Source organism: Daphnia pulicaria, chromosome 5 (genome assembly GCF_021234035.1).
Source record: "Daphnia pulicaria isolate SC F1-1A chromosome 5, SC_F0-13Bv2, whole genome shotgun sequence".
NCBI classification, from domain to species: domain Eukaryota; kingdom Metazoa; phylum Arthropoda; class Branchiopoda; order Diplostraca; family Daphniidae; genus Daphnia; species Daphnia pulicaria.
Window position 1 is genome coordinate 6,752,780 of NC_060917.1, and position 121,696 is coordinate 6,874,475.

Below are 121,696 nucleotides of genomic sequence, written 5' to 3' on the forward strand. Positions count from 1 at the left end.
GTTGGTCGGTCGGTTGGTTGGGCCCTTTTGTTTCTCTGCTGCTGTCTCTTTCTGCTGTGAATAATGCGATCCAGTTGAACACATGTTAGCATACAAACAACTAGCTCTTTTCCTCTTTTCTTTTCTTTTATACTTTTCTGGCTGTTGTGGCTGTGGTCCGTCCGCTACGGCTGCCCGCTTCTACACTGCCTCATGTTTAGATTAATGACAGGCCAGTCAGGCCACACAGCATCGGATTGCCAGCAGTCGAACTCACCGGGGTTCAAGAGGTCGGACCTCACAGCACCAACACCCAAAAAAGAAGCTTTCAAGTCCCGAGGCTACGTGCTGAATGAAGACATTGATCAAGAGAGTCTCGGCTGTTGTGTATGGAGCAGCCCATGGATGATGCAGCAAAACGTCTTTGTCTGGCCACACATTGCCCAGTGATTTTGACTCTGCTGTGGCCGTCTATCACTTATAATATTCTTTTGGCTGGCGTTGTTGGCTGTGTGTGTGTGTTGGAGCCTCTGATGTTTTTCCGATGAGGGAGCGCAGTTCTTATATTTAGTTAGCTCTACAAAATATGAATGTGCGGTGTATACTCCCCTCCTTGTGCTATGGGTTTTAATTTTCCAACAATCAACACGGAATGAAATGGAATCAAACATCAGGAATGGCCAGCCAAAGAGAGGGAAAAAAACAAATAGCTGTCGAGAGTTTGGCTGGGCAACACCTTGAGTCAATTTGTTTTTCGTTCCTTTTTTTATTTTATTACATAAGAACCAAGACGCAAACATTTCAGGAGAAGAAAACAAACAATTGGGACGAACTTGACGGACATTCACGACTGACATAACCACGAATGCGACCGTCGTCGTTTTTATTTTTTTATTTTTATGGTCCAAGTCCAAATTGGCACGTTAATTTCCACACACTTGATTGTCCCATTATTTCGTTGAATCGACACTGCCTAGATCTATTTAGCAATTGACAGTTTCATATATAAACAATGGCAACCGTATAGCGATTGGGCCAATTTTTTTTTTCTAAATGGGAAACCACTGGACTTTCTTCGGGGCTGGACTTTCAGCTATGGGCTTTCTGTTGGAATTTTTGGGTTTTTTTTTTGGGCGGCCAGCAGCACTATGTGGTGGGTAGGCGACGATGGCAAATTTTTTTTCTTCTTTTTTCCGTTGCTTTTTTCCAGGTGTGTGCCCGGCGCCCCGGTGGAATCTAATTGACCGACGGGCGATCCATCCAATAATAATTTTACATTTTCTATATCCCCCCCCTCCCCACTACTCTCTCTCTTTTCTCTTTCTTGCGCCATTTTAGTTGAGATCCACGAGTCCGATACGGCACACACAAATATGTGCGTCCATTGCGTCACATCTGACAACTTCGCACGAGTCGATGCGTTCAACTCCCGAGGGTCTAATTAAAGTGACACACATGAAGATGTTGCAGACCCGAATTGAGACCAAATAGGCAACAACACGAAATAGCCTAACAGATAGACTATTTCCAAATGGGAATCTCTCTCGTCTCCATGGACAAACAATACGTAAATCTTTTTCTTTCTTTTTCTTTCTTTCTATTTCTTTCTATATGCACATTCCCGGATAAGTAGAATACGCCACCGCCGTCCGGGTATTTAAATCGCATCGTATATAAACAGGAAGAAGTAAAGGGCTCCTAAAACAAAAGGAAAGTAAATCTGCTGTATTAATGGGCATTCCGTTGTGGATCTACCCCGAGCACGTCTGAATGCCGATCAAAAGAAAAAGTCGAAAATGTTACAGGCACAACAACTGGGCGCAACATTAAAAACGGGAAATAAAATTAATGAGTTCTTCTCTGCTCCAGCTGGATGGAACTCCTTTTTGTTTTAACTACAGGCTCAACAGTCTTATCGGTGGGATTCCTCTTGTTCCTCTTACCCTCTCTGCGAAATAGCGAGAAAAGCAAACAAAATAACAAGCTGTCGCGTGTGTGGATGTAGGAAGGACGGACTTGTTGGTGCTGTGTCCTTATGGTCGTTGGCGGCGTTGGCGGACTATAGTCTATAGAGATGGTGTGTGCTCGGGTTTGTCCGTCCCCTCCTTGTTTATTCATCCGAGTGAGACAAATGACATACAGACAGCAGCAGCAGCAGCAGCAGAGCTCACAGTCGAGAAGATGAGAATATGAAAAAGGCCAAGTCTCCTGAGACGGGGGGAGAATAAGAAGAGCCGAGGCCTTTTTAGCCACCCTCTCAAAAAGAAGAAGAAGAAGTTGATCATCCACAAGAGTTTTCTCTCTTAAGTAAGTCCTTTCCTTGTTTTGACTGGGGAGATATGGGAGGTCGAGGTACTGGAACGAGTGACAAACCCAAAAAGGGCCAGCAGACGAATTAAGAGGCGGCTGTGCGTTGGCCATCAAACGACAACCGGAAGGAAGTGACCCTGTCCAGTTAGCGCTCAAAAAGAAAACCCACAATCTTTGCGATTTTTCCTTCAATCAAGACAAAGAAAAAAGAATAGACAGCGGCGCAAACAGCGTTGAAATGTCTCGCGGGGGACAAACACAGGCGCGGATGTCTTGTAGCTTCCGAAAAATGGACTTAACAGTCACGTCAATTGTTCTACTTTTGTGTGTGTGTTTATAGGGCCTGCACAGTCCAATGTACGGTACCTACTCTTTTTCAGACTTTTTCTCTTGTGGGGGTCGAACACGGGCAGGATACATCATCTGGCTGCCGCTGCCGCTGTGAATAACCTTAAAGCAGACGCCGATGCAAAACCCTAAAGAAAGAAGAAAGAATAAAAGACGACGAGTATATAGTAATATAGAGGGGAAAAAACGTGACGCATTTCGGTGGTGGTGGCATTTCATTCTTCTCTCCCCCTCCGCTTCTTGTGTTCCTTGTGCCGAGACGCCGACCGTCGCCACCGCCGATCTGAAAACGGAGGGGCACAGACGCCATCAAGTTCGCCGAGGTTATCTTCTTTTCTTTCGACGCCATAGATTCCCCCCACCCCACCCCACCCCACCGCCGTGTATACCTCATCACACTACTACACCCTATACTTCTCTTAAGTTGTTGTCGTACGATCTTTTTATCAGCTGCCATCCACTTGGCTGCCGTCGTCGCCACCGCCACCGCCGCCAACATATCGATCAGCGTCTTGTTTCTTTTTTCGCGGGGGGTTTTCATCAACTGATTTTGTATTGACCGCCACCGTCGAAATACCTTTTTTCAATTGCCAAGTACAATTTAGGAATTTCTTTTCTATTCTTTTTTCATTTATTGAATAGCAACAGAATTAAAAAGGCAATGTATCAACGGAATTTTAAAGGATGGTTATTTTCTAAGCGCTTCAATTTCAATTTTTTTTCGCAATCAATATTCCACTCTTTGTTGGCAATAACAAAAATCTGTTTTTCATTAAATTGAGAAAAAACGAAAAATTAGTTTCAAAGCTATTAAAACAATACCTGTCAACTATGACTTGGTTGATTATTCCACCATTAAATTATTTTTCAAAAATATCACACCAAAAATTTTCTGCCAGAAATTTGAGACGTAAATAGAACGCGTACAGCAAATTTTTATTGACGTGACGTTAAATTTTGATTTAATTGTTAATGCACTACCGAATTCCGTTATTATTACGACGTGGTCTGGAAAAAGAAACCATCAATTTAGAAAGGTGATCTGCTGTTATTTGAGGAGTTGCCACTTTTGGAAAGGGTCGCATGGGTATTCTGTGGAAATCATGATATCATCATGCAGGCTTGCAAAATTGCAATGCAACTATTTCTAGTTCTCTGATACACATGTCCCCCCCCCCCCCCCCATAGCCCATGCTATTACTTTTCCCAATAGAAACGGTATTAAATTTGTTGAGCCAATTACAGAGCAACACGTTGATTAAGAACTATGCTACCTGATCTTTTGACTCCACCCAGCACAATCGCATCGAATTGGGCTACAATTCACATTTTTATTAGTGAATAGTATTCTGGTGGCTTCGGTCTTGAAAGGTAAGAATCCCAATGCTAATAAAATATACCATTTGCGCTTATTGGGTTTACTGTTTTAAAAGGGTTTAAAAAAACTGAAGGTTTGTAACCTTGAGTCGAAAACCCAAAATTTTGGTTTATTCATTTATTTATGCCTCACCAACCGTTAAATTGCTAAACAATCGCCTGTGATACGAAAGAGAATCCCACCTTAATCTATCGTTTTGTTTTTATAATAACATTTCAGAACGTTAGGCCTTACTACATTACCGGTAGTCTTGGCATTAGTACAACTGCTGTCGGCCAGTTTTTCATCTCCAGTTGACCTCGGCGCGTAAAATGAAGCTTTCGAAAAGAAAAGAAATTGGTTGAATGGCACTTGAAAAATATAGATAATCATCAACGAAAACATAAATGTTATGTTGGGAGTAGAAAAGAGAATCGATCCCGTTCGAGGACGTCTTCCTAACCGGAATTTGTTAAAAAAGGGGAACAGCCTAGGTCAAGAAGCAATATTCTACACAGGCACTCACAGGTTTTTATTTTATTTTCTATCCATCAATCCCCAAAATAACTATTTAATTTTCTTGTAAAAACATTATTATTTATTTTTGTCTCAAGTGTCTTTTATCGTCCTCTGCCAACCGTTCCGCCGCCGTGTGATTTGCGAAAATTCGTCGGGTGGCCGACCGACAATTAATCAAAGACAATAAAGAAGACAGTCAGCACCTGTGCGTGCTTGTGTAGAATATTGCTTCTTGACTTTGGCTTTTTCCCCTTTTTAACACATTCCAGTTAGGAAGACGTCCTCGAACGGGATCGATTCTCTTTTCTACTCCAAACATAACATTTATGTTTTCGTTGATGATTCTATGTATTTTTCAAGTGCCTTTCGACGATTTTCTTTTCTTTTCAAAAGCTTCATTTTATGCGCACTTGTTTCCCCCCCACCCATTTCTCTATGAAGAGCACTTTGCTGTTTCAACATCAGTATTTTTGGCCGTCATCGATAATTCCAAGGAGATGATTTTTTGTTTCACTGTGTTCATCGGATTTGTTTTTTCTCTTTTGGGAGATCATGTGGAGATGACATATACAGATTTGAAATTATTTGATTCCTTTTTATTCTTGGTGAAACAAGCGAATGTAGATACGGTGGCTCCATTCATTCATTGAATGGATGACATCACCACAGGATTCCACTTGCATATTGACAATAACAAAAATCTGTTTTTCATTAAATTGAGAAAAACGAATAGGTAATTAATTAAAAAGCTATTAAATACCCGCCAACTATGACTTGGTTGATTACTCGACTAATAAATTATTTTTCAAAAATATCAGGCATAATGATTTCTGCCAAAAATTCGAGACGTACATAGAACGCGTACTGCAAATTTTTATTGACGTGACGTTAAATTTTGATTTTTGTAATACTCAACATAAATTCAGAAAAGGTAAAGTGCCGAATTCTGTTGTTATTACGACGTGGTCTGAAAAAAGAAACCAACAATTTAGAAAGGTGATCTGCTGTTATTTGAGGAGTTGCCAATTCTGGAAAAGGTCGTATGAGTATTCTATGGAAATCATGATATCATCATGCAAGCTTGCAAAACACATCCCCGACATAGCCCATGCTAATACTTTTCCCAATAGAGACGGCATTGAATTGGTTGAGCCAATTACAGAGCAACACGTCGATAAAGAACTACTATACCTGATCTTTTGACTCCACCCCACACCTGTTCAATGACGCAATTTGTACATGAATCGAATCAAATTGGGCTACAGCTCACATTATTATTTTAGTTAAAAGTATTGTGATGGCATCGTTCTTGAAAGGTAAGAATCCCAATGCTAATAAAATATACTGTTTGCGTTTTTTGGGGGCTTTACAAATACTGTTAAAAAGGTTTCTCCATTGCCAAACAATCACCTGTGATGCGTAATAGAATTCCACCTTAATATAGTTTTGTTTTTCAAATAACATTTCAGAACGTTTTATTAATAGGAGAAACATGATTGGCAAATTCATTTTTGTATCGTTATGCCTAACTGTATTCGTGCAACTGCTGCCCAGCGGTTCATCTCCACGCAAAGAACAAATTCCTGCTGTCGGACAAAAGTTGTTTGGACTCGGATGTCATAATGAGAAAAAAAGAATCGATCAACTAATTGGAACTATCGATGCCTTAAAAAAGGTCCCGGCCAAAGACACTATTGCTGATATGGAAAATGCTCTTCGTAGAGAAAGAGCAAAAAATCAAGAGCTTCAAGTTTTGGTAGAGAAATTAACTAAAAACTTGGAATTATGCGACGACAAACGTAAAATGTTTAATAACTACGTGCTGGATTCTTTTTTACGAAATTCGCCTTATTCTGGAGTAGAAAATTACACCCGGTACGCAGTGGCTCGATTAGGGATGTTGCCAATCAAAAATGCGAAACCTTTGATACCCAAATTCGGAACAGTCATCAACGACGTTCTTTCTTTTCGATATCCCATCAACATTCCGTCGTGTCCAGCAGCAGAAATAACAAATAACACTTGGTCGAACCCAAGTGTTTTCATAGCGATTATATCGGCTCCGGAACATTTCAAAGAGAGAAATGACATCAGAGAAACGTGGCTGATTCACCTCAAAAGTGCCCTGGAAAAAAATCTGCTGGGCATTAGCACCCGATTCGGTTTCTTTCTCGGTCAGACTCGAAACGATTCGATTCAAAAGCGAATCGAAGAAGAGAATCAGAAACACGGGGACATCGTCCAAATCGAAATGGACGATTCGTACCGCAATTTGACGCTGAAAGGCATCGCCGTGCTCAACTGGGTGCGGCAACAATGCGCCAAGGTCGACCTCGTTTTCAAAGTGGACGACGACGTCTACGTCAACGTGCACAATCTCGTTCATTTCGTCCGGTCCAATTATCAATTGAACAACAGTTTGTTCGGCTACGGCAATTTCGGCTTCTACCCAATCAGGATGCCGGGATACCCGGAGGACTACGCCAAATGGGACATGACTTTCGAACAGTATCCGTGGAGTCATTATCCCAATTACGTCAACGGTCCGGCCTATTTCATGCACTCAAGCGTCGTTATTCCGTTATTGGCTGCCAGTCAGACCACTCCTTTGATCCCGTTCGAGGACGTTTTCCTAACCGGAATGTGCACGGAAAAAGCCGGTGTCAAGATGCGATATTCCGCAGGCACTCACAGGTTTTTATTTTATTTTCTATCCATCAATCCCCAAAATGACTATTTAATTTTCTTGTAAAAACATTATTATTTATTGTTGTCTCAAGTGTCTTTTATCGTCCTCTGCCAACCGTTCCGCCGCCGTGTGATTTGCGAAAATTCGTCGGGTGGCCGACCGACAATCAATTCGTCACCCACTCGGCCGTCGACGATTTTTATCGGAACAAGACCCAGTGCGTCGTCACCGAATCGGACGGAACCAAAAAGACAATCGACTTCACCGCCCCCGTTGTCTTCAAGTTCACTTAGTCTGTTAGACAAGACAATGAAGACAAGATTAAATCCCTTTTGGAAATAACGCTGAAAAATCGACATACATTGGCCTAATTTATTAGCAACAACAATTCGCGCGCTTAATTTCAACTAACATTATTAATCATTTGTCATGTACAAGAGAACACTAATAATAAAATAGACTTGCTTTATCCGGTAATAATTGTTATTGTTCATTATTTGATTTTTAACATCCTGGGCGATCCTGGGGTCAGGGGTGCAAGTCTATCTCAGTCGTACGCTCTTTTTATCAGCTGCGATCCAAATATTTTAAATAATTTTCAAAAATTTATTTGTATGCCAGTATGCGACAGTAGAACTCCAGTGACAATAGAACTCCAAAGACATAAGAACACCTTTTTTTTAAGTATTATTAAAAATACCCGACAATAGAACTCCAGTGCCCGACAGTAGAACTCCACTACTTTGTCGAACATGAAAATAATTAAAGAATTCATTGGAGTTCTATTGTCGTGTAGTGGAGTTCTACTGTCGTCAACGGTCCAGCGCAGAAATCATTCGTAGTTTTTTCTGAGAAGGAAAAAAGAATCGACCAAAAAGGAGCTTATATGGAAATGAATTGTGTTTCGTTTCGGTACAGAAGTCGGGGGCAGTAGGATATGCACAGAGGATCGGATGATGGATCCATGACGCGATTAATGGGCGGCCATCCCATCACATCCAATAGGTATCTTAATAGCTTTAATAAAAAAGCTATTTTGTAGAGTGAATATAATTTTTTTCCAAACTTTTATAGTTCATATGCTATTTTGATTTTTTTTAAATAGGAAAACTAATCACAAACATCCTTTCGGTACCTTGCTAACGCAGGTAGCTGACAATATTTTAACGTGAATGTTTTATTTGTCCCTAGATGGCGCATGGCGAATAAGTTTCAGCCATTGAGCAGACGTCATTTTGTTCTGGACCATGTTCTGGACAGAAGGAATTGAGACATTGAGTTTTCCAGAAATCATCGTTCGGCTTTATTTAACGCGAAGCTATTAAAGAAAACTCCAGACGATACAGAGTTCAATCAAAAGTCAAAACTACGTAAGGAGGAAGGAGAGAAAAGAAAACTTAAGTGTGGCAAGATGGAAAACGAAACAATGTTGGGAGGGTCGAGAATCTGGAGAAACTTCTGAACTTAACACTGAACAGGCTGAAATTCTCTAAATTGTAAGTTGTGTGACATTTTTTGCATAGAAATTAAGCATTAATTTTAAAGTCTTTGTATTCTCTTAGTATCGCTCATTGGCCTACAAGCAACAAGGCAACATCTGATGATTCTGATCTTGCATGAATGGAAGAGAACATTTGGCACTATGATAATAATTTGGTAATATGATTTGATAAATTAATTTATTCCTTGTTTTTTGTTGCCATTTCTCCGTGACTCCTAATAATCCAGCTGTTAGTCATGCTTCCACTGTGATAACCCGGATGGGAGGGTTTAAGTTTATTCAGGGAATTTTTGCCGTTAAAAATTGGCACTCCTTTCAATTTGTTTCTGAATCTTTAAGTCTGTGCTGGATTCAAATTTTTAACACTGGTCAAGAGAGTAGTTTCTCCGGTTCATATAGAATATTAAAATGAAACGAGAAAATTTAGTTTAGTTTTTAAAATTTTTATTTACTGTCTTTATTGTTATACCAAGAATGTTTTAGCTTCACCACACACTTAACATTCCTGTTAATTTTATAATATATTCCGAATAAAGTTGCAGATGTCCTTCATAAGTGATGGTATTGTGTTATTGTCATTGTGGTCTAATGAGAATATTTATTTTTATTTCAGGTTAACTTTTGAAGAGAAAGTGAGGAGAAAATACTCCAAGGATCTCATTCCTCCAACAACTATGGCAGATTTGTTCACGGTATCTTCCCCTGATTTTATTTATTTACTGCATTCGTAATTAATCTCATATTCTCTTTTCAGGTTTGCCCTCGCCGCTGTTCGATAGACTTTATCAATTGGTGGAAAATGACAAGTGGTCGGCCGCGCTGAAATTCAAGATCGATAAATTATATACAGTAGATGTTTAGAAATTACAAGTGCATATCTGGGCTCCCTTCTCAGTGGCCCCGTTTCCCTAATTAACCACTAACCAGTCGCTGCGACAACCAGGAGTAAGGGAGTGGACTGGTCGAACAGGGACTTGCAAGGCGCATGATTCGATGAAATCTGTTGGAGGGTCATGAGTCTAAGCCGGAAGACTACTAAGATTAATCGCTCTCGTAATAACTGTTCCTCGGCTCTCTTCGCTCTTTTTCCGGTTTCTTTTAACCATTGCCGGGTAACCTCCCTTGTCGAGTCAGTGCGGGTAGTGTCTTCCCTTGCTTGACTGGCTGTAGTTTGAACCGGACGGTCTGTTAAAATAAGAATTTAAATCTAGAACAACGCCTCCTTTGAGCGGCCCGGACAACCCTGAATCCTTTAGGGTTGCCATTCCATCGAGGCTTAAACGAGGGTACGTAATTACACTTTAGTCAAATTGTTAAAGCTACAAATTCAATTGTTTGTATTACCCAGATGACGCGGAGGTGTTGCTCATTGAGGGGTTTTGGTGACAAGGAGTCACTGAACGAAACGCTAAACCAAATGAAAAAATAAGAAAGGTAATGACATGAAGCTTTTGCTTTCGCAGAAAATAATTTGAATTTGTTTGGAGCCAACGATCCTTTATATATCCGAGCCGAGTCCTTTCCGTCTACATTCGGTATGAAGAGCAAAACCCAAATTTCAACACATTTTACTGCTTAGCAACGAAAACAAAGCGAGTGTCAAAACATTGTTTTACTTGCGCATACTTTATTGTGGCAGAAACGCGTTGGTCATGTAACAGGGTGGAATTTTTTTCCCTTTTGTTCATGCAGCATCAAACGACACGCGATAGGTTCTGGCGGTAATCAACTATTCAAAATGGTAGACATGTCAATGTAAAAGACAGGGTAAGGGTAGCTCCTGTAAATGTTATTCATTTATGTTAAATAGCTGCTAGTAGGATCTCATTGTTGATTTGCGGTTACAAAATCCATAGCCCTAGACTTCAGGCATTGTCAATCAATCATTTGATTTGTGTTTTAGATGCTCCTAAATCAGCTGTGGAAATACGATTCCCCCCGCTTCTCCTGGATGGTTACTTAGGATCATTTAAGTTCATTTTTGAGTTATTCGTTGTGAACGTAGCGGACAGTCTATCGAGCTTTAACAATTGCGTCTAATTTCTTATTTTATTCAACCGTTCTATGAGAAGCTTTGATTTCTATTTTGTTATATTAATAATTTATCTTTTTTTAGATTTTTTCTCCGACCGCAGGTGCAAGGAATATGTTTGAAACTTAGAAAAGTTTGCAGTAGAATATTTAAAAAAAGCCAACTGTCCTTCAAACGGTTCGAAATGGAAGATTTATTCATTTGACACCGAAGAAACGAGTCAAATGTAAAATGTGGTATTTTTAAAGTGACTAAAATTTAAGCCATTATCATTTATGATTTGATATTTATTTTGATAGTGGTTTTTGTTGACCCATCCCCAGCAACGTCAACCTGCAGAAAGAAAAAGGCCAGTTTCTATGACCTTGACGCTCGAAGGTCACGGAGATCATTACGTAAAACGTGTCATGCAGTGGTGTAGAGGTTGGGTGAGAATGACAAGTGTTGCTTCATTATCAAAAAGGTACAATAGCCGCAAGTGTAAGCTTTTTGGTATTCATTTTGATATTGGTTATTGTAGACCCATCCCCGGCAAAGTCACCTGCAGAAGGAAAGGCCAGTTTGCATTTCAATCGAAGGTGATCATGGAGATCATTACGTAAAAGGTGTCAGGCATTGGTGTAGAGGTTGGGTGAGAACGGGACGTTTTGCTTCATTATCAAGAAGGTAAAAGAGCCATTAGGCTTAAGAGGAGGGGCGAGAAAAAATTGTATTAAAGGCGAGAGAAAAGTTGACAGGGATCAGTCGAGTGAGCATCTCCGACACGGCAATAACTCCATATTTCGTCGTAATATCAGTTCGCAATCATGGGTAAATGTTCATTTTTATTTCGAGTTGTAAATCTATTCTATCTTGTTATTAGTTGTTGGTACGACTAGTTACCTTCGAAGAATAATTTCCGATTGTTTATTGCATAGTTAATTATGGCATTGTGTTGCTGTTGGGTGTTGTATCGTTGATGTCGACCACGAGAGAAAATCTTTTAAAAGGAAAGAGAAAAGGCAACAGAAGTCAATCGAGTGAGCATCTCCGACCCGGCGACAACTTCATTCTTCGTCGTATTATCAGGTCGCAATCACGTGTAAATAATCTGTATTCCTACGTGGAATTTTGTATCAATTTCCATTTTTTCTATTTGATAATATGTCCGTTCCACCAAGGATCCAGATGATTTCACCACAACTTGTGCTGCTCCTCAAGCTACACTACCAAAGCGCTACAGTACTACACCGAGGCACCTACTGAGACTACGCAACTACGTATGCTGCCCCAACCTACGACACCGAGGCTCCAGCTTATTACATCACCAAGGCTGTCGAATTCTACACTGGAGCGCCCAAGTACGACAGAAATCAGTCAAGTGAGCTTCTCCGACACCCAACACGGCAATCCCGAAGTTTCGAATAAACTTCGTTTCAAACAGTGGAACGGCAAAGAGTGAAGGTGAGTTCTTTATTATTGTAATTTTGTGCAACATGTACTAATGACTTGTTTTCCTTCCTTGTCTGTCTTTAGAACAAGACAAATTCGACTGCAATCGCGTCGAATTGAATAGTAAAGATAACATATTCGTACGTGTACACCGCGCCGTTAAACTTGACATTTTTGGTCGGCAAGCCGCACTTGACGATGGCCGTACCATCACCTACGACAAGTGCGTTATTGCCACAGGTAAACATTTTATGCCAAACGAAATTATGGAATGCTGAATAACTTTGATAATCTTCCTGCTCGATAGTATCTAAGAGTCTATTTAAATTGCTAGCAATTTATTTCTATGAATTAGTTCTACGAATAGAATTAGTTCTACGAATTCCTCTAAAAATGGCCTTTATTTTGTTAGGTGTTAAACGAAAATCTTTTCCAATCCCTGAGCGGTGCCCTTAAAGATGCCCACGAGCACGTAGCGCTGTTCCGCAACATCGATGGCGGTAACATAGGTCGAGTTCTCCGTCCTCCTAAATATTTGAGCCAATGGACAACCGAGAAGGTGAAAGCGGAAAGTGTTAATGTTTTGCCCAAAACTAATGTTGAGGGTGTAATTTTGGAAGACTACAAGGCCGCATTGACCTTAAACAATGGTCAAAAGGTAAAAAAAGTCCAGTCCTCCACCGTTTGAGCATTAGTCATTTCGCCTTTCTTGTGAGCTATTGCCTTTTGGCCTCGGTCGGACTGGGAATCTCCACCTCAAGACAAACTTCGCCCACTCGATTGTAAAACTTGTCGTACAGTTGCAGCTTATTGAGACCGTCGTCCAAACTGGACAAGTCAACTTTAACGAAGCCGACCGTCTTCAAACCCAATTTTGACGATTTTTTTACTTTGATGCTCATTCGACACTCTTCCGGATTTCGAGTCTTGATGGTAAAGTCTTCGTTCCATTCCGGCTGGCTACCGCGGATGGTTTTGGTTTTTATTTTCCTGACCATGTCACGGGACATCAGGCTGTGCCATTGCTCGACCCGCATTGAAATGTTATACTTGTCAGAATCCTTTGCTTTTGGAAAGTCTACTCCTCTCACAACTTTGACATTGAAATGCTTCAAAGGCTTCTGGTTTCCTTCCTCGCAAACAGATTTTTCGGGATTTGGGGGCAACTGTCGATCTATAGGCTTATCACGGAATTGATTATCAGTGCTCCTATTGGATATAGCCTTCGGTGGCTGTTTCTCAACTTGTTCATTTTTCTCAGGTATAATCGTCTCTTTGGCGATTTCAGTTAGTTCAGTTTCACCCAGCACCGTATCTTTGTTAGTCACATTTCCGGTGTCGTCAATCGTCTTCTGCAAATTCTCGTTCAGACTCTCCGCTTCCGGCTTTTTCTCTTTCGTTTCAAGTTCATGTCCGGTAGACGGAGGTACTTCAGCCAGCGTTTCCTTGGGTTTACAAACGATCTCTGGGCTTGGAATGACTTCCGGCAGCATGTACTCGATCTCCACCTCAAGACAAGCTTTACCCACTGAATTGTGAGTCTCGTCGTAGAGTTGCATCTTATTGAGGCCGTTCTCCAAGCTGCACATGTCAAGTTTAACGAAGCCAACCGTGGACGTCTTCAAACCCAATATCGACGACTTTTTCAGTTTCATTGTTAACATCCACTTTTCCGGATGCTCAGTAATGGTACTGGTATATTGTTTATTCCACTGCGGCTGGCTGCCGCGGATTGTTTTAGTTTTGAAATTCCTGGACTGGAAGTGGATCATGCCGTACCATACATCGACCTGCATGGAAACGTAATAATTTTCCTTGGCTTCCGGGAGGTTAACTCCTCTTACAACTCTGATTTGGATCTCTCTATAATGCTTCCGGTTTCCTTTCTCGCAATCATGGTGCGGCTCTGGTGCTTCCCGTTTCTCATCCGTTGCCCAATCATTTAGAAGTTGAGATTTTTCGGTATTTGGGGGTAATGCGTGTCCATTTCCAGGCTTATGACGAAATTGATTATCAGTGCTCTTATTGGATTTAGCCTTCGATGGTTGTTCCTCAACTTGTTCACTTTCCTCAAGTATAATTGTCTCTTTGGCGATTCCAAGTAGTTTAGTTGCAACCACCGGATCTTCGTTTGTCACATTTCCGGTGTCGTCAATCGTCTGCTGCAAATTATCGGACAGACTCTCCGGTTCCGGCCTTTTCTCGTCTATTTCAAATTGTTCGTTAGACGAAGGTATTTCAGCCGGAGTCTCCTTGGGTTTAGAAACGATCACTGGGCTTGGAATAACTACCGGCAGCAGGTACTCGATCTCCACTTCAAGACAAGCTTTGTCCACTGGATTGTAAGACTTGTCGTACAGTTGTAGCTTATTGAGGCCGTCGTCCAAGCTGGACAAGTCAAGTTTAACGAAGCCGACCGTGGACGTCTTCAAACCCAATATCGACGACTTTTTTACTTTGATGGTCATTCGACAATCTTCCGGATTATGAGTCTTGATAGTAAAGTCTTTGTTCCACTCCGGCTGGCTACCGCGGATGGTTTTAGTTTTAATTTTATTGTCCTGGACGCGGTTCATGCCGCGGCATTGCTCGACCCGCATGGAAACGTAATATTTGTCATAATCTTTTGCTTTCGGAAGGTTTACTCCTCTCTTAAATCTGATTTTGAAATGCTTGAAAGGCTTCTGGTTTCCTTCCTCGCAAACAGGTAGCGGCGGTGGTTCTTCCCGTTTTTCATCCATTGCCCCATTCTGTTTCTGTGGAAGTTGAGATTTTTCGGAATTTGAGGGTAGTACCTGTCGATCTCCAGGCTTATGAAGGAATTGATTATCAGTGCTCTTATTGGATTGAACCTTCGATGGCTGTTCCTCAACTTGATCACTTTCTTCAGGTATAATCGTCTCTTTGGTGATTTCAGTTACTTCAGTTTTACCCAGCACCGGATCTTTGTTAGACATATTTTCGATATCGTCAATGATCTCGGGCAAACTCTCCGGCTTCGTCTTTTTCTCGTCCATTCCAAGTTGTTGGTTGGATGGACGTACTTCAACCGGAATGTCTATTATGGGTTCAGAAACTGGCTCTTCTGCAGGCGCTTCATCCAGTTCCTGATTCTCGGCCGGAATTTCGTTGGATAAACTTTCGGTGGTGAGAATAGTTTCTCGCGTTTGAAAGTTGAGACTCTCCGGGTTATCTTGGAGCATGTCAAATTGTTCTATCACCGGCATCTCATTTGGTTTTTCGACTATAATGCCAACTTCCTCGCCATTCCTCGGGGTCAGACTACTCATTTGATCCCCCAGTTTCTCGATTGTGTCGGTCTGGTTGTTAAGGGATGCTCGTAGTTCTTCCACTTCCGCCTTACTGGATAGAAGAAGACGATTGGTATCTTCCATTTTTCGCCTCAACTGTGACTCCTTTTCGGCCAAACGGAGATTTTTCGTTTCAAGTTCAGAAATGGTTCTATTCTTTGACTCAAGCTCACGTGTAGTCACGGCCAACTCGCGCGTGTCCAATTGTTGTTCGGCAAGACAAACTCTGAGATTTTCCAATTCCGCCCGACTGGATGCGATAACGTTATCCCTGTCTTTTATTTTTCGCCTTAGACGGGAATCCTCATTTGTCAAGCGGAGATTTTTCTCTTTTATGTCAGAAATTTCACGTTTCTTTTCTTCCAGTTCGCTTTTGGTAGTTGCTAACTCGTCGTGTACGTTCTGAAACATTTTTAGCTTTGATGAGGTGTCTGTCAGTTTGGATTGAAGCAGACTCAACTCATTCTCCAAGCGTTCATTTTCCAATACAGTCAGGTTTTTATCATCGTCTTTCGCCATCAAAGGAAGACAACTTTGTTTGTTCAAGTCATTTCCGTTGGAAGTCGAAAGACCTTTGTCAATTTCAAGTTTGGTTGCGCGTAAAACGTCCGGTTCAATCATCTTCAGGATAACAGCCGAAAGCCGAGTTTGTGATTCGGTCGATCGACTGAATAAATCCATCAAGTTGCAATCTCTGCCTATATCCCAGCAGACATAAGCAAAAAGCAAAGCCAATGTAATAGTGACTGCCAAAATGTCTATAACGATCATTTTCACCACTGGTAGTTAGGGTGTTTGCTAGTGAAAACTGCTATGTCTGCTATTGCCGTTGGGGTTGCCTAATGCCTATATAGACTTGCCAGGAGAATCCCATTTAGCATCCGTCACTTTCCTCTGTTTTAATCAGATTTCTAATTATGTTTATGCTATTTTACTTTTTTTTTTATGTGTTATCATAGACTAGGGTTTAACGAACATTGTTCAATTAGTTATGGATTAATTGCAATTCATTTTAATCTTTTAATTGCAGTTTGAAATGAAAGTTTTCGTAATTCCGGTTTGGGATTCAAATGTTGCCGGTCTGGACATGTCTGGAAAACGACAGGGCGCCCGTAGCGGTAAATTCACCAACTAAGAAGAATAAAAGTTTATGAATTTCTCTTAAATTTTCATTGATTTGAGATTCTAAGCCAATCGTTTCCGTGTTTTTCTGTAGCATTATTTGGTTTTTAGGTGGGTAAATTGCAAAAACTTTGACGAGGCTGTTGCCCTGAAACCGATAACGAAATGATAAATGACGTTACATGGGCCCATGGTTTGAAAGTCATTTTCCCGTAAACTATAATCAGTAACAAAAGTCAATGTTAATTAATCTCTTCTTATTTTATTTGGTTTATTTTGACGCGAAGCGAGAATATAGGTTGGCTAATTATGAATTATTTTCTCTAGAAGAGGAAGTGGGTAGTAAATCAGACCATAATGGCCGCTTCCTATCAAGCCTATCCTCCTTTTCTAATAGCAGTAGAGACCAAATCAGATCTTTCTTCTTTTGTCAGTTTCTTAGCAGATTAAGGTATCAAGGTATTAGGGTAAAAAGGTGTAGTAGTTGGTGGTGGAGTGAATTGAATGAACCCAGCCAGTTCCCAATCAATGTGATCAAGTGATACTGATTTTTCTCTTAATATAGTTAGATCCGCCGAAGATCGTCGCTATCATGACGTCGACACGGAAATGAACGGCCGTTTCATCACCTCCAACGACATCCAAATGGCGGAATGCAGAAAATCAAGGCCAGCCCGGAATGGAACGCAACTGGAACTAGGATCGGAGGTGGATCAGCGCCCAATCCAGCGTCCGGCTGTTTCGATGTCGATCGCTGATATCCAATTCATTCAAGGTATGGAATCATGTCAATTCATTTACCACCATAGAATATTTCGCAGCTCAGTTTGGAATTCGTTGGCAATGGTCGAATCGATCGATGACTGAAGCGCAGCTGATCTACAGCTATGATAGGCCTATACTCTTTATTTTTCCTTCAAGTTTGTGATTGGCCATCGTGTTTATTTTTAGGCTTGTTGACTTGAATCATTCGCATTTGATTTAGACTTGCTACTTTTCTTATTTCCTTACTGCCGAAGTTTTTGTTTGTTTGTTTTCATATTTTGATTCAAAAGAATTTGGATGGAATATGATGGGGAGTTTTCTTCATTCGAGGGTGCAGGTTTAAATGAATAATGGAGAGTGGGGGGTTAAAATCGGATAAAATTGTAAGTTTTAAAGCTAGAAAAGAGAAAAAAGGTATAAATAAAAAAAAAGAAATCGGGTCGGAATACTGATGACACGTTCACCCAACAACAGCTGTTGATCTACAGCTATGATATACCCTTTATTTTTCTTTAAGTTTGTGGTTGGCCATCTTGTTTATTTTTAGGCTTCTTGACTTGATGAATCATTCGCATATAATTTGGACTTGTGCTTTTCTTATTGCCATACTGCCGAGAAAAAAGAAACGTGACTTTTTCTGGGCTCTAGATATTGTGAATTTCAAACATTCATACAGCGGCACTGTCGGAAAAACTAAAACATTTCTATGATGTGATGGGTTATAGTCATACTTCGTTTATTATTCCAACAGAGTGCACCTTATTTATTCATCGGAATCATTCATCTTTTTAAAAAAATGCTGATGGGACACGAGGTCTAATTGACTTGTGCCAGCACCACTTTATTATGGGAAAATGATTCGATGGTGACTGATGAGTCAATTTTGTTGAATATCTACTAATCTTATCGCTCGAACATTTTGACGGCTCAAAAACCGTTTGACTTAAAATAACGCTCACCGTGCTGGGCTAAACAGTATCGGCTTGACATTATATTTATTGCTTCACAAATTTCCTGTTGACATCTGTAGCCTATTTTTTTAACTTAACAATTTTCGTTTCATTCGACTCGTCATTTTAAGATGTAAGCCACTTTTTTTCTTACGCTGATGAACAGGAGATGTCATGTCCCTAAAAAGAATAACCAAAAGTCATATGTTTGCTTTTTATATGTTTATTTTTTGAATTTTGAAATGCCATTGAATTGTTTTCGAAGGATCGGCGAAATTATTATTATCATTATTATTATTATTATTTTTAAGTTATTATCAGAACGAACTCAGCATCATATCCAAAATATCAAGGAGTGTCTTGTTGGGGGCTGGGCATGGATTGACGAACAAATTTTTCATGTAGTTTCGTTCGGTTGGCTGGTAGCCGTCGGTGCTCTGCTGCGGGAGCGACTCAGCCTCTGTTGATGCTGGCTGTTGCTCAACTTTCTGAGTTTCCTCATCTTCCTTTTCCCCCACCGCATCTGTGTTAGTCATATTTTTGTCGTCGTTAATGGTCTGCTGCAAATTATCGGTGCAAATTATCGGACTCTTCGGTTCCGGCTTTTTTTCGTCCGTTTCAAATTTTTCGTGAGACGCAGGTACTCGAGGTACTCCAACCGGAGTCTCCTTGGGTTCAGAAATTATCTTTGGGTTGAGAATGACTTGCGGCAACGGGTATTCGATCTTTATCTCCAGATCAACACAAGATTTGCCCACCGGATAGAAATTTCGGTTATACAGTTTCACCCTATTGACTTGATATGCAAACAATTCGGACACGTAAATTACGCCGGAGCCGACCGTGATTGACGTCTTCAAACCCCATTTCGACAACTTTTTGAGTTTAATAGTTATCATCCACTTTTCCGGATTTTGAGTCTTGATGGTAAAGTTTTCCTTCCACTGCGGCTGGCTACCGCGGATGATTTTGGTTTTCATTTTTTTAGACTGGACGTGGATTTTGTCGTGCCATTCTTCGCCCCGCATTGAAACGTAATAGCTGTCCTTGGCTTCTGGAAGGTTTTCTCCTCTTAGTACTCTGATTTTGATATACTTAGGTCTCTGCTGGTTTCCCGGCTCGCAATCATATTTTTCGGGATTTGGGGGCAAAGCGTGTTGATCTTCAGGCTGATGACGGAATTGATTATCAGTGGTCTTGGATTGATCCTTTGATGGCTGTTCCTCAACTTGTTCACTTTTTTCCTCAGGTATAATCGTCTCTTCGGTGATTTCAAGTAATTTATTTTCACCCAGCACCTGCTGATCTTTGTTCGTCACATTTTCGATATCGTCAAAGATCTTGGCCAAAATCTCCGACAGACTCTTTGGCTGTTTCTCGTCCATTCCAAGTTGTTGGTTGGATGGCTTGGGCGTTGGACGTACTCCGACCGGAACGTCTTTGGGTTCAGAAACTGGCTCTTCTGGTGCTTCCAGTTCCTGATTGTCGGCCGGAATTTCGTCGGATAAACTCTCGATGGTGAGAATATTGTCCCCCGTTTGATTGTTGAGACTCTCCGGGTTGTTTTGAAGCGTTTCAACTTGTTCTATCGCTGCCGGGATCTCATTGGGTTTTTCGACTTTAGTGCCGACTTTCTCGCCATCAACCGATTTAGACTTCGGTTCAGGTTTCAGTTGGCGTTTGGGAAAATGACTAGCCATCATCTCGATCAAAAATTCTCCCCAGCCCAGGCAGCCAATAACAACAAATATCTTTGGGAGGCCAAGATGATGAATCGCAAAGAGAAGCGCGAGAACAATGTAAAACATTTGGGTATTCATTTTCTAGGCTTGAAGAATCAGAGAATAACAGCGAACAGATAGTCTCCCCCCTTTATACCTTCGGAACCGATTGTTGACGTGGCAGCTATTGGAAAGTCACTTTTTGTTAGGAATTTCATAATTTAGAATAGCCAAATTTTGTTATTTTTATTGAATTCTAATTTATTTTAATATTTCAAATAATGTTCAAAAAGAAATTTCATTGAATTCGATTATCTTATTTTTATTAATTCGATTTGAATGTAGATGATGGGCCAAGACTCGAGATTACGAGACATTTGCTGAACAGTTGCCAAACATTATTTCAAAAAATGGTTCATAGATGGTTCGATAAAAAAAATTATTAAAAGTCAGTTTGAAAATTATTGGAAAATCGTGACTCGCAGAAAAGTAAAAATAAGTAAGCATCTTAATCATAACTGTTTGGAAAAATGTATTGGACCCCGGATTTCGGGGCCAGTCCAGTGGTCAAGTGGTGTTTGTTTTTAGTGTAATTGTTTCTTGTCGATTTGAATCTACCGATATTTTATAGAGTTTGAATCGAACAATGGCTCAAAAGACTTTTACTGCCAACGCGTTTAACGATTCTTCGGGTGGAAATTCATTCGTCAAGACACTCATCCAACTTCCGCGTCAGGCTAATACTTTTTGGTACATTCGGTATATCAGATTCTCCGTCTATTGATTTTTTTCGCCTTCTTTATGTTCCGTTGTCTTTTGACCTCGGCCGGATTGGGAGTGTCGTCCGGCAGACCGTCGATCTTGATGTCCATTTCAAGCAAAGCTTCGCCTACTGGATTGCCAGACTCGTCGTTCACTGGCAACCAAATGAGGTGCGAGTGCTTCCGACTGATGATGTCCATCAAATCGGACACGGTCATTTTAATTTGGCCGACCGTGGACGTTTTCAAACCCAATTTCGACGTCTTTTTTACTTTGAGGGTCAGGAAACACTTTTCCGGATTACGAGTGTCTATGATGAACTTTTGATTTACCTCGTAAGCGCTGCCGAGGAACTTGTTGGATTTGGCTTTCTTGACCTGGTCGCAGATTTCGTTGCGCCATTCCTCGACCCGCATAGAAATGTAAAACTTGTCGGCTTCCGGAAAGTTGACTGGTCTCCGAATTATGATTTCGACATGTCTGCGGGCCTTGTCGACTTCCTCAGCTTCAGGTGGTGGACATTCTTTGTTGGACTCTGCTGGTATTGTTTCTTTGGGTTCTAGAGCCCTCTGGTTGTCTTCCTCGCAGTCAGGTAGCGGCTCTGTTGCTTCCGGTTTCTCATCCATTGCCCGATTCTGTTCAAGTTGAGATTTTTCGGGATTTGGGGGCAATGCGTGTGGGTCTCCAGGCTTAAGACGGAATTGATTATCAGTGGTCTTGGATTCAGACTTTGATGGCTGTTCCTTAACTTGTTCACTTTCCTCAGGTATAATCGTCTCTTTGGCGATTTCAAGTAGTTTAGTTTCACCCAGCACCGGATCTTCGATAGTCACATTTCCGGTGTCGTCAATAGTCTTCTGCCAATTCTCGGTCAGACTCTTCGGATCCGGCCTTTTCTCGTCCGTTTCAAATTGTTCGTTGGACGCAGGTACTTCAGCCAGAGTGTCCTTGGGTTTAGAAACGATCTCTGGGCTGGGTTCTTCCGGTTTCTCATCCATTGTCTGATCATTTAGAAGTTCAGGTTTTTCGGGAATAAGGGGCTGGACCTGTGGATCTTGAGGCTTATGACGTAATTGATTATCAGTGCTCTTATTGAATTGATTCTTTGATGGCTGTTCCTCAACTTGTTCACGTTTTTCCTCAGGTATAATCGTCTCTTCGGTGATTTCAGTTAGTTCAGTTTCACCCAGCACCTGCTGATCTTTGTTAGTCACAGTCACATTTTCGGTGTCGACAATGGTCTCGGTCAAACTCACCAGTTCCGGCTTTTTCTCGTCCGTTTCAAGTTGTTGGTTGGATGGACGTACTTCATCCGGAATGTATTTGGGTTCAGAAACTGGCTCTTCTGGTGTTTCATCCAGTTCCTGATTGTGGGCCGGAATTTCGTCTGATAAACTCTCGATGGCGAGAATAGCTTCCCGCGTTTGAAAGTTGAGACTCTCCGGTTTGTTTTGGAGCGTTTCAACTTGTTCTATCACTGCCGGGATCTCATTTGGTTTTTCGACTTTAATGCCGACTTCCTCGCCATCAACCGATTTAGACTCCGATTCGGGTTTCAGTTGGCGTTTGGGAAAATGACTGGCCATCATCTTCATCAAAAATTCTCCCCAGCCCAGGCAGCCAATAACAACAAATATCTTTGGGAGGCCAAGATGATGAATCGCAAAGAGAAGCGCGAGAACAATGTAAAACATTTGGGTAATCATTTTCTTGGCTTGAAGAATCAGAGAATAACAGCGAACAGATAGTCTTCCCTCTTTATACCTTCGGAACAAGTTAGTGACGCGGCAGCTATTGAAAAGTCACTTTTTGTTAGGCATTTTGTCATTTATAAAAGCCCAATGTTGTTATTTTTATTGAATTTCAACTTATTTGTATTTTTCGAAAAATGTTCAAAAAGAAATTTTGTTGAATTCGATTATCTTATTTTCGTTTCGTCGTTTTGGATGTAGATGATGGGCTAAGACTCGGGTTAGATTGTTAGATTGTAGACGTTGCGAAATCAAAGGTGCGAAATATAGTGTGGGCTGTGGGTTAGGTTAGGTCAGGCGATTAAATTCAATTCTTTAAATTTGAGTAGAAATTGTGATTTCATGTTTGGAAATGTGGAAGTCAGAACTAAAGAGACTGTGTAATAGATGGAAACTACTCAACCATACATTCTTCCTAGCGCTTCCTAGCTTTTTTACGATAAAGTAAAAAAATAAGTAATAGTCTGATTGATATCTTTAGTTGTGGTCCAATTTTTTTGTGTGTGCAACTTGCCCTTGTGCCTTGTGTCACGTTGGATTCCATTTTATCAGTGAAATGTGGCGGCGCTATAGGGCAGCAGCAGCAGCTCAGGGGTTGGGTTTTTTCGACGTGAGTGTAGTACGAGAGTCTAAATTACAACACCCAATGGGCCCAGGGAAAACTAGCCGGGCAGAAATGTGTTTGTGTCGTTTCTCTCGCTGTCCTCAAAAATATCCCCAACTCGATAAAAGTTCCAAAGTCCAAAGTCTCGATAGCCTCTCTCTACGGTGGTACCACTCGCCCGTCTGCTATACGGCCGCACGCACTTTGCTCGTGATGGTAACTCGATACGAAAAAACTACACACACACACACACCGCCCGCTAAAGAAATGGACTTTTTATTATATTTAAAACATTCAAAGTCTATATCCTGAATCAGTCTTAAGTGAATAATGTGACATTTCAATTAACTTTTTTTAGTAACAAATTTGAGCTCAAATTCTTACCCACAGATACCGTTGATGACGACCCAAAAAGAAATTTAGTTTAATTAAATTCCTTCAATGTTCAATGGCACACAAAAACAGTATATTGAAAATGATCAACCAGCGACTCGTCTGCTATTCAATTGTCACACAATAACGGCAGCTTAATTTTCAATATCGGCAGGTTCATTGGGTAATGCGTATTTTCTTATTTATTCACATCGTTTGATTATGTTTGACTTTTTTCTATTTAATAGGTGGGGTAAGCGCTACCGACGTAGGTGTTGCCGTTGTACGACAAAGTGTAAGTCTGGTAGGCGTAAGGTGTTCCATCGGCGCCGGAAAGTGGACACTTGGAGTTGGGCCTTGCCAGGAAACAGACGGTGGCCAAAGCCAATTCGATTTCGGGGCTGCCGGACACGGAGATGGAGCTGATGGACTTGTAAATACCGTCCCAGTTCATTGGCATTTCAATGACGGAGCTCTACAAATTTCAAACAAATCAGTGAAATGAAATTTTGGAATCGAGAAAATTGAGTTGGAAAACTGAGACTGACCACTCCGAGATCGAGTTTGACCATGTAGCCCAGGTAGTTCATCCTTCCGGCCAACTCGTCCTGGTAAAACTTGATCCAGCCGTGGTAGCCGGAAATGCTGTTGCCGTTCTTCTCACCCAGGAAGACGTGTTCCAGGCCGGAAGAGCCTTCGATTCCGCCTCCGCGGTTGTACTGGCCCAACCAGATAAGACGCAGGTACTCCTTGAAAACGGCAATATCCGCATCAGCCAAACCTAAATGGAAACAGTTATTAATAATTATTCATTCAATTCAACGTTTCAGATTCTATTTGATGGACTAACCTTTAGAGACGAGGAACTGGTGGGCCTGTTGGAAGACGCTGGTGGCCAGAATGGCATCGAGGAAGGCGTCGTTTTCAATCAGTTCCTCAGCTGTGATGTCCTCAGTTACTTTGCAGTTCTCGTCGTAGTTGTCGAAAAGTGCCAAAAGGGCGCTGGTGGTCGGGCCGGAGAAGGCATCAGCCGGAACACTCGAAAACAACCTACATTAATCGTACATAATTTTATAACATGATCTTTAATAATTAAGAGTGTAATAGGATCGACTAACGGCAAGGGGGCTTTGTCGGTGGTGCTTCCAGATGTTGTGGTGGATTGCATGTTCAAAACGATCCCCTGGACAGCGTTGACGTCATCAATGTGGAGCTGTTGGGAAAGAGCCTTAAGCTCGGCGTCAGTTACGGCTCCGCCACCTGTCACATTTCAGCAACAGTTTGAATTTTATTCATTACAAAATTAATTGAAATTTTTTTTTACCAGTCCCTCCGCAGAGATCGGGCTTGTCCGGGCAGCAATTGTTGAAGTCGGAGCATTCAGGAGTGCACTGGCACGGCCATTTGTTGTCGTATCCGGCTGTGCATCGTCCGTCGCAAGTGTTGCAAACGGCAATGAAATCGGCGCAGCAGTCGTTGTATGTCTGGCAGGACGGATTGCACTGGCAGGGCTTGGTCAAATCGGTTCCGCCAATTCCGCACCGACCGACGCAGGAATCGTCAGCTTTGCCACCACCCAAAACAACTGTAATATTTCCAAATTCCAAGTAATTCTTTCTAAATTCTAATGTTAACATTTGAACTATTCATTGATTTTGACTTACGTTGGCGGAAGCTGGGCTTAGCCTCAACAAGAGATCCGATCGTCACCACCAAGATGGTCAATGCCAACAACTTCATCATTGCTATTCTTCTGTCAAAGAAAATATAAGGTAAACATTATTGCTAACAGTTATTTCAATAATTTAAGACAAAAAAATTGTTTGGTTACATCAAGTGATCCAGGTTACTTGAAGTTGACAAGTCTCCTAGACCGGTCCATCGCCCCTGACACGGTTTTATAGGTACAGCGGACCTTTGGTGGTGGTGGTGGGTTGAGGGCGTGACTAACTGACGCTCCAATAACGACGAATAGATTGTCAAAGCTTCTCATCGTTCGATTGCCAAACAATTTAATCCAATTGTTTTTCTCCCTTCTTTTCTCCTCCTCCTCCTTTGACATCCTTTAGCTGCGTGATTGTGAGCCGTTTGATAGGAGAGCAATAAACCCAGTTGAAACAAACAATTTCAAACCACGGCCTTTGCTTATTCACAATCATCAGGTAGGTGCGTGTGTTTTGTTTGCAGTTAGACTAGAACCGAAAGCGGCCGTCACGCCGATGACGTGAATTCAACGAGGTCAACTTGTCGTTTTATAATCTTCTCGTTCAACGGTGTGTGTTGTTTGCAGGCTCATTGTAAACGAGATCCGAAGGGATGAGGCAATCAGGACTTTGGTTATCAATGGCGTGTAGATGGGTATATCTTGACGGTTATGAAGTCTCGTTGACACTATGTACACATGTTCCTTATTTCTTATTTTTATCGGCCGATTTTATTTATTGCATTTGATGGCGATCGATTTGGATTGTAATGTCATAAGTTATCAATATTCTGTAAAAAGAAAAAGCGGATTACCAAAACAGATTTTGTGTATTAGTTAGAGTTCTGGCCATAGTGGGGTGGAAAAATACATATTTGTGGCAGTTCTTGGTGCCGTTGAGATAGCAATGATTTAGTGAGGAGAAAACAATTAAAGGAAGATTTGTTTAAGCCTTTTTTTTTATTGTTAGCTGCTTATTTCACGCAGGGATTATTTCATTGTTTTTGGTTTTAACCTTTTTTTTCTAACGCTAGATGGCTATGGCCTTTGATCATTGTCAGAAGCTTCAGTTTCAGTTATTTTTACTTTACATCCATATATAATAAAACAGCAAGCTTTTGGGGGAGGAGCCTGTGTCTGTCACGGATAATGTCACGGATAATGTCACGAACATTTTGGGGGAGGAGCTTATTCATGCCCAGACATGCCCAAACATGCAAATCACCACCAGATGTCTATAGCGTCGCCGTGATGACGCAATATTTGATGTCCCAACCATGACGCAACAACCAGCATCACCACCAGATGTCTATAGCATCGTAGTGATGATGAAATCTTCAAGTAAGGTACTGACTGGGCAGATTTCCCACGATAAAATCTTTAACGGGCAAATGATTAATCTACAGAAATGAGAATAGCAAAAGAGTTCGAATTTACGCTAGACCAAAGTTCCCCGGATTTGAACGGGGCTCAGGTTACTCGTATCTGTATAAAACATTATCGGCAATTCGGCGGTTGCTGTGTGACAGTGTGATTTTTAATGGTAACTGGCAGTGACTGAATCAACTACAAAGCTCATTTGTTGGATGTTTGAAAATAAGAGCCTTTGATCATTTTCCGCCCAGTTTAATTACGTTCACTTTGCACATCTCTGAAAAAATTTCTCGCTGCTAGTTCAAGGAAATTTTGGGTGATGGTGTCAGTTTCTGTTTCAGAAACAAAGCTCACTTGTTAGATTTTTAATAATGTGTTTTTTTTCTACTTCCGGTTTTCTCATTTCAGTCAGTAGTTCAGTAACTATTCATTCAACGCACTAAATAATCACATATTCATGATCCTCGTCAAATTTGTGGTAAAGTTCATGTTTTGTTTTGTTACTGTCATCATCTCTTTGCTGATTCCATCTTCTGGATATAGCCTAGATCAGTATTACCATATGTAAGTATCCTGCAGTGTGTTGATCATATTCATAGTATTTGTTGGGCTATATATGCACCTCCGTACCACAATGCATTCCCTAGACCACCATCATTACTCATAACATAAATGTCTCTATTTCCTTTAATATTTTTAGATCAGCGTTTTCCTCAAATGTGAATAAGAATGAGAAGCTTCTATCAAGGCATATATTGGTGAGCTGAAGTCTTGAGTCCAAAGGTAGTTAACAACTTTTTGCGTGTAAAATTAGACATATTTTAACTTACTTCATTGTAAATTCCTCGTCAGATTCAACTTTTTGCTCTCATCTATTTTGTGGAAAAAAGAAATTATGCTGCCACTGGAGGTTTCGGTGGTCATCATTTGATAGAGCTCAAGTGAGTCTAAGCCGGAAGCCTACTATGACTAAGATTAATTGATTTGAGGTATAACTTGCTTTTCCTATAATCCTAGAGTGATATTTATACAAATTTCCATTCTGATCTTATTAGGTCAATTCCTGGTCGCTGTTCCATGGTTCTGATCGATTGGTGAAACTGCCGTGAGATTGCTGAATTTCAAGACTTCCAAGTTCAAAATTCAAATTATGTGAAAGAAGTTAAAGTTACAACAAGTGCATATCTGGGCTCCCTTCTTTTCTGTGGCCCCGTTTCCCTAACTATAACCACTAACCAACGCCCGCCGGTGGTCACTCGCCCGCTGTGAAACAAGGAGGAGGGGAGGGCTCTGGTCGAACGGGGACTTGGAAGGCGCATGATCCGATGAAAACTTTTGGAGGGTCATGTGTCTAACCCGGAAGCCTAGTATGACTACATCTCCCCGGAAAAACTTGCCTCGTACTTCTCTCTTCTTCTCGGTCCAGATACTTATCTCTGGGGGCCGTAGACATGTCCTATAACAGCATGTGCGAGTTAAACAAAGCAACCCACTACCCAATGAAACAAATAGCCATGGTTTATTATTTGCGCAAATCTCCGTCAGTCAAGTTACAAATTTTTCTAATTCACCAACTCGCGTAGAATTTTGCATCTAGTCTATTAGTGCAAATCGCGCGATTCCATGTGTTTGATAGTTAAGAAAATGGTTGTTTAAAAAACAAACAATGGGGTGTTCTGAGTAGCCAAAAAAACTCAATTGTTTGTTTTTTAAACAACTATCTTCTACCAAACACATAAGATCGCTATTTGCACCAGTAGACTAGATGCAAAATTCGACAGAAGTTGATGAGTTTGAAAAACTTGTAACTTGACTGACGCAGATTCCCGCAAAATTAAACCATCGCTTTTTGCTTCATTGCCGCAGCGGTGGTGGCGGTTGTGTTTAGCTCGTACAGAAGAAAAACGTTTTAGACCGGACGGTCTGCTTGTTAAATTTTTTGTACAATTTAAAAATAAAATGAAAAATTGATTGAATGAAAACTTATTTATTTTTATTTATTACAAATATTACATGGTTAAGGTTTAATATTGGTTTAGAGGGTTAAGGATATAAATTTAAGATTTAGTAGGTGTATGTTTGTGGGGTTTGAAGGAATGGAGGGTATATGTTTGTGGGGTTTGGAGATTATTAATTGGTAGGGGTACGTTTGTAGGGTTATAGATTAACTGAATTTTTATAAAAACTTAAAATATCCTCCCTCCCCCCTCCAACATCCTCCACTTTCCTTTCCCAATCCTGGAAACACGTTTATTATTTGTTGACATAAACATCCCACATTTGTTTTTGTTGCTTCTGAACTTATAAACGGTAAACTGCAATAGTCACGATGACAATTTAACAAAATATGATGCAACTTCGGCAACACAGCATCAGCAATTCAGCACCAAGGAACGGCCAATTGAGCTTGATGTCGAAAGATCTTTCACCAGTATAGGCTGCAACAACGTGCCACATCGGACAGCAACTACACCAATATAGACGCTAAACCTAATAACCAAAATGAAATGAATTAAATAATCTTCAGCATCAATGGAAATGCTGTCAATTAAAAGGCGAATAAATGTCACTTTATGTTATTTACCAGAGTTAAAGCCCTCAGCTGGCTGCATCAAATCCATGTGAAAGTTGGGCAGCAACAAAGAAGCTCAAACTCCACCAGGGTGTTAATCCTATTTAAAAAAAACAAAAAAAAACAACTCAATTGCTATCAAGCAACAATTTCTCAAATGAAAAAACATTTTGATTGAAGTTAAGTTAAGCAAAGTTAAGTTAAGGCAAGCTTTTCAAAGGTTAAATTTCCACAACTGAAATAAATTGAAGAGAACTTAATCTGTAGTCTCAGTTAGAAAGTTGAACATTATATTACCCGAATTGTTCTGAATTGTATCCGACAAACGTGAAGCTGGTACAGGAAAAAGAGACGACATTTTGGCAAAATGTTCAGCTACTAAGGCCACATGATCAGATGAAATTGTCATGTAGAAATTATAGGCTGTTACCAGATAAATACCTAAATTCACACACAAATAATTAACACAGTCAAACCCAAGAATCTTAAGAGCAATTACCATTATTACGAATAGAAATGTCAAGAAAGAAAAGTACGCCGTATTAAGTATCCAATCCAACGATACGTTTTCAACATGTGGTTTCCAATCAGTGTTTTAAGAAATGGCAGAATTTCGTCTTGAGTAACGAAGACACTCACGCCATCTAGCAGACATAATTTTAGCCACCTAGTGATATCCAACATATTCCTTAGGCACCCGGAAGATTGGACGGAACGGAAAACTTCTGGTTTAACTTCCAACTCAACGCATTTAATTTTTGAATAAACTTAATAAGATAGTCACCTAAATGGACTTCAATTAGTGCAGATGTTACTTATGTTCACAGCAAAGGTAAACGAGAATTCCATGCAACCTGCACTATAGGATCCAACTCCAAGTGATAGGTTGACGTGGCTTAAGACCTAAAGCGAAGTTCCATATTTTAAAGGTGCCTGCAATCAAACATAACAACATTTTAATCAGTTTAATCCATATAAGAAAATATATAAAATAAAGAAGTATAATAAATAAAAAAAAATATCCAATATAAGAAATACCTGAATCAGGATATCTAGGATAAATTTGAGTGACAGGAGGTTGACGGTGAATCCTTTCTTTGAAGGGGGCTGGTAATGGTTGCCGTGTGAGATTTGGAATTGCTTTTCATTAATCTAAGAGAAACTTAGAGAATAATAATAATAATCAGTAATAGAAAACACATTTTTAATTCAAAATACTTACACGATACATGTTGACTCATGAACAGTGTCGACGAAATTCACGCAGTGTGAAGCCTTGACGACGGTTGAGTTGGGATTCCTAAGGCGGTACGACGACACTGTTATACACACACACAAAAAAAATACGTCGTTTTCTTCAAAGTAGTAAAGTTTCAAATGCTAATGGACATGTGCGAGCTGACCCAAAAGAGGAACGGCTGGCCGCGCCATTTCTTCTGACATTTCATTTCGTCAAACATGCGACTTCTTCGAAAAAGGCGGCCAATTTCGGTCCCTGGTGATCCGTCGTGTTGAAAACGCGCACTTTCTTGTCGTTGGTCAAATAAAATACTGCAGGGCCACATCACAACTGGCCGTTGCAGAGGAGAAGTTCACATTTTCAGATTCACTTCGGCAGCCTATGAACAAAAAATTTTACTTCCCTCAATCAACACTATTTCAGCACAAACATTCTGTTGCAAAAATATAAAGCTATTGTTCTCCCAAAATAAGGACCTGAATATCAATAATCACCTCAACGTCGTGTCACTGATTATTAAGTGATAAAGCGGGTCCTGATATCCATGAACTGAGATGAAGCTGATTCCTGTTCTACAACCGTAAAGGCCTAATATGTTTCCAACGATTTTACCCAATCACACGGACTTGGATCATTCTAAATACCGCTGGAAGGATCGTCATAGTTTTGCTCATGCAACAGAAGAGTACCTCCAAGAGATTTGTTCCGATAACACCTGCGGAAAACTTTGTATACAGAAAGTCTTGAAAATGTTTGAAACTTGCTATTTTTCACTAACTTTTGAATATGGGCCACTGCCAATGGAGGCTGTTCACTTAGTTTCCATTGCCTTGCAAAAAACAGTTTCCAATTCACTCATAAATTTGTGCTCTTTCTTTGTCAATGACGAAAAATTATACCTGAATGAATTGAAGGGTTAATTTTCTACCATCTGACTGAGGCTGATCCTTGTAGGACCCAGCTTACAGTGAATACACAAGCCAATAGGCTCCGCCGGGCATTACATCCTTGCTGACTACTGAGCGAATTCTCCCCACACAATGACACAAATAAAAGTGTATCTTGAGCTGCCGAATCTAGCAGCAAATCACCACCATCTGGAAGCAATAAAATAACTGTAGTTATTGAGAGTAGGAATAAGATTAAGATTAACACCTTTAATGGTGGGCCTAAAGGCTAGGGGTGGGCCAGGGCACAAATCCCATTTGATCTCCTCCTGCCGCTACAGCAACAATATTGTCTCTGCATTTCACTGTATTTCCAATATGACACACTTTACCCAATAGCATAGCAACTTTTAAACAATTAATTCCAAAAGAAGTTTTGTCTACAGACCCACTAACAATTTTCTTGAATCCATTGCATACTTGGTCCTGGTGTTCACAAAGAGTACACACAAATCCTTCCACGATTCCCAGTAAACTGGAAGTTTAAATCTAGAACTTGAGAGACGTCTTCGTCGAAAGAACAACCGCTTGTGGTCATACCATAATCAGCGTATGCACGAGTGGAAGTAAAAAGGGCCAAATCATTGATTTCCACAATCAAGAGCGTGACGAGTTTGATTAGTCGATTACACATGAGAACTTGAGAAGGGCAACCACGTTGTTCGAAAGGAGAAGAGAAAAGGCCGCCATATTGTAAGGGGGTGGGGTTTGGTTTCGTTGCCATGACAACGCGGGAGCAGCGGCGAAATTCTGAACCACGGCGGCGCGCTTTTTGAATCGCACTGAACTGAATCTAGCCAAATGGGAAATCAAATCAAGATAATTCTCATCACTGAAACATGTGACACGTCAAATTGAGTAAAGTCTATTATCCCTTACTCATTGACTTGACAAATGATTTTCAGCACATCAAGAGGAACTGAGACAACCCAAACCGCCTTAACTAACACTTCTTACACACTTGTAGTAGTCCAGCCAAACAACGTGTATATATTATTATATTTCTGAACGAGCACATTTAGGAGGGGAGAGAAAGAACACACGGGACTAGTCTGATCCAACAACCGTTAAAGTGAGTCATAAACTGAATGACGTATACGACTAAATGAAAATAAGAAAACAGCAACAAGTTCAAAAAGGGATGGAGAGACGGGCCACATGTCGTTCCAACCCAAATCTAGTAGGGAATTTGATTCTGGTAGTATTGAATCATGTCGTAGGTTCGGGTGCGGATGTTGCGGAACGACGAGCGGACAATGTTGATCATGTGGTTGGCCGCCTCGCGGTCAGAGGCCATGGGCACGAAACGGGCCTGCAGCAACTTGATGGTCTGGCCCCGGAAGCAGGGCAGTCGGGTGTCCAGCATCAACGAAACGAGAGACACGATAGCCTCGCGGTACGGCCGGACGGCCAAATAAGCCCGCACGCACAGTTCCATGAAATAGCGGAACGGTGGGGCTTCCATCTTGCCGCCCATAATCATCACCATCTCCTCCGTCAATTTAATGTCCGGCTCGAATCCCAAATTGCCGCCGGGCGAACTTTCAAACATGAATCCGAAATCGATGTGGATGATGTGGCCGTCGCCGTCGATCATAATGTTGCCGTTGTGTCGATCCTTGATCTGCAGGAGGAAGCCGACCAGCGAGTAGGCGGCCATGGAGCGGATGAAATTGCGTCTGGCCGTCTGGAACTCTTGCGTCATCTCGTCGCCGTACTTGTTGATGAAATAGTCGTTGAGGTTGACGTCCGTCTGGCGGCCGAGTTGGTCGCGCGACTTGGCATTGGGCACGCACTCGATGACTCCGCAGCCGGGCGAGGTGGCCACTACTCGGTAAGGAAAGAGAAACAAGTCCAAATCCACTTGCTGGAAAATGTTTTTAAACAGCGAAATGACCTGGGCAAACGTCAAATTATTTAGTAAATCGCAATTAGCTGGACAACATTTAATTTGGAGCAAACCTGGAGGGCCAGCATGTCTTGGCGGACGTCATCGCCCACTTTAAAAATGGCCGCTTGCCAGACCAAATTGCTGTTGTCTTGTTCCTGTTGGCCGGCCGATTTCTGATCGCCTTCGCTGGTGAGACCGCGGTGTTCCAGTTCCAGTAATCCGCAGCGGAGGACCCTGAAGCGGGCCAAATACGGGGCCTTGGCCGCGCTCTGCATGGGCGTCCCGCTGTTGTAGTCAATGTCCATGACCAGCGCCTCGGGATTGGACGGCAAGTAGCAGCCGGGCTGGACGGCGATCTTGGACAATTGTTCCAGGCAGGCTTTCTTGCGCTCGGCACCTTTGGGGAACGGGCGGATGTCGCCCGAGACGGCCGTGATCTTGCCGAAAAAGTCGAATTCGCGCTCGTAGAATTTTTTGGCCGGCCCGGAGAGCCCAGTGACGATGGATTCGATGAGACTTTCCAGGGTGTCGTAGAGGTCGTCGTCTTTGGTGTGACCCTCCTCGTCCGTGAACTTGTTGGTCTGCATGTTCCAGATGAGCTGGTGGGCGGCCAGCTGCGATTTTTGGGCCAGCACCTTGATGAACTCGACGACGTAGCCCATGTTGTCGTAGCGAACGGCCTGGACCAGTTGCGGCACGTAAAAGAGGACCGCGTCCGGCGGATACGAGTTGAGACATCGAACGGCTGCGGATAAGACGAATAAGAATTTATTGAAATGCGGATGAAGAAATGAAAGGCTGGACCTTACCCAATTGAGCCGTGATGGGGTGAGGCGGATACTGGCGGGAAAAAAAGGCCAGGGCTTTCACCGGATGGACCCTGGACCAGTAAAGGGCGTGGGTCAGCTCGGGCGATTCGTTGATGATGCTGTCCGGCGTCACGAGGTAGTCGAGGGCCTCGGGTATGTGGGCGACGCAGCTGGGCGTCAGCTGGACCAGCCGCTGGATTTCGCGTTCCACTCCGGCGGCGGATCGGAGTCGGGCGGCCATCCGGACGGCCAGCACGGGGCTAATGTCCCAAGCCAGTCGGACATTGTCCCTCCAAACTCGTTCCGTGATCTGCTGGGCCCGCCACGAATTGACCACGTCCTCGCCGGGCAACTGCAATTCCGGAAGGGAGAGCGGATTCAACCAGGTGGAGAAGAATTCCACCTCAGCGGCCAGCAGAGAGAGGATCAAATTGCGTTTCTTGATGTAATCCTTGACGAAATTGTCCGGATTGTTGGCCCGTTTCATCCGGTTGACGCGCCGTGACAGGGAGCTCATGGCCGTCGCGTTGTTGAGCGGCACCGTGTTTGCCCAGCCGGCGCCGGCCAGAGCCGAGCCCGTTCCCCGGGTCAAATCCGTCGACGAGGCGCTGGATCGGACGTCGTAATTGTTACGGGAAGAGGCCGGTGGTTGCAAAGTGCTGCTGTTGCCGCTTCCGCCGACACCGGCCCGGTCGCCGGCCAACGACCCTCCACCACCGCCACCTGCCGTCAGTTGATAGTTGGACGAGAAAGTCGACATGGTGTCGTCGTTCTAGAAGAAAAAAAAAAAATTAAAATTCCGGCCGGAATTCCGGAAGAAAAATAAATTGAATTTACCTGGTCCGTCCCGACGAGACTTTGTTTGAGATACTTTTTGTCCGAGTGCATCGTGTGCCAAAAGCGGATCATGGCCAGAGCGTCTTCTCTGAGTTCCGGCATCCGCTTCTTGTTGGGGCACTGCGGCCGGCAGCAGAAATAGTCCAGGCAAGTCTGGTAGACCCGCTCGCGCAGGAGGTTCTTGGACAGCGATCGGGCCAGCATGTCGCCCTGCAGCAGAGACAGGGCGCACTGCAGCAAACGGTAGCGAGTTCCGGCAGCCGCCGGATGTCGACTCATCCGCGGCTTGCGGCTGCCCACGTCGAACGGCAGAGTCACGTCAAACATTTGGGCAAACAACTCGACCTAAAAATAAATAAAACGCATCCGTCAGTTTCAATTCCGGCACACAATTCCATCCGGATGGAAGCAAAAAATAAAATTTGCACCTGATCCTGACTGCAATGTTTGGCTATTTCAATCCGCTCAATGAGGAAGCGGATCCAGAGGTCGTGCGGCTCGACCAGCGGAGCTGCCGGAAGCAATTCAGCGCCTTCGTGAACGGCCAGCGGATTGACGACGGCATCCTCGTCCTCGACGGCAAACAATCCCATCCGCTTCTCAAAGGCGTACTGCCAAGCGGCCGACATTTCCTGCAGGAAGCAAAATTCCAGGTCCGGCCGGGCGGATATGATCCATTGCCAACACTCGACGGCGGCACTGACAGCCCCGCTGGTGAACAGCTCCAAATGCGACCAGGCGATCGAGTGGAGTAGATTCCGGCAGACGCCGTCGATGCGGATAACAAGGGCGGCGATGCACCTGGAAATTAATTTTTAAAAATGACAAATTCCGGCGGATGAGAGATGACAACGTACCACAGTGCCCGGCAGTGGGCCTTTTCGTCCTTGTCCAGGCACGACTGGCGCATGTCTTCCATCAACTGGGCCGACAATTTCTCCTGGACTTTATCTTTGGTGACGGCCGTGTCCGACTGGAGGCAGCTGAACATTCCGGCCACTTGACCCGAGTAGCGGTTGCGCTTGCCCAGGACGGCGATGAATCGCGGCGAGTCGCATTTGACGCACGACGGCAGCTTGTCCAGGGTCTGTTTGGCCAGCGGCGAGCACTGGCAGTTGAGCGAGGCGAACGTGTGGAGCGACTCGGTGATGAGCAGAGCCATTCCGGCGTGGTGGCGCGGAACACCCGAGCTCGATCCGCCCTGGCGCCGGTGCGAATACTCCTGGAGACGGGCCCGGGTCGATTCCGGGGCCCATTTGATGGCCTCGGCCAGGATGGCGTGGCATCGATCCGAGAAATCCTTGACGATCCCCTCACGGGCCTCCTGCGTGTCCATCAGGACGATCGAATGCGGCGAATTGGGAACGGCCAGTCGACTGGGACCTTGGTGAGGATCCAGGTGGAGTGAGCCGGACAGGACCTCGAGAATGTCCAGCATGGCGAAGAGAACGTTCTGATTCCAGAGGAGGTGCGGGAACCGGTCGACCAGCGACGAGAGGCATCGATCGGCCACTTTGCGGATCTGCCGCTGGACGTGATTGAATAGGACCAGGAGGTACTGGGCGTGTCGCTCCAGTTCAACTTCCCTCCGCCCGTCCTTGGGCTTGGACGAGAGGACGTCGAGAAAAATGGCAAAGACGCGCTCGCCAACGCTCAGCAGACACTGCCACATTCCGGATTTGTCCTTCTGGATGACGGGATCCTGGAGGTACTCGAAAATGGCGTCGAAACTCGTGTCGGCCGCGTGCTGGACCCGCAGTGTCTCCAGGCTGTAGACGGAGAAGAGGTAGCACGACTGGGCGAACGAAAGATTCTTGACCAGCGGCACCACCTCGGCCGGATTGTCCAGCAGGTGAAGGATCTGCGTCTTGAGGTCCGTCAGCTCGTTGACCGAGATGCTCTCGTTGCGCAAAGCGGATGTGTACTGAAGCTCGCGCAGCTCCGAGCGCAGCGACGTCTGCGAGACCAGCAGCGGAGACTTGACGGCGATTTCCACCACGCCGCGGTACCACTCGGCCGGCCACAGGCCAGACTCTTGCAGCGTGAAGCCCATCACGACGCAGTAGAGCCAGAAATCACGAAAGAGTTTGTGCAGGCGTGGCTTGATGGGGCCGGCGCCGGCCATGGTCGGCATCCGCCGGATGACGGCCGCGATGATGGGAATCAGCACCCCTAAATTGCCGGCACTGCTCGAAGCTGGGCAGAATCATAAATTTAGTTAAATGAGCGAAATTGAAATAATTTGCGATGGATCACCTTTCATGAGGGAAGCGGACCGTTCCGACGCTCGTTTGCCTTCTAGGCCCAGCTGGACAAAGAGTTCCAGCAGGCGGACTAGTAACTCGTTGGTTTCATTATCTCCTTGGATGCCGTTGGCCACATTGGCCAGCGCGTTCAAAACGGCCTGCGAAACGTGCCGGTATTGATTTTTAGTCTTGTCCGGCATGTCACCACCACCACCCTGGGTCTGAGGCTGGCCCTGGGCCTGGGCCGACGACGACGACGAGTAAACGGTGCTGCAATCTTCGACCGTGATGGACGTAAACATCCGCATAATCTCGTCGCAAATGTGAACTTCGCTCTTGGCCAGCACCATGCAGCCCAGCTGGTCGACAATCAGGACGTCCAGTGGCGACGGCGGGTGACAGAAACGCACCTGGAAAAACTGGAGAATCGACTCGGCCGTCCTGGACGTCTCCTTGAGGGTGACGGCCACGTGACCCAAAGTGATGACCGTGTTGTTGGCGATCAGGGCGCTCTCGTTGTCGGAATTCTCGGCCATAAACAGGCGGTTAGAGACGCTGGCCAGGAACGCCTGGACGCAGTTAGGGTCCACCTGCATGCCGGCCTTCAAGGCCAGGCACAGATTATCGATGCTGGCCTCTCTGAGTCGCTCAAAAGCCGCCCGGGCCGAAAGGGCCAGTGGGTCTTCCAGATTTGGATTTTGGTGGTTCTGCGACTGGTGGTGGAGTCGCAGGAGGATCGGCGACGGACTGACGAGAAAGTCCCGCAAACAAGCGATGACGTTGGAGGCCAAGTGAGTGAACTTGACGGCCAACTGGCCCAGGGCTTTGAGGCAGACCAACAGCAACGGCAAATGGGCCATGATGAGGTGGTTGTTGTCCTTGGAGTGGATCTTGTCCGCCAATCGATTGAGGACGCTCTCGGCCGTCACTTCTTCCATGGCCGCCCACACCAGCAAATCGACACACGAGGCGTTGGCCTGAACCGTCAGTCGATACCTGGGCAAGAAAATCAATGAAATCTCTAATTAGAATCAAATTTAAAATTCAATTTTTACCTGGTGGCGCTAGTGAGAGAACTGCTGGTCGTTTTGGATTCCATCAGCAAATGCTTGTGCTGGTCGAAATGTCGACTCTGCAGCTCCGTCTGTCCCGAAGTGAAAAGGGACCGCACCAATTCTTGAATGTCCGTCATGAAGCTGAGCGGCAGCTGGCCGTGGCCGCTCAGGATCTGCTTGAGGACCGTCACCAGGACCAAGTTGAGGGTTTCGCTGAACGACTTGTACGGGTACTTGCTGGCCGTTTGCGACGAGAACGTTTCGCCGGCCAGGCCGTCCAGGTACTTGAGCACCGACTTCTCCAACAGACTCAACTGGGCCACCCTGAGAATGGCCTCCAGATGGGACACGGTAAATTGGATCGAGTGGCCATGACTGGGCACTTCGAAGCTGGACCCAAAGGCTCGAAAGTAGACGGCCGAGGAGTCGTCTTCTTCTTTCCCATTGGCTTTCGAGTGGAACGGGTCGATGTTGGCGAAGATGGTGGTCGACAGAGACTGCGGGATGATGGACCGGAAGTTGGAGAAACTGCGATTCTTCGTCGACGAAGGTTCGGTACGAACCAGAACGGGCGGAGTCGCTTTGGGGAACAGCTTCAGGAAAAAAAGTGGGGCAGAGAAACGGCCCATGGCCCTGGCGTGCCCAAACAGCAAGGGCACAATACGTTTGCACAAAACGACATTGGGCGGATTCTCAGAGTCCTGCCTCTTGCTGAGAATCAGCTGCGAGATTTCAATCAGGAAGGTGACCTGGAAATCCAGGATCTCTGCCCTGGCCTCTTCGTCCAGCACTGCCACGTCGCACAGCAGTGTGGTCATGGAGAAAGCAAAGCATTCCGACGTGGGCAGGCAACGGTTTTGAAACAGCAACTGGCTGTCTGTCCATCTGGCGAGGGGAAGGTTTCTGATCAAATCGAAAAAGTAGGGCAGTATTTTGTTCTTGTGGGGGAATGGACTGTTGGGGAAGTTGAGACGGGACTCCAAGTAATAAATTCCAAGGGCAATAACTGCCGATTGACCACGGTGGTCCAACTTGTATTCCCCCCTAGCACCTCTGGCAGGGCAAAGGTTGAAAAGATTCGACACCTAGAGACAGAAAGTAGGGCACTGTAAGTTTTGAGACTGGTTTTTCTCAAGTCAAAATGCATTTCTAGTACCTTTTCCCATGGCGTATTTTCAATGTGAGCTAGCGACCGTGCAAGATGCTGCACCGTTTTGCTGAAGAAATCGCTCGTCTCAATCATTTTCCATGAAAAACACTGATCAGCAATATGTCCAACCGAATTTCATATCTGTCAAAACACTTATCAGACTTCTCTTACGGCTACTGGGGGCTGGGAGCTTTCAGTCGATAGCAGACAACGTTTAGTCGGCAACGCTGCATTTGAATTATGAATTTGTTTGTAAAAAATAAATAAATAAAATAAACTTGAATTTTGAAATTATTTCTAACTTATTTTATTTAAAACTTAATCTCGGTGCATGTTTCATCCCACATTAATTATTGCTTTGTCAATCAACAGTACATTTGCACATTACAATGCAGAGATTTGACAGTGAATTCATGTCCGGAAAGGCGGAAATCCGGAACTCGGCGTTCTTAGAATTGACTCTGTGATTAATATATTATTAGTTAAAATGCACTTCCTTAAATTTGCACAGCACGGCGCACTTCCTGATGGCTGACGTCAAGCTTTTTTCCTAATCACAATCAAGATAAAAAAAAAAGTAAGCTGATGGGATTGAAGTTGTCAAGGAAATTAAGGGTTTCGTCGCGGTGAAGTGACTTTTGGCCGATGGACTATGACTAAACATAAATTTTGTTCATGCTTTTATCTCATCACTATCTCGCAACTCTCGTGTGTGTGAGTCATCGCTCATCGAGTCATCGGCTCATTTTCTCTTTTTTGATAAAGGCCGTGGTGGCAGTTGTAGTAGGCGGTACCACTAGGCCAACTTCAACAAAATCGGCATTAGTGACTGGCGTGACAGCTCGGAGAAAACATCGACTCGGATCGGGATTGACCGCAATTGTGTCCTCACACATTTCCCTGCATATATTTATTCTAGTAGTCACGCCCGAAAAATACATTTGTACGGGATAAATCATGCTCAACTTTATTTGGCAATGGATCCTGTACCTGAACGAGCCCATACACGTCGCCAATATTCAACGCTATTTCGGGCTGGAGAGAAAAGATTCGCTCATTAAGGATTCAACTCAGCAACCTCCTTCCTCAAACGGTCATTCCACGCCCAATCCAGTAAGCCTAATACTCATTGATCATTTATTCGAAACCCATTGAAATGTTTTCTGTTACGATGATCACAGGAAAAAGAACTTGCCACATCCAGCAGCGATGGAGAGTCATCGGATTCAGAATTAACACCTCAAAACTATGTGATTCACAACTACTACTGGTACTGGCTCTTCAAGTTCGGGACAACCCTGGGAGAAGAGATCTTCTACGCTTCAGTGTTTCCCTTCTGGTTTTGGAATATTGATGGTGCCGTAGGGAGACGAATCATCAATGTCTGGTCGCTCTCCATGTTTATTGGTATTTGGTGAACATTCATATCCCAAAGGAACTTGTTGTATACTAACCTGTTGGTTTATTTTGAAAAAGGACAATCATTGAAGGACATCATCTGTTGGCCCAGACCTCAATGCCCTCCAGTCATCAGAATGGAGAATAAATGGGCCCTGGAATACGGCATGCCTTCAACTCACGCCATGGTCTCTGTGACGGTGCCTTTTTCTGTCATCCTCCTTACAGCCAATCGATACGAATATCCAGTGTATATTGGCGTTGCTATTGCGTTCACCTGGTGTATCCTGGTCTCAACCAGCCGACTGTACCTGGGAATGCATTCCGTGGCCGTAAGTTGCTATCCTTAATGAGCTTCTTTTTGTTGTACAATTTTAACTGGACTTCTTTATACACAGGACATTCTGGGTGGATTAGCCCTGGCCTCTTTACTTTTGCCCGTCCTGCTGCCTTTGGTCGACACTCTCGACGCCTTCCTGTTGACACATCCGGCTGCTCCTGGACTACTAGTCACAACGACCATAACCCTAATGTTGGTGTACCCCGGATCGAAATTCTCCTCTGCCAAAGAGGACACGGCCGTTATTTTAGGATCGTCGATGGGACTCCAGCTGGGCGGCTGGATCTCTTTCCAGATGGGCTGGATCCGTGGGCCGCCCATCAAACCGCCTTATTCCATCATCTGGCCGTCGTACGAGATGCTGGGCCTGTCTCTGCTGCGCACCATCATCGGACTGATTACTGTGGTTGCCACGCGGGCCATCGCCAAGTCCGTCTCCTACGCAGCCATGAAAGGAGTGGTCTCCACCCTGCGGAGTAAAGACAAGCTGGCCAAAGAAGACGCCCGCGATGTGGAGCTTTTCGTCAAACTGGGCGTCAAGTTGATGACTTACGCCGCCATCGGCATCGACGTCGTCTGTCTGGCCCCGGCCGCTTTCCGCTTTCTCAACATCGAACGGCCGACATTCCACACGGAAATCTAAAAATCCGTCTGACGTCAATCAGACATTAATCGTTCAGTATTTTGAAAAACCTTTGCCTTTGCAAGTAAAAACCCGATACCAAAAGTGCACACACGTTAACGAGTGCCTTCGTTCAAAAAATGTACATAATAATAGTCGTCGTCGTTAATTTTGTGTCTTTTGTAATTAGAAAATGTCCTACCCCCGTCTGTGCGTCCAATCTGTGGGAATTTAATTCGTTTCATTCCATTACGATTTCCTCGTTTTGTTTCTTGTTGAAACTCTGCACAAATGTTAACTCGTCTTATCTCGATTGAACTTAACAAAATATTACACATTCCCAATGTAGAACTGGGTTTCCCCCCTCTCGGCCCTATCTTCTATTTGAAAATGTGGTAACATCCTTGGACTAATCTTTTTCATAATCGCCAGATTGTGTGGAGGCCACGACGTGGGCGCGTGTCATGCGACGCCACTGGCAACGTGACGCCAATGCTGATAGGACAAAACAGGATTTCGTCATCAGAACTTTATTCAAAAGGTCAAAATTCATCCTGGACTGGAATTAATTTGGGGAAAATTGGTGATTACAAGGATCGGACGACTTCAATGTCCCATTGGTTCTTGAGTCCGACCCAGACTTCGTTCTCTGGACCGCGCCAGGTGAAGACGCGGTGGCGGGTTTCGTCCAGGGCCAACTGGTCGGGAGCCACGTAGAGGTACTCGCGTCGCTTGGGGCTGAAAAGGGCGTAGCGGTTGGGGAATTGCTCCGTGTTGACGCGGTAAGTGTCCAGGAGCCAATCGGCCGCTCCGTCGGCCCAGGTGTGGACGTCCTCGGGTTTGCTGTACTGGCGCCAGGTGAAGACGCGACGTCGATCCTTGTCGTAGGAGAACTCGTCAGTCGACGGGTACAGGTACTCGTGCGGGAACCGCAAACTGGTGAAACGAACCCGGAAGACGCCGGCCTTCCACAGTCCGGTCAGTCGCCATTCGGCCCACAATCCCAGCGGCTCGTCCTTGTTGCGCCACGTAAAGACTCGGCGTCGTTTGGCGTCCTGGGAGAACTCGTCCCGCCCAGGGTAAAGGTACTCGCCAGTGCGGGCGTTTTTGATCCGGACAATCAAAATCTGCCCGTCAATCAGCCGGGAGATGACGCTCTTCTTCTCCTCGCAATTATTCGGAATTTCCTCTTCCAGTTCCACTGAAAAATGAATTTAATTAATGACATAATAACAGTTAAATGGATTATCAGATGAAATACCTGACGCAGGTAAAACGAGCCCCAAGGAATAAGAAGTAGATGCGCTGTGGACGATTGGTCCAGTCATTTCCGCTCCCGCGTGATAATTCACTTCGAGCCGGCCGAGATCCTTCCAGACGCGACCCTCGCGGATGGCGTTCAACTTGATCCTGTACAGCTGGATCGGTTTGGGCACGAATTTCTCACCGTCAAAGCTGACGAATTCCTTGTGCTGGTCGTACAAGGCGTCGATGGCCTCCTTCGACCGGGTCTTCCAGTCACTGGACGACTGCTGCTGCTGTTCCTCCTGGACGTCAAAGGGATCGTCGTCGTGGTGGGCCAGGTGGCGTTTGCGTTCATTGAGAGATCGGGCGATGGCGTCGGGACGGCTCAGTGGGTCCTCCCAGTAGACGGTGGGCCATTTGGCGTCGTCGGCCGTCGAGATGGTCAATTTGGCCGCCACGACAACTTTTTCCAGTTGGTCGTAGATTTTCTGGCGAGAGTCTCTGCGCACGATTGCTTCCGGTTGTTCCCCGAAACTTTCGCGGACAATGTCGGAAACGGCCCGCCATAAAAGACGCTGGGCATCGCCGACGGACAAGAGGATCTCGTTGGTCCGCGGGAATCGCTGGCTGATTTGACTAAACAGCTGATTGCTCTGCGTCAACATGCTCTGCGTTACCTGGACGATTTTGGTCTCCGTCTCCCTCCGGCTGTCCATGCTGTAGGCCACTTTGAATTTGTCGAATTGTTCCGGCTCCTTACTGAACTGCTCTGCCAGTTGTTGGCATTCGGCTTTGTCGTAACAGGCCAAACTGAAACCCACCGTCTGCGTGTACGGGATCATGGGCTGGGCCATATGATAACGTCCGTCCTCTTCTACGTCGCTGGATCTGGTCAGGATGACTCGGTCGAACGGGATCGACTCGACCTGGTAGGTCCGGACCTTTTTGCCCGTTACTCGCGTCAAATGGGTGGCGACAGCTTGCTGGATCGTCTCGTTCCACATTTGAACGCGGAAGCCGAAATAGAGCTGGCTGTTGACTCCGCTGTACCAGTGGGTGATGCTGGAGCTGTCCAGAATGGCCGCTGGACTGAACTGGTAAAGGGACTTGCTGTGGTAGTTTTTCCGCCCCTGGACGCGGTAAATGTTGAGCCTAGTTGTGCCGGCAAACGACATGGTCGTCAAAGGTTTGCCCAGAAAATGTTCCAGGTCTTTGGCGATTTGATTTTCTCCAGCTTCAGCCGACTCGGCAGTCTGATATACATTTGCAATGTTGGTTTGTTCGGGAGTCCCGGGGAGAATGAAGGCTCTACTAGACGATGCCAAAATGGCCATCGTTAGTAATAAAACGGCTAGTTTCATCCTGGAATCCAAATGTACTGTGGCCAAGATAGTAGCAAACAATTAGTCTATATTTTGGAGTATTTTAAAAGGTTCAATCAAATTCGTCAGCAGTGCAAAATCATTTGAGATATACCATAGACAATAATAGTTGCAAAACGTTGGCTTACCCAATTGGAATGAAGTGTATAGCTTTATTAGAGAGATTTTCGAATGAAAAAGTGGATTGAAAGGGACGGCAAGTGGCGGTCGTTCGCCGACTGATCAGCTATCGCAGAAGGATGGCCACCTTTTGTATCGTACCAGATGCCCTTCGCCATCATCGATTTCACCATCAGTTGGTGACGAAGTGAGTTCATGGCGGACGGTATCAGCAGTTCATCAGAAAAATATTGATGTCAGCAGAAGAGATGAAATGTTACACCGACAGAAGGTTTTCTGGGTTTTATTTACCAAACCAGATTTTGGACGTGAGCTATCAAAAGTTCAAAACAAGTGAAGCATCAAGTTCGTCTGCATGTTGTTGTTGCAACAGCAACTGACGACAAAACATAAACAATTTTTCACGCGTGTCAGTTTAGACGTCAACGACTTCGACGAATTTGGAAAAATCAACTCCGGGGTGATCATTTGATCAACAAAGTCGGAAGACAACTTGAATCCGTAAATTGGCCGAAATTCTATCTATAAACGGACCCAAACGACCCTTGATAGATGGCGCGATTAACTATCCATGTCTGATCTCCATTTCAAGATGGCACTGTTTTCTATTTCATTTCGTTTGTTTGGGTTTCCAAAGTCCATCTGTCAAAAGATTCTCAATCTAATCAGCATCAAAGTTTTCGATAATCATGCAAACTGCTTTTAAAGTATTGGGTAAATTGCACACCAAAAATCTGTGTCTTAGCAATCAAATTAATTTAACATTTGTTTAAATTTAGGACAAAGCGCAGTAAGAACATTGTCTACCTATTCAGCAGCCATGGCGTCTTCTGCTGCCTTGTCCAGCAAGTACAAATTTGAAACCTTGTCAGTGTCCACTCCAAAGGACTATGTTTATCATGTTCAACTTAATAGACCCCAGCAATTTAATGCAATGAATAGTGCCTTCTGGAGGTATGTTCTTGTTCAAAATTCCCATTTTATAATTATTAATTATCTTTTGGTTTAAAGGGAAATGGTAGAGTGCTTTCAAGCAATTAGTGAAGACAGCGACTGCAGGGTTGTAGTCATCTCCGCAAATGGCAAGCATTTCACTTCAGGTCTTGATTTGACTGACATGGGTGCGTTAATGGAGACAGTTTTGGGAGATGACGACATTGCCAGGAAATTTCGCACACTCCAGCAGTTCATTAAACGCTATCAATTGTCATTCACCTCAATCGAGCAGGTTTGTTATTATTTTGCAGCCACAGAATAATTGATTACAATTTTTCTTTCTACTCCTTTTAGTGTCACAAACCTGTAATTGCTGCTATTCATGGAGGTTGCGTAGGGGGTGGTGTGGATCTCGTCACTGCTGCTGATATTCGTTTCTGTACTCAGGATACCTTCTTCCAAATCAAAGAAGTTGAAATCGGTATTTATAGTCACCAATATTTCAAGGTTTTCATGTGATATAACTCTTTCATTGTTTCCATAGGACTTGCTGCCGACGTGGGAACGTTGCAGCGCTTACCGAAAGTGATTGGATCAGATAGTTTGGTCCGCGAATTGGCCTACACGGCCCGAAAAATGTTTGCGGACGAAGCAGCTCAAGCAGGTCTGGTGAGTCGAGTCTTGCCCGATAAAGACTCGCTGCTCAAAGCAGCTCTGGAGACGGCCAGCGCCATTGCCGGCAAATCACCGGTGGCCATTCAAGGTAGCAAACATAATCTCAATTACGCCCGAGATCACTCGATCGAAGAAGGACTGAGTTACATGGCCACATGGAACGCAGCGATGCTGCAATCAGAAGACTTGCGCATCGCCGCCATGGCCGCCATGGATCGTAAAGGTCCTCCGCCAGTCTTTTCAAAGCTTTAAATTGTTAAAAAAACGAAATGTAATTTTTTTAGTTCATATTTTAAAATTATACAGATATTATGGGCCCGAAAATTTCCCTTACTCTTTAGTGGGTTAATGTTGATCGAATCAAAAACGAAAAGAAGCGATTTGATGCAATTAATTTTGTATTTAAAAATGTTCGGGTAAATGTGCCATTAATCTTTTAAAATCGAATGTTGCGCAACGAATGAAGCGTTTCTTCGAAAATGGGTGCCAGATATTTGGCCGCCTCTTTGCTGATTAATGGAGACGATCCTTCTTTCTTGGCTTCGACTATTTTTTCGATGGGTGATTCGACTTTAGATGCTGGAACGTCCCATCCAATGTATTCGCCATTCTTAGCATTCTCAGCTTCCAGCCACACCCTCAATGGCTCAAAGTAATTGAGCAGAGGAGTAGCAAGGACATCGCGCTGACCAGTCATGGCTTCCATGGCATCTTGCCAAGGTTTAGAGGCTCCTAATTGCAACATTGCCCTAAACAGAAAATATGTTATTTAGTCAGGAATCAACACACGAAGTTTAATGTAAAATACTTAAGAGCATCTCCAGCAGCGGTCGAGTTGTAGAAATCGCATTTGTAAAGTGGTCCAACATGGCCGGCCGCGGTGCAGAGCACTTCATTGAATTGATATTGGAAGAAAGTGCGCATGAAATAGCGGATCATGTCGTAATTGTTGCAGACGTGGAAAATGGCCGTAATGTCCAGATCCTGGGCGGGATCACGTCCCACAGGTGGCGCCACTCCTAGCACTCGAGCTCTACATTTTCGTTTTGATTATTAAATTATTTTAATTGCCAATTGCTCATTTTTTTTATACTTGTCGGCCCAGTATTGGGTGTTGAGTTCGGCTTCTGGGATGTCACCTCTGAACATGTTCCAGCGCCAAGTGTCTTGAGTCAAATGGAACGGCAATGTTGAAATGGTGTTTAACGCTTGGAAAAGCAAAAAGTTCATGTCCACATCTGGGAAAAGAATTATTTTGATGGGTTAATCGAAATTCATCATTTGCAGAGTTTTGATTAATCCACCTGGATCATCTGGAACGTTAAGTAGTCCAAGAGTGTTGAGATGTTTGGTGGTGGAGAAACTCATCGACATGAGCTCTCCGACAGCCTCGTGAAATCCGTCGTTGGCTCCATCCCTGTCAAATCATTGATAAGAAATTATTTTTATTTGACTTTAGTCTAGCCGTTTTTAAAAATTATATAAACTACAGGGATCAGTCAACATGTCAAACGACGCAGTTTGCTTTATCTTCGATCAAACAAAGTCAACAAGGACAAAAGGATATCTGATAAAAATGGTTTACCTGTAGTTGAGTGGCTGAAATGCATATTGCTGAAAAGGGAAAATGGAAATTAGAAAATATTCAATTACGTCGTATTCGGTAATTAAAAATTATATGTTTAATACCATAAAGTATTGAATGTGACCCAGTTCGTGGTGGACAGTCTGGAAATCTTCAAAAACAACTCGAGCGCACATTCGAATCCTGAAATCCTTGGCGTCGTAGAAATCCCATGCCGTTGCGTGACAAGCGACTTCACGCCCGTCTGTTGGCTTCTCCAACATGGACAAGTTCCAGAAAGTCTCGGGCACCGGCAGCAAACCCATGGAAGTGTAGAAGTCGTTTCCGGTGCGGAACATGCGTTCAACTGTGTAATTTTGACGGATCATTTCCGGTGAAGGATCAGTCGACGGTTTGTCGGGATAAGGAATGGCGATGGGGTTCAAATTGACCCAGAAACGGCCCCACATGTCGCCCAAAAGGTGGGCAGGCAGAGGTCCACGCAAGTCAATGTTATTGGCTCCGTAAGTGTTGTAGAGCTTTCGACGGATGTAGGCGTGCAGCTGCTTGTACAGAGGCTCGACTTGGCTGTAAAGATCCTGGACGATCGTCTCCATTTCGGTGGTCTCGTACTTTTGACGCCATTGGTCTCCGTAATCGGCGTAGCCGTTGAGCTGGGCCTGTTTGTTCGACAGTTCCACATAGCGCAAATAGAGCGGACGCAATTGGCGACCCACTCCGTCGTGCCATGCTTGCCACGCCCACAAATGGTCGTCGTCATTGCCAATCTCGGCCATCAGCTCGGTCAATTCCGGTTCCAGATACATGCACTCGTTGAGTCCAGTCGACGGATTAGTTCTACAAGCCTATTTCAAATGCAATTTGATTAGTTAAATGGGGACTTACAATCAAGCAGAATGGATCCTGTACCTGGTAACTGCCGTAGATGCGGCCCATTTCACTGAGGATGTTGTACAATTCCTCCGACTCGGCATCATCTAAACTGACGGATTGCAGGTAAGAAAATTGACGTTTAGTATCTTCGCTAAAGTTGGTCGTGTCAAATGTCGAAGCATTGGCACTGGCTTGCGCGTAATAGGCTCCAGCCACTCCGCCAGCTTCAGCCTTTGATTATGCAAATTAATAGGTTAATAAAATGAATTCTCATTAAAGAAATATAGGAAATGCTTACAACGGCCATTGCGTTTTCATCGGTCAAATTGGTTTCGTAATTCCATGATGCGAGAACGTATTGATTGAGAATTGGGCCGTACTCGGCGTCGTAGTGCTCCAGGAAAGCGATAGCTTCATCTTCATTTGTATTCAATCGCCTGTGAACGTGAAATGAATTTAATTTAAAAGGGAAATTTGTGTAAAATCAAATGAACGACTTACCCCTTATGTTTGATGTTCAGAGCAAAGGCCGAAGAACAAAGAAAGGCAAGACAAAGGAAAAATTTAACGGATTCCATTTTGCGCCTCGATGAGCTCGCACCGACAACTGCAATGTCCAACCCAATTTGTTTGGCATTTTTGTTCCGTTTCAATTGACGACACGAGTCAACATTCGTAATCTCCACACAGAGATAATATCGCCCTGATATTGATAGAGGGGCAATGGACAATCCACAAATATCCCAAGGTCTTTCAGTTAAATGTTTCATGTTCTTATGAAAAACGAATCAAAAACGAAATAAGCAATTTGAGTGAAATGCAATTAATTTTGTATTTAAAAATGTTCGGGTAAATGTGCCATTATTCTTTTAAAATCGAATGTTGCGCAACGAATGAAGCGTCTCTTCGAAAATGGGGGCCAGATATTTGGCCGCCTCTTTGCTGATTAATGGAGACGATCCTTCTTTCTTGGCTTTGACAATTTTTTCGATGGGCGATTCGACTTTAGTTGCTGGAATGTCCCATCCAATGTATTCGCCATTCTTTTCATTCTCAGCTTCCAGCCACACCCTCAATGGCTCAAAGTAATTGAGCAGAGGAGTAGCAAGGACATCGCGCTGACCAGTCATGGCTTCCATGGCGTCTTGCCAAGGCTTGGAGGCTCCTAATTGCAACATTGCCCTAAACAGAAAATGTTATATTTAGTCATAAACACGTCACGAAATTTTAAAATACTTAAGAGCATCTCCAGCGGCGGTCGAGTTGTAGAAATCGCATTTGTAAAGTGGTCCAACATGGCCGGCCGCGGTGCAAAGCACTTCATTAAATTGATATTGGAAAAAAGTGCGCATAAAATAGCGGATCATGTCGACATTCTGGATGACGTGGTAAATGGCCGTAATGTCCAGATCCTGGGCGGGATCACGTCCCACAGGTGGCGCCACTCCAACCACTCGAGCTCTACATTTTCGTTCAAAGATTTTATTATTATTATTTTAATTGCCAATTGCAATTGCTCATTTTTTAACTACTTGTCGGCCCAGTATTGGGTGTTGAGTTCGGCTTCAGGGATGTCACCTCTAAACATGTTCCAGCGCCAAGTGTCTTGAGTCAAATGGAACGGCAAGGTCGAAATGGTGTTTAACGCTTGGAAAAGTAAAAAGTTCATGTCCACATCTAGTGACATGGAAAAGAATTATTTGGTTAATCGAAATTCATTACTTGCCGAGTTTTGTATTTCCCACCTGGATCATCTGGAGCGTTAAGAAGTCCAATAGTGTTGAGATGTTTGGTGGTGGAGAAACTCATCGACATGAGCTCTCCGACAGCCTCGTGAAAACCATCGTTGGCTCCAGCCCTGTCAAGTAATTGACACGAAAAGATTTTCCCTGAGAGATTTCCTTTGGAAAGCTAGAAGGCCTTTTTTGGCTTATATTGGAATATGTCTGTGCGGTTTGGGTGATTTCTATTTTCTAAGAACTCGGGGACCCACCTGCGTCAGAACTATAGAATACTGGTAGCACCACTACCATGTTAACTCCTCCTCTTGGAAATTTTCTCTGTATTAGCTGAAGCCCAGTTGACGAATCGATAGTGAAAATCGGAGCTAAGATATCGATCTCGCTACTTGCCATTCCCTTACTTCCCAACACACCCGCCGTGGCGCTTAAATCGGCTTAAATGGACAGGGCAGAGAAAAGAAAACAAAAGAAGGGCTCGCCATATGGGTTATAGCTCTAGCTGCGTTAAGAATAATCGTTTTTTTTTTCGGTGATGTTTATAATTCAGTCGATTCAGCGTTTCAAACTGCATTCCAATAGGCTAACTTCTATCATTGTTGATTTCGTTGAAATAAGTTATGAGCATTTTAACAGAGCCATAGATGATGGTAGAACCACTTATATGGAAAGGCCTTCCATTGCCTTTTCCCCCTGGAAGTGTTCTGGGCCATACCTTAGTTGCAGAGCCACAGCGGGTGTGTTGGGAAACACAATTTTTTTTCCAGTACCAAAATCAATAAAGTTTCAGTAGATTGCCGCTGTTGGCGCTGACAATTAGGTATTTATCGATACTTAAGCACATTTTCTCACTTTCGATTCGCGATATTGGCTGCAACTTTAGGAAAAATTTCCGAGAGGAAAATTTAACAGGCAGTGGTTTTACCATACATCTATAGCTCTGATTTTAAGAAACACCTATGGCAAGTCGTTCAACAGTGAAAGCTACCCCAGTACAATCATCAGTCCTTCGCGTAACGACACCTAGTAGCAATGTGAGATAATAACCTAACCTAACCTGGGTAGCGGCTATGGCAGCGGCACTATAACTATTTTACTTTCTTTTAGCCATCACGAGCCTTTTTTTTTATTCTTGTTTTATTATTAAAATGTTGATTAGGCCTACCCTACCCGGTAGTTGGTTACTGGTTACAAATTTTGCTATCCAATTGCTGTTTATTGAATATTGCGCGGGGGCTAAAAGCGCCGCAGCTAAAACTATTATTTGAATATTGTCTACAGCCGTTTGCTGTTAAATTATATAAGCTACACGGATCATGTCAAAAGTTAAACATGTCAAATGACGCAGTTTGCTTTATCTATGTCCGTGATTAAAGAAAGTCAATAAAAAGGACATGAGGCGGATATCTGATAAAAATGGTTTAGGCCTACCTGTAGTTGATTGGCTGAAATGCATATTGCTGTAAATGGAAAGAAAAGATTCACCAACAAGAAAAGATGACGTCACATTCAAATGCAATTAAATAAATACCTTACCATACAGTATTGGATATGACCCAGTTCGTGATGGACAGTCTGGAAGTCTTCAAAGACGACTCGAGTGCACATGCGAATCCTGAAATCCTTGGCGTCGAAGAAATCCCACGCCGTTGCATGACAAACGACTTCACGCCCGTCTGTTGGCTTCTCCAACATGGACAAGTTCCAGAAAGTCTCGGGCACCGGCAGCAAACCCATGGAAGTGTAGAAATCGTTTCCGGTGCGGAACATGCGCTCCGCCGTGTAATTTTGACGGATCATTTCCGGTGAAGGATCAGTCGATGGTTTGTCGGGATAAGGAATGGCGATGGGGTTCAAATTGACCCAGAAACGGCCCCACATGTCGCCCAAAAGGTGGGCAGGTAGCGGTCCGTGCAAGTCAATATAATTGGCTCCGTAAGTGTTGTAGAGCTTTCGCCGGATGTAGGCGTGCAGTTGCTTGTACAGAGGCTCGACTTGGCTGTAAAGATCCTGGACAATCGTCTCCATTTCGGTGGTTTCGTATTTTTGACGCCATTGGTCTCCGTAGTCGTCGTAGCCGTTGAGCTTCGCCTGTTTGTTCGACAGTTCCACGTAGCGCAAATAGAGCGGACGCAATTGGCGGCCCACTCCTTCGTGCCATGCTTGCCAAGCCCACAAATGGTCGTCGTAATTGCCATTCTCGGCCATCAGCTCAGTCAATTCCGGTTCCAGATACATGCACTCGTTGATTCCAGTCAATGGATTAGATCTACAAGCCTATTTTAAATATGTAATTTAATTTTAAATGGGGAATAAAACAAAGCAGAATGGATCCTTTAGGCCTACCTGGTAACTTCCGTAGATGCGGCCCATCTCACTGAGGATGTTGTACAATTCCTCCGACTCGGCATCATCTAAACTGACAGATTGAAGGTAAGAAAATTGGCGTTTAGTGTCTTCGCTAAAGTTGGTCGTGTCGAATGTCGAAGCATTGGCACTGGCTTCCGCGTAATAGGCTCCAGCCACTCTGTTAGCTTCAGCCTTTAATTATATCCAAATTCAAAAATATAAAAAAAAAAACGAATTCTCATTGAAGGGAAATCAAATGCTTACAACGGCCATTGCGTTTTCATCGGTCAAATTGGTTTCGTAATTCCAGTTCGCGAGTTCGTGTTGATTCTTAACTTGACAATACTCGGTGTTGTAGTTGTCCAGGAAAGCGATAGCTTCATCTTCATTTGTATTCAATCGCCTGTGAATGTTGAATGAGACGTGATGAATAAAATTTCAATAGAACATTGTTGGATAATAACTTGCCCTGTATATTTTATGTTAAGGGCAAAGGCCGAAGAACAAAGAAAGGCAAGACAAAGGAAAAATTTTACGAATGCCATTTTGCGCCTCGATGAGCTCGCACCGACAACTGCAGTGTCTGACCCAATCTGTTTGGCATTTTTGTTCCGTTTCGATTGTCGACATTCGTATTTTCCACACAAAGATATCGTCCCGATAGCGATAGAGGGGCAAAGGACAATCCAGAATAAACTCAAAGGCTTTCAGTCACGAAAACACACGAGAATTAATTATTAACCAACAATTGAATTTTACCCGCCAAACAAATGAAATTCATACAGCAATGCCAGCAACCCTTTTATTAAAACGGCGTATAATTACTAAAATGGCCGCTAGAGGAATTTGGCCGGAGGGTATCCGATGACGCATTTTTGTTTATTGGGGCCTTTCACCATCACCTGTGCGTAGCAGTTGAATGAAAGTGGAGCCCCCAGCAGTGTGGCTGTCAGGTAACAATTGTGACGCAGGCAGTTCGCCGAAATCTCTGCAATAGTCACACGGTCTAGATCAGTTTTGATTTCGGACCCGTGTTCTTGTTTCGACAGAATTTGATGAGTTTTCCAGCCTAGAGGAATCAATAAAGTCCTAATCGGGGAAAATACAAAATGGTTCTGGAAGATATGCGTGATCTGCTACTCGCTAGTGATTCGCCCGACCAACTCTTTAAACCCATTCGAACATTACCGATCGTCATCTTTTTGCTCGCCTCTGATGTAAGTTCCCTAGGTACACTTCCTGTAAACAAGTACACAAACAGTTATTCTGACTATTGTTATTGCAGGTTACTGTTCTTATCACGTCCTTCATCCTGCCCCAGTATTACATAGATTACCAAAGGCATCCCAGCCTCTATGCTACTCTACTCTACTTGCAAATTACTCTTTGGGTCTTGACAGTTGTAGGTCATAAATAATTCATGAGCTCGGGAAAATGTGTCAAGTTCATTGTTTTATTTAGATTGCTGATCAGCTGATAACAAGGCAACACCAGAAATCTCAACTCAGCGGCTTTCTGGAATTCAATCGCAAGATTATGCCCTGCATGAGAGCTTTTCTCATCACAGTCACCAGCTGTAATTTCAGTTTCTCTTCTTTTAAAAACCAATGCATAACCAATTCTTTTCTTATTTCTAGGCAGCATTTTACTACTCATCACAGCTGCTGTTGCGTGGGATTACTGTCCAAGAGATAAAGAAACGGAAAATTGTTCCCAATTTGTTCCCCTCACCCCAGCTCACTATGTTCAGATCATATTGAGCCTGCAAACATGCATACTTTTACCAGTGTGTCTGGCTTATTCTGGTATACCATTCAGTAGAAATGACTCATGATTCTTTTGCATTAACCAATTGTTTTTTCATATTTAGTGAGGATACATCAGTTCAATGCCAGCCATCCTCTACCTGACATTCTGGAAGGTCAAATGGTGTACTCCCTATCGAGGAGTCTTCCGGCTTTCGAAGACGTCGGCGTCAGGTATAGTTTCCACAGTCATGAAGACTTAAAATCATGTATTCAAATTCTTGAAACTCTTAGAGAAACGACGGACGACACTTTACTGGAAAAACAAGCTGAAGCAATTCACTTTTTAAAGGAGCATAACGCTAGATTGAGTCGAAAAATTTTGTCGCTAACGGATCAGCTAGGCAGATACTCTGACGCAAACGTCTAAAAATTGTTGTTCGTTTTCTTCTCCCGTTTAGTTTTTCATGTTACGATGTTGCATTTGCAATTCTAGGTAAAAAATCATAGAATTAATTCAAGTTGATTTTTTGAGCTGTTATTTCAAATCCTTCTTACCGAAACGTCTGTTTATCCTGACACCTTTTAGGATCTGCTTACCAGCCATTGACAGCGTGGACGTGTTTACATCTCTCGACGCGTTCAGCATAGAAGCTTTTCTCTTGCCGCCTATAGAAGCTGCTGTCTTTGTCATCACTGCTGGAATTTGGGATGCGTTATTATTTTGGAGGTTTTCTTTAACCGTGGCCATCACTCGTTGTTTTCCGTTGACCACTTGACCCTTTGCCGTAAAAACGGGCTTTTGTAAACCTGTAAACGATGACGTGTAAATGAAATACATTATTGCGATTTTTCGACTATTATTACCTGATACAAAATTGAATTTCATGTCTGGTTTGGCCGTCGGCGTTGCAATCGATTCGGTTGTTACTGGAGCGTCGGTTTTCACCTGCGGGGTCGACGGTTTAGTTTGAGCGTTGTTCAGAACCGACTTGGTGCGAACGGCTTTAGCGCTGGCGTTCATCGTGTCGGTCCTGGCGCGTTTCTTGTCCACATACTCGTCAACCGACTGCATTTTCAAGAAATGTTTCTGATGAATTTCGGCAAAATTTGGTGCAGCTTTGCGTTTGGCCATTTTCGGGATGTTGGAGTTGTCGGTACTGGCTGCTGTAAATTGAACTCCCTTCTTGGCGCTGGCCGCTGGCGTCACTGCCATTTTTACAGGAGTGTTCAAATTTGCAGATGGCTTACGGCTCCTCACCGGGTGGCTTGATGTCCTCAGCAGTAAAGTCTTTTTTGCTACTAAGACGACTGGTGGGCTTGCAGGCTCTGGTAGAGAAGGAACGGCTACAGTTGGTGTGCTTTTGGGTGTGATCGCAGCTTTCACTGATTGATCAGGTTCTACAACTTTGTCAGAACTTCTGGTTCTCCTAGCAGGTATCTTTTCAGCCACATTTGCAGTGACATGCTGTTCACCAGCGCTTGCGGACTTTTTCAGCTTTCTCTTGGGAACTTTTGCAGCCACTGATTGATTCTCAGGTGACTTTTCGATAGCATTATCCAATATTTGAACCTTACCCTCCACTGCTTCATTTTCAGGTTCTGATTCCTGGGTAACAGATTGCTCTTTTGCTTCAACACTTTTAATTTTCTTCACTTGTTTGGCTGAAACTTTTTCATTTTCAGACTCATTTGTTGATGATTCTTCCGTCAAATAAACCTTTTTTCTTCCCCTCAAGTTTTTGGGGATAGCCTTCTTAGGTTTTTCAATTGAAGGTAAATCTTTCTTTTTGGCATCATCAGAATCCTCGTCGACTGAAAATGTTGAGTTTAAAGTGTGTTCAACACACTCCTTCTTTGCTTTCTTGCTAACTGGCAATGCCTTTTGCTGTTCTTTTGACTTTTGGTTTCCACGTTTCCTGCCACGTCTTGGGATAGTTGGTTCTTGTACAACTTCTGATTCCATCGTTGAATCATCTGTGGTCTCATCAGTTGATATAAAATGACTGTCTGCAAGGAGGTTTTGGTGGTGTTGTAGTAGTTGCTCAATAAGAATTTCCTAGAAAAAAAAAACTCTCAATTTTACAGAGCTTGTAAATAAAGAAATATCGATGCTAACCTTGGACACACGGCCACGACGAGTGATGTTGAGCTTCTCTTTCGCCAGCTTTTCGATCTCCCTATAACTCATCGAATTCAACTCCTCAATCTTCATTTTTAAAGCAATATTTTTGTTTACTTCACGACCTAAGTAGAAGAAGAATTACCGAAACCAACAGCAGTTTCCAACGTGTTTTGGCGTTTGAAAACTGAATAACAGAAACAGACGCTCCTAAGGAACTCGTATCTCTGGAGATTTGAAAACCCAACGCTGCCAGATAGTCTGAAATGGGAATTCAGCTTCAAAATTTCAATTTCAAATTTAAAAAAATTATCTTTTATCATATCGGAGATATCCATACCCCTGATTTTATTAAGCGACAAAGGACAAACGTCCATCAAATCTCAAATATTTAGTAATTGCACTAATAGCACAAATTTTTTACTTTTTATTTGCGGGTAAAATTTAATTTTCTGATCGCACACAAAGACCAGAACCTGCAAGAACTATACCTAGAATAAGGATGGTTTCCGAATTTACATAGAATAAATTCAATAACGACGGCCAAAACGCATATTGGGACAAAAACAGATTCGAAATTTCTTTGTTCAATTTGGTACACGTAAGATACAAATCACAGACAGGCTTTTTCTAGGTTATTCCTTATCAACTTCCGGCAATTTGCCTGACGAAGTTCTTCCATTGAGTGACTCGAGGTAAATGGCACGTGAAAACATATTAACAGAAAGTGGTTGGGTAAGGATTTTTGAACGGGCATAGACCATTGATAAATGAAGACATTAGCAATTTAAGAAAATTATTTCCCACTTGACAAAGAGAACAGCGAGACTTTTTTTAGGTTATCCCATTTCAACTTCCAAAAAAATACTTTGCCTGGAGGAGAAGATGATATTGTTGAACGGGGATTTGAACTATTTTTTTTCAGTAGACACATTTAAGCATTACGCCCAAATTTTTCCAATTTGTGACATTTTTTATATTTCATTTTTCTCAATGCAATTGAAAGCTGCAGTTGTTGGCGTAGCTGCTTCAGCTGCTGTCGTTCTTCCTGCAGTTGTTGTTGCAGCTCCTCCATTCTCTGTTGGATTTGCTGCTTCTCCTGCTGCAGTTGTTGCACCCCCTCTCTCAATTGTTTTAGCTGCAGTAGTATCTCCTGCTTTCGCAATTGTATCTGAAGCTGTTGTTGCTCCTGCAGTTGTTGTTGTTGCTGCTGCTCCTGCAGTTGTTGTTGCTGCTGTTGTTGTTTCTCTAGCAGTTGATTCTGCTGCTGCTGGAACATTTGCTCGTCAATTGAAAATGTTGAGTTTGAAGCGTGGTCAACAGACTCCTTTGTTTTCTTGCTAACAGGCAATGCCTTTTGCTCTTCTTTTGAATTTTGGTTTCCATGTTTCCTGCCACATTTTGAGACAGTTGGTTCTTGTACAACTTCTGATTCCATAGTAGAATCATCTGTGGTCTCATCAGTTGATATAAAATGACTGTCTGAATGGAGATTCTGGGAGTGTTGAACCTCAATAAGAATTTCCTACAAAAAAATAATTCGCTCAATTTTACAGAGTTTGAAAATAAAGAAATAGCGATGCTAACCTCGGACACACGGTCACGACGAGTGATGTTGGGCTTTTCCTTCGCCAGCTTTTCGATCTGTCTATAACTCATCGAATTCGACTCCTCAATCTTTATTCTTAAAGTGATGTGTCTGTTTATACTTCGTGACCTGAAATAAAAACTGTAGCCAACAGTTCCAACGTGTGTTTGTGTTTGAAAACGAATAACAGATGCTCCTAGGAACTACTAGTACCTCTGGAGATTAGAAAATCCGATGCTGCCATATAGTCTAAGATAGGAATTTCAGCTTAAAAATTTCAATTTCAAATTTAAAAAAAAATACTATTTTCTATCATTTTATTAAGCGACAAACGTCCATCTAAAAATCTTAAATATTTTTTTGAAAATAATATGAATTTTTTACTTTTTTATTCGCGGGTAAAATTTTCTGATCGCACACAAAGACTTGACCAGTGACGTCATTACGCAGTAGTTAACAGACGACATTTGGAATTCTTTAAACAGCTTTGTTCAACGAATTTTTTTGCTCAAAATTTTCTCTCTTGTTGAAATCAAATTTTTTCACCTTTTACGAAGTAACAATTTAGAATGAAGAATGAAAGTTAAAATTAAACGTAAGGTCTTTTGTTTTCTAGATGACTTAAAGTTCTGTTTTCTCTGTTACATTTTTGTCTTGTACCATTCAGCAATTAACCTCTCCCAAAAAAATGTTTTAAATAAAGTTGTTTGATTCAATCAATCTCTCTAGGTTGGGGTGGTGTGGCAATCTGGAAGTGGAACGGAGTAGCAGTTGATGATCAATGTAGCATTTGCAGACAGCCTTTTGATGGTTGTTGTACAGAGTGCAAGTTTCCTGGAGAGGACTGTCCCCTTGGTTGGTTTGAAATCCAATATTCTAAATAAATTGTTGTAACATTTTTTCATGTAATATTACAGTTTGGGGCCAATGTTCTCACTGCTTTCACATGCATTGCATTATGAAGTGGCTCAATTCCCAGCAAGTTCATCAACTGTGCCCCATGTGCCGCCAGGAGTGGAAATTTAAAGAGTGAAGTTTGTTAGAAAATGTCTCTTCCAGGACTTCCTCCAGTGCCGAAAAATCTAACCCCCTATCTAGCCAGTCCACCAAAGCGTAAAATAAACAATAAACCATTTGCTAGAAGTAAATCTTTCTAATCTCTTTTTTTCTGATTGAATAGAAACCTCTAAGACTCCCACAATCAACTCTGGTAAAGCGGTTCGACCTCTTCCCCGAACACCTCCTCGTGAACCTCCACCTCCGCCACCCACTACTACTTCTCTCGGAAGAAAGCCTTCGACTCTTGACACGAAATTATCAATTCTTAAAAAGGAGATGGTAACCGCAGACTAAAATTGATTTAAATTAAGCGGAAAATACTTAAAAATTGTTTGTCACAATTTAGGCTGGACTGAGGCAAGTAGATATGCAGTTGATGAATCAACTCTGGTCCCTTCAGCAGTCAATTCAGGATTTGAAATGTATGATGAGCGCGTCGGATTTGTCACCCCAGTCGGCCGTAGATCCTTGGGAACTTAATCATCCACAAAACAACGAAGAATTTTACCGCAGTCCATATCGTTTGGGTGCGGTTAATGAAAACGACCACATTTCATCATCAACTTCCTCCATTTCGTCTGGTAGTGGCGAAAAACCGTGATTTTTACCCTAAACGTAGAAGTGTAGTGAAACAATGGAACGTCATTTGCCAGAATGGATGACCAAAACTAAAGTGAAAGAAACTAGTGATCGCAAGTCGCCGAGTGCTACTTCTTCGATTGCGATGGTGTCGGGGAAAGTGTGTGACCGAAGAATGGCATATTTGATGAGTCCGTTGGAACTGCAAATGATCGCCAAGGATATCCTTGGCTTCAAGTGAAAATGTTTTATGCTAGTATGTTAAATTCCATTGATATTAATTCCAATCGGCCAATTTCTTTCTTTCTAGTGTTGTGTAATTCGTTTATTTCATTCCCATTGGGTTTCGGTGTATAGTATGGTCCCGTGTAACAGGTATGAATTGAAACAAAATAAAAAAATCTCTGAAGTGTCTTCAGTTGTTATTTGAGCAACTTTGAGTGAAGCCATTCTTCAGTTAGTTCTTCCAGTTCGCGAATTTCAAAGACTTTTGTTAATTCAGCCACTTTGACTAGTTCAAGTTTACTCCCAGCATACATCATTTGAAGCTCTGTTTTTGAATCTAACCAACACAAATAATCAAAACAAATGACATGGCACAGTGCTGGGTCTAATCTATACCTTGTGGACTGCTGAAGATGAAGCACATAGGGTAAGATATTCTCCCATCACCATGATCAAGCTTGAAACTGTAAACCAGAAAACGTGGCTGGTGTTCAGGTAGAGCCTCTCTCAGCTCATCCACATCAATATCCTAGAGATAAAATCAATATATTAGATAAAATAAGATAAGAAATTAAATTTTTTAAATGGTCTAAAAATTTTTTTTATTTAGACAAGCTATTACCTCCAGTTCTTCTTCTTTGAAAATCAACTGTTTTTCTCTGTCAACTTTCACTATAAAATAAAGTCACCAACAGATATGATAAGTCTCCATAAAGTCTAAAAATACAAGTTCCTTTCTTACTTATAATGGCAGCATTGTTAGTCGCTTTCCTGAAGCGAAACTTTCTAAGATCATCTTTCAGGGTAGGGTCAATATCACAGACACTGACATTTTGAGACTGTTTAGAAGACAAGTGTCAAGAAATAAACAATGATGCAATTTTAAACCAACATATTACCATTTCAATAGACGGCTTTCGAACCCGATCCGCGATCAACGATTGACAAACTGGCCGAGTGGGGTGGTGTCTCCTAATAAGCTAGTTAGAGAATGCTGCGTGCATGTTTAACGCCCAGTAAACGCACACGAGGGGCAAGCAAAATAAAGACTGCTAAAGCCCAACTCATACCAAGAAAAAGAATACGATTTCACAAGCGTGTTATCTCACCAACATGTCACTACAAATGTTAAAGCCATCTGGCGTTCAATTCCATCAACTATTCAAATGCAAGTTTAGATATTTGTATTTTATACATCATTTTATAGTTTTAATTTGGATAATTTGGATGAAGGACACACATGTTTACAAATAAATAAAATTCACTCGTCCGGTATACCTTTTTCTTCCATCACCTTTTTCAATATCTGCTCCGTTTGCCAGTCCGTCCATGATTTGCTTTGTTTTTTACGATGCTTCTGCTGGTGTCTCTTTATACTGTAATCGCTCTTGGTTTGGTAGGAGCACTTATCGCATTTGTGGATTTTGGGATGCTTTATTTTTTTGTGACGTTTAAGTTTAATTTTATTCTGGGTCGAAAACCCACACTGTTCACACTGATACTTTCTTTCGTGGATTTGTTTATGTCGTAAAAAACCAAGGCGGAATTCAAAATTTTTGTTACAAGTAGGACAAATAAATCTGAATAAAAAGTATTAATATTTAAAAATAGAAAAAAAATTTAAATCGAGTTGAATATTTACCCTTCACGATGATGCTCCTCTTTGTGAGCTTTTAATTCAATCCTAGAGAACAGTTGGTTACAGCACACGTGCTGGTAGCCAGGATTCAACCTCCTATACCCATACCTCCTTGATGTTGGGCCTGCCCCTAATCATGAATTTTAATGTTAATGTAATCTATATTATTGTGTTTATTTAACTGAGAATCAATTTCTAAAAAGGCATTTTTCGGAAGAGAGGCTCTCTTCCGTTCTTCCCTGGAGGAAATGACAATATTTCTTTAAATAAACACGAATACAAAAAAAATTATAAAAAATAAAGTACGATGAATTCCAAGTTGAAATAAAAATAATAAAATCCGCTGATAACTTAAGTGATCTACTTTTATAAAGAATGTATAGAAAAATCAGAGAAATACTAGTAAAATCATTATTTTACAAATGAGACTCGTGATCTCCATAAGCCGTCTTACAAGTTGCTAAGTGTTCAACGAGATTTCTTTATTTTCATAAAACAGACAACGCCGGAGCTCACATGCTCTATCGATTTTCCAGAAGAAACAATAATATGGTACTTGATAAATGTAGCTAAGAAAATTCCTACCTTTGCCCACCATGCTGCTGAAACAATAACGATACTTCCATACACTCAAGAATCAAAGCCAACTCGGTTTGAATTTGTTTGTTTATTGTTGATTGAATCACTCACAGTTTCACTTTCACTTGAATAGAATCTTGAATCACCATGGTTGTTGAATCTTGAATAATGTGTTGTTGGGTTTCTGAATTGTAGTCTGCAATCTACAATCACGCACATTGCCAGATTGCAACAAATGAGTAAAATTGGTTACTTAAAAAACAAAATGGAATAAAATTAATAAAAATGTTACAAATGATTGCCCATCGGTATCAATCAAAATACATTTAGCATGTTAGATTTTTAACAATCGTACTTTATTTAACGTCGCCATTAAAAAGAATTAAGAATTGCATAGCAAACAATCATGAAAGACACGGAGAATACCGAATCGGGAATAAGATTTTTCGAATTACAAAATTGTTAAGACGAAGAACTCGAGCTGTTGGTTCTCCTGCGGAACTGTCTCTTTCTGTTCTCCGGTAACGATCGAAACACTATTGGATCTTGATCCCTTTCTTGCGTTGGTCTTTCGACATCATCATCTTCTGACGACGATGTCTTTAAGGTGAGTTTTACTGGAAAACAACGAGTGTACAACTGAGACGGCAGTTCTAATTTTGAGGACTCGTCCAAGTTGTTGAATTGAATTCCACTAGGCCCAGCAACTGGTTCCTCTGCTTCGGACGAGGAAGAAGACGGTGTGGAGACTGAATCGATTTCAAACGATTCTTCATTTTCAGAGCTCGCTGGAGAACTCGATTGCGAGGTACTGTATTCGTGATCATCACCACCATCATCAGAATCGTCTTCCTCATCCTCATCATCTTCATCCTCTGAATCAGTCGTTTCTTCTTCTCCTGAACTGATCCAGGAGGAACGCTCCACTAAGAGATCGAAAAAGGCCAACATCTTTTTGTCTTCATCCGTCGTCCGGAAATTAGGACTTGGAGCAAGAATCATCTAGGACAAAAATTGTAAAATAAATAATTACACCAGTCGAAAGAAAATGACCAAATAAAAAGTTAACTAACGTTGCAATCTCGTGTTAATCGGCTTAACCGTTTCCGAGGTTTCGGGTCTTCCGCCGATGATCGGTCAAGGCCTCCTGATGATCCAGGGAAAGCAAACGGAGTCCAGATCTGTTAGAAATTTAGAAAAATATATTTTAAACCAAATGTTTATCGTAATCTAGGAGCTTAGATTACCTTAATCATTTTTTCTACTCCACACGAAGCCAAGGAACAGGTGAGGGAATTGTATCGGACATGATTGACTACTGAACGATGTCCTTTCAATACCATGTGTGCATTTTGAACAATGTGACCGTCATCATCTTCGCTTGTTGTAGGGATTCTCCAGATGTAAATATTGTGGTCATCCGAGCCTGAAATGGCGTACTCGTCCCTGTCACCAGCAAAGCAACAGCTTTTCATAGTACAGGCGTTGTTGTAGTCTTCGGCACGTAGTTGAATTTCTCCTTCTCGGTAGAGGTAATAGATTTTAGGCGGTTCCCTTCTTCGTAGACAAAGGAGTCGGTCACCCAACGAGTTAAATCGGACACTCATTGCTCCTTTCTCATTGGGATAGTGGTGAAGGCACCTTGTTAATTAGAAAGTTAATACATCTCGCAAATAAATATAAAATGTTTCATGCAATACGTTAATGGATTACGTAGATCCCACAATTCTGGGCCGTCTTTGGCACTGGCGGAGGCCACAAGTCTTCCTTCAATTGGGTGAAACATGATTGAATGAAAAGGAGATCGCTTGGAAGCGAGGATTGTCTCTGCTGACACGCTGCATCGCATGTCAAAGACTCTTAATTTCCCATCGTCACACGCTGTAGCAAAGATATTTTGACTGCCAGGTTGCAAGGATATGCTGTACACAGGCTTTTCATGAAGGAAATAGTCAACAGGTTTGGCTCTAGAAAACAAACAGAATAATTATAGTATTCTTCAGTGTTTTGTTGAATTAAAAACTTGCAATTTTGTGTCATGGATTATGGTCTGCAAATCATTTCCACCCGAAAATATCCTTTGATTGTCCTGACTAATGGCTAAACAAAATACATTTGAACCATGTTCAGCTTCCATGGTAATGGGTTTGTTCTTCTGTTGATTATTAAAGGCTTCTGAAATGGACCATAGCAATACTCTCCGATCATCACTCCCTGAATGAAAACAAAACGTTAAAAAGAATTCTATGAGGCGAAATTTTTTATTAAAAAACCAGAAACAAAGATGGTCCCGTCGTCTGAAAATTCTACGGCATTCACACAACCATAATGAGCAAGCAAATCCCTTTTGAACAAGGAATAAGACTTTTCACACCAGTCCGAAAATATACCATCACTAATTTCACTTCCTATCAAATTTCGAGTTACAAACCGATCAACAAGACTGTATTTTCTTTTAGACCGCAACATTTTCACACGTGTCTTTTAGTTCAATTTTAGACACAAAATACGAATAAGAAATAAGATTTGAGAACCTAAACAGTTGCAGACGACTTAAAGCAAATTTGCGAATGCCAATTTTATTTTTCGCGGATTTAAAACAAAAATATTATTCTCGAATAATTTCATTAATTATATCTAAATTTTTCAAATAAATTTTATTTAAAAATAAACTGCTAAACAAATTAATCATTCAAATCATATTGACAAATTACACATGGGTAGGTGCGGAATGGCAACGTCGGGAGACCAAGCTTGATTCGAAATTTCTATTACATTTTCTGAAAGGAAAGCAACAGCTTTGGCGGTTATCTAGAGAAGTAGACAAAGTGTTTTAGTGTTCTGTCTCCCATGGACGTATTTTACTTGATAAGTTAGCTTTTTTTAATTGGACTGAAAATGGGAGACAATTACGAATGGGAACTCAGCAAAGAAAACATTCAGCCATTAAAGCATGGAAGAAATATCGGCAGCTTGTTGACAGCCCTAACCGTCGGTGAAGATCATGCCAAGCATCAACGAAATGAACAGCGAAAGTATTGACCTTTAAACACATTTACTAGTTTTCAAAAATGTTAATTTCATTAATTGTGTAGGGCTATGGAACTTGACATCATGGCTTATGATGGCTCAGATCCACTTGAACTGTGGAGCCGATACATCCAGTGGGTGGAAGAAAATTATCCACAGGGGGGCAAGGAGAGTGATTTGCAAATGGTGCTGGAACAGTGCCTCGAAAAGCTGAGAGACTCAACTCAATACCAGTCTGATCCTCGCTTACTTGAGATATATCTACGCTACTTGGATCTGACTGAGAACAATGCTGAATGGTACAACCAGCTTTATGGTGCTGGCTATTTTCACAAATTGGCCAGTTTTTATATTCATTGGGCTGAAACATTGGAGGCATGTTCCAATTTTAAAGAAGGGACCCGAATCTACATGCTGGGTCTGCAAAATAAAGCAGAGCCTCTTATCAAACTGGAAGAAAATTTTAAACATTATCAAGTATGCTTTCAAAAAATTTCATATTAGACTTTTCACTAATTAATTTCCCCCCACCATTTCAGGCTCGAGTGGCCAGTGCCCTTTTCAAAACAATGACCAACCCTGTTCCCTTGGACGAGAACAATGAGCCAAGCCGTAACGCCTTCGGGGAATTGGAGACGGAAAGCAAAGCGCCAAGCATTCGTTCAGGAACAACTGTACGGAAATTTCAAAACAATCGTCTTTTACCACCAGCATCGACGGTTTCCAAAGGAAACAACAAGCCCATCTTTATTTTAGACGACGAAAACAATCCTGGTGGGACTCAATCAACGCTCATCAGTTCAAAAGTAGCTCTTCCTATTCAGTCGGTGATGAAGGCGGAAAATTCGCTGAAACCAACCAAATGGACTGAAGCCCAGTCGGTAGTCAACGAAGTTGTTCCGGCTATTCCCGCCCAACCCAGCTTTCAGGTTATTCATTTTTAAATATCGATGCGTATTATTCCATTTGCTTAAACATTTAATTCTATCTCAGGTTCATGTGGATGATGACATTCCATTGCCGTCCAGTCAGCGCAAAGCGACCGACGGTTTCAGTGGAGCGCTAAAGGACAAGTCGGCCGCGCCAACCAAATTGAACCCGCAAACGCTGTTTGAGCGTGAAAACCCCAAAGTCAAATTGATGTGCGATCTCAATAAGATCACGGTAGGCCACCGGGAATTCAGTTTTGAAGAGATTCGGCGTCAGTGCTACGAGCGCTCCGGCCGTTATCCCACTGTAGCTGCAACCCAAACGGAAACGCCAGTCACCCCAATCTCTTCCGCCGCGCTCCTGAACGTCCGGTCCAAAGAAAAGAGCTTGAAGAATCGAACACCATCCGATGTTTCTGCCATCACCCCTAAAGCTAAAACTCCCAAAATTGTTGCACCACCACCGCCGCTCAAACCCAACGAAAAATGGCATTGCGACATTGAGGCGTTGTACCCGGGGGGTCGGGAGTTGAGCTTTGAACAGTTGCGCGCTCAATATTACGCAGCCAGAACAGCCGCTTCTAAACCGGTTGTTCCTCAATCACCCGTACCAGAAGCCCCTCCAGTTGAAGTGCAAATCTCCGCTTTGGCTTTGTCGGAGCAGAATCCTGCATTGCCATCTGATCCTATTCCTATTCTACCTTGTGAACCGAAGAAAGATGCACCGACTACACGCGAAATTTCGGTTCAAACTGATTTGTTTGGATTGGATTTTGATATTCAGTTGGTGCCCCGTCAAAGAGTGGCTAGTCCACCACGCAAGGCACCCTCACCTCGTCCAGTGGAACAAAACAGCCCAACTGGTGGGAGCGGATCCTCTCCTACTGTCAACACTAAACAAGCTCTTTCAAGTGTCAAGAGTTGGTTCAACGCCAGCGTTCTCCTGCCAGAACCGAAAACTGAGCCCAAACCGGCCAGAAAGTCCCTTTTTTCTATTTTCAAAGATCCTTCGATGGTTGACGTCCCCGACGAAAGTGCTCCCGTCTCCAAATCTGCGTTGCCGAAACCTTTTGCCGTGTTCACCGAACCGGAGGAAGCGGCCGTTCAACCCAAACGCTTCACCATTATGGATGAGAACGCTCCCTTCGACCAAGAGAATGCCGTATCTCACGCCCCGTCAGTGCCAAAGGTTCGCAAACCGTTGTCTGCCATTGTTTCCATCATGCCAACCTGTCAAGAGAATCCGATTCCGGAAGAGGACAATTTCAAAGAGAATGTCCCACCCGCCTCTCACGTCCAGGAGCCTGTCGTCAAGAGACAACTGAGTGGCATCTTGGTCCCTTCTGTCGACATCCCATGTGATCCTGCCGGTCTGGTGGAAGAAGACATGAACACGGAAGAGGAGGAGGAGCCAGGAGCCGTAGTCCAACCTCCTCATGCCTCCTCTGGTGTCAGTCGAGCTCTTTTTGCCGGAGATGAGGATGAACAGACACGTCATTATTGCGTTCAGTTAAATGACGATGTCGATTTCACCGTTCCTTCCGCCATGGCTTTTGCCAATAACCTTCGCATCCAGAGCACTCCGCTTCTGACTTCTCGCCAGCAGCAACCTCTGGCAGCCGTAGAAGAAGCCACTTTTAATTTGCCTCGAGGTCGAGCACTTCAGGCCAGTGCGGAATCTACTGGCATCGCAGTTTCAGTCGCTGCTCCGGCCGCTTCGTCCAGGACTTTGAGGGGATTGAGTCCCATCGATGAACGATCTCGAGAATATTATTCCTCCTCCGGCAGCAGTGCTGGAACCACTGGATTGGCTCATCAAAGTCGCTTGAGTGTCGGCCGCAGTCTTCACTGTACCGATGTTGCCCGCATCTATCCGCCCCATTTCGATCCTTTTGATATGGATCACCGCAACACTCAACTCACTCAACTGGCCATCCCGCTTCACGAACGCAACGGGTTCTACCCCGTCAGCGGTCGGTTGCCGTGGTTGCGGAGCAATTCGAGCGTCCAGCTGGGCGGCAACCAGTACGTCATCAAGCAGCAAATAGGCCAAGGTGCTTATGCCAAAATCTACGAAGCCAACGAGGAAGGCCAGCGTCTTGTCCTCAAAGTCCAAGATTCCGATGGCGTTTGGGAGTATTACATCACATCTGAATTACAGCGTCGATTGGCCGACTCACCAACTGTAATTTGTTTCCATTTACTTAATTATTTTCCCTGTAATTACATTTTTGAAATCTTATTGCAGTCCGGCTCGGTGATGACGGTTAATTGCGGATATTTTTACGACAGCGGTAGTATTCTGGTCAACCAGTACCTTCCCCATGGAACCTTGTTGGATCTCATTAATAGCTACAAATTAAAGGTAAACAATTTTAAATAAATCTGCATGAGAATAATGAAATAATCAACTTTTTCGGATGAATAGAACACAAGTATGCCGGAATCGCTCGTGTATCACTTTAGTTTGCAGTTGCTCTCTATTGTGAGTGATATGCACGAGTGTGGGATCCTGCATGCCGACATCAAGCCGGATAATATTTTACTGCAGAGTCCTTTGACGTCCATCCTTCACTCATCCGAGAATTGGACTGCCGAGGAAGTTTTAGCTCAAGATAAACGCACCCTGAAGCTCATCGATTTCGGTCGTAGCATCGATCTGGCTCTGTATTCCGACAGGACCGCTTTCATGCACGTCTTTCAAGATGATAAATGCCCAGAAATGAGGGACGGCAAGCCGTGGAGTTACCAGGTACATTTTAGCCTAAATTTGCATTAGTTTTACATTGAACTTCATTTTATAACTTTTAATTTGCAGTTGGACTATTATGGATTGGCCACCTCTATTTACACGATGCTGATGGGAGTCCACTGCAAAATAATTTACTCAGAAGCTCAGTGGAAAGTGCCCACCTTGAAACGGTAAATTTTTTCCTTTGTTAATGTTGAAATGTTTATTGACAATTGCACCGTTTTCTCTCCAGTGGACACAATAGCGTTTGGCGCGATTTAACCACAACTTTGCTCAATGCCTCAGCGGGCTCAACCCTGGACTTGGAACAGTTCCGACACGCTCTGGCCACTCAATTGGTGTCTTCCATCAAGCCTCGCGAATTCAACGACAAGATGCGTGAACTCGAGCGCTATCTCGTCCATAAATAATGAAAAGGTTTATTCACACTTTAATTCATGTTTGACGTCCTGCCCTTCTTATCATATAAAAATGAACGCCTTGTTTCCTTCCCCATACCCTGCACTTGAATTATTTACCTATCGGAAAACAAATAAATCTGATTCCAATATACTAAATTTTTCAAATATTCACACAACAAACAAAAACGGATAACCACCAAAACAAGAAACAATTCTCAGATTCTTTCATCAACAGGAGGAACGACGGCCTTTTTCTTCATTTCTGCAATCCACTTGTGGATCTTTTCTCTCAGCTCATCGTCGGGTAGTATGTCTTCCATAGTCAAAGGGGATCGGTTGAAAGGATCGCTTTGATCACTCAATAAATGTCTGGCGATGGTGGATCGATCGACGGTAACTCGGGACGAAGGGAGAATGACTGGATTCATCATAATGGACGACATGATGGGATCGAGGAACTCGTCCGGTGCGGAACTGATCAAATCTTCGTCCGAGGCTTTGGCGCTCGCAAGTTTTAGCACTTTTTTAGCCACTAGTTGCAAGTCACCGATCAGGGCCCCTCGACCGATCCTGCTGAGCACATCCTCAGCCAATCCAAACAGCTGTGGACTATACGAGCGTCCGTCTTGTGAAACGGCCGTGCAAAACACATCGACCGAGCTCAAATGGCAATAAATCTGACAGATGCATGAAACTAATTCGGCAGGATCGAACTCGTAATCACCAACGTCTTTGACCTATAAGAAAAAGAAAATTAGTCAGAATTTCAATTTTAAAAGAAGTTGTTACGTTACCTTAAAGTCCCGTTTTTTAGGCCCCACCAAGTGCAAGAGGAAGTAGTTGAGCATTGAGGCTACCCTGTCGACCATTGTTGAATGGACAAAGACTCCCTTGATTTCTGTCGTCATCATTTCAAGAATGCGGATCGTTTCGCGACCCATCAAATTGTGGAATCTGGCCAGCATCGTTATGTGCTGATAGGTGGCCTCCCTTTGATGGCGCTGGGGACCTGCTGGAACATTTGGCCACGAACCGTCTTCCCTCTGCTGTTGCTGCTCTTTCAGCTGGGCCATGTACGACAGTCCTTCGTCCAGCAAATAAATGGCGTCGTTGATGAGGAGATTGACAAACTGAAGGAACAAGGGCGGCTGGGCGGCTTCCATGTTGGCTTCCGCTTCCGCTGCCAGCACCCTGCGAAAAATAAATTCATTATGTTAATTGAATTATTGAAAAGGAGGTGGAATTACTTGAACTGTCGTTGATGAAGTTTCAAACTCCAGAGGAATTTCATGGCCGCGTACATGGGCCTCCTGTAGTTGAATTTCTGCTCGAAAGCCACTCCTTGGCCAGTCATTTCAATACTCGCGAAAACGTGAAGAAGAGTGCCGACAACATCGTTGGCACGGGGATGTTTCACGAAGAGAGCTGTCCTCGAACTGGGCGGAGCAGCATGGCCTCGATCCGGCGGCATTAAACCGTCCAGCATTTCAGCCATTCCGGCTCTCATGTGCGGATTTTTAAGCCTGTTTGGCGATCCCATGAAAACTACAATCAAAGTCAGCAAATCATCCAGTTGGCCTCGATCCAGCGTGCCAGGAGAGAAGCGGTTGACAAAGACAACAAAGTCCATGACGTTGGACAAACAAAATTCTGGAATACAAGTCAACAATTCCGACGAGTGCTCCTTGTTAACATCACAAGACGTCACGTTTGACGGATGGACACCCAACGCCGTACCACACAGCCACTTGGATGTGGCCATGATAAACTCGAACTGCATTTTCAACCATTCAGGTACTAACAAAACCGCCTGTGACAGAAATTAAATCAGACCAACGACTATATTTTAAATATTGGTTCAATGTTTTCACCTTAAAACAAAGGTAGCTGGACATCATGACATCCATTCGTTCTTGGATCTGCTGGGCTACGGGAGTTTGGCCACTTTGTTCGGCGTCTTGGTAAGCTCTTTGAAGGCGATTGAAATTCTGGCTCATCTGCAGCATTTGACTGTGAACAGCTTTAGCGCCCAACTCCAGGGCCCGGTGGGTCATGTAAAACAGCTCGGTGGAAAATGAATAAGGAAGGCTTTTGGCTGCAGGTCGGTTCTCCTGCGTAATGAGGCACGTTTCCTTGTGCAGATCAGCAATGTGCACGCCATTGTCTTTGGTCTCTTTGGCGGCGCAAAACGTCGCGTCAATTTTACTGAGACGATCGCAAGATTTCGGGTCGTCAATAGAACAGAATGGCCGGCAGAGCTGAAGGAGCACAGCACCTAAGTTGGTCATGAATCCGTCGGAAACGCAGTGAACCTGTGCTGTCATATCATGCTGGGCCCACATTTGCCCACGAGCTTTGTTCAACTCCAATACTTGCCCTAGAAAATAGACAAAAGAAAATGATCTTCTTCTGTTTAGTGTTCTATAAAAAGGTTAAAATTACCCAGCCATTTTCGGGTGAGATTTTGAACTTCCGGTGAAGATTTAAACAAGTTATAGAATATTTTATAAACTTTGTCCATGATGCGCTCAGAGGCAGACCAAATGTTTCCTTCGGTGGTGGCGTGAACACCGGGCGGTGATCTTGAAGGTCGGTCGAAAAAGTCGGAAGGCGTTCCGGGGACGCGTGGAATGCAGGAGCACAAGAAGAGGGAACCCAGTAGAGTTTGCTCGCATTGCTTACCTACTTTGCCTATAATATTTTCATTCAAAATTGAAATAGAAACCATGTCTTTCGCCAGCGTCGGTTGTTTGCTCAAGACCATCATGGCGTCCAATTCACTTTGATTTCCCATTAGCAGGTGCATGTTGGTCAGCTTGGTTTTTAAGCTGGCAAATAAAGGTAAAAACACCTCTGTAACACTGGCTGGATTTTCGGGTGCTAGAAGGTGTTGTACAAAACTGTCTAGAAACGTAGAGGTGTCTTCAGAGGAGAAGGCGAGGAGTTGTAGAAAATCTTCATGCAAATTTTGCTCAGGAAACAATTCAGGTTGAGAGAATGCCAAGTCCAGGTTGGAAAAGATGGTTTTTCTTACATCATGAATCTCTGGCTCATCACCATGGGTAAGAGAGCGCTCATAACACTGGAATAGATAATTAACCAACGAATTTTGCAGTCCAACGGCATACTCGAGAACAGCTTGGTCAAGTGCTGTCTGATCAAAACATTCTTGATTTAAGGCTTTGGACAAGTCCTTCATATAGAATAATGTGGAATTTTTCATTTGCTGAGGTTTGAGTGTGAGCCTAAACACATTTTCAGCAAATTCATTGAACCTGCCATTATCTTGCTTAGGAATATTGTGACAATCTTGTCTTGGTGCATCTGAAACCGACGTTACGTTAGGGTTTCCAACTTCTTTGCTGAATAATGCGAGGAAGGGATTGTTATCCGTCATTTTATACAGATTCTTGGTATTAGCGCCTGTTGCAATAACATTTGTTAAATTCCTTTCAAATACATAGGATTTTCCACAACAAAAATTATACCGCAAATTTCTCCAAGGTGTCTTAATATTTTTCAATTTGTGAAAATTATTCGCAATGCAAAAATATGTTTATTTTGTTTTCATTGATGTGATCAGCTGACTGAGACTGACGTTTCCCAGAGGTCTTCTGCTACGGTTTTCTCGAAATTTCTTTATTTTCTTGCCAGTCACGAAATTGTAAAAACAAATAAGAAGGTTAATGAAAAAATTATTTTAAATAATAATTTTCTATTTAAAATTTAGATAATAATCTTGGACAGGAATAAATGTATATTTTTCTTGAATTCTTTTTAAAAGCATGGGAAATCTGGTTGAATATTAGTCAACGTTGTTGAATCATACCATTCAGACGAAGCCATTGTCACCCGGTGTGAATCTGCACGTTGCTTCGACAGGGCAACTCCTTGATTCAACGTCTCTTTAATTATTTCCTTTAAATCAAGTCGCTGGAAACTTTAATTCTCAAAAATGGCGATGCACGTACCTAAACCACCCGGTTTCCAGCAAATGATGAAAGAGGGCTCGCGGGTAAGAACAATTTATACACTTTACCGATTCAACTGACGTTTCTCGTGACTGGTCGTCTTGGTGATGCCCGACGTGTGTCAAAAAATGAGTTTTTGAACTTTGCTTTATTAAGCGATGAAAGGAAACATTTATGTTAGAATGCCTGACTATGGGAACTAAGTAAAGCTGATGGAATTTTTTCCCAGACATCTTTTTGTTTGTTTTTGTAATAATCTTAAATTGGTAATGAAAAACCCTGAATTCTTCCCGACAGATGTTTCAAGGTCTAGAAGAGGCTGTCATCAGGAACATCAGTGCTTGTAAGCAGCTAGCAGAAACTGTGCAGACAGCTTATGGTCCCATTGGCATGAACAAAATGGTTATCAATCACTTGGGAAAACTCTTTGTTACAAATGATGCAGCCACAATCATAAGGGAGCTTGACGTAAGAATATTTTTGGTTTTATTAAATGATCATTTTTATCAAATACAATCTGGTTTAGGTGGAACATCCTGCTGCCAAGATGATGATTCTTGGTTCTCAAATGCAAGAACAAGAAGTTGGTGATGGAACAAATTTTGTCATCATCTTGGCTGGTGCCCTGCTGGAACAAGCTGAAGCTCTTATTCGCATGGGTCTGACTCCAAATGAAATTGCTGAAGGCTATGAGAAAGCTTTAGAAAAGGCCTTAGAAATTTTGCCTAATTTGGTGTGCCAGACTGTTGAGAATGTTCAAGATTCGGATGTCATTACAAAAGCCATTACAGCCGCTATCATGTCCAAGCAATATGGTAACGAGTCTTTCCTGACTCCGCTCATCACTGAAGCTTGTGGTACGTAAATGTAAAAGAATTATTCCTTTCAAATTGTAATAATTTATAAATTCTTAACGCAGTTTCAATCCTGCCGGACAAGAAAACGACATTCAACGTTGACAACGTGAGGGTTTCCAAAATCCTTGGTGGAAGCTTGTATCAATCGCAGGTCGTACAGGGAATGGTTTTCAAGCGTCAAGTAGAAGGAGACATCACTCGAGCTGAGAAAGCCAAAATTGCCGTCTACACTTGCCCCATCGACTCTGTCCAGACTGAGACCAAAGGAACAGTTTTGATCCAATCTTCCAAGGAGTTGATTGATTTCTCTCGTGGCGAGGAGAATATGCTGGAAAAAGAAATCGCTGCCATCGCAGCATCTGGCGTTAAAGTCATCGTCTCTGGTGGCAAGATTGGTGATCTCTGTCTGCATTACCTCAACAAATACGGTATTATGGGTGTCCGCCTTCAGTCCAAATTTGATCTTCGTCGTCTATGCAAAGCCATCAACGCGACTGCCCTTCCACGTTTGGTAAATTAATATATTTTAATTCATTTAATTCGTCGTATTCATTTATCTCTTTTGATTCAAGACCCCTCCGTCGGCCGAGGAAGTTGGTTATGCTGATCATATCTACACCGATGAGTTTGGAGACACCGCAGTCGTCATCTTCCGTCAAGACGAGAAAGAGTCTCGCATCGCCACCATTATTGTTCGTGGTGCTACCGACAACTTCCTCGACGACATTGAGCGAGCGATTGATGATGGAATCAACAACTTCAAGGTCTTGTCTAGAGACGGTCGACTTGTACCTGGAGCTGGAGCGGTGGAAGTCGAACTAGCCAGGCAAATTAACCAGTTTGCCGAAAAATGCCCTGGATTGGACCAGTATGCCATCCAAAGGTTCGCACAAGCTTTGGAGACTTTCCCACGCATCTTGTCCGATAACGCGGGACTCAAGACGACCGAGACAGTGGCCGCTTTGTTGGCTGCCCACCAGGAAGGCAAAGCTACTACTGGTATCTGTGTCGACGTAAGTTTTCATTCATCAATTTTTGACAATTTAAATCGCATTTCGATATGATAAATTAAATGTGTTGCTAATTGGTTTATTTAGGATCAAGGCGGTTTGATTGATGCTGTTGAATCTGGTGTGGTTGACCTGTTTGCGGCTAAATATTGGGGCATGAAGTACGCTACTGCGGCAGCTTGCACTGTTCTTCGTGTCGATCAAATCATCATGGCGAAGAGAGCAGGTGGTCCGAAAGCACGTGATGCTGGTGCACAAGACGCCGATGATGATTAAACATTGAGTGAACAAGAAGTTTCTTTTTCTTTCTCGCATTCGCTGAGTTCCACAGTTGCATTGGGAAAATGCTATCTCCTTAAACACACTAACTACATTTTTGTCCACAGCTTTTGTCCGCAAAATACATTCATCAAAACTAGTTTCAGTTTTTTTTTCCATTATCGTGTTTGTTGGGCTGTTGGCTTAAGCAAATAAAAAAAAACGCTGACTTGATTATTTGTTTTGAAATTCGGATGACTTAATTTATAATAACGTAAATTTGCAAGGTTGCAACGATATCAAAGTATATAGAACCTCTACCACGATGAGCTCGATCTCAGGACGTCAAGTAAGTAGGCGACTTTGCATGGGTAATTTTTTGGATTGGATCGTAATTTCAATATCGTTAAATAGAAAATGAAATTTAATCATAAGAAAGTCTAATGACATGTTTAATACAATATTTTTTTTTAAATTAATGTTCGCTTTGCAGTTACTCTACAAGAAACCATGGAAACCAAGCAGACAAAGATTTAAGGCTTCATTTGAAATTTTCTTACAATAGCTAAGTACGGTTTTTTTTTTCAACACAATTATTTTTAAAAAATGCCAAATACATGCTGCGTTCCAATGTGCACTTCCGGTTATCGAAGAAAGGGAATTGTTACCGAAAAAATTGCAATGTTCAGTACAAAAGACCCGAAAATGCAAAAGAAATGGATGAAATTCATTCCAAGGAAAAATTACGTAGTCAGTGCTAAGTCGCGGGTGTGTGCTCATCATTTTTCAGAATGTGATATAATCAAAGGGTACTTTATGCATGTTGGAGGAGAAAAAATATTCCAGGAACATAAAAATTGGAGACTTAAACCTGAGGCAATTCCAAAAATATTTCCAAGTTAGTATTATTTATGTGTTATTACAATATCCACTTAAAAAATTTTAATTTGTTACTCTTTAAGATTGCCCGTCTCACATGACTAAAGTCGAAAGCAGTGGAAGAAAAAAGAAACTGGATGATATCAAGGAACCTTTCTCTAAGGAAATTAAAGTTAGCATGCAGCCTGAAGGAAAAACAGTTACTATTGTGACAACGACTGTTAGGCCTACAGATTTTACCGATTCTAATGAAAGTGAAGAAGCTGCAGATAGTGCTCAAGACATGCCACTAACACCTACTGAGCACATTGATTGGGAAACAGAAATTGGCAAACTTACATTTCCAAGTAATTGGTCGTATACCAAGCAAAACGACGAATTTCACATCTTCAAATTAGAGAAAGATCAGCAAGGAATATTAGAAGTTGAGAGATATTTGGAGTTGTGTAACGGAATCGTTTCCTATAAACTGAAAAAAGTGGTAGTCCCACAAAACAATGAACTTTTGCCATCTTTAATAACATCGATTACTATGCTGAGAAATGTTATCAAAGTTTTTGATGAAATGAAAGTTTGTGGTGGAGTTACTGTTGATTCAAAAAATGTCCTCGAGAAATTGAAACAGGTTGAATTTAACGAAGGTTATGAAGACAATGATGTGTGGCGTTCTTACTCTTGTAAGCGTTTACTACAACCTCCACCGTCTAAATTTCCAAACGCGAGAAAGTTCACTTCCTGCCAAGATTGCCGTTATTTCAAAATAACCCTCCGAAAGAAGATTTGGAACCTTAACCAACTAAATTCATTGAAATCTTTAAAGTAAATAACCTTATTGAATAGTATTCTTTCTGTGTGACTGTGTGTGTGCAAGACTATTCCTGGATGCGATGCCATGTATTGAGTATATGAGTCTCGAAAATCTCGTTCTTATTTTGATTCCCTGCGCTTCAGCCATTTGTCCGTATATGCGCTGACCATTGATAAAGATTCAGAGAAAATGATTCACTGTAAGTTGAAAAGTGAAACCAATTAAACGCTTTTATTCATGTCTAATCAAGTTAAACGCTGTTGTTCAAGTCTAATCAATACACACAGTCAATTCCGCCAGAAAGATTTTTCAAATTTCACGGACGACGGTAGATCTAGAACCCCTGGCGGCAGTTATATGATCCAATGTCTTGCATGCGCTTGCATGAGCTTTCAAAATAAAGTTTGTTTTCAATTCCAAATATCAATAGAAATTCTATTTTTCTCGGAAGTAAGTAAAATAACTTGATACGTGTGACATATTGTGAAAATTTACGTACCTCAACAAATCTAGGCTCGAATATTTCTCCGCCACACGTAGACTCCACTCACTGCGATTTTGTCTGCAACACAACAAGATGTCAGAGATCATTGTACAGGAAGTGAGACCTCGGTTGTTTCGCATAAATTGGGTGTTTAGTGAAGCTATGATTAAGGACATGGGAATGTACAAGGAGACTTTTCAGTTACGTGGGTCCTTTTCAGAACTAAGTTACACCATCAGTTGCCATCTTTCAAAATCCCCTGCTGAAACATTGAAGTATAAATATGATATAACTGTTCAGGAATCCAGAAGTGACAAAAACTCCAGTGATGTAAGTGGTAACATTAACTATTTGGTTCTTTATTGACTTAATTTAAAACATGATTTTTATATAAGCAGGTGAAATCACCAGCAGAAATGTTGTCTTACGATTCATCTACCTGGACAAAAACAGTAGACAACCCTAAGCTTTCCCCAACATATGTTTGGGTAAGTAGTACGTGTCCCAGAGGCAAAGAATCACTGTTGTTGAAGATGGCTGACAACTGGCAAGCTGTGAAATACTGCAAAAGTATGCGAGAATTCCTTACAATTTGGATGGATTTCACAAATGCGACCATTGTTGAAAATCAAACGGCGTCCAACTCATTCAACGACATTTCTGAATTGTTTTTCAAACAACATTTATGTGATGTGGCATTTCATTTCAGCAACGGCAAGACAATCGGTGCTCACGTCCTAATACTTTCGGCCGGTAGCCCCGTGTTCCAGTCAATGTTCCAGTCAAAATCGGGGCGGGAGTCACAGGCGCGCAAAGTGACCATCGAAGACATTGGAAGAAAAGTATTTCGCCAGTTCCTCATCTATCTCTACACCGGGAAAGCGCCAAAACTCGAAAGAGAGAGCATGACGCAGTCGCTCTACGAAGCTGCCGAAAAGTATAAAGTCGTGTCGCTTCAACGTGAATGTGTCCAGGCATTGCTGCAGCGACAATTGAAAATCGAAAACGCCATCGACTTGTTGATTTGGTCTCATTCGAAAGCGATCACGAAACTCTTGGAAATCGTCATGAAATTCGTAACTGACAATTTTCGTGAGCTGTGTTACAAGTCGGAATGGTTGGAAGTCATCAAAAATCATCCGGAGTTGTGCCTCTTGGTAAACCAACGTGTTGCCGGTCCAGCCCCTATCACAATCGAGTGATGTTTCCATTCTATGAACAAGTACTCTGTGCTTTCAAAATCTTTTGTTTTACTCGTTTTAGTGATGATTCGTTTCCTTTCGATGTATTGTTTAATAATACAATATGATACCGAAAAATTCGCAGACTTAAATGGATTTATATTTCGGTGATATAGTGGTTCAATGTAATTTCTAAACATCTTGCATTAGAAGTTGTTTCACTGTTCAAATTCTGGCGAAAACGTCAGGTTAGTTATCTGTTCAATTTTTATCGCATGGTGTGCTGGAAAATGTAGTGAACTAGCTACTTTAGTGTCTCAGTGCTTCTAGCGAACACTGCGAAGAATTTATATTAATGCTTAATGCTTAACTTAACGGATTTTACGTCTATCATGTTTTTTAGCTGTTCAGTTTCGCATATCCTTAGTTCAGCATTTGAATTAAGTCTCTTTGTGTGAAAACTAGATGGCGCCACTTATTTGGGTCGGCCCGTCCCGTTTATTTTTCTCAACCCGGGCTTTTAACTAGTGTTCTCATCGCCCGGGTTACAACCCTAGAACAGAGCCAACTTGCCACTTGCCAGACATATGAAATCACGATCGTTGATTTGAAATTGCTGAAATAGAAAAGGTACTCCGTAGAAACTCGGTAACAAAAAATTGTATGAAGAAAGTTGGTGGAAATGATTTGGTGTGAAAATGAAATGAAATGTAAATGATTTGCTGTAGGAAATCCGCATGCTGCCCAATAGCATAGACAAAGACCACTGGTTGATGCTGTCCATAAGAAAATTAACATGGCCAACTGTCGCCAGAATTCTTGCTACCCTTCCTCCGATTTTCCCGATTCTGTTTTGCTTGTCCTGCCCTCTAGTTTACGTTTTGTTCTCTACAGTATCTTGCTTTCTTCCAACCTTCCGCCATTGTTCATGGCAGTTTGTGTGTCCCATATTAGAACTGTAGGCAGCGTACGTACGCCGCAAGGTACCCGAAGGGGATGTTAAGGGAACTAGTTGGTATATAGTAGTATTGGTATAGTTTTATAAAGGCAGCTATAGAATAATTATAGAATAATAATAATATTCTGTTATAAAGGTATTATTAAGAGTAATAAATAATATTTAAAAAAAATGTTATGCCCTTAGTTTCCGGAAGAATGTAATAGGCAGAAATCGAGAAAGAGATGAAAAGCATATTTCCGCATGTTTCTATCCAAACATTAAATACAAATTCAATTCCAAAAAACCTAATATGATATGGCGCGGCGTAAGGGTAAGGCGTGACTTTGGTGCGGCGGAGGCTTCGCCCCGCCACCCCACGTCACACCGGATCTTGTTAAAATTAAATGTAAGTAACTACCTATCAGCACTTCTTTTACTGGAGATTGATAGCGTTTGGTGATAACATACAGTGACTTCTATTCTATCCTACAATATTACTCCAACAGGATGATAATTCTGAAAAGAAAAATAAGACAAGCTAGAGATGGTCCAACAATCAACGGCGGTACTATATGCTTTTTCTTCGATCCTGGGTCATTCTGGTCATATTCAATAGAGACGATGCTGTCTCCTACAGGAGTATTAGAACTAAAATTTTGATAATTAAAAAAATATGACATTTAGTTGGTTATTCAGCTGCATGTATTAAAATTTTTCTTGTTAACCTTCGACTTTCTTCCATCAGAACTGTGGGTAATCTAGTCGAAGAAGCTTCACTATTCGATAGACTGGCTAAAGACGGTCCAACAATGAACGATGGCACGCTTTTTCTTCAAATTTGCGGCGTTTTCGTCATATTCTATAGAGACGCTGCTGTCCCAAAAGAGTTCCAGAACTAAAAGTGTTATTAATTACAATCAGTAAATTATCCAGCATGATGCCTTATCATTTGTCTTGTTAACCTGTGACTATCTTCAATCGTAACTGTGGGTCGTCGAAGAAGCATCAATATTCGATAGACAGGCTACAGATGGCCCAACAATCAACGAAAGATATGGCACTCAGACGTTTTTTTTCGTTCTCATATTCAGTAGAGACAATACTGTCTTCTATAGGAGTATCAGAACTAAAAATAAGTGTTAAAAGAGTCCGTGAAACAACTAAATTCATGACTTATTAGTTGTCAAATTACCTTCTAGCTTCTACTGGTTTCAGTGACTAGTAGGTTTTTTACAGGTTCTCCCATAAGTTCGTTTAACTGATGACAGCGTTAGCTGCGAAACGCCAGCTGGGACTGGGAGATCTTGTTGAAATCGATTGACGATAATTAGACAAATTATTATTGAAAAAAAATAACTATAGAAATAATACCCAATCGACTTTCAAATCTCTTAAACGCTGAGACCTTTTTTTCAGAATTAGGTAGTGAGTTCTTAATTGGAGTAGCTACTTCAATTTGAAGCGGTACAACCCGCGGGCGGTGGCCAACATATTTATGGAAGCGAGTGTACTACTACTTTGACTATCAATTTTATTTTATCATACGGGCTTCAAGTCGATTGTCACGTTACGTTTATATCCCTGTCAGCTGTCACATGTCTCTGTATCATCGTCTGCTGTAACAGCTATTGAAATTCTGTCAAAAAGTAACAAGAACTCCGTTTGATCAAACGCCTTAATGGATATCAGCCACAATTTTCAGAAAAGATGTAAAATATCCTCAGCTACGTAGTAGAGTTATTGAAATGTAATAAAAATGTTGATTACAATCAATAATTGCAAAAAACTAGTGCATCCATCTATGTAGTGTTACGATAACTGCAAAAAGCCATCTGTGTAGTGTTACGAGAACTGAGGGTGCCCATGTAAAAACCATACCAATGTAAACCATACTGCAAACGAAACTTTGACCAGTAACCCTTCGGGTAATTTAGCAAGAGAAATGTCGTATACGATAGAAAAAGAAGCTGTGGTGTATATTATTTTAAATTTTTGTTTAATTGAAGAGGAAAATCATAGATTTTCAACTTTTGAAGTTAACATAGAGGCTTTCATAGTGGGAAAATTAATTCCTTAACCTGGATGCTCAGCTATCTGTGGTCGGCATTTTGATGTTAATGTCATTATTAAAGGGAGAGAAATAGGAGGAATTTTCCATCCATTCAAGAAATGGACCCTTAAAGACCTTGCTGTACCCAAACACTTTCTATGTAATATATTTTGCAAATGTTAATTTGAAAACTAGTATGTTGCTGAAGTAACTAGACAACTTTTACGTAGGCAAACCTGTTGATCCTCTTGCTGAATATCTTGATTGTTCTCAAGCTAAGAAAGGTACTTTTCTAATATCATTAAAACATGAAACCCAATATAACTATTGTTATTTTACAGGTGGGCCCAAGATACATAACCCATTTGCTGATTGCAACAAAGAAAATCGTAAAACTCTTGCTTCCCAAATCTTCTAATAATGGTCAATATATTTCTAGATTTAATATCATCATATTGTTGCATACATCATTCCAAGGCATGTTGAAAATAATACTGAAATTGTTATCACAGGTGGGACATCAAAACAGACTTCAATATCTGATTGCAGCACTGGAAATCGGCAGCCTCTCATTCAAACAATGGTACTTGAAACATAAGTTTTAATTGAAAATATAAATTGACATTCTCAATTTCTGCAGGTACACTCATCAATTTAGCTAGTCCCCGTAAACACTTTGAGATGATTAATAGCATTAATCAAATGGACCAAAATGTGACTGTTCAATAATTTGTTAAGAGCAGCTCAAGGTAAATCGTAAATCATTGTGGAAGTTTTAAAATATAGATTGTAATTTAATAAGTCTTATTCATTTATCCAAGGTGAAGCCAGTGTGACACTTCATGACCTTGGAGTTAACAATTTCCCGTTCCTCTGAGAGACTAGCTTCGACTGATCCTGAAGCAACAGATGTTTGTTTTAGTCAAGACTCTCAAGAGTCCCTTTCGGGTGATCCCAAGACCCTTCAAATCGACAATTATCCAAATGAAGACTACATGAAGAAGTCCTACTTCTATTGTTTAAACCTTTGTGGTCCGTTATAACATTCTATATCGTCCAAATGAACAATAAACTTCTCCTGTTTAAACCTTTGTGTCCCATTCCATCACATTCCATTTTATCCAAATGAAAAAGACTCGGCGATTGATGAAGAGAGAAAGAAATCATAAATAAAAAAATTGACAATTTTCTTACCTTTTTTTATTAATTCAGTTAATAATGAAACAATAAAAAAACTGACAGAAAGCAATTGAACATAATTACGAAAACTTGTCAATAAGTCAATAACACTTACGACAAGAATTACTTAAGATTTAGGACGACTTGCATAGAATTTTACCAAGACCCAAGACAGAAAGAAAACATTATAAACAATACTCGTCTGCAACACCCTTGGTAGCCACGGTGCAGTACAGCAGTTTATCCGCTAGGGGCAGGACAAGCAAAACAGAAACTCGGGGTCAGTAGGGATAGGGCTAAAAGGATAGGACATGCGAAACCAGTCTTTTTTATCTATGCCAATAGGCTCAGGGGTCTCACTAAATTTTGAGCACTTATTTTTGGAGAGCACTAAATTAATGCTAACTTTGGAGCAGTTAATTTTGTGTCCCTATGGCGTTCCATAACATTCAGGACAATTGTATTTTGAATATATTACATGTTAAGTCTGCGTTAAGCACTGTATTCACATTACAGTGTTCTATGGAAATAAGGCCCAAACCAACACTATAACGGATAGATAAGACGATTAATTTTAAACTACTTTAAATCAAAGATTATATTTAATTGTATACGCGAATGCTGTTCATTCTTGATGGATATTGCATATAGTATTTAAAGCTGTTGAAATTGAGAAAATTAAAATAACAGTTATGTATAGTCCCACACCAAAAACACCAGGATTTTAAACTAGATCTAAAACTATCCATTCCACTACAATTAACGAAGACTATTGAATCCAGGAAATGTTCTGCCGGCGTCCCTCCGGATTGTGCCCTGTACTCCTGCTGTCGAATGAGGCGCCAATAAAGGAGGTGTCTGTGTGCGGAAGAAAAGGAAAATGTGAGATTGATTCTAACACATCACACCGCAACTGTCTTTGTCCAGGTCAGTGTCTTATTAGCCTATACAGTAGTACTACACCAGGAAATATTCTGTGACGCCATTAGCGCGTCACAACTTTATTGACAAGTTTCTATACACTGAAAGACAATTGTTGATACCCCAGTTCGTCTAAAAAACATTGGCCAACAGGGAGAGAAGCCAATAATAACGATTGAAAATATAACGTTTGCAATTAAAGGTGCTCGAACCGTAATGACTATATCAGTAGGAATGAGATAATCAAGTCATTTTATTGTAATTATTTTTACTGCTGCTACTACTTGGCATCATTGTTTTGCAAGATTTTCTTTTAGGGGTTGGGAGAAGGTAGAATGAAAAATGGATATTATCTTACTATTCTTTTGCGCCAGATTCCTTCAGTCGGGCGATAATCTTCTCGCCTAGTCCGTGTTTGTTGTCCCTAGCACATGCGAGAGGAATGCGTCCTTGATTGTCGACACAATTCACGTTTACTGCTTCAGTATTGAGGAGTAGTTCGATGAGGTCCATCGATTCTGCGTTTCTCGCCGCCATGTGCAGAGGGGTGACTCCGTTCTTGTCAGCGATGTTAGGGTCGGCTCCCATTTTAATTAGACGACGAGCATTGATTGTAACCGGGTCGGGTCTCTTTATTGCGTAATGGAGTGGTGTCCTTCCGTCGTTGTCAACTGGGTTCACAGCCACGATAGCCTATATAAAAATCAATTAGTATTAGTAAAATTAATTCAATTAGCCTAATTATTATTAGCGTGGGCCCCTGTTTGTCGGCTAGTTTAGTAGGCTACCTCGGCTGTGTTGATGTTGCATTGCCCGGTTTCCAGAATGATGTCGATGAGTTCCGTCGTCTCTTCATTTTTGGCCGCCAAATGCAGTGGAGTGACTTTGGTTTTATTGGCAATGATTGGATTGGCTCCCAATCGAATCAAGTGAGGGGCATTTCTTGCAGAATTAGATCCCATGATTGCGTAATGGAGCGGAGTGTCTCCATCGTTGTCAACTCCGTTGATGTCGAATGTTCCCGTTTCCAGAATGGCGTCGATGACGTCCGTCGTCTTTGCATAAGCTGCCGCCACGTGAAGTGCGTTCGTCCCGTTTTCTCCCCATGCCGCATTATCTAATCTGTTCTCTTTCAGGATATGCTTCGTTTTCACGTTTGAATTTGTGATTGCGTTTAACCTCGCCGGAATGCTCTCCGGTTGGTTGATACCATCTGATGTTGCCTTTTCGCCTTTTTCTCTCAACCGCTTAGCTATTTGTTTACAGATCCCATACAAGTTGGTTGGTGTGTAATCCAGCGCTTTAAGTCCGCTATTGTCCAAATAATTGACATTCACGTCTTTGTGATTTACAAGTAACTCGACGATATTCATGTCTTTGGCATATTTGGCCGCTGCGTGAAGTGGGGTGAGCCCATTTCGATCAGCAGCGTTTGGGTTGGCTCCATTTGTTAAAAGAAATTCTGCTGTAACTTTGTTGGAATGCCTGATTGCCATGTGGAGCGCAGTCATCCCTGATTGATTTCGGTGGTCAATATCAAATTGTTTGTTATTCGCCAGAAATAATCCGAGAATGTCGGTTTTTCGACTAAATGCCGCTGCCAGATGAAATGGAGTGATGCCATTATTGTCACTTATGGTGGGATCGGCTCTCTTTTCCAGCAGGTAGCGAGCACTTGTTGCATTAGATCCCAGTATTGCGTAATGGAGAGGTGTGTTTCCGTCGCTGTCAACCCCGTTGATGTCGAATTTTCCAGTTTCCCGAACGACGTCGATGAACTCCGTCGTCTTTGCTTTAAGTGATGCCACATGAAGCGCATTCCCTTCGTATTCTCCCCATGTCAACGCGCTAATATCTTGTCCGTTTTCCATCAAGAAGCGAATTGTTTCTATGTACGAATCTTCTTCGATGCTATCTGGTACCAATGTCGCAATTTTCTTCGGTTCGTTAGGCCTACTTCCTTCCGACTTCGCGGCCATTTTCCCCCTCAACAGATTTGCAATTTCTTTGGCAAGGCCGTGCTCGTTGTCCATTGCGTAGTGTAGCGCATTGTTTCCTTGGTTGTCTAAATAGTTGACATTCATGTCTATGTGATTAAGGAGTAAGTTAACAATGTCCATGTCTTTTGCATATTTGGCCGCCACGTGAAGTGGAGTGAATCCATTTTCATCAGCGATGTTGGGGTTGGCTCCTTTTGATAACAGAAATTCTGCTGTAGCTGTGTTGGATTGCTTGATTGCCATGTGCAGGGGTGTTATTCCAGATTGGTCTGGGTGGTTGATATTAAATTTGTCGTCATTTGCCAGAAATAAGTCGAGAATGTGGGGTTCTCGAATAAATATCGCTGCCGTGTGAAATGGAGTGAGCCCTTCGTTGTTGCTGGCTATGGTGGGATCGGCTCTTTTTCCAATCAGGTGACGAGCATTTATTGCAGCATTATATCCTGTGATTGCATAATGGAGAGGTGTCCATCCATTGTTGTCGGTTCCGTTGATGTCGAATTTTCCCGTTTCCCGAATGAATTCGATCAGATCGGTCGTCTTTGCATAAAATGATGCCAAATGAAGCGCATTCGTTCCCATTTCTCCCCACGTCGCTTTGCTGATGAAATCTGCTCCAAATTCTTTGAATCGGCTACGAACCTTTTCCACGTCCGAATCCTCGATTGCGATACGTAGAGCAGTTTGAGACATCTGGCCGACTTTATCTTCCGTTTTGATTGAATCGTCGCCGATGGTGTGTGCAATGCTACCGACTTCAGCCTTCCTTGCCTGCATTTCTCTAATCTTGTCATAGATTGATTGATTGTGCGGGTTGGGCTGATGTTGGCCACGGTAGGTTTTTGCCATATCGGCTTCTATCCTTTTTAACAGATTGGCCACTTTTGCTGCTGGCCCGTGCTCGTTGGACAAAATTTGTTTGATCGCATTCAGCTCGTCTAAAACTTTGGGATTTTGGAGTACCTGAATGCGTGCAATTCCTTTTTGGTTCAGCCGATCGACAATTTCCTCTCCCAACTTGTGCTGCACGTTACAGTAGGCGTAACATAAAAGCATCGTGTCCTCTTTGTACTGGTTAATCTCTTCATCTCGAATATTCTTTAGTAATACGTCGATGATTTTCATGTCCTTCGCACTGAATGCAGCCACGTGAAGTGGAGTACGGTCATTATTGTCTCGACAATGAAGATCAGCGTCCTGTCTAATCAAATGCTCGGCAATGATTGCATTGGATTGGGAGGCGGCGCAATGAAGTAAAGTCCATCCCAGATCATTTGGAATGTTGACATTGCCCGTTCCTTTGACTTTTTGAGCAGTCAGCACCCCAGCAGCAGCATCTTTGTCGACGGCAGTGCTATCGTCAGTCTCTTCGTTGCTGCCTTCCTTGCTGGCCTTATGAACTTTGCTATGCGCTAGGAGCAAGTCGATGATTTTCGTGTCATGTGTGACAGCGGTCGCCAAATGAAGTGCGTTATACCCGGAATGGTCGCACGTTGTGGGGTCGACACTGTATGGAGGATTTAGAAGATGTTGGACCATTTTAGTTTTCGAATTGCAAATCGCTAATTGTAGCGGGGTAAGTCCGTTTTGAGTGATGCCCAGCATGTTGTACTCCCCGCCTTTAATTATCATATCAAACAGACGGGTATTTTCTACATAAATGAGAGTGAATATAGGGTGCCAATCAGTAACACCCGTCAGGATGTTGATCAAATCCAACATTTCTTTTTCTCGGTCACTTTCAGGAGGAGAGTACGGGAAAAAACCCTTGAAATCGTATTGTTCTTGAGTCATTTGTTTGCTGACGAAAGTGACAAAGGATTGACAGTTGGATCTCTTGATGTGATACTTTTCCGGAATCATCTTCTGGGCCCAAAGGACAGCAAACAGATCTTTAATCGTACCTTTTCCTTTTAAATCTTCTTTAATGGGCTTCACTTTCTTTCGTGGTTCGTCATCGCGCTTGTGCTTGACGTTTTCTTTGTTGCGGGATCGTTGCAAAGTAATGTAGTCCATGCCCTTTTCTAGTGACCACCAGTAGACTTCAGCATCGTCTGCTGTTTCACTTTCTCGTTTCTTTGTCGTTTTGAAGACGATGAAAACGTGAAATGCTCCTTTGAAATCCTCCCACCAGCCCATACTGCTTTGGTGGGCTTCGAACTCGGTTATTTCCAAATGTTTGTCGATGTCTTTTAAAACGGACAGCTTTTGAGTTGTTTTAGCTTCAGGTTCATCGAATTGATTCAAAGTCTCTTCGTTGAGTAGAAATCGTAATAGCGCAGGGTCCGAGATTTCGTGTTCCACGTCAGGGTTGTTATCAGCGTCGGGCACAAAGAGCAACTTTTGCTTGGAATCGGCACCAAAATAGTCTCCCACAGATGGGATATTTGAAAGTAGACTAGCAAATACCCATCCGATACATAGGCGCAATACAAGTTTTGATGAGTCTCTCACCTTTTGCCAGTACTTGCCACCGAAATATGGCAACATTCCAAAACACATCACGCACAATATAAGCAAACCCCATAGCATAGAAACAAGTAAATCCGCCATCATGGACTTCCTTACTTGGTGCACTAAACACCCGAAAAATAAAATTGTTTGACGCTGCTTTTACTTGTTTGCCGTAGGTTTCAGCACTTTGTGATACGTATCCGTTACTGCTGAGTTAACGAAAGTGACTGACTCATTACGCCTAGATACCAATGCTTAATTTCCTCACATGATCATAAAAGGGTCCCTTATTTTCACATCTTGACCGTCAATTCATTCCGTCACCTTCGGCGTCAGCGACTAGGTGTAGGTGTAATCTCTTGTTTTTTATGACCGAAGGAGGCGATAAGAGCGACGAGCGATGCGGACTTTATCTGTTTTTCACAGGCTTATTTATGCCCTGTCATTGATCTACTGCTGGAACTTTCCATCGGTAACTTCTGGACACGTCCGGCTGACAGTCGAAACACTGGATAAGGATAGGCCTAATACTTTCCAATTATGCAGATCATGAAAATTTTGTGTGAAGAAAAGTATTAGGCCTAAATGGTGGACATTTTCTGTGGAACATTTTGTAGACCTATAGGCCTACTCGTTCTCTTTCGTCTCGAGGTTTATCAGTGCCGATTTCCTGACGACCGGTTCCAAGCTAACAATAATAGTCGCTCGTAACAAATCAGGACTGGATGCTGTTGGTCATTCACTTGTTTTACAGATCACCAAGATTCCCCAGGCAGTATCAACCGATCCATGCTCAGAGATCTGTGTTCATCATTATTGTTTGTATTCTTCTGCTTTAATACAATCAATCCACCAGGTACTGAGAAGACCATGGGTAAGCTTGTTTGATTTTCCGTTTCCTGATGGGAATGGTTTGATTCAGCTGCAATACTGTATAAGTCAAATTATTATTTTTCCGGCAACTTATTGTTAGATCCACACGTTGCTTACGTATAATAAGGCTCAATATTAGAATAAAGCCTTCAAACAGCACCTAGCACTGTGTTTCCTGTTGCGGTTTTCTTAATACATTTTTCTGGGAAATGGAGTTGACAGGAGACCACTCAGACCAGTGACTTTGGATTGAGAGCTTTTCTTTTGATGGGGATAACCCTTTTCCATTCTTCAAATGAAGACTGGTCTTTGAATTTGAATTAATTATAATTTCTTCTGCATACGTGGCAAATAAAAATTGTGTTTTTTTTCCTGTTAATTGTTGTTTTTAGTTATTATCCTACTCATTGCTGTACTATTTCTCTACTTGTTTTTGTGCTATATTCTGATGAAGATGCTCTTTGCCTCCATCGCTCTGGAGATCTTCTATCCAACGATGTCCACAACCACCTGCTGGCCTTCCCGTCCAACGTCCGCTAAGTGGTCTACCAGCGGTGCTGGCCAAGGCCATGGCATTTTTATAATTAAAATTATATTTAATTCATAATTAAATCCTCTACTACGTCCAGATAGAAATATTCAGCAACTTTCGGGAAGGAGACCAAAGAGATTCGAGAAGGAGTTGTGTCTGTTGGTAAATCAGCGTGTTGTCGGCCCAGCCCCTATCACAATCGAGTGATGTTTCCATTCTATGAACAAGTACTCTGTGGGTTTGTACTTTCAAAATCTTAATTGTTTTAATCGTTTTAGTGAAAATTCGCTTCCATTCGATGCATTGGCTAATAATACAATATAATATGATACAGAAAAATTCGCAGATTTAAATGGATTTTTATTTCGGTGATATAGTGGTTCAATGTAAACATCTTGCTTTAGAATTTAGAAGTTGTTTAACTGTTCAAATTCTGGCGAAAACATCAGGTTAGTTATCTGTTCTATTTTTATCGCATGGTGTGTTGAAAAATGTAGTGAACTAGCTACTTTTTAGCGTCTCAGTGCTTCTAGCGAACACTGCGAAGAATTTGTATTAATGCTTAATGCTTAACTTAACGGATTTGACGTCTTATCATGTTTTTTAGCTGTTCAGTTTCGCATAGCCTTAGTTCAGCGTTTGAATTAAGTCTCTTTATGTAACAGTTAGATGGCGCCACTTATTCGGGTCGACCCGTCCCGTTTTTTTTCTCAACCCGGGCTTTTTACTAGGGTTCTCATCGCCCGGCTTACAGCTCTAGAATACAGCTCTAGAACAGAGCCAACTTGCCAGACGTATGACATCACGATCGTTAGATTGAAATTGCTGAAATCGAAAAGGCACTCCGTAGAAACTCGGTAACAAAAAATTTTATGAAGAAAGTTGGTGGAAATGATTTGGTGTGAAATGAATACTGCGCTTCAAGTACGTCCACTACTTTGTCGTTATAAAAATAAGTAAATTACTGGCTATGAGAAATGAGTTAATGACTATTGACTTGCAATAATTTGTAAATACTTTACTAGACTTGCTTGACTTGCAGTTTCCAATCTCTGGGCCAATCTCTTTGTGCTTTGTACCCCATGCCCCTCCTGCACATTAACCTCCTTATAAGATCTTGTCACGTCATCGTCACGTGTATCAAAATTTAAATTACGTGAAAATAACCTACGAAAATAAACACGTTGGACGGCAACAGGCTTATCATTCACGGTGAGTAGTTGCAGAGCAAGTTTGACCCGTTTGAGCAGGTCGAGCAGCCGAAAAACAAAACAAATTTTGTAGTAAACACTCATTTAAATAATTGCGCAACGCTGTCTTATTATGGAAAAGTCAGACAGACGAATAATAAAGTGGACGAGTCTCAGTCCATTACAAGGCTGAAAATAAAAGCTCTGATAGAAGGGCCGCTTAGCAACTCGCACGAGGGAGAAAAGCCGGAGAGATTCGTCCGTACACGCGCAAGGAATTCCCAAGGAGCGAAACGTGATCCTCCTTAATTGTTTACTGCTTCTTAGTCAGGTAAAAACTGAATAGGTCCTTTAGTCCTTGGTCGTTTGCGTCATGAGACGTCCGAAAAACAAACAACAACGTTTTGCCACTGGCGAGGTTTTGTGTTACGTGCCTGCGGTGGCATCGGCACTATGAGTGCCGTCCAAAAGAGTCTTTATTACTTTCATGCTATGCACAATTCTAGCTCAGTTGTGTTTGCCTAGCAACATAGATAAGATCACTCTCTGGTGAGTGATAGAAGTCTTGGTATTTTTTGTAACTTGCAAGTTGTATTCGTTTTAATAGGGTTTACCTTCACAATGCTGGGAGCTTGTGTATCGAGATGGGGCCTCACTGGCTTGCCCCTGCGTCTTCTGAACAGCAAAACGTGCTGCCCCACCACACAGCTCTACCAATCGCAGGCCAATTATTCACCCAACAAATGCAAAGATGTGGAATACAAACCCATCAGATCAGTCCTGGTGGCCAATAGAGGTATATCTGACATTTTATTGTTCAATTTGTCTTTTTTATCAATGCCTTTATCGAAACAGGTGAAATTGCCATAAGAGTGTTTCGAGCTTGCAGCGAGCTAGGTATTCGTTCTGTGGCCATCTACTCAGAGCAGGACAAGATGCAAGTGCACAGGCAAAAGGCAGATGAATCTTACCTGGTTGGCAAAGGTTTGGCTCCAGTTGCTGCTTATCTTTCCATTCCGGAAATCATCCGTGTCGCCAAAGAAAACCGAGTCGACGCCATCCACCCTGGCTACGGTTTCCTCTCCGAGCGGGCAGATTTCGCACAAGCTTGCGTCGACAGTGGTATCCGCTTTATTGGCCCGTCTCCTCGCGTTGTCCACCAAATGGGCGATAAAGTAGCTGCAAGGCAAGCTGCCATCGAAGCCAATGTCCCAATCGTCCCTGGAACTCCAGGTATTCAATTTTTGTTTCTTTAATTATATCGACTTGATTTCTGACTTGATTTTCATTTATCACAGGCCCAGTAACGACAACCGAAGAAGCAGTCAACTTTTGCCGAGAATATGGTCTGCCCGTCATCTTCAAAGCCGCCTACGGTGGCGGCGGCCGCGGTATGCGTGTCGTGCGTAAAATGGAAGAAGTGGAGGAACTCTTCCAGAGGGCCACATCCGAAGCCCTGGCCGCTTTCGGCAATGGGGCCATGTTTATCGAGAAGTTTGTCGAGAGACCCAGGCACATTGAAGTGCAGATTCTTGGCGACCGAGCCGGAAACGTTGTCCATCTTTTCGAACGCGATTGCTCGGTCCAGCGCCGTCACCAGAAGGTGGTGGAAATCGCCCCAGCACCCAATCTCGACCCGGCTGTTCGTGAGCGTATGACCATCGATGCCGTTCGACTTTGCCAGCACGTCGGTTACGAAAATGCCGGAACGGTCGAATTTCTGGTTGACGAAGCTGGCCGTCATTACTTTATCGAAGTTAACGCTCGATTGCAGGTAATTTTAGCTGTGCGGTTTTGAAATTGAATTTACCAATGGAATTTTGGTGAAAAATTAGGTGGAGCACACTGTGACGGAAGAGGTGACGGGCATCGACCTTGTCCAGCACCAAGTCAAGATCGCCGAAGGCCTGACTCTACCCGAATTGGGTCTAGATCAGAGCAAAATCAAAATTCAGGGCAGTGCCATCCAGTGCCGCATGACGACAGAAGATCCGGCTAAAAACTTCCAGCCGGACACAGGCCGTATCGAAGTATTCCGGAGCGGCGAAGGTATGGGCATTCGTTTGGACAGCGCCTCGGCCTTTGCCGGAGCCATCATCTCGCCCTACTACGACTCGTTGCTGGTCAAAGTCATCGCTCACGCCGGAAACCTGCCGGCCTCGGCCGCCAAAATGGTCCGAGCTCTGCGGGAATTCCGCGTCCGAGGCGTCAAGACCAATATTCCATTCCTACTCAACGTCTTGGAGAACCAAAAGTTTCTAACGGGCACCCTGGACACTTACTTTATCGACGAGCATCCCGAGCTGTTCCAGTTTGTTCCGTCACAGAATCGCGCACAAAAGTTGCTCAACTACGTCGGCGACGTCCTGGTAAACGGCCCGCTCACCCCACTGGGCACCGATCTCAAACCGGCCCACGTGGAACCGCAAGTCCCGGCGGTCGATTCCGGCCGCCAACTGAGCGGATTCCGCGAAATCATTACGGAGCAAGGCCCGGAAGCTTTCGCCAAAGCCGTCCGCAACCACAAGGGTCTCCTGCTGATGGACACGACTTTCCGTGACGCCCACCAGTCGTTGCTGGCCACCCGAGTCCGCACGCACGACCTGCTCAAAGTCTCGCCGTACGTGGCCCAGAATTTCTCGTCGCTCTACAGTCTGGAGAATTGGGGCGGTGCCACGTTCGACGTGGCCATGCGGTTCCTGCACGAGTGCCCGTGGGAGCGATTGGAGGAGATGCGACGCGTCATGCCAAACATTCCATTCCAGATGTTGTTGCGCGGGGCCAATGCCGTCGGCTACACCAGTTACCCGGACAATGTCGTCTACAAGTTTTGCGAACTCGCCGTTCAAACAGGTACACTGGACAGATGAAACACAAGTTGATTGAAACTCTTATTAAATTTGTTTTAATTTTACTTGACGGCAGGAATGGACATTTTCCGAGTCTTTGATTCCCTGAATTATCTGCCCAATATGATGTTGGGCATCGATGCCGTAGGCAAGGCCGGCGGTGTAGTGGAAGCGGCCATTTCTTACTCTGGTGATATCTCGGACCCGTCAAGGACCAAGTACACCCTGCCTTATTATTTGGATCTGGCCGACGAGTTGGTCAAGGCCGGCACTCACGTCCTCTGCATCAAGGACATGGCTGGGCTCCTCAAGCCTCGGGCGGCGACTATGCTGATTGACGGCATCCGCCAACGTCATCCGGACGTTCCCATCCACGTCCACACGCACGACACTTCTGGCGCCGGAGTCGCCTCGATGCTGGCCGCTGCTCAAGCCGGAGCTGACGTTGTCGATGTGGCTGTCGATTCCATGTCAGGCATGACCAGCCAGCCGTCGATGGGCGCCGTCGTGGCCAGTCTGCAGGGCTCCGAGTTGGACACGGGCATTTCACTCGAGTCCGTCAGCGACTATTCGGCCTATTGGGAGCAGGCCCGCACGCTCTACGCTCCGTTTGAATGCTGCGTCACCATGAAGTCGGGCAACGCCGACGTCTATCTCAACGAGATCCCAGGCGGCCAGTACACCAATTTGCAGTTCCAGGCCTATTCTCTCGGACTGGGCAACCAATTTGAGGACGTCAAGAAAGCCTACAGGGAGGCCAATCAACTCCTTGGCGACATCATCAAAGTCACTCCGTCCAGCAAAACTGTCGGAGACTTGGCCCAGTTTATGGTCCAGAATAAGTTATCTGGCCAGGACGTCCTGGATCGCGCCGAAGAGCTCAGCTTCCCCAAATCGGTGGTTGAATTCATGCAGGGATATTTGGGCATTCCGTACGGTGGATTCCCCGAGCCGTTCCGCACTCGAGTTCTCAAAGGTATGCCCAAGGTCGAGGGCCGTCCAGGAGCCTCGATGCCGTCCATGGACCTGGACAAACTGAAGGAAGATTTGATTGAAGCTCATGGCAATCAGGTACTACTCATTCATTCTATTAATTTCTAAATTTAAAATTTTGTTGTTGTTCGTCACAGATCCGCGATGTTGACGTCATGTCAGCCGCCATGTACCCGTCCGTCTGCAAAGAATTTCTCGAGTTCCGCTCCAAGTACGGTCCGGTCGACAAATTCGCAACGCGCATTTTCCTCACGGGCCCCAAAGTCGGCGAGGAATTTGAGGTGACCATTGAGAAGGGCAAGACGTTGCACATCAAAACTTTGGCCATGGCCGAAGATCTGACCAAAACCGGCGACCGCGAAGTTTTCTTCGAGCTCAACGGCCAATTGCGCTCCGTTTTCATCCGTGACAATACGGCGGCCAAGGAACTGCACATTCATCCCAAGGCGGAGAAAGGCGTCAAGGGCTCGGTGGGAGCTCCAATGCCTGGAACGGTGATTGATCTCAGAGTGAAATCCGGCGATAAAGTCGAAAAGGGACAACCACTGGTTGTTTTATCGGCCATGAAAATGGAAATGGTCGTCCAGTCTCCTTGCACAGGTAATTTTGATAAGATAAATCATTATAAGAATAGAAATTCATTTTTACTGTTTGTTCCAGGAATCGTGAAAACGGTGGACATCGCCAAGGATATGAAACTTGAAGGCGACGACTTGCTCCTGACCATCGAAGAGTCGAAATAAAACTCTAGTTGAAACCACAAATAGAAATGAATACAAACAAAATCGTTGTCGTAGTCATGGTTGGACGTATAGCCATTCAGTGTTTGGTTTCGAGGGGGGTAGTAAGAGGTGAAGGGCGTCGAATGGCTCATCAAATCATTTCAAAAATCCAACAGTCATATCTGTTCGTTTTCGCTTGTCTCTTTTTTGGATTCATTCAGTTTTGAATTGTTCTCTCTCTATCAAGCCGTTCGGCCCGTGGGGCGACGCATATCGTCTTCCTAAATGTTTTCTTCTTTTATTTTCGATTTATTTGTTCTCAAGTTTATCTGTTAGCGTGTGGCCTTGTGTTTGCTTTGCGCTAACTCCGTTTTTTTTGGGTCTACATCTCGATTTCGAAGAGTAAACCTTGTCATAGCTATGTCTTGTTTGGCTTTTCCTGACTATAGCATTCACAATTGTCCTAGAAGGTTTTCTCTGTTAACTTTTTTTAAACTGCTGTTGCAGAGTTACAGATGGAATGTTGTTGTCTCATTGTATGCGAAAATATAATAGATGACTTGTGTTCAATGTTCGATAATCTTAACATTTCATGTAGTTTTTAGAAAATTGGGTTCTCCTATTTTATTCGTGTTTTAACAAGATGAGTTGGCGGCTATCGTTTTTAGCTGGAAATTTGACAAGTAATTAACAAGACACATATTATAACTTTGAAGAAATGCGAAACATGAAAAAGGAAACGATATTAAACGATATTTCGATATTGTAGGAGTTATTAATTATTAAAATTTTAGGGCGGGGGAGACAAGCTTACACAACGAATCTTTATGCTCTTCGTTTGCCCATTTCACACCAATAAACATAGCAAATATTTATATTTTCGTGATCCTTGTTTCACGAAGAATGCTTCGATGCAAAGAAATGGATTTTTTAACGTGTTTTTTTATGCTTAATTTGTAAATGTCTACTGACCAATCCTCGACAAGCATGACGGCGGCCATTTTTTTAACGCGGGTTTTACAAAATTCTATGAAATTTAGGGCTGGGTTATCTTTTATTAACCTTTTGAATTAACTTATACATCAACCATTCATTTATATAAAGAAACATAAATATTTTTAATTAAATTTGATTGATTTAGTTTGCTTAAACAGAATTTGACGTTATATAAATCAAAATTGATAATCGAATCCGTCTTGAAAGATTTGGCTTAATTAAACCCTAGATTTAAACGATTTTTAATACAAAACACATAAACTATCTATCCAAAAGGCACACTCTAATTGACAAGTCGACTCTTATAAACTAGTCGATAAGAATCGACTTTCCTCAGTAGAAAAAGTGACGGCCGTTCGTCGCTAAGGATCGACGAGTAGTCTGCCACCATGTTACATATATATGTTCTCATGAGACAAAGAACTTCTTTCTTATGATACATTTTACTTAAAGAACTAGTTATTCATGGTTACTGTTTCAAGTTACTAAACAATCAAATTATTAGTGATATATTTTACGTATGGGACACTTTACTTTTAACACTGTATCATTAAGAGAAAACAAAAATGAGTTGTTATCAATGGCAACTGTTAGTCTGTTACTAGTGCGATTCCGTCACTCTGAGATGCACCCGTACGAATACAGTCAGGCATAACAATACGAAAATGCCAAGCATATGGTTCTGTTATTGATAAAACGTGAGTGAATTTGCTATATTTAGCGATTTTTTTTGTTTTTCACGGTTGAGCGCACTTGGGTACTGCCCCCAAGGCCCTGCCCGTGCTCCTTATTTGGTCCGTAGACCGAGGCGGAAGTTATTTCCTCACAAAGAATTAGTCTGACATTCGTAGGCCTACCCGGCCTACCACTTTCGCTGGCAGACAGCGATTCTGATACCTCTGGATGAAGTATTTCTTTACCTGCCAAACAGCAGCCAAAAATATCATCGATGGAACCCATAATCTCGTTACCGTTATCGAAATTATGGGAAGAAGAAACTGGCCGACTGGAAATGATTTTGAAAATCAACCTCTCCGTATCCAGTGTTCTGTCGGATAATTCCTTTCGAATAAAATTCCTTATTCGCGAATAAAGAATAACATTATTCGTATTCGTTATTCCGTATCAACCACCAACCCCCAGACGAGAGATTGTAATATCATAATTAATGCGTGTATGATCACCGTTGATCGAATCACACATGTATTTTGATGTACGTAGATACTGAAACTGCAAAAAAATCAGCCACCGCCGTAAAGCACGCGTTCAAACACAACGTGACAATACTAATTAGTATTGGCTATAGTGTTACCACTTAGCCAAACCACTTAGCTTTTTAAATGATTTTTTTAAGGCTTTTAACAAATGGCGAAAGCAAAAAGGCCATTTCGATTTCTACAATTATTTTCGAAAAATGCGCTAAACGTATTTTTTGAATGATGGACTGCTGCTTGACCTCCAACAGATTTGGCAGCAGTGCCCTCAGGAAGTAGATTTTCGTTCGGTTTTTCACCGATTTTTCCCAATTTTCCCCGCGTGACATGATTTCATTTTGTTCATTCACATTGCCCCCCCCACCCCACCCTCGGTAGAAAAATCAACCCCTCCTTATTGTCCACCCACCCACCTTAACCAAATGGCTGCCGAAGAGGCAAAGAGAAGTTTGGCTTCACGCGGTTCAGTTAAAAAATATCCTCACCGACAGGCTCCGGCCCCGAAATGTGCGTGAAAGACACAGGCTCCTCCCCCCAAAAGCTTGTTCCCGCCAATCTGAAAAACAGCATTGCCATTTTTATTCGAAATTTTATTCGAAATGGCTATCACCGCAAAAAATCCCTCCCTGCCCAAACTTGGGTGGTATGGCAATAAAGTAAATTTTAGCCCGTCCAGGGCCGGTCATCAGTGGGCCTAGTGTAAAGTAGGCATTTTATGCAAGTTCCCTTTCCCGTTCTGTTTCCCTTGCCCGTGACAGTCTTGCCCGTGAGCGATCGTACCCATCCCCTGTCACGCCGATATACACGATAAACGATGTTGGCGGGAGGCGGACATGTACCACCTTTTCTTTGAATCGTGAAGCCAGAGCCATAGCCATCACACCAACAGCAACTACTATGAAGCGACCTTTGCAAGAGTGCATTAGCCTCCGGCGGTAAATTTGCAGGGTAGAGGGGCTTCACGCTTAGTCTCTTGCGTTACATTTGCACGACAGAGGATATTCACGCATGGCCTCCGGCGGTAAATTCGTAGGGTAGAGCGGCCTAAAATAATTTAAATATTTTAAATATGTCCGTACAGGTTATAAAGCATCACAGACCGCACACATATGTTTTTTGGCGGAGCGGGTAACTGGCTTCGATAAGAAAGGATTTATTATCCCTTTATATAAGGTAAATTTGTAGGGTAGAGCGGCCTAGCCTCCGGCGGTAAATTTGTAGGATAGAGGTGGTGACGTATTGCCTCCGGCGGCGATAATACTCCAAATTAACAAATTACGACGCAAACGGCTACGTCTTAGGTCCAGAGATAAGACTGGGACCCTGATTTCCGCCAAAGCAAGAAATATTCAAATCAGCCTCCCCACCCCCCGGTAAAAAATCAAACCCCTCCTTGTCCACTCACCCAATAAAATAAACCCTTCCCACCCATTTTCAAACTTTCAAAAATTCCCGCCAATAGAAGTTTTTCGGCCTCAAGAGAAGAAAAGCAAAAGAAAAACTCTGAGTTTGATTTTCAAACTCATCCAGCTATAACGGTATAACCAATACGAAAAAAATGCGCTCAATATCGGACATGGGTATTGCTTTTGCTACCCCAAAAAATTAAAATTTTGGAAATTACATCCATTACAGATACAGTTAAAAGATCAACCCCAAACTTGTGGCGTGGTATGGCAATAAACTCAAATTGCAGCAACTGTGGAAAATTATTCCACACTTTGCTGCGACTTGACTCGCCGACAACAACCAAAAGTTTTTTAGTTTTTTTTAAATGAATTTATATTTAAATTCAACCAGCCTACCCTGTTGAGAGCACCGGTGATGTGGCAATCAAACTCAAATGGCAGCAACTGCGGAAAATTATTCCCGCACTTGCTGCGACTTGACGCGCCCACACCACCGACTACTCTGAATCGTTGGCCCGTTTGACAAGTCAATATGAAACACACGCATGGCGTGAATCAACTGCAATACGATAACTAGACCTCCTCATCTAGTAACAGACCCAGCACCTTTGGACGAAATTGGAGTGACTATTGTTGTTGCTGCTGTTTAGAGTAGGAACGTGGGTTTTCTTTAGGTTCTTGTTTCACCATCGATGTTGGGAATCAGCTGAAATCTGAAACTCGTTCACCAGTTCAAGACCTCCTTCTTCCCATTTTAAGGCCCAATTCACTAATTCAGAGAATAGTTAAACGCTGTATTGAGAGAGAACAAACGATAGCCTACTGATTTTTACCGCTCTTTTTGGCCAACTCTTTGGCTCTCCAAAATGAACCAAAGAGTTGGCTTAATAGGAGTTCAAGGACATATCTTTTTCAATACTGATTTCAAATGTGATCACGGGATACTATGAATACCTTCTTCATTTTTCACCGCTCTCTTTTTTTTCTATTTGAAACGTTTTGGCCGGTTTTGGCGTACGTGTCATATGACATATATAATAACGGTAACACAAATAAATAAAATGTACAAAAATAAAAACCATTTTAAAACTTTTTATTTTATTAAAAAAGAATTATAGTCGGGATTAAAAAAAGTGATATAACATCTCGAGAGAATGGTCATTTGGCATATTATTAAAAATAGGTGGAAGCAAATGAAAAGGAAATATAATGAAACGAATTCATTTGGGTGTGTCAAGTGTCGTTTTGAAATTGCGTCACACAGTGAGAGCTGAGAGGGGCTGACTGAGGGGGTTGAAATTCATTTTTTCATCTTTTTGAGTATCACCGGGAAAAACTTGTTATTTCTTATTTGATTGAAAAAGAAGGAAATAAATAAAAGATAAACTGGCAAATCAAATTAAATTAAAACAAAATCAACAAAAGTAATTCATTTTGGCACACTCGTCTTCTTTATCTATGGTCTGGTGACGTTGGATTTGCATAGATTTCTATGGCAACCGCGATTCATTGTGCAGACGAATTAATATTAATCTGTTATCAAAGTTAATGGCGTTAATGGTAATACATTTAAACGGTGATTTTCAAAGATTATTTTGTTTGTAACTGTGTGAACAATAACCTTTAACTTTTGTATTATATAACATCATTAATTCCAATAACATTTGTCCTTCCAAAAAATGAGGCTAGCATAGGGATGCTCTATTTATATACCTCGACTAAAGAACTGCGAATATTTTGAATGGTTCTGCAGGACGCGAAGTGAAAAAATGGATTGGCTTCTGATTCTTTGCTCTCTAGTCCACATATTCCTATGTCCATTCACCAAAGTTGAAGAGAGTTTCAATCTTCAAGCTATACATGACATACTTTACCATCGGACAGACATTCAAGAGGTAAATTTTACTTTCATTTCAGCTTCAGATTTGTAATAACTTTTGGTATTTCACTAGTATGACCACTTGGAATTTCCTGGTGTGGTCCCACGCACTTTCCTTGGCCCAATAGCTGTATCGTTTGTGTCTGCTCCATTTGTGGCCTTGTTCCGTGCCTTGGAAATTCCCAAAGATGCTTCCTTGTATTTAGGTAATACCCTTTGAATCCTTTTTGCTTTTAATCATCTCGTAACCAAATCAATTTCTTAGTGAGATGTGCTTTGGGGGCTATCGTTCTATGGCCACTCATTAAATTGAGAAAGAGGATCCAAGAAATGTTGGGCAAGGGAACATCAAACTGGTTTGTTTTTATTACCGTTTCCCAGTTCCACTTTCTTTTCTACCTCAGCCGGCCCCTTCCTAACACTATGGCTCTCCCTCTTGGTAAAGTTTTGTTTTACTTGAGGAGAACTATTGAACACTCTTTTACCAGTGGCGCTTTTACCATTTGCAGTGCTGCTAGCTTATTACTACTGGCTTGGCCAGCAGCACGGGAAGTTTATCGCTTGTTCAGCGGCTGCTATTCTCATCTTCCGCGGCGAATTGGCCATCCTTCTTGGCTTGATATTGCTGGGTGAATTATTGACCCGGCGCCTGTCTTTAGTCAAGTATGTAACACGATTTTATTGTTAAATGAATGAACAACTAATACATTGAAATTCTTTCCACTAGAACTGTGATTTTTGCTGTGCCTTCTGGACTCATCTGGCTGAGTCTAACTGTTTTGGTTGACTCTTTCTTTTGGCAACGACTTTTGTGGCCTGAAGGAGAAGTTCTGTGGTTCAACGTCGTTTTGAACAAGAGCGGCGATTGGGGTGTATCCTTTTTGAAATCAAGAAAAATATTATCTAATCAAAATATTGTTTAAATGGTATATCAACCTTAACTCGTAACTAGACTTCTCCGTTTCTTTGGTACTTCTACTCGGCCATCCCGCGAGCTATGGGCACGTCGCTGGCCCTGGTACCTGTGGGCATGTTTTTGGAACGAAGAGTTTTGCCTTTGACGCTACCACCGCTGTTCTTTGTCCTAGCCTATTCGTTCCTGCCTCACAAGGAGCTGCGATTCATCGTCTATGCTCTACCGCTGCTCAACGTCGCAGCTGCGGCCGCCTGCAGCCGATTGTAAGAGCCAATCCATATTTTAACTATTACAAAACTAATTGTACCTTTTTAAATTGTAGGTGGGAGAACCGGACGAAGGGCAAATGGCGAACGTTACTGGCACTAGCGGCTATCGGTCATTTGGTGGCCAACTTGGTGTTGACTAGTTTCCTTTTGATGGTCTCGCGTGCTAATTATCCTGGCGGAGAAGCCCTTTCCCTACTTCACAAAATGGAAAGCTACGAATCCAACGTGACTGTCCACATTGATGTGCTGGCTGCCCAAACAGGCATTTCTCGTTTCGGACAACTTCACGATAATTGGATGTAAATAATCTTATACATGAAATTACTGTTGTTTGATAGTTGCTAATGTTTTAAATTTCAAAAAGGTACGACAAGACGGAGAATCTCAAAGCCGGAAGTCCGGAATTGAGGATGTTTAATTATTTGATTGCAGAAGCGAAAAGTAAACACGCCTACAATTTACGACCCTACTCGGACACGCATGATATCGTAGCCCATATCGAAGGATTCTCTCACATCCGTTCTAGCTACAACCATTTCCCGCCTATTCGAATCAAAACCAAACCTTGCCTCTTTATTCTCAAAAACAAATACCCACCAGAAGAACCAGACTTTTCATTTACTTTGAGAAAACATCCAGTAGATATTCTTGAGGAACAAGCTACACCACCCGCAGCAGATGTTGAAGTACCAGATCTTGAATTGACTCACCACTCTGAAACTGAAGGATTGCTACCTGATAACTCTACTGAAATCCCTGTTTCGATTCAGAATGTGTAAGATTGAATTATCTGATACTTGGGTGTGTTTTACTGTTTTGTATCTATCTAGTCAGATTACAGCTGCACAAACTGCTCACAGTCTTTTTTTTTTATTTTTCAGCAAACTTTGCCTATATACAGTCTAATCAACACAAACTTTCATGATGTTATGTTTAGGCTTTCTTGGGGAAAGCAAAGTCGTAGTAGAACTTCAGTGTCATTCCCATACCAACAGTAATCAGCGCAGAGCTCAAATAAAACCCCACACGGTCAGCTGAGGTCTTTTCATGGACCATGTTTCCATCAGCCATCTAAAATAAAATAAATTGTTTTACTAACATAAATTGCTTGTTGAAATCCTCTGTTAAATTTAACTGCACTGAAACAAGATCTGGAGTACCCAAAAGTAGTTTCAAATTCTAAATTTTGCTAAGAACTGTTACTTTCATAGGGCCTGAGTTCTTTGTATCTAAAACAACAGCATTTGTCAATAAAATACCTGAAAGAATTCTTGTTTGGCTCTGATTTTGGCCAGTTCTGGTGTCATTTTTGCTGAACTCATTTGGCGAGTACCAGCCAGGCGCGAAACAGTTGCAAGACGCTGAAATAAGGAAAACAACAAACTTAAGTAACGAGTAGGTTTAATTTAACACACTAAATCAGCTATTTACCTGAATACCATTCATGATTATAATTTTCAATATCGACGTGCGAGAAATCTAGACTGTAATGGCGACTGGAGCTTGTCGACTGATGCGACGTTGAGTTTCAGCGGTGAAAAAACAAACTAAAGTTGGTGTGAACGATAAGCTTGAATATCGATTATTATATCGGCCGCGCCAATTTTAAAAGATCTTCAGACAAAATCCGCATTCGTTGCATTTCTGTTTTTAATGGATTTTCATTCTAATTCGAGTCGGATTTAAAAAAATGTGTCGCGGATATAAAATTGAAATGTAAGTGGACAGGAGAGAAAATGAAATCACAGAACAATTTCAAAAGTAATAAATAAAGCTAAAAATAAAATTACATACCACCGTGTTGAATCAATTTTTAAAAGCAATTTCAAATAATCGGACGTGGCCAAGTTTTCCAAGTAGGATCTTTTGTTTGTAACGCCGCTAGGTTCTCTAGTAGTAGATCTATCCGTCCTCCTGTCAGTGTGGCAGGATTCTTCGTGGAACACGGACGACAAAAAGTGTTATAATACCTTATCTTCATTTTCAAACCTCATATAAAACTTGTGAGTATTATTATTGTACCTCTAACGTTTAGCGTCTGATAATAAAGTTATAAGAAGGTTGTTCAGTCGATTGAAATAAACGGTTATGTGAGATGTGTGTGTGTTTATAAACGAATCGATTGAACAATCTCTTTTGTGTGTTCCTAAAAGTAATAGCAGAAAAGACGAAAAAATTTTTTTTGAAATTTTTGTTTTTATTTATTGATATCCAATTTAATTTAAGACGAATTAAGAAATTTTGACATTTCAATATGTTGTTCAGCTCCGATGTTTATCCTTTCCACTAGCCCTCCAGATCGTCTTTAATCTTCTGATACAACACCAAGCTGCCATAATCCGCTTGTCCGACAAGTGCCATCCGGATTTCATCACCAAGTCCCGGGCTAGTTGCCGTAGTGTCAGACGAAACGGTGCTGCCCGACTCTGTGGGGGTCCCTGCTGACTGCGGGTCTTTGAATTCCGTTTCATCAGACTCCGTGTCGCTCTCATCGCCGTCAGGTTTTAACGTTTGTGTCGTTGCATCAGATTTGGCCGGTTGATGTTGAGGCTCTTTGTGTGCCGCTCCTTCCAGATGAGCCATGCTGACGCAGGCCAGCAATTGTCTCTGTCGTGAGGACGGGGTGATTGGATCACAATTTTCTCCGGGTTCAGCGATGAAAAGCGTCGTCAGGAAGCAGATGAGTTCTTCAATCGATTGTTCAGTGTTGACTCCGGCCCCGAGACGATGGACCAGAGCATCGGCACAGTCTGTGATCCAACCGTCCGGCACTCCTGGAATTTCTCTCTTGAAAATGGCGGCCATCAGTTTGACGTTGTTCAATTTCTTGAGTTTCGAATCGCCATTTATTTCGTCGTCACTGGGAAGCGGCCGGTTGAATTCCTCGACGGCGAGTTGAAACAAGAGACGGGCGATGTTTTGTGTCCAGCCTTTCTGGTTGCCGCTCCTCAGTCGCTTCAACAGTTTGGCGTAAAGGTGAGAAATGCTTCCGTTTTCTAAAGCTCTGCTGAAAATGATATCGACAAATTCTTGTTCCACTTCCGATCGACGGGATTGGTGGTTAAACATCAGGACCTCGATGATGTCTTTGGCCACCTGATCGATTGACTCTGGCGTATTCTTCAACTTGCTCAGGTAGTCGTTGATTAATTCGATTTTAAAATAAGAGACGCAAAGAGGTGCCATTTCATCCCACTTGCGTCCCTTGAATAAATCTCTCAGAGGTAACGCAGTCATCTGTTCAAATTCTGATTCCATTAGAGGGACATTATGTCGATCTTCCAGCTTGCGAGTCGGTTGTAGTACTGGTAATCCTCGCAGTTTCAGCTCCGATTTGCATGGAGATTTTCTCAAGTTGCGTAGAGTGCGAACGCACCAACTGGCCAAGAGACCCGCAATAAAAGCGACAGAGACGAGAGAAATAATCATGTTGGTGGTGAAAGACATGGTTGTTGAATTCAAGTTTTGATCTCTGAAATTCAGTTAATTTTTTAGAAAACTTTGGTTCCCTATAAGTAACCTTTGGTGGCCAACAGTCGACTGGCAACTCCATTTTTCCTAGTTTGAGTGGCGCCATAATTAAAATTTAATTCATTTCAGGTTGCAAATTATGTTAATCGAATGTCAAATATTTTTTCGAATATTTATCAATTAAAATATTGGCAAATGGTTTAATATCACATGTGTAAATTTTGATTCGAAAATTGCAACATCTCAATCCGACTGAACGTGAAGACCGCGAAATAATCGTGCAATTATTTAAACCTCAGTGTCGACGTCAGTGTGTGGAATAAAGATTGTCCTCGTGGAACACCGAGTAAACGTGATAAAACCTCGATTAACATACCATTAATTATTTTCCGAATCTCATACAATACTTGTGAGTTTGTGAGTTAAAGCTTGATCTTTTAACTCATTTGATTAATAAGATGGATGTTGTGTGAATCTTTGGAAATGTTTAATAGGCTTCAGTTGGCTAGCTATTGTGCTTGCAAACAGCTAGCAGGAACAGTATTACCATGTGTTATTGCATTATTGTTACCAGAATATTACCATTCATTATTGTTACCAGTATATTATTACCAGTAGATATGTTATTTGTATATTATGCAGTGTAATTGGCACCCAAGAAGTTGGCAACACAACAAACTTTGTCATTACCCTGGCTCGGCTGAATTGCATATTCACATAAATCTGACTAAATGAAATTGTTGGAGGTTTTAGTTGTACGAAAAGGCATTAGGAATTCTGCCAAGTTTGTTGTGCCTCAAGATGTCTTTACGATAACCAGTAAAACTGCCTATTTCCTGATCTTTTCATTACATTATTGTGAAACTTGTAGTACATAAAATGTAGATATCAGAGAACTATTCCTTATTGTGATTTGTGACAAATTCTAAATTTAAAAAACAGTATCGATCCTTACGAACAAAGAAACGACATTCAACGACGAAATACGAGTTTCCAAATTCCTGTTTGCTGCCTGCATATCAATCACACGTCGTGCAGTGAATGGTTTTCAATCGTCAAGTAAAAGTTGACACTCGACTTTAGAAAGTCAACATCACCGTCTACAATAAACTTGTTCCATATCGACTCATATGTCCTTACTGAGGACAAAACCACATTTGGTAAATTGCCATTTTAAATTAATTCAATTCATGGTATATTTATTTGTCTCTTTTGTTTTAGGTTCATCAATTAGCCGAGGATATGGCTGATGGTATCTACACGGATGATACACGGAACATCTGGCTGGTCCTGATGGGAATTGGATGAAAATGTTGCATTTTGTAGTAACAATTAACTTGTTTTGTAGTACGATAAGCAAGAACTAAAAAACGGAAATCAATTGCTATACAGCCAGTTGGTTGTTGGACGATATTAATGCATCTATTCAAATTTCAAAGTAACGGTATTTCGGCACGGAAGTTGTACAACATGGACAACTCGTCTCAAATGTCGATGCGCAGTTTCCCTGTCAACAGTCTCGATCAAAAGTAAGTTTATTGTGTCTTCCTAATTTGTTAATTCAATTTTGTCAATCGAAAGAAAATTTTTATTATCTTGGACTAATCTTAAAATTTTAAATATTCAATGCAGCGTTCGTCATCTGTCGTCATCCGTGCGTGTTCTACTTATTAACGAAAGAATTGACGCATAGAAATAATAATGGCCGCAACATCTGCACGGCACATCTGTTAATAACACCGCATCCGCATGAATACGTAGATACACACAGATTCGTACTGCCCAGGTGAGGTCAAGTGATGCCGCAACTAATGTATTCTCAATTGCGTGTCACATTTAGAAATTCGAGCGATAGAAATGCTTACACACCCAGCTGCAGTCATTGTACGAAACTGCCATAAATAAAGGTAGAAGCTCAAGGTTCGTTTCAAAAAGATCCACAAGCTGTCCAGTTCGCCATGAAGTGCATTGCTGTGATGGCCGTTTGCGTTGCTGTGATCGCCGTTTGCGTCATCAGCGCCCTCCATGTTAAAGCCAATGCAGGTAGAAACAAGACAATTCTGTCGTTATAGATTGATCTATCATTTTGTTATTTAGTTGAAAGGGCCACTGTAACTGATGCCGAGCTTCAGGCTCTTTCCCAACAGCTCCACATTGATGACGTCAACGCTGTCCAGGGGATCGTTTTGAACGTGCAATCCTCCACGACATCTGGAAGCACCACCGACAAAGCCCCATTGCCGTCAGTCGATCCTATTAGACCCTTAATGATTATATAGGCTATTGATTTTTCTAAATATTTTGATGTAGGTTGTTTTCGAGTGTCCCGGCTGGTGCATTTTCCGGGCCAACAGTAAGCAAACTGCTTGCTCTTTTCGACAACTACGACGAGAACTGCAAAGTGACTGAGGTCATCACAGCTGAAGAACAGACTGAAAACGATGCCTTCCTCGATGCCATTTTGGGCACTAGCGTAATGCAACAAGCCCACCAGTTTCTCGTCTCTAAAGGTTAGTCCGTCAAATAAATAAAATACCTGTAAGCGGTGTAATAATAATTTCATCTTAAATCAGGCTTGGCTGACTCTAGTGTGGCTGTTTTCAAGGAATACCTGCGTCAGATTTGGCTCGGCCAATACAACCGCGGAGGCGGGTATCAAAGTTCATCCGGATTTGAACACATTTTCCTCGGCGAAAAAGACAACACGACCATCCAGGGCTATCACAGCTGGTTCAAATATTACCGGGACGAGCAAGCAGGAAAGATCAACTACCTGGGCTATTTGCGTAACATTAATCTGGGAGTGGTATGTATACATTTATTAGTCTACACACCCTTTTTTATTGTTTTAATGTTTTATTTCTTGGATGTCAGAGCTCCGTCATTGGTCTGCCTATGAGTTGGAATGGCCTTTACAAGTCAATCAGCTCCATTTCTATATCTGGCAGCCCCGAAATCGAATTGGCGTTGGCCACCGTCTGTTTCCTGGCCAGGCCCAACGCCAAGTGTCCCCTGTACGGTGCCAATGCAACACCTTACGCCTACCAGACTTATACTCTCACTTACAACAGCAAAACTTATATCGGTAGCGCTTACCCCACCTATTAGTCTTCTAACGTAAGAGGCCCTGCAATAGTCTTACATAGGTGATTTAAATGTTTAATATTTGCTGCTTCCCTGGACACATGAATATTTTTATTTAGTCCAGTAGCTATATTTTAAAAGCTGCAATTTACCACACAGACCATTGTCACCGTACAGTGCAAATCGACATAATTAACAACTTATTACAGAGAAATAAAGTGTTTTATTTGCATGGCCTTAACCAAGTTCTCCTTAATAGTAATCCTTTTGACAATTTTAATTTTTAAATTCTACAGTATCAAGTAAAAATTTGCAAAATTATTTTATATTGACACGATCCATCTTTAAAAGCCCATTGCTTCATACTTTGATCAGCATCTCAAGCGCGTCTGAACAAAAGAAGAAAACAATTGCGTAATGGAATTTGGTTATCGAAAAAGTCAAATGCGCATCTATAGATTGTCATAACTCCAAAATGCCACGTGCCATCTAACCGTGTCGTCGCCGTTTTATCCGACATCCTTGCCCAAAGCAGTTGTTTATTTGAGGAATGTGAAAAATTCAGTTTTCATTGACGTTCTTATTTCAGGTCATGGAACATAAAGATTACAGCAACTGGTTATGTTTACTATTACCAAAATTTCAAAGAATGAAATATGCCGGTTGAAGGACAACCGCCGACTAGTTTTAGAAGCCTGGACAATTTATGCCAAATATGTAAGTCATACATAGTTTTGAAATCCTTGTTATTATATGCATATTGGTTATACCTATAAATTATTCATCACAACTTTGTTCTTTCAGCAGGTATTTGGGAAGGGCAGCCTACATGTGATATTGATTGCATTCATTTGAGATGGCGAATTATTATACTTGCCGTTAAAGTTTTAAATTAACATTTTAAATTCAGCTGATTATTTGGTTTTATTTTTCCTTGAAAAAAAACCCGACAAGCAAAATATATAAAAAGGGTCTCGTCCTCTATAGTTTTAGATTATAGTCGGTGGAAATGCTATTAAGGAGATAACCGTTTTAATGATTCAAAAGAAGTTTCATAATATCCGTCTTTTCAGCAGACCCCTTTAATAGGAAAAAGGACGGAGCGGCCATGAAATTTCCCAGCAGCAGTTTGAGCTGGTGGTGGGCCATCACCTGACTTTTTTGGGTCTCTCAACACAACCTGCTGCAGAGATAAAATTTGATCAGACGTTTTCGCCGAGAGAACGTGCGCGTTAAAAAAGGCGTTGTTCATTCTTGTTTGGATTGATTGTCACGTGATTTAGATTCTAACCAATCGTCGTCCACCTGTTTTCACAGTGTACACACAACGTTGCCCCGGGCAACCTCTGGCTCGACCGTTTTTAACTACAGATACACTTGCCTATTTGTTTATCAGCCACTCTGCACCGAGCGAGGCTGCTTCGTTTTCGACGTTTCTCGGCCGTGTTGTGTCGTTTTTCTCATCGGTTTTCAGGTAAATCTCTGTATTCAATCTCCATAATGACGATGCAATCGTTTCACTGACGATTGCAATCTGATTTCACCTGTTTAGTCGATTTTTCGTCGACATGTGTGAAGTTGAGGGCCACTTGTTCTTATGGTGAACCTCATCACCAGTCTCGGCTCTCCCCCGGGCACTGGGTGAAGGTCTCACCGCCGTGAAAGTGTCCCTGCTCTTTTCATCACACACACACAGCAGCCATGTACAAACTATTCAACAGAGGTAACGTAATCTCTCTCTCATTACTCCACTTTCTCAGATTTCTCAAATCTAATTACCATGTTCATTGCGTCTTCTTTTTTCACGAAACAAGCAGCTGTGGAAACACCCAAGACCACCACTCTTCCTCCTCCCCCGCCCAAGACTGCCGTAGTCAATGCAGTGGAGGAAGAGCCACCTGCTCAGCTGATCCTGCTACCTTGCCCGATATGTTTCAGAACTTTCAAAGTCGAATCTCTGGAGCGGCACAAAAATGTCTGCCAGAAGGTGGCCACCAAGAAGCGCAAGGTGTTTGATTCCGCCAAGCAGAGGCTGGAAGATCTGCCAGATGTGCCCAAAGTCAGTCTGTCGTCACCCCAGCAGCAGCCAAAGGTCCCGTCATCACCTCTTCTGGTCAGAAGGTCTCTCCTCGATTCAAACAAAAAAGTCCCTCCATGGAAGGAGAAACACCTCAGTTTGATTAAAACGGTCCGCCAAGCTAGAGGAGCCGACTCCAATCGCTGCCCTTGCTGCGAGAGGTATATACTATATTTTCGATGATAATTCTGGTCCGGGTTGGCATTGACAAATAAATGTCGTCTTCTCGTGTGTCCAGGAATTTCGGCGATAAGGCATTCGATAGGCATGTGGAGTGGTGCAGGGAGCAGCAGTCACGGATCCCCAAGTCTCCGACAAACACAGAAGCCAAAGAGCGATGGGAAGCGCGTACCAAAGTGAGTCGGTGGGGTCTTTCTTTGCCAACAAGAGGCCGGACGTGACATGCATAATGATGCTACCTGCTGGCCTTGTCTTGTTTGTTTTTAAAACCTTTCTTCTAATTTTATTTTTACTTTTTTAAAATTCCAGTACCAAGCCCCGCTACTGCGTCGTTCCATTCGTTCCAAGTACTCACCGACCAGGAGTTTGTTTAGCACGTCGGGCAGCCCAGCCCCGTCGGTCGATGGCCGGCTCACCGTGCCCGACTGCGCTCAGAGTTTGAGCGGCAGCCGGGCGTCGTTGGACTCGCGAGCTTCATCAACTTATTCATACCAGCCAACCAGCACGTTCAGTCGCAGCTACAACAGCAATTACAACAACAACAACAATAACAACAACAGCAGCAGTAGCAGTCAGAAGAAAAACTTGTACAATAGCAGCACGTTGGGTCGGACGGGCGGAAGCGCTTTTTTGCGCCAGTCCAACGACCGTCGCTCACTTCGAGTGACTCCGCCGTCTCCGCCGCCCATTCGACGCGTCGTCGAACCGCCACCGCCGCCACCCGTCCGGCGTGTCACCGAACCGCCGGTGGCCGTCACTTTGACGCCCCTCAACAACAACCGGACGTCAGCGCTGAGGGCTAGTCTCCGAATGAAGAATCCTTTCACGTCCATGGCCAGTTCTTTCCAGTCCAACCATCCGCCCAACAAACCAATTCAGCGACAACCGACCCTCGTTGCTCCGGCCTCACTGCCGGCCTCTTCGTCATCAGCTGCAGCCAGTACCAATAAACGTCCGACCGTTTTGCAGTTGTTTACGTCAGCGTTCAGCCGCCCCAGTCCAGTAGCCCCGGCCAAGAATCGTGGCAACACGACGTCGACGCTATCCATCGGTCAATTGGGTCAAGGAAGAAGGGTGGAGCCGGAAGGAGTCGAGTCTAAACTCATGACAGGCAGCTGCTACAATTATCCAGCGCCCAGTAAAATCAAACCCAGCAGGTTAGTAATTTAATTATTTCCCTTCACGTTACTAACATAAGCCTCACCCTCTGTTTTTCTAATCTTATCTCTTCAACTAAAACCACAAAGATCAACTCCTAATCTTGGGAAACGTTTGGTGATTGGAACTTGTCTTCTCCCTAACAAAATCCGTCCTCTAACTTATACAAAACAAACAGGCAGAAGGTTAATATTTGCATGTTAGGCCTTTCATCTTTATTCCCTCTAAATGATTTCCCCTTTTAATCAGCAGGTTCGGGAGTGACAATTACAACCCGTATTTGTCTGCCGAGCGCCAGATGGCCGAACTGTTTGACGACCGCCCGAAACGAGACTCTTTAATGAAAGATCATCCGAGCGATAGTGCCGTCACGACTCCGACCACCCCTACTGCCAATAATAGCACAGCCCAGGCAGACGAGACGGCCAGTATGGAGCAGCTGGAACTCGATTTGAAGAGTATCCTATCGGAAATCAGTCAGCTGGGCCAGACGAGCAACAATGAACGAGAGACCAGCTGGCAAAATAAGAAATCGGCTGCTGCTGCCGCTGCTACTGGTCCGTCCACTATGACGCCGCCCGTCCGTCTATCAACGACACCCAGAGTGGCCACTGCTGTGACGACAGTGGAACAACCCAAGGAAGAGGAACCGCCGAAACCGGTCCCGAAATTCTGTCATTCATGCGGCGCTTCTTATCCGGAACGCCACACCGTCAAATTTTGCTGCCAATGCGGCGCCCGTCGCCTTTACGTTTGAAAAGCGAAAGGAAAAAAGGCGATGAAATCGTGAAGAAAAATATGTATAACAACTCTGGAAAAAAACGTGTTGCTTAACCCCAGATTATTTGTACTAAATCTGATTCAGGTTGGTGAAGGGGCAACCAAAGGAAACCCATTTATTTTTATCTTAGATTTTTCTGTTGTCAATGTATTATTTGTATTGATTTTTATTAGCCTTTCGGTGCCATTATTTCCGTCCAACAACAATAGCAGCAAAATGCTTTTTATTTTTTTTTTCAAATGATAACCGACCAAATCCAACGAGTTAGTAAAAAATTTCGTTCGTCGGCGTCTAATAACCAAAAGTGAATTAATTAAAAAAACGAATTGATGACAATTTTGTGTGCACAACTACCAAATGACCAATCTAAAACAAATTAATGCCGCCGTTAGATGGCAGACTTACGGCCTTGATAAAAACTCGTGCGTGTCAATTAAATTCGTGTGTGCGTGACTCTGTGTGTGTGCGTATTATAACGGACCAATTATTTTTGATCGTCTTTTTCATCCGTCCTTATATAATTTTCCCTTTCTGTCTTTAATCATTTATGCAAGAAATCAACTTTTTTCTGTTGGAAATTTTCCAAGGATTTTTTTGTTTTTTGTTTGTTGGGAACTTGCACATGACACACAGGATGGCTAGGCGCATTGCGCCATTTCGCTACTTTATTTTACAACATCGCGCGCGTCACTTTGGCGTTTCCTGCCGTCTAGTCGTTTCCTCCCTTTTTTTCGTGGATCAGTTTCCGGTGTACGAGTCCTAACGTCGTAATATTTGTCACACCGAGTCGATAATATCAACAGAGAGAGAAAAAAGGGCGTTTGCTGTGTGTATGCCATTAGCTGATGAAAATGCGACAATGCTCATAGAAAGTCATTTTTCCAAATCAACTTTTTTGCCATTGGAGGATCATTTGAATAGATCGCAGTTGTTGTTGGGGCGTTTTCACTATCATCATCCCCAAGGTTGGTTGGTTGGTAACCGTCACTCTGCGATTGCGTCGTCACACGAAATTGAGTCCAAAACAAATTTTGAATGGAATGCGCCGTCAGTAGTCCAAAGTAGTTGATAAAATGACCGCTAGGTGGCCTACGGCTGATTGGAATAGCCCAAAGCTTCTCCTCCTCCTCTCATGTACGGACTCGTCTAACCACGCAGCAGCAGCAGCGTAAAAAGCAGCAGACTCTCTTGTGTCTTGTGTGTTGTTTAATTCACATTGTGTTATTCATCTGCCAAGTGTAAATTGACCATCAGGGTTTTCATCAATGCCATCAGAGTGAGTTTCTTGATTCATCTTTTCAATGCGACTTGCTCATCTCTGTGTACACCTTTCACTAGAAAAGTGAAATGTTTGGGTCGTATTTTCACTGCTCTCCCGCAAGGTTTTTTCTTTTTCCAACACGCTCTTCGACCCTTTGTTTGGTTCCCTTACGTGTACACTGACCCTTTTCGTGTGTCTCTCATCTCATTAAATGTGTTGCTCATGATTTTGTCTCTTTGTTGTTGAATGTGTTGATAACGTTGGAGTATGTGTCAGCTGATTTCATTTCATCACATTTTTTTCTCTTGTCTTTTTCATGTTGACAGCAGTCGTGGCAGCAGCAGTGGAGGAAGCCAGGTGGGAAGCAATGGCAAGATTCATGGATACCTCATCGTTCTTGGGTGAGTTTCGCCCAGCACAAACTCTCTGGTTTGACAGTTGAAACACAGCTGACAGATAGTGCTTTTTTTTATTATTATTCTTCAAAAATTCCTTGGCAATCAGTTCAGTGTTGACTCTCGTGTGGGTAGCGCTTCGTTACTCGTATCAGGGCATGCCCGGACCTGTCCGTGTGTTGCCTGGACATTCCCAACCCGCCGAGGGGATCAGAAAGGGGGAGAGAAACAAGGCAGGGCAGGATGAGTGGGGGGGAAGTTGTTGCAATCAGATACGTATAGCGCTGCTAGCTGCCTTTATACTGCCTCCTTAAATATTTTTGAATATATGGTGTCGTATTCTCGGCCACCTTTTTATTGTCATGTTCTTTATTTTTCCCCATTTTGATTTGATGGAATTTTAATCCCTTTTGAAATTTTCTTAATGCAGGAACAATGGCAGTTTACCCTCGGGCGACAAGGGTCGCAAGCGTTCCAAATACGGCGTGATGCAGCGGCCGAAACCCAACGGAGTCCAGCCATCCAACCAATACCGCGTCCAAACACCTCAAACCCATCCCGTAAATATCCCAAACTGCGTCATTTCGAGAGAAAGAGAGAGGGTGTGTTTTTCTTTTTTCTCTATGTCATGTGATATATCTTCCAGGCTGTAACGGATGTGAATCAGCACACGATTTTCTACACTTTGCCCCGGCACCAGGCCGTCATCGTCGAGTACACTTCCGATCCTACAAAGGACATGTATCAGGTAGTCCTCTACTTCCGTTATCTCCTTTCCAGGATTTATTTTATTTTGTTTAAACTATTCAGATTGGCAGATCTTCAGAGGAACCCATCGACTTTGTGGTTGCCGATACTGTGCCGGGGAATTTAAACAAGTCGTCGGTGAATCGGACGTCTTCCTGCCCAAGCAATGGTGGTCAAGTCATGGCAGTTGGCAGAGTGGCACAGAGCACCATCAGTCGCTTCGCTTGTCGTCTTCTAGTCGAAAGAGACAGTCTACCTGCCAGAGCTTATGTCTACGCTGCTGGATTCGATTCGTCTCGCAACATTTTTCTAGGCGTAAGGAATAACAATTAAAAACCCCACAATTGTTTTTAGGATATTGACGTTCTTTTTGTTTGACAGGAAAAGGCGACCAAATGGGAGACGGACAAAGGCATCGATGGCCTCACGACAAATGGAGTCTTGCTGCTGCAACCCAAAGGAGAATTTGAAGGTGGGGCCGCTTTGCCTGGACAATGGGTCGAAGTCTCGGTCGGAGGAGCCTTGTACCATTTAAGAGATTCCAGATCTGCTCCGCAAAAGAAATCACAGGTTCGTTTTCACCTGTTCCTATTTTTGCTATCCAATTTTTCATCTATTGATTTTTTTCTAAAATTTGGTTAGGTGGAGAATGAATTGAATTTGCTGGTGGATGGATCATTAATCGATTTGTGTGGCGCCACTTTGCTGTGGAGGAGTGCCGAAGGCCTTGCCAAAGGACCGGTACTATTGCTTTTCAATAAATCATTAATAGTTTATTTGATGTGTTTGCATTGGTTTGTGTATTGCAGACGGCTAGACATTTGGAAAAGATGGTTGACGAGTTGAATGCAGGGAAACCGCAGTGTCCAGTCGGTTTGAACACGCTAGTGTTGCCGAGAAAGTCGACTTTACCACCGCCCGATCAGACTCCTTACGTTTATTTGAAATGTGGGCACGTTCAGGGCCAACATCACTGGGGGAAAGAAGGAGAAGATCGAACATGCCCCATCTGCCTTAAAGTTGGCCCTGTCTCACAACTCAGCATGGGTCTCGAACCAGCCTTTTGGGTGGATCGCGAACCACCCACGTACGCGTTCAATCCCTGCGGTCATATGGCTTCCGAGAAAACAGTCAAGTATGCAATCGCTTTTTAATTTGCACACTCGGCCTTTTTTGTATTGATCCGAGTCTTATATTATTATCAAACACAATTATAGATACTGGGGAGCTATTCCTATTCCTCACGGTACTAACGGATTCATTGGCAAATGCCCGTTTTGCGCCACACCGCTGGAGGATCGAGGCTTCGCAAAATTAATATTCCAGGACCATTTAGATAGTTAATTAAAATAATTGAATGAATGCCGTTTTGTTTTGTTGCCTTTTTTTTCCACGGTCTGTCTAATTCTTTTCATCGATTGTACATTATAAAATTAAGACGGCCACAATTTCTTATAACCTCCCAGCCCGTACTGACTTTTAGAGAGAACGAAAGAGAGAGAGAATACACATTACTCTAATGTAAATATCCTGGCTCCGATATCTTCGACTAGCCAATCGATTCCTGACAATAAATTGTCTCCGTTCATGGCGCTGCAGCCGACGATACGCCAGTGATGAGTTTCAATGCTGTCGAGATTCAGTGCCTGTTGTCATTTACACCGTGATTAGTTTAACTGTAGTGACGTGAATGGCAGTGGACAATATACCTCTTTGATTTCATCAGCTGTCATTGACCCTGGGAGATCTTGCTTGTTGGCAAAAACAAGCAATGTTGCACCTGCCAATCTCTTTTAAAAGGTAGGAATGTAAAAATGTTTTTTAAAAATACCAATAAGTAAGGAACTACCTCTTCTTGTAGTAAGGAATGTAATTCTTTTGTGCAATCTTCCATCCTCCTTCTGTCAATGCTGTCGACAACCCAAACTAGGCCATCTGTGCTTTCAAAGTAGTTTCGCCAGTAGGACCTCAACGATTTTTGCCCTCCAACGTCCCATATATTCAGCTGGTAACTTTTAAAAATAGAAGCATGTTGTTAAAAGACATCAGTCTAAAAAGTAAGAATAATGAATTAGGTCAATTGGCACTTTTGGTGTTCCAGGGTCTTGATGTTGAATCCGAGAGTTGGTGAAATCGTATGGACATCTTCTCCATTGAATTTTTTTAATATTGTGGTTTTGCCAGCATTGTCAAGGCCCCTGAAACACAGTTATAAATTGTACAAGTTAGCAATCAAACTCTGAAAGAGGTTAATTTTTTAAGAGTTATTTTGAATAGAAAACGATTGAAGGAAAAACTGACAGCATAAGTAGACGCATTTCTTTCTCTTTCTGTTTCAATTTTTTTAGTATGGTCAATAAGACCATTCTGGTTACTGAGGCAAGTAGCAATTTATTTGATTTCACTTGGTTTGACTTGTTTGTTGTTGACAGTTTGTTTGCAAGGGGCAGGACTTGAACAAATAAGGCCCGCCCTTTTTTCAAGTTTAAACAGCGCCATCTGTTGGCTAAAAATTGTATCGTGTCATCTCGACAAACGACCGGAAGAAAAATACAGGACAGGTCACTGTTTGACGTTTAAGAAAGTCGATTGAAAATTCCGTCCAAAACTAGGTGTATATTTGCAAAGAGATGTAGTAAATTTACAAGTCATTTATTTTTTAAAACTCTTCAGGTGCGACTTCGAAGATGAGAGGACAAGAAGAACGCGCCATCTGCGCGTAATACTGATTGGAATTCTTGTTGACTAACCAATGAGAGCTCATGCTGTTCCAAACGTGAGCTCCGACAACAGACTCGTCCCAATTCACCTTATCCACTGGTCTGTCGCCACGTTTGTAAAAGTAATCTCTCCATCGATGATAGTGCACTGGGTAAAATGACTTTGGCGCTAAAATCCGGAACCCTTGGCATCGCTCCGGAGTCATCCAGCTAATGTAGTAAACTTGACACAAATTTTGTAGGATCCGCGTTACTAAATCGGGCCCATTGTGAGACCAAACATACCACCTGTATTATCAAGAATTCTATTGAAAATGAGATCACTAAAGGTTTTTATTAAATTATTTAGTACTTGTAATCAGCTGCAAATTTTTCGACAGCAGTTCGAATGATTGGATGTTGATGGTCGACGTGAATGACACTCGATCCTAGTTTGTCACCATCTTCGGCCACCACGAAATTCCGGTACGGCGTCACGGGTCGGAGTTGGATCACGTCCAAATCGAAATAGTATCCACCGTACTTGGACAGGGTCAGAAATCGTAAAGCGTCGCTGAGATGAGCCACGGCGTACCATCCGCGGTTCCACTCTGTGCAGAAATACCAACGCTCCAGCGGAGTGGCGACCATGTAGTCGCCCAAATTGATGCTGGTGATTTGCACGTTGGGGTAGTTGAGCCTCAGCGTTTTCATCGTCACTGAATTTAGATCTAAATGCTGGCCCGTCATGAGGAGGTGAACGGTCAAGTTGGGATTGTGAAAGGCCAGCGATTCGACCACGCAAGCCTGGCGGAAGTTGAGAAAAGTGGCACCGGAAGTTTCGTGAAAAAACGCCTTGTCCAGAGTAACATTTAAATGTTTGTGTTCTTGCAAGGCAGGATATGGGCACGGCCATAGGCAATCTGGTCGTCCGCACATGTCGGAACCACTGGTGTTGCCCGCTAGACAACATCTGGATCTTCCAGCTCTACGAACGTTCACTCGAGGATCCATCTTGCGTGTGATTCAAATGCGTTAATTTACAGAAATAATAGAAGATATAAAAATACGTTTGATAATTACCTGGTGCAGAAAGATTTCTGACGTGAGGTAATTATAAACTATCAAGAAAAGAACCGAAAATGAAAACATTCCATAGTAGAAACGGCGACGTGTGACCGAACGGCATTTACGGGAACGGTTATTCGAAAATTTTAGATCCATTCTTCTGGCGATTGGCCTTCAAAATGGTAAGTAGATGCAGCACTTTGACACAGCCGCATTGCCACCAAAATTTGATGGTGATTTCTTTAAAATCTGATGAAATAAAATCGTAGTTTGGCCGAGGCTTTGCACCCGCACGTCCCTCAGCACCGACGAATGTTTTCTTGTGATCTTTTGCTTTCGAAAGAATGAAGTCGGACGGTAGCTTGACAGAAATAGAATAATTGAGCAGTCGTTATCAGCAGACAACCAGATTTTTAACTGTGACTAATCTGGATAACAACTGATAAACGACTACGGTGGGTTGGGTCGGCATCGAGTGGCGCTGCTCAAGTACACGTCAATAAAAACCTACGTACTATCAAATATCAATGTTGACGAAGCTGCCTTTCAAGTGTCAATTGTCACACGGCGATACTCCTGTTTTTAATTATAGTTCATTTTAGTATAGTGTATCTATAAAATTCAATTGCATTATATTATATTAGCCAGAACTAAAATGAGGAAGGGGTGATTGCATTTACCTTGCCTTATGGGGAAGAGGAAAGCCGACTCAGGAAATAGGGGGGACCCATAAAAGACGTAAAATATTTCTGTGTAAAACCAGTTTGAAGCACAACCTTTCCGTGTAACGTTGAAGGGGTCCCGACTCGTTCATTACATTTCCTCGACTGACTGAATGCATGACATGACTAAATTGATTTTTCTTTCTTTCGTCATTGTTTATTCAAGAAATGGGCGGGGAGTTAAACCCAACCTGGCGGCCTTCCTTAATTATTCATCGGAAGTATGGGGGGACAATGTCCGAAACGGGCACAGCTGTGATGGAAGGACACACCTGAGATCGAATAACCGTTATTGACAAACAAGCCGACAGGAAACAGCCGATCGCAATAACGCACTCACAGAAACGAGAAATGTACACACACCAAGTCTAAATAGTCCCTCCAGAGAGGAAGTCTCGTTTTGTGTTTACTTAACCGACGCTTTGCAAGTTCTTCAGTTGCACTACACGTCGAGTAGTTGTAGTAAAAAATGCTGGACGTATTTTTCATTATTAAGACATTTGCTGTGTCATTAGGGTAAAAATACTTTGCTTAGCTTTGTATTTTTGCAAAACCAACCCGTATTTAAACTGAAGAAATTTCAACATTTTTTGCCGCTTTATTATTTACAAAACGCCATCTAGAAGAATAATGTTGTACTGCTTCATAGATTTTTGTTTTCCCATTCATCGTCTGCTTTGTTCTCGCATGGCTGTCTCCGAAGTCCGAACATGGACTACTCTAATTAAGGACGGGATTCTTCGCCTATCTCGCCGTGTTAAAGCTAGTCGGGTGGGTTATTTTCAGGAAAAAATCCATAACAAATATCAATACATTCAGTTTTTTTCTCTGATTCTAACTATGTAAATAAATCTTACTGAAATAAACTAATCAATAAGATATTGTCTGATATTGTAATTTTACTTTCAGCCTTTTCAGCAGTAGGGGTAAAGTTGGAAACACCGGTGCCATCTAGCAACAAAGCACCCTAAGCTCTTGCCCATAAACCCTACAACCCTACAAGGTAGGTAAAGGAGAGTTAGGATATCTGGTTTCTAGATGGCACCAGTGTTTCCCACTATTTCAAATTTTCAATAAAGAAAATTGAAATATATCCATAAAAATCAATTTTAGGTATAGGAACATTAGATCATTCACTACTTATTTTTTAATTTTAATTCCGACTTTCCCGGAAAATTTTTTACATGGCCGACATAGGAAATGCCGAAGAGTCCCGTCCTTAATTAGAGTAGTCCATGGTCTGTACTCTGTAGTCTCGTTCAGATCGTTGCCCGAGCTGTTAAATGCACGGGTTTATACACACTCGCTAAAATAGCGAGTAAGGTTATATTATTATCAGTGTTTGGCTTGCCACTAAACTGATAATCAGTCTGTCTATTAGCGGGTGTACTCGCTAATTTAACACAATAGCTGATACACTCGCTAGTGTAACGGCCCACTAGCGACTATACTCGCTAACGCAACCCCCCAAAATTTTTTTTTTCATTAGCCAGTGTACTCGCTACATCTATCGGTCATTAGCGAAAACAACAGCTACTAAACCTTAGGTCCTAAAATTCAGCAATAGCCACTACACTCGCTAATGTTATGATCAATTAGCCACTGTACTCGCTAATGCACACACAATTTTTCTGTTTTCCCATTAGCTAGTACACTCGCTATATCTAACGTGTGCTAGCGTAAGTAACAGCTAATGTTTACGTTAGCGAATACAACCGCTATTCGGTCCATCGACTGCTTTTTTCACTGATAGCGCCACCATCGACTGCTTTTTTCACTGATAGCGCCACCCATCCGTTCACGACAATATTTATAATTCTGCTAGCCTCGTGTCTCGCCCTATTGTTTTAAATTTTGAAGTGCATAATTTTTCTAAATTATTTCGATTTATTAAGCTGGCGTTTTATATTACACATGATGTAAGATCACATGCATCTAATTGTTATCTTACATTTATTAA

General features: G+C 42.6%; 28 protein-coding genes and 7 long non-coding RNA genes across 62 annotated transcripts; 20 read left to right on the forward strand and 15 right to left on the reverse strand.

Annotated features, from left to right (window-relative positions):
- The first annotated feature begins 3,996 nt into the window (after positions 1 to 3,996).
- LOC124340518 (beta-1,3-galactosyltransferase 1-like) lies at positions 3,997 to 7,672 on the forward strand. The gene is made up of 3 exons (XM_046793099.1): positions 3,997 to 4,008; positions 5,983 to 7,207; positions 7,294 to 7,672. The coding sequence occupies exons 2-3, from the start codon at positions 6,006 to 6,008 to the stop codon at positions 7,493 to 7,495; spliced, it is 1,404 nt and encodes a 467-aa protein (XP_046649055.1). The 5' UTR covers positions 3,997 to 4,008; positions 5,983 to 6,005; the 3' UTR covers positions 7,496 to 7,672.
- Positions 7,673 to 8,465: 793 nt separating this feature from the next.
- On the forward strand, positions 8,466 to 11,089 carry LOC124340585. 2 transcript variants are annotated; one of them, XR_006918103.1, is made up of 7 exons: positions 8,466 to 8,698; positions 8,765 to 8,858; positions 9,317 to 9,395; positions 9,458 to 9,989; positions 10,052 to 10,137; positions 10,820 to 10,982; positions 11,059 to 11,089. It is a non-coding gene; the product is annotated as an uncharacterized LOC124340585 (long non-coding RNA). The 2 variants fall into 2 exon arrangements; XR_006918102.1 differs by lacking the exons at positions 10,820 to 10,982; positions 11,059 to 11,089 and adding exons at positions 10,191 to 10,470; positions 10,607 to 10,726.
- Positions 11,090 to 11,559: 470 nt separating this feature from the next.
- On the forward strand, positions 11,560 to 18,529 carry LOC124340556. Its single transcript, XM_046793148.1, has 6 exons — positions 11,560 to 11,803; positions 11,896 to 12,178; positions 12,251 to 12,406; positions 12,579 to 12,824; positions 16,508 to 16,595; positions 17,165 to 18,529. The coding sequence occupies exons 3-6, from the start codon at positions 12,365 to 12,367 to the stop codon at positions 17,464 to 17,466; spliced, it is 678 nt and encodes a 225-aa protein (XP_046649104.1). The 5' UTR covers positions 11,560 to 11,803; positions 11,896 to 12,178; positions 12,251 to 12,364; the 3' UTR covers positions 17,467 to 18,529.
- A 5,067-nt stretch (positions 18,530 to 23,596) lies between these two features.
- Positions 23,597 to 25,418, reverse strand: LOC124340527 (uridylate-specific endoribonuclease-like). Of its 2 annotated transcripts, none has more exons than XM_046793111.1 (7): positions 25,356 to 25,418; positions 25,189 to 25,277; positions 24,849 to 25,109; positions 24,643 to 24,784; positions 24,375 to 24,574; positions 24,073 to 24,305; positions 23,597 to 23,999 (listed from the first exon to the last, which is right to left on the reverse strand). In XM_046793111.1, exons 2-7 carry the CDS (start codon positions 25,265 to 25,267, stop codon positions 23,766 to 23,768), a joined length of 1,149 nt encoding a protein of 382 aa, XP_046649067.1. In that variant the 5' UTR covers positions 25,268 to 25,277; positions 25,356 to 25,418; the 3' UTR covers positions 23,597 to 23,765. The 2 variants fall into 2 exon arrangements, with proteins under 2 accessions (XP_046649067.1, XP_046649068.1); XM_046793112.1 differs by having other exon boundaries at positions 25,189 to 25,274; positions 25,356 to 25,377.
- On the forward strand, positions 25,200 to 26,293 carry LOC124340593. The gene is made up of 3 exons (XR_006918114.1): positions 25,200 to 25,296; positions 25,362 to 25,686; positions 26,261 to 26,293. It is a non-coding gene; the product is annotated as an uncharacterized LOC124340593 (long non-coding RNA).
- An 816-nt stretch (positions 26,294 to 27,109) lies between these two features.
- LOC124340608 lies at positions 27,110 to 27,897 on the forward strand. The gene is made up of 4 exons (XR_006918130.1): positions 27,110 to 27,164; positions 27,301 to 27,383; positions 27,453 to 27,589; positions 27,656 to 27,897. It is a non-coding gene; the product is annotated as an uncharacterized LOC124340608 (long non-coding RNA).
- A 730-nt stretch (positions 27,898 to 28,627) lies between these two features.
- Positions 28,628 to 32,049, reverse strand: LOC124340580. 11 transcript variants are annotated; one of them, XR_006918092.1, is made up of 13 exons: positions 31,748 to 32,047; positions 31,312 to 31,664; positions 31,191 to 31,241; positions 30,907 to 31,127; positions 30,576 to 30,791; positions 30,395 to 30,491; positions 30,211 to 30,334; positions 30,027 to 30,105; positions 29,957 to 29,965; positions 29,672 to 29,860; positions 29,470 to 29,613; positions 29,185 to 29,272; positions 28,630 to 29,090 (listed from the first exon to the last, which is right to left on the reverse strand). It is a non-coding gene; the product is annotated as an uncharacterized LOC124340580 (long non-coding RNA). The 11 variants fall into 11 exon arrangements; XR_006918091.1 differs by having other exon boundaries at positions 28,629 to 29,090; positions 29,672 to 29,965; positions 31,748 to 32,048; XR_006918085.1 differs by having other exon boundaries at positions 29,672 to 30,105; positions 31,312 to 31,509; positions 31,568 to 31,664; positions 31,756 to 32,047.
- Positions 32,050 to 32,340: 291 nt separating this feature from the next.
- On the reverse strand, positions 32,341 to 39,579 carry LOC124340575 (phosphatidylinositol 4-kinase alpha-like). The gene is made up of 9 exons (XM_046793168.1): positions 39,354 to 39,579; positions 38,198 to 39,282; positions 37,153 to 38,138; positions 35,754 to 37,092; positions 35,325 to 35,697; positions 34,897 to 35,241; positions 34,060 to 34,831; positions 33,322 to 33,995; positions 32,341 to 33,256 (listed from the first exon to the last, which is right to left on the reverse strand). The coding sequence occupies exons 1-9, from the start codon at positions 39,438 to 39,440 to the stop codon at positions 32,537 to 32,539; spliced, it is 6,381 nt and encodes a 2,126-aa protein (XP_046649124.1). The 5' UTR covers positions 39,441 to 39,579; the 3' UTR covers positions 32,341 to 32,536.
- Positions 39,580 to 40,118: 539 nt separating this feature from the next.
- Positions 40,119 to 42,058, forward strand: LOC124340525 (sphingosine-1-phosphate phosphatase 2-like). The gene is made up of 4 exons (XM_046793108.1): positions 40,119 to 40,460; positions 40,529 to 40,754; positions 40,824 to 41,077; positions 41,144 to 42,058. The coding sequence occupies exons 1-4, from the start codon at positions 40,305 to 40,307 to the stop codon at positions 41,726 to 41,728; spliced, it is 1,221 nt and encodes a 406-aa protein (XP_046649064.1). The 5' UTR covers positions 40,119 to 40,304; the 3' UTR covers positions 41,729 to 42,058.
- Positions 42,059 to 42,221: 163 nt separating this feature from the next.
- On the reverse strand, positions 42,222 to 44,602 carry LOC124340504. Of its 2 annotated transcripts, none has more exons than XM_046793065.1 (3): positions 44,463 to 44,602; positions 42,969 to 44,330; positions 42,222 to 42,908 (listed from the first exon to the last, which is right to left on the reverse strand). In XM_046793065.1, the coding sequence occupies exons 2-3, from the start codon at positions 44,311 to 44,313 to the stop codon at positions 42,295 to 42,297; spliced, it is 1,959 nt and encodes a 652-aa protein (XP_046649021.1). In that variant the 5' UTR covers positions 44,314 to 44,330; positions 44,463 to 44,602; the 3' UTR covers positions 42,222 to 42,294. The 2 variants fall into 2 exon arrangements, with proteins under 2 accessions (XP_046649021.1, XP_046649022.1); XM_046793066.1 differs by having other exon boundaries at positions 42,969 to 44,360; positions 44,463 to 44,543.
- A 431-nt stretch (positions 44,603 to 45,033) lies between these two features.
- LOC124340541 (delta(3,5)-Delta(2,4)-dienoyl-CoA isomerase, mitochondrial-like) lies at positions 45,034 to 46,380 on the forward strand. The gene is made up of 5 exons (XM_046793128.1): positions 45,034 to 45,168; positions 45,234 to 45,408; positions 45,466 to 45,682; positions 45,745 to 45,871; positions 45,935 to 46,380. The coding sequence occupies exons 1-5, from the start codon at positions 45,144 to 45,146 to the stop codon at positions 46,315 to 46,317; spliced, it is 927 nt and encodes a 308-aa protein (XP_046649084.1). The 5' UTR covers positions 45,034 to 45,143; the 3' UTR covers positions 46,318 to 46,380.
- Positions 46,381 to 46,445: 65 nt separating this feature from the next.
- On the reverse strand, positions 46,446 to 53,009 carry LOC124340502 (angiotensin-converting enzyme-like). Of its 5 annotated transcripts, XM_046793058.1 has the most exons (9): positions 49,025 to 49,173; positions 48,822 to 48,960; positions 48,560 to 48,754; positions 47,755 to 48,495; positions 47,651 to 47,679; positions 47,370 to 47,482; positions 47,159 to 47,303; positions 46,874 to 47,098; positions 46,446 to 46,814 (listed from the first exon to the last, which is right to left on the reverse strand). In XM_046793058.1, the coding sequence occupies exons 1-9, from the start codon at positions 49,099 to 49,101 to the stop codon at positions 46,502 to 46,504; spliced, it is 1,977 nt and encodes a 658-aa protein (XP_046649014.1). In that variant the 5' UTR covers positions 49,102 to 49,173; the 3' UTR covers positions 46,446 to 46,501. The 5 variants fall into 5 exon arrangements, with proteins under 5 accessions (XP_046649014.1, XP_046649015.1, XP_046649018.1 ...); XM_046793059.1 differs by lacking the exons at positions 48,822 to 48,960; positions 49,025 to 49,173 and adding an exon at positions 52,876 to 53,009; XM_046793062.1 differs by lacking the exons at positions 47,159 to 47,303; positions 47,370 to 47,482; positions 47,651 to 47,679; ... (2 more) ...; positions 48,822 to 48,960; positions 49,025 to 49,173 and adding exons at positions 50,056 to 50,200; positions 50,269 to 50,381; positions 51,694 to 51,722; ... (1 more) ...; positions 52,609 to 52,803; positions 52,876 to 53,009.
- Positions 53,010 to 53,460: 451 nt separating this feature from the next.
- Positions 53,461 to 55,219, forward strand: LOC124340552 (transmembrane protein 192-like). Of its 2 annotated transcripts, XM_046793144.1 has the most exons (8): positions 53,461 to 53,564; positions 53,661 to 53,828; positions 53,897 to 54,013; positions 54,073 to 54,187; positions 54,249 to 54,416; positions 54,482 to 54,590; positions 54,651 to 54,851; positions 54,944 to 55,219. In XM_046793144.1, the coding sequence occupies exons 2-7, from the start codon at positions 53,721 to 53,723 to the stop codon at positions 54,784 to 54,786; spliced, it is 753 nt and encodes a 250-aa protein (XP_046649100.1). In that variant the 5' UTR covers positions 53,461 to 53,564; positions 53,661 to 53,720; the 3' UTR covers positions 54,787 to 54,851; positions 54,944 to 55,219. The 2 variants fall into 2 exon arrangements, with proteins under 2 accessions (XP_046649100.1, XP_046649099.1); XM_046793143.1 differs by having other exon boundaries at positions 53,490 to 53,828.
- Positions 54,611 to 56,807, reverse strand: LOC124340513 (nucleolar and coiled-body phosphoprotein 1-like). The gene is made up of 4 exons (XM_046793086.1): positions 56,476 to 56,807; positions 55,224 to 56,415; positions 54,915 to 55,166; positions 54,611 to 54,848 (listed from the first exon to the last, which is right to left on the reverse strand). Exons 1-4 carry the CDS (start codon positions 56,569 to 56,571, stop codon positions 54,814 to 54,816), a joined length of 1,575 nt encoding a protein of 524 aa, XP_046649042.1. The 5' UTR covers positions 56,572 to 56,807; the 3' UTR covers positions 54,611 to 54,813.
- Positions 56,808 to 57,033: 226 nt separating this feature from the next.
- On the reverse strand, positions 57,034 to 58,645 carry LOC124340557 (alpha-protein kinase 1-like). The gene is made up of 2 exons (XM_046793149.1): positions 58,066 to 58,645; positions 57,034 to 58,003 (listed from the first exon to the last, which is right to left on the reverse strand). The coding sequence occupies exons 1-2, from the start codon at positions 58,135 to 58,137 to the stop codon at positions 57,413 to 57,415; spliced, it is 663 nt and encodes a 220-aa protein (XP_046649105.1). The 5' UTR covers positions 58,138 to 58,645; the 3' UTR covers positions 57,034 to 57,412.
- A 467-nt stretch (positions 58,646 to 59,112) lies between these two features.
- On the forward strand, positions 59,113 to 60,118 carry LOC124340742 (leucine repeat adapter protein 25-like). The gene is made up of 3 exons (XM_046793348.1): positions 59,113 to 59,179; positions 59,247 to 59,404; positions 59,472 to 60,118. Exons 1-3 carry the CDS (start codon positions 59,113 to 59,115, stop codon positions 59,724 to 59,726), a joined length of 480 nt encoding a protein of 159 aa, XP_046649304.1. The 3' UTR covers positions 59,727 to 60,118.
- LOC124340576 (glia maturation factor beta-like) lies at positions 60,015 to 61,020 on the reverse strand. The gene is made up of 5 exons (XM_046793169.1): positions 60,829 to 61,020; positions 60,672 to 60,768; positions 60,552 to 60,601; positions 60,326 to 60,458; positions 60,015 to 60,266 (listed from the first exon to the last, which is right to left on the reverse strand). The coding sequence occupies exons 1-5, from the start codon at positions 60,829 to 60,831 to the stop codon at positions 60,127 to 60,129; spliced, it is 423 nt and encodes a 140-aa protein (XP_046649125.1). The 5' UTR covers positions 60,832 to 61,020; the 3' UTR covers positions 60,015 to 60,126.
- A 78-nt stretch (positions 61,021 to 61,098) lies between these two features.
- Positions 61,099 to 62,512, reverse strand: LOC124340565 (gastrula zinc finger protein XlCGF44.2-like). Its single transcript, XM_046793158.1, has 3 exons — positions 62,154 to 62,512; positions 61,572 to 61,698; positions 61,099 to 61,509 (listed from the first exon to the last, which is right to left on the reverse strand). Exons 1-3 carry the CDS (start codon positions 62,164 to 62,166, stop codon positions 61,191 to 61,193), a joined length of 459 nt encoding a protein of 152 aa, XP_046649114.1. The 5' UTR covers positions 62,167 to 62,512; the 3' UTR covers positions 61,099 to 61,190.
- Positions 62,513 to 62,584: 72 nt separating this feature from the next.
- Positions 62,585 to 64,686, reverse strand: LOC124340509 (DDB1- and CUL4-associated factor 5-like). Its single transcript, XM_046793077.1, has 6 exons — positions 64,421 to 64,686; positions 64,175 to 64,361; positions 63,848 to 64,114; positions 63,395 to 63,788; positions 63,221 to 63,328; positions 62,585 to 63,149 (listed from the first exon to the last, which is right to left on the reverse strand). Exons 1-6 carry the CDS (start codon positions 64,614 to 64,616, stop codon positions 62,610 to 62,612), a joined length of 1,692 nt encoding a protein of 563 aa, XP_046649033.1. The 5' UTR covers positions 64,617 to 64,686; the 3' UTR covers positions 62,585 to 62,609.
- A 248-nt stretch (positions 64,687 to 64,934) lies between these two features.
- On the forward strand, positions 64,935 to 69,410 carry LOC124340485. Its single transcript, XM_046793022.1, has 8 exons — positions 64,935 to 65,182; positions 65,243 to 65,654; positions 65,717 to 66,106; positions 66,171 to 68,291; positions 68,355 to 68,471; positions 68,535 to 68,858; positions 68,925 to 69,028; positions 69,091 to 69,410. The coding sequence occupies exons 1-8, from the start codon at positions 65,046 to 65,048 to the stop codon at positions 69,266 to 69,268; spliced, it is 3,783 nt and encodes a 1,260-aa protein (XP_046648978.1). The 5' UTR covers positions 64,935 to 65,045; the 3' UTR covers positions 69,269 to 69,410.
- LOC124340490 (ubiquitin conjugation factor E4 A-like) lies at positions 69,303 to 72,867 on the reverse strand. The gene is made up of 6 exons (XM_046793029.1): positions 72,748 to 72,867; positions 71,702 to 72,682; positions 71,131 to 71,636; positions 70,507 to 71,069; positions 70,054 to 70,450; positions 69,303 to 69,996 (listed from the first exon to the last, which is right to left on the reverse strand). The coding sequence occupies exons 2-6, from the start codon at positions 72,654 to 72,656 to the stop codon at positions 69,475 to 69,477; spliced, it is 2,943 nt and encodes a 980-aa protein (XP_046648985.1). The 5' UTR covers positions 72,657 to 72,682; positions 72,748 to 72,867; the 3' UTR covers positions 69,303 to 69,474.
- A 212-nt stretch (positions 72,868 to 73,079) lies between these two features.
- On the forward strand, positions 73,080 to 75,515 carry LOC124340510 (T-complex protein 1 subunit theta-like). Its single transcript, XM_046793078.1, has 6 exons — positions 73,080 to 73,274; positions 73,528 to 73,698; positions 73,757 to 74,087; positions 74,150 to 74,598; positions 74,660 to 75,100; positions 75,185 to 75,515. Exons 1-6 carry the CDS (start codon positions 73,215 to 73,217, stop codon positions 75,371 to 75,373), a joined length of 1,641 nt encoding a protein of 546 aa, XP_046649034.1. The 5' UTR covers positions 73,080 to 73,214; the 3' UTR covers positions 75,374 to 75,515.
- Positions 75,516 to 75,831: 316 nt separating this feature from the next.
- Positions 75,832 to 77,284, forward strand: LOC124340538. Its single transcript, XM_046793125.1, has 2 exons — positions 75,832 to 76,253; positions 76,318 to 77,284. Exons 1-2 carry the CDS (start codon positions 75,962 to 75,964, stop codon positions 77,055 to 77,057), a joined length of 1,032 nt encoding a protein of 343 aa, XP_046649081.1. The 5' UTR covers positions 75,832 to 75,961; the 3' UTR covers positions 77,058 to 77,284.
- A 103-nt stretch (positions 77,285 to 77,387) lies between these two features.
- LOC124340533 lies at positions 77,388 to 78,824 on the forward strand. Of its 2 annotated transcripts, none has more exons than XM_046793120.1 (3): positions 77,388 to 77,492; positions 77,556 to 77,856; positions 77,922 to 78,824. In XM_046793120.1, the coding sequence occupies exons 2-3, from the start codon at positions 77,620 to 77,622 to the stop codon at positions 78,726 to 78,728; spliced, it is 1,044 nt and encodes a 347-aa protein (XP_046649076.1). In that variant the 5' UTR covers positions 77,388 to 77,492; positions 77,556 to 77,619; the 3' UTR covers positions 78,729 to 78,824. The 2 variants fall into 2 exon arrangements, with proteins under 2 accessions (XP_046649076.1, XP_046649077.1); XM_046793121.1 differs by having other exon boundaries at positions 77,925 to 78,824.
- A 1,133-nt stretch (positions 78,825 to 79,957) lies between these two features.
- On the reverse strand, positions 79,958 to 81,032 carry LOC124340588. Of its 2 annotated transcripts, none has more exons than XR_006918107.1 (4): positions 80,840 to 81,032; positions 80,610 to 80,756; positions 80,373 to 80,542; positions 79,958 to 80,295 (listed from the first exon to the last, which is right to left on the reverse strand). It is a non-coding gene; the product is annotated as an uncharacterized LOC124340588 (long non-coding RNA). The 2 variants fall into 2 exon arrangements; XR_006918106.1 differs by having other exon boundaries at positions 80,610 to 80,773.
- Positions 81,033 to 82,269: 1,237 nt separating this feature from the next.
- Positions 82,270 to 82,618, forward strand: LOC124340605. Its single transcript, XR_006918126.1, has 3 exons — positions 82,270 to 82,280; positions 82,338 to 82,446; positions 82,519 to 82,618. It is a non-coding gene; the product is annotated as an uncharacterized LOC124340605 (long non-coding RNA).
- Positions 82,619 to 83,414: 796 nt separating this feature from the next.
- LOC124340743 (ankyrin-3-like) lies at positions 83,415 to 86,922 on the reverse strand. Its single transcript, XM_046793349.1, has 3 exons — positions 84,586 to 86,922; positions 84,156 to 84,490; positions 83,415 to 83,734 (listed from the first exon to the last, which is right to left on the reverse strand). Coding segments are annotated over exons 1-3 (2,673 nt in total). The 3' UTR covers positions 83,415 to 83,733.
- A 4,060-nt stretch (positions 86,923 to 90,982) lies between these two features.
- Positions 90,983 to 95,984, forward strand: LOC124340486 (pyruvate carboxylase, mitochondrial-like). Of its 2 annotated transcripts, none has more exons than XM_046793024.1 (8): positions 90,983 to 91,177; positions 91,454 to 91,642; positions 91,702 to 92,079; positions 92,145 to 92,620; positions 92,682 to 93,699; positions 93,772 to 94,766; positions 94,826 to 95,288; positions 95,349 to 95,984. In XM_046793024.1, the coding sequence occupies exons 2-8, from the start codon at positions 91,468 to 91,470 to the stop codon at positions 95,429 to 95,431; spliced, it is 3,588 nt and encodes a 1,195-aa protein (XP_046648980.1). In that variant the 5' UTR covers positions 90,983 to 91,177; positions 91,454 to 91,467; the 3' UTR covers positions 95,432 to 95,984. The 2 variants fall into 2 exon arrangements, with proteins under 2 accessions (XP_046648980.1, XP_046648981.1); XM_046793025.1 differs by lacking the exon at positions 90,983 to 91,177 and adding an exon at positions 91,326 to 91,395.
- A 4,505-nt stretch (positions 95,985 to 100,489) lies between these two features.
- LOC124340512 (probable Dol-P-Man:Man(7)GlcNAc(2)-PP-Dol alpha-1,6-mannosyltransferase) lies at positions 100,490 to 102,948 on the forward strand. 2 transcript variants are annotated; one of them, XM_046793084.1, is made up of 9 exons: positions 100,490 to 100,589; positions 100,783 to 100,924; positions 100,982 to 101,114; positions 101,174 to 101,347; positions 101,418 to 101,571; positions 101,636 to 101,780; positions 101,861 to 102,087; positions 102,147 to 102,392; positions 102,458 to 102,948. In XM_046793084.1, the coding sequence occupies exons 2-9, from the start codon at positions 100,799 to 100,801 to the stop codon at positions 102,870 to 102,872; spliced, it is 1,620 nt and encodes a 539-aa protein (XP_046649040.1). In that variant the 5' UTR covers positions 100,490 to 100,589; positions 100,783 to 100,798; the 3' UTR covers positions 102,873 to 102,948. The 2 variants fall into 2 exon arrangements, with proteins under 2 accessions (XP_046649040.1, XP_046649041.1); XM_046793085.1 differs by having other exon boundaries at positions 100,542 to 100,605.
- A 2-nt stretch (positions 102,949 to 102,950) lies between these two features.
- On the reverse strand, positions 102,951 to 120,079 carry LOC124340531 (lactosylceramide 4-alpha-galactosyltransferase-like). The gene is made up of 6 exons (XM_046793116.1): positions 119,695 to 120,079; positions 119,030 to 119,590; positions 118,320 to 118,960; positions 117,945 to 118,255; positions 115,611 to 115,613; positions 102,951 to 103,102 (listed from the first exon to the last, which is right to left on the reverse strand). Coding segments are annotated over exons 2-5 (1,095 nt in total). The 5' UTR covers positions 119,171 to 119,590; positions 119,695 to 120,079; the 3' UTR covers positions 102,951 to 103,102; position 115,611.
- LOC124340592 lies at positions 105,908 to 107,079 on the forward strand. 2 transcript variants are annotated; one of them, XR_006918113.1, is made up of 4 exons: positions 106,153 to 106,164; positions 106,207 to 106,383; positions 106,507 to 106,724; positions 106,786 to 107,079. It is a non-coding gene; the product is annotated as an uncharacterized LOC124340592 (long non-coding RNA). The 2 variants fall into 2 exon arrangements; XR_006918112.1 differs by having other exon boundaries at positions 105,908 to 106,383.
- LOC124340543 (endoribonuclease CG2145-like) lies at positions 107,388 to 108,886 on the forward strand. Its single transcript, XM_046793131.1, has 5 exons — positions 107,388 to 107,607; positions 107,662 to 107,806; positions 107,875 to 108,074; positions 108,138 to 108,370; positions 108,439 to 108,886. Exons 1-5 carry the CDS (start codon positions 107,523 to 107,525, stop codon positions 108,670 to 108,672), a joined length of 897 nt encoding a protein of 298 aa, XP_046649087.1. The 5' UTR covers positions 107,388 to 107,522; the 3' UTR covers positions 108,673 to 108,886.
- On the forward strand, positions 109,472 to 113,422 carry LOC124340501 (endochitinase A-like). Of its 4 annotated transcripts, none has more exons than XM_046793054.1 (7): positions 109,472 to 110,122; positions 110,201 to 110,371; positions 110,466 to 110,886; positions 110,964 to 111,081; positions 111,215 to 112,062; positions 112,153 to 112,248; positions 112,313 to 113,422. In XM_046793054.1, the coding sequence occupies exons 2-7, from the start codon at positions 110,350 to 110,352 to the stop codon at positions 112,818 to 112,820; spliced, it is 2,013 nt and encodes a 670-aa protein (XP_046649010.1). In that variant the 5' UTR covers positions 109,472 to 110,122; positions 110,201 to 110,349; the 3' UTR covers positions 112,821 to 113,422. The 4 variants fall into 4 exon arrangements, with proteins under 4 accessions (XP_046649010.1, XP_046649011.1, XP_046649013.1 ...); XM_046793055.1 differs by having other exon boundaries at positions 112,316 to 113,422; XM_046793057.1 differs by lacking the exon at positions 112,153 to 112,248 and having other exon boundaries at positions 109,602 to 110,122; positions 112,316 to 113,422.
- Positions 113,588 to 116,773, forward strand: LOC124340524 (protein pellino-like). Of its 2 annotated transcripts, none has more exons than XM_046793106.1 (9): positions 113,588 to 114,120; positions 114,432 to 114,506; positions 114,931 to 115,060; positions 115,147 to 115,248; positions 115,311 to 115,562; positions 115,629 to 115,817; positions 115,890 to 115,988; positions 116,057 to 116,382; positions 116,465 to 116,773. In XM_046793106.1, exons 1-9 carry the CDS (start codon positions 114,110 to 114,112, stop codon positions 116,589 to 116,591), a joined length of 1,311 nt encoding a protein of 436 aa, XP_046649062.1. In that variant the 5' UTR covers positions 113,588 to 114,109; the 3' UTR covers positions 116,592 to 116,773. The 2 variants fall into 2 exon arrangements, with proteins under 2 accessions (XP_046649062.1, XP_046649063.1); XM_046793107.1 differs by having other exon boundaries at positions 113,589 to 114,120; positions 114,435 to 114,506.
- Positions 116,615 to 117,706, reverse strand: LOC124340559 (ADP-ribosylation factor-like protein 2). Its single transcript, XM_046793151.1, has 5 exons — positions 117,549 to 117,706; positions 117,335 to 117,445; positions 117,097 to 117,259; positions 116,957 to 117,037; positions 116,615 to 116,893 (listed from the first exon to the last, which is right to left on the reverse strand). The coding sequence occupies exons 1-5, from the start codon at positions 117,611 to 117,613 to the stop codon at positions 116,759 to 116,761; spliced, it is 555 nt and encodes a 184-aa protein (XP_046649107.1). The 5' UTR covers positions 117,614 to 117,706; the 3' UTR covers positions 116,615 to 116,758.
- Positions 120,080 to 121,696: the final 1,617 nt, after the last annotated feature.

Bases quoted from the DNA above. Each gene is read 5' to 3' on its own strand.
- LOC124340518 (XM_046793099.1), top strand. From the start codon at position 6,006: ATGATTGGCAAATTCATTTTTGTATCGTTATGCCTAACTGTATTCGTG. The intron at 7,208-7,293 runs GTTTTTATTTTA...TGTTGTCTCAAG, and splicing joins TATTCCGCAGGCACTCACAG to TGTCTTTTATCGTCCTCTGC.
- LOC124340556 (XM_046793148.1), top strand. From the start codon at position 12,365: ATGGCCGTACCATCACCTACGACAAGTGCGTTATTGCCACAG. The intron at 12,407-12,578 runs GTAAACATTTTA...TTATTTTGTTAG, and splicing joins CAAGTGCGTTATTGCCACAG to GTGTTAAACGAAAATCTTTT. The intron at 12,825-16,507 runs GTAAAAAAAGTC...TTTTAATTGCAG, and splicing joins CCTTAAACAATGGTCAAAAG to TTTGAAATGAAAGTTTTCGT.
- LOC124340527 (XM_046793111.1), bottom strand. From the start codon at position 25,267: ATGATGAAGTTGTTGGCATTGACCATCTTGGTGGTGACGATCGGATCT. The intron at 24,785-24,848 runs GTAAAAAAAAAT...GAAATGTGACAG, and splicing joins CGATCTCTGCGGAGGGACTG to GTGGCGGAGCCGTAACTGAC. The intron at 24,306-24,374 runs GTTAGTCCATCA...GTTTCCATTTAG, and splicing joins CCAGTTCCTCGTCTCTAAAG to GTTTGGCTGATGCGGATATT.
- LOC124340575 (XM_046793168.1), bottom strand. From the start codon at position 39,440: ATGATTGAGACGAGCGATTTCTTCAGCAAAACGGTGCAGCATCTTGCA. The intron at 35,242-35,324 runs GTGCAAATTTTA...ATTTATTTTTAG, and splicing joins AACATTGCAGTCAGGATCAG to GTCGAGTTGTTTGCCCAAAT. The intron at 34,832-34,896 runs GTAAATTCAATT...TTTTTCTTCTAG, and splicing joins GTCTCGTCGGGACGGACCAG to AACGACGACACCATGTCGAC.
- LOC124340525 (XM_046793108.1), top strand. From the start codon at position 40,305: ATGCTCAACTTTATTTGGCAATGGATCCTGTACCTGAACGAGCCCATA. The intron at 40,755-40,823 runs GTATTTGGTGAA...ATTTTGAAAAAG, and splicing joins GTCGCTCTCCATGTTTATTG to GACAATCATTGAAGGACATC. The intron at 41,078-41,143 runs GTAAGTTGCTAT...CTTTATACACAG, and splicing joins TGGGAATGCATTCCGTGGCC to GACATTCTGGGTGGATTAGC.
- LOC124340504 (XM_046793065.1), bottom strand. From the start codon at position 44,313: ATGAAACTAGCCGTTTTATTACTAACGATGGCCATTTTGGCATCGTCT. The intron at 42,909-42,968 runs GTATTTCATCTG...TTCATTTTTCAG, and splicing joins GCTCGTTTTACCTGCGTCAG to TGGAACTGGAAGAGGAAATT.
- LOC124340541 (XM_046793128.1), top strand. From the start codon at position 45,144: ATGCAAACTGCTTTTAAAGTATTGG. The intron at 45,683-45,744 runs GTTTGTTATTAT...TACTCCTTTTAG, and splicing joins CATTCACCTCAATCGAGCAG to TGTCACAAACCTGTAATTGC. The intron at 45,872-45,934 runs GTATTTATAGTC...TTGTTTCCATAG, and splicing joins AATCAAAGAAGTTGAAATCG to GACTTGCTGCCGACGTGGGA.
- LOC124340502 (XM_046793058.1), bottom strand. From the start codon at position 49,101: ATGGAATCCGTTAAATTTTTCCTTTGTCTTGCCTTTCTTTGTTCTTCG. The intron at 48,961-49,024 runs GTAAGTCGTTCA...TCACGTTCACAG, and splicing joins CTGAACATCAAACATAAGGG to GCGATTGAATACAAATGAAG. The intron at 47,304-47,369 runs GTGGATTAATCA...TTCTTTTCCCAG, and splicing joins TAACGTTCCAGATGATCCAG to ATGTGGACATGAACTTTTTG.
- LOC124340552 (XM_046793144.1), top strand. From the start codon at position 53,721: ATGGTTCTGGAAGATATGCGTGATCTGCTACTCGCTAGTGATTCGCCC. The intron at 53,829-53,896 runs GTAAGTTCCCTA...TTGTTATTGCAG, and splicing joins TCTTTTTGCTCGCCTCTGAT to GTTACTGTTCTTATCACGTC. The intron at 54,188-54,248 runs GTAATTTCAGTT...TCTTATTTCTAG, and splicing joins TCTCATCACAGTCACCAGCT to GCAGCATTTTACTACTCATC.
- LOC124340513 (XM_046793086.1), bottom strand. From the start codon at position 56,571: ATGAAGATTGAGGAGTTGAATTCGATGAGTTATAGGGAGATCGAAAAG. The intron at 56,416-56,475 runs GTTAGCATCGAT...TTTTTTTTCTAG, and splicing joins GTCGTGGCCGTGTGTCCAAG to GAAATTCTTATTGAGCAACT. The intron at 55,167-55,223 runs GTAATAATAGTC...CATCGTTTACAG, and splicing joins GAAATTCAATTTTGTATCAG to GTTTACAAAAGCCCGTTTTT.
- LOC124340557 (XM_046793149.1), bottom strand. From the start codon at position 58,137: ATGAGTTATAGACAGATCGAAAAGCTGGCGAAGGAAAAGCCCAACATC. The intron at 58,004-58,065 runs GTTAGCATCGCT...ATTTTTTTGTAG, and splicing joins GTCGTGACCGTGTGTCCGAG to GAAATTCTTATTGAGGTTCA.
- LOC124340742 (XM_046793348.1), top strand. From the start codon at position 59,113: ATGTCTCTTCCAGGACTTCCTCCAGTGCCGAAAAATCTAACCCCCTAT. The intron at 59,180-59,246 runs GTAAAATAAACA...CTGATTGAATAG, and splicing joins TCTAGCCAGTCCACCAAAGC to AAACCTCTAAGACTCCCACA. The intron at 59,405-59,471 runs GTAACCGCAGAC...GTCACAATTTAG, and splicing joins CAATTCTTAAAAAGGAGATG to GCTGGACTGAGGCAAGTAGA.
- LOC124340576 (XM_046793169.1), bottom strand. The intron at 60,602-60,671 runs GTAAGAAAGGAA...TTTATTTTATAG, and splicing joins TAACAATGCTGCCATTATAA to TGAAAGTTGACAGAGAAAAA. The intron at 60,267-60,325 runs GTATAGATTAGA...TGTGTTGGTTAG, and splicing joins CATCTTCAGCAGTCCACAAG to ATTCAAAAACAGAGCTTCAA.
- LOC124340565 (XM_046793158.1), bottom strand. The intron at 61,510-61,571 runs GTAAATATTCAA...CTTTTTATTCAG, and splicing joins GAGGAGCATCATCGTGAAGG to ATTTATTTGTCCTACTTGTA.
- LOC124340509 (XM_046793077.1), bottom strand. From the start codon at position 64,616: ATGTTGCGGTCTAAAAGAAAATACAGTCTTGTTGATCGGTTTGTAACT. The intron at 63,789-63,847 runs GTATTGCATGAA...CTAATTAACAAG, and splicing joins GATCTACGTAATCCATTAAC to GTGCCTTCACCACTATCCCA. The intron at 63,150-63,220 runs GTTAGTTAACTT...TTTTTGTCCTAG, and splicing joins GATTAACACGAGATTGCAAC to ATGATTCTTGCTCCAAGTCC.
- LOC124340485 (XM_046793022.1), top strand. From the start codon at position 65,046: ATGGGAGACAATTACGAATGGGAACTCAGCAAAGAAAACATTCAGCCA. The intron at 65,183-65,242 runs GTATTGACCTTT...TTAATTGTGTAG, and splicing joins CAACGAAATGAACAGCGAAA to GGCTATGGAACTTGACATCA. The intron at 68,472-68,534 runs GTAAACAATTTT...TCGGATGAATAG, and splicing joins TTAATAGCTACAAATTAAAG to AACACAAGTATGCCGGAATC.
- LOC124340490 (XM_046793029.1), bottom strand. From the start codon at position 72,656: ATGACGGATAACAATCCCTTCCTCGCATTATTCAGCAAAGAAGTTGGA. The intron at 70,451-70,506 runs GTAATTCCACCT...TATTTTTCGCAG, and splicing joins CTTCATCAACGACAGTTCAA to GGTGCTGGCAGCGGAAGCGG. The intron at 69,997-70,053 runs GTAACGTAACAA...TTTTTCTTATAG, and splicing joins CTAAAAAACGGGACTTTAAG to GTCAAAGACGTTGGTGATTA.
- LOC124340510 (XM_046793078.1), top strand. From the start codon at position 73,215: ATGGCGATGCACGTACCTAAACCACCCGGTTTCCAGCAAATGATGAAA. The intron at 73,275-73,527 runs GTAAGAACAATT...TCTTCCCGACAG, and splicing joins TGATGAAAGAGGGCTCGCGG to ATGTTTCAAGGTCTAGAAGA. The intron at 74,599-74,659 runs GTAAATTAATAT...TTTTGATTCAAG, and splicing joins CGACTGCCCTTCCACGTTTG to ACCCCTCCGTCGGCCGAGGA.
- LOC124340538 (XM_046793125.1), top strand. From the start codon at position 75,962: ATGCCAAATACATGCTGCGTTCCAATGTGCACTTCCGGTTATCGAAGA. The intron at 76,254-76,317 runs GTTAGTATTATT...TTACTCTTTAAG, and splicing joins AATTCCAAAAATATTTCCAA to ATTGCCCGTCTCACATGACT.
- LOC124340533 (XM_046793120.1), top strand. From the start codon at position 77,620: ATGTCAGAGATCATTGTACAGGAAGTGAGACCTCGGTTGTTTCGCATA. The intron at 77,857-77,921 runs GTAAGTGGTAAC...TTTTTATATAAG, and splicing joins GTGACAAAAACTCCAGTGAT to CAGGTGAAATCACCAGCAGA.
- LOC124340743 (XM_046793349.1), bottom strand. From the start codon at position 86,922: ATGAAAATCATCGACGTATTACTAAAGAATATTCGAGATGAAGAGATT. The intron at 84,491-84,585 runs GTAGCCTACTAA...ATTTTTATATAG, and splicing joins GCAACATCAACACAGCCGAG to GCTATCGTGGCTGTGAACCC.
- LOC124340486 (XM_046793024.1), top strand. From the start codon at position 91,468: ATGCTGGGAGCTTGTGTATCGAGATGGGGCCTCACTGGCTTGCCCCTG. The intron at 93,700-93,771 runs GTACACTGGACA...ACTTGACGGCAG, and splicing joins CGAACTCGCCGTTCAAACAG to GAATGGACATTTTCCGAGTC. The intron at 95,289-95,348 runs GTAATTTTGATA...TGTTTGTTCCAG, and splicing joins CGTCCAGTCTCCTTGCACAG to GAATCGTGAAAACGGTGGAC.
- LOC124340512 (XM_046793084.1), top strand. From the start codon at position 100,799: ATGGATTGGCTTCTGATTCTTTGCTCTCTAGTCCACATATTCCTATGT. The intron at 101,348-101,417 runs GTAAAGTTTTGT...TACCATTTGCAG, and splicing joins CACTATGGCTCTCCCTCTTG to TGCTGCTAGCTTATTACTAC. The intron at 102,088-102,146 runs GTAAGAGCCAAT...TTTAAATTGTAG, and splicing joins GCGGCCGCCTGCAGCCGATT to GTGGGAGAACCGGACGAAGG.
- LOC124340543 (XM_046793131.1), top strand. From the start codon at position 107,523: ATGAAGTGCATTGCTGTGATGGCCGTTTGCGTTGCTGTGATCGCCGTT. The intron at 107,807-107,874 runs GTCAGTCGATCC...ATTTTGATGTAG, and splicing joins ACCGACAAAGCCCCATTGCC to GTTGTTTTCGAGTGTCCCGG. The intron at 108,075-108,137 runs GTTAGTCCGTCA...ATCTTAAATCAG, and splicing joins CCAGTTTCTCGTCTCTAAAG to GCTTGGCTGACTCTAGTGTG.
- LOC124340501 (XM_046793054.1), top strand. From the start codon at position 110,350: ATGTACAAACTATTCAACAGAG. The intron at 110,887-110,963 runs GTATATACTATA...TCGTGTGTCCAG, and splicing joins CGCTGCCCTTGCTGCGAGAG to GAATTTCGGCGATAAGGCAT. The intron at 111,082-111,214 runs GTGAGTCGGTGG...TTAAAATTCCAG, and splicing joins GATGGGAAGCGCGTACCAAA to TACCAAGCCCCGCTACTGCG.
- LOC124340524 (XM_046793106.1), top strand. The intron at 115,061-115,146 runs GTAAATATCCCA...TATATCTTCCAG, and splicing joins AAACACCTCAAACCCATCCC to GCTGTAACGGATGTGAATCA. The intron at 115,989-116,056 runs GTACTATTGCTT...TGTGTATTGCAG, and splicing joins AAGGCCTTGCCAAAGGACCG to ACGGCTAGACATTTGGAAAA.
- LOC124340559 (XM_046793151.1), bottom strand. From the start codon at position 117,613: ATGGTCTTATTGACCATACTAAAAAAATTGAAACAGAAAGAGAAAGAA. The intron at 117,260-117,334 runs GTGCCAATTGAC...TATTTTTAAAAG, and splicing joins AAGACCCTGGAACACCAAAA to TTACCAGCTGAATATATGGG. The intron at 116,894-116,956 runs GTATATTGTCCA...AAATGACAACAG, and splicing joins CAGCTGATGAAATCAAAGAG to GCACTGAATCTCGACAGCAT.
- LOC124340531 (XM_046793116.1), bottom strand. From the start codon at position 119,170: ATGGATCTAAAATTTTCGAATAACCGTTCCCGTAAATGCCGTTCGGTC. The intron at 118,961-119,029 runs GTAATTATCAAA...ATCACACGCAAG, and splicing joins CAGAAATCTTTCTGCACCAG to ATGGATCCTCGAGTGAACGT. The intron at 118,256-118,319 runs GTACTAAATAAT...TTGATAATACAG, and splicing joins AAATTTGCAGCTGATTACAA to GTGGTATGTTTGGTCTCACA.